The 113,174-nt window shown below is 47.8% G+C and overlaps 2 protein-coding genes and 1 long non-coding RNA gene across 4 annotated transcripts in view; 2 read left to right on the top strand and 1 right to left on the bottom strand.

Moving 5' to 3' along the window:
* The first annotated feature begins 13,770 nt into the window (after positions 1-13,770).
* Positions 13,771-64,342, top strand: PYGL (glycogen phosphorylase L). Of its 2 annotated transcripts, XM_033161909.1 has the most exons (21): positions 13,771-13,870; positions 17,386-17,630; positions 26,431-26,532; positions 30,155-30,233; positions 30,844-30,947; positions 35,605-35,736; positions 36,245-36,356; positions 37,116-37,198; positions 41,142-41,285; positions 43,685-43,777; positions 45,775-45,921; positions 49,131-49,294; positions 50,561-50,675; positions 52,154-52,255; positions 54,143-54,290; positions 54,648-54,706; positions 55,753-55,894; positions 57,605-57,812; positions 59,309-59,443; positions 60,455-60,521; positions 62,947-63,147. In XM_033161909.1, the coding sequence occupies exons 2-21, from the start codon at positions 17,388-17,390 to the stop codon at positions 63,145-63,147; spliced, it is 2,580 nt and encodes an 859-aa protein (XP_033017800.1). In that variant the 5' UTR covers positions 13,771-13,870; positions 17,386-17,387. The 2 variants fall into 2 exon arrangements, with proteins under 2 accessions (XP_033017800.1, XP_033017892.1); XM_033162001.1 differs by lacking the exon at positions 13,771-13,870 and having other exon boundaries at positions 17,388-17,630; positions 62,947-64,342.
* Positions 64,343-64,353: 11 nt separating this feature from the next.
* ABHD12B (abhydrolase domain containing 12B) lies at positions 64,354-92,174 on the bottom strand. The gene is made up of 13 exons (XM_033162142.1): positions 92,033-92,174; positions 83,439-83,572; positions 81,529-81,631; positions 81,255-81,374; positions 80,713-80,743; positions 80,255-80,300; positions 80,034-80,163; positions 78,451-78,488; positions 76,348-76,430; positions 72,474-72,556; positions 70,006-70,084; positions 66,944-67,068; positions 64,354-64,474 (listed from the first exon to the last, which is right to left on the bottom strand). Exons 1-13 carry the CDS (start codon positions 92,143-92,145, stop codon positions 64,450-64,452), a joined length of 1,110 nt encoding a protein of 369 aa, XP_033018033.1. The 5' UTR covers positions 92,146-92,174; the 3' UTR covers positions 64,354-64,449.
* Positions 92,175-112,653: 20,479 nt separating this feature from the next.
* The window catches only part of LOC117053725, a 2,184-nt gene continuing 1,663 nt past the window's right edge, over positions 112,654-113,174 (top strand). The window contains exon 1 of the long non-coding RNA XR_004427441.1: positions 112,654-112,706. This is a non-coding gene — a long non-coding RNA (uncharacterized LOC117053725). The remainder of the gene's footprint in view (positions 112,707-113,174) is intronic.

The raw sequence follows: 113,174 nt of genomic DNA, 5'->3' as shown, positions 1-113,174 counted from the left end.
TGTAAACCGGCCAATTTGTTGTGTTTAATTTTCACGCCGTAATAACGCCACATTATCAGCACCAGCCAAACAGTCATCTTCCTTCCTCTATCTCGCTATATTTCTAAGGCAAAGAGGCTTGTGCCTTTGACACCCTGACCTGGTGCGCAGGCCCATTTAATTGTTCGTGGCATCAGTCACTGTGGCTGCAACCCCATGGATGCTAGCGTGGGGGTAAGCACATCTTAATGCAATTTTCTTCTGAGTAAGCATGCATTAAGTTGCTCGGGGGCAAGTCTGCAGTCCAATACACACTTAACTTGAAGTAAATCCTGTTGAACACAGTGGGACGTGCATGGCTTCCTTTTGAGCAAGCAAACAGGATTGCATATAAGTATGCAGACCATTGGGAGGCCGGAAGTGCAGGTATTAATTAAGAATAAACTCATGCATGGTCTGAAACATGCCGGAGGCAGATTTCTGCCACTGAACCTCCCTTGAATAGCACCCCTCTTGCCTTGTGCTTGATGCTAGGCTTTCTGGTCTTGGACTTACTGATTGCTTCCTACAGATATCAGAAGCAAGCACCCATGGGTGGCTTCCATACCACGTAGGTAACTGATGAAACCAGATCTTTGGCTAGTCTGATGCTGTGTTAACAATGTGAGATTCCCTGACCACGTCAACACAGAGCTGTCAATTTTGGATAACCCGATCTAAATGGGCAGCTGCTTTTTGGCTCGGTGGGGGGGGGCTGCTTGCGGGGTCCTGTTTGATTCTGCAAACAAGCTTGATGCGGCACGATTCCGTTTTCTCTGACTGCATAGCATCCATCTCGCCTCGTGTCCACGTGTGTGTGTGTCAGGATGCCTAACCATTTTGCATAGCGGCATTTCAAAATTGGCTACAGTGATGACTTGGCCTTAAAACAACAACTACGAGGCAGATCTAGCATTCCTTTGTGGTCCATGACAGACATGGAGAGGGGAAGAAAGAAGAGAACAGGAATGCCTTCCTTTCACAATCTCAGGAAATTAAATATTCTCATTGCCATGGCTACCTCTCACGGTTGCCACCTTTCTGGTTTGAAACCAGGCCAGCCAGCATTACCCTCACCCATCCAAATGCACTTCTTCTGTATCACCATAATATTATTATCTGCTCTTTGCATTGTTTAACTGTGTCGCAGTGTCAACCCAGGCTGGCTCTCTGCCATTACGTTTCTGCCGAACTGGAAGTGAAATACTCAGCCACCTCTGCTCCCGAAAGACCCACCTTGCAGCTGCCTCTAACTGCAATTTGAGATGGGCACAGTGCATTTGACCCAGTAAAATGCGAGCGCAGATAAGGCCTCGGCCGTTGCATATTTACATGCATTTCTATGTATCAGTTTACACCGGGGGCAGAAGGATTTGTTGAGCATTTGCTGAGCAATGCCTTATAAGGAAACTAGTCTGTATTGTGTCTGAGAGCAGGCAATGTGGTCAGGAGGTTGGTAGGAGGCTGGTAGCTGTCAGCAGGTGACAAGTCAGGACCTGGGACAGCTCCAGAGCATCAGAGATGTTGTTCCAACAAGAGAAGAAGCACAACAGAGCCCTTGTATTTCAATGGTGCAACTCTGGATTTTGTGGAAGCCCAATCCTTCAATTCAGAGCAGAGAGGGGCAGCACTCTGTCTTGGAGCCTGGCAGTTTTGTGGCATTTTGGGTCTCCAGGTGAGTTGGGGGGCATATATGATAGGGATGCTGATGTCTGTGGTCATGCCAACCATCCACATTCCATTTTAGAGGAGGCAACTTTAGAAAACCTTAACAAACCCTTCCATCGGAATCTGTTCCCATCTTGGGACCGGCTGCTAAATTTGGTGAATGAAATGTACATACTCCATGATGCCTCAAGTTCATCCCATGTGGTTGGTGCCATAATATTCTCTCTGTAGCACGGACAGCATGCTGGTCTGACCTTTCCTTTTGCTTTCAGATTGGTGGCGCTCTCTAGAGGTAGTTGTCTGCGGAGGGTTGAGATATTGTTTTCTTTCTTCTTCCATTGTTTCTCATCGTATGTTATTTAATTATCTGCTTTGATTCATTTAACCAGGAGTGGAGATAAATCAGGAATGGTGGGAAGAAAACAATCCAATGTAATAATGTTAACAGCAAAAAAAAAAAAAAAAAACACAAACCCAAAGCAAAACAACAAAGGAGATGTCTGTAAATAAGTAATTGTTCCCTTCTAGGATTTCCTTCCCTTTAGAACTGATTTTTCTCTGTGATGGTGATGTTGTACCAGCATTACGTTAAACATAATTTATTGAATGGGTGCTAACCTCGCAGTCACGCTCTTCGTTTTTCTCGGCTGCAGAGGAGACAGGTTGCAGGGTGACGCAGATCTCCTCATGGTTTCTGTTCCCAAAGCAGGCTTGGGTGGCTGGGACACCTGCGGCCTTGTTTTCCCATCAGCATCGATTCCGCTTCTTGATAATGTTTCTGATGCTTAGAATAGATTCCTAGTGACTTCGTAACATGTCGTTGGCAACTTATTGCAATCCTTAGCTGCAGACAGCCACCCTCCCAGGCCCAAAAGGGGTCCTGTGTGTTGTTCTAATAAAAGATTTTAGTCAAAGAATTGCCAACGTTTCTGACTGTTTCTTTTTGGGGGGGAGTGGTGCCTGGATTTGGAAGAGGAAGTCGGGGGGGGGGAAGGGAGTGTAAGAGGACACTTACTGAAATACAACCCGAAGCCCAGGAGTGTCTACAATACATACACCTGCCTGAATATAATAATAATAAACTACAAAATATAATAGTAACAAGAAGAATAGTTTTTGTTGTTGCTGCAGAGTATCAGCTGAGAGCCGGACCATAAAGAAGGCTGATCGCCAAAGAATTGATGCTTTTGAATTCTGGTGCTGGAGGAGACTCTTGAGAGTCCCATGGACTGCAAGAAGATCAAACCTATCCATTCTCAAAGAAATCAGCCCTGAGTGCTCACTGGAAGGACAGATCCTGAAGCTGAGGCTCCAAGACTTTGGCCACCTCCTGAGAAGAAAGCACATCTTTTCTCCCTAGAAAAGACCCTGATGTTGGGGAAGATGGAGGGCACAAGGAGAAGGGGATGACAGAGGATGAGATGGTTGGACAGTGTTCTCGAAGCTACTAACATGAGTCTGACCAAACTGCGGGAGGCAGTGGAAGACAGGAGTGCCTGGCATGCTCTGGTCCAGGGGGTCACGAAGAGTTGGAAACGACTGAACGACTAAACAACAACATCAGCTGATAGGCTGTCTCTCTATAGGTTTTGCAATGTGTTCTCCTGCTCTTAAATCATAACAAGGATAATAACAGCATGGGTTACATTGGCCGGGTGCCATAGAGGACAAAGGCCTCTTGCACTTTTAATAGTTGTGTGGAAGAGGGAATTGCAGCACATCTACATTTCATGGCAGCTATTAAAAGCGCAGGGGGTCTGTCTGTTTCCCCCTTCTTGACATCTTGGCCTTCTAGGGCTGCCAGCTCTTTCGTAGGCCCCTGCAACTAGGCCTTTAGTAATGAGGACATGTGTTTCTGCGCTACAGAAACAAATCCATCAAATGAATCCAAGGCACAGCTGTTGAGTTGACCAACCTCTTCCTCAGTGCCTCTAGAAATACACCCGGACAATACCATTACTGGCCCCAACAACATCAAACATACCATCTCAGGACTATTTAATTGCTCATCTTCCAACATTGTGTATGCAATCAAATGCCAACAGTGCCCTTCAGCTCTCTATATTGGACAAACAGGCCAAACCCTACGCCAAAGGATAAATGGACATAAATCTGATATCAGGAATCACAAGACAGAGAAACCAGTAGGAGAACACTTCAATCTCCCAGGACATTCTATACAAGATCTCAAAGTAGCTGTCTTAATAAAAAGAAATTTCAGAAATAGACTGGAAAGAGAAGTGGCTGAATTGCAACTAATTACAGTACCAAACTTAAAACCATGGAGAGAACTGGTCTGAATAGAGACATTGGATTCTTATCTCATTATACATGACAAAGCTATCTTTAGCCATCTCACCCATTGCTTTTTCCTATAAGACCAATTGCAGTCGTTAACAGTCGTCCACAGGTTTTCCACACCCATCAGCCAATCCCCCATTCCCACCACCCTTCTGAGTAATACCCCTCCCCACCCTCTCACTATATTTAAGGATCTGGTGACTTCTGTTTCAGTGTATCTGAAGAAGTGTGAATGCACACGAAAGCTCATACCAAGAACAAACTTAGTTGGTCTCTAAGGTGCTACTGGAAGGAATTTTTTTATTTTTTATTTTGTTTTGACTATGGCAGACCAACACGGCTACCTACCTGTATCTACCTGTGCAGTCTGGCAAGCCCCAAAACGGCAGCTGATCAAAATCCGGATTTTTAAATGCTAGTGCTGCCATTTTGATTTTGCAGCATTCCCCCCCCCCCAACCGGGGAAAACGTGCTATGGTATCATTTAATTATTTTTAATCACCTCCTGCTTTCATTTTAAAAACTCGCCAGAGATCAGAAGAGACCGTTGTCCCCAGCAGGTGGCGCCATAGTCACATTCTGTTCCCAGCCTTCGCCAACCTAGTGCCATGTTGTTCCACACACCGTTTTCACACCAAAACTTCTCCTGAATCTTCCAACAATCGGCTTCATGGGATAGGCAGGAGTTTTGGCGTTATGACGGAGAAAAACTTCGTGCCCCACTTTCTCCATATCATGTTCCTCCCCCCACAGCTCCTTTGCTCACTTCTTCTCCAACAGGAAAGTCCCAGAAGTTGTAACCTTACCTCTTGCTTGCATGAACTGTTCTGGCTCCTCTCAGGTGGGTGCCATTGCCATGATAAGCAAACCTCTTTTTCGAGGAAAATAGCACTGCATTCGTTAAATACTGTTCTGCATCCTAAGAACATAAACAGAGCCTGCAGGATCAGACCAACGGTCTATATAACCCAACCGTTGTCCATGGAGGCGCAGGTCAATTCTGTGTCTACCAGCTCCATCTGGTACGCAGGCTGAGACCCTACCTGCCCGCAGACTGTCTCGCCAGAGGGGTGCATGCTCTGGTTATCTCCCGCTTGGCCTACTGCCATGCGCTCTACATGGGGCTACCTTTGAAGGTGATCCGGAAACTACAACTAATCCAGAATGCGGTAGCCAGACTGGTGACTGGGAGCAGCCACCGAGACCACATAACACCAGTCTTGAAAGACCTACATTGGCTCCCAGTATGTTTCCAAGCACAATTCAAAGTGTTGGTGCTGACCTTTAGAGCCCTAAATGGCCTCGGTCCAGTATACCTGAAGGAGCGTCTCCACCCCCATCATTCAGCCAGGACACTGAGGTCCAGCGCTGAGGGTCTTCTGGCGGTTCCCTCCCTGTGAGAAGCAAAGCTACAGGGAACGAGGCAGAAGGCCTTCTTGGTAGTGGTGCCCGTCCTGTGGAACGCCCTCCCATCAGAGGTCAAAGAGATAAACAACTACAGTATATGACATTTAGAAGACATCTGAAGGCAGCCCTGTTTAGGGAAGTTTTAAATGACTGGTGTTTTAATGTCTTTTTAATCTTCTGTTGGAAGCTGCCCAGAGTGGCTGGGGAAATCCAGCCAGATGGGCAGGGTATAAATTTTTTATTATTATTATTATTATTATTATTATTATTATTATTATTATTATTATTATTATTATCATTACTACTACTACTACTACTACTACTACTACATCATCCTTTTCTCGCAGTGGCCAACCAGATGCAAGCAGAATTCAAACACAAGAGCCCTCTCCTCTCCTTGCAGTGTCCAGGAACTGGCATTCAGAAGCATCACTGCCTCCAGCTGTGGAGGAGGAGGAGGAGGAAGAAGAAGAAGAAGAAGAAGAAGAAGAAGAAGAAGAAGAAGAAGAAGAAGAAGAAGAAGAGTTTGGATTTGATATCCCGCTTTATCACTACCTGAAGGAGTCTCAAAGTGGCCAACATTCTCCTTTCCCTTCCTCCCCCACAACAAACACTCTGTGAGGTGAGTGGGGCTGAGAGACTTCAGAGAAGTGTGACTAGCCCAAGGTCACCCAGCAGCTGCATGTGGAGGAGCGGAGACACGAACCCGGTTCACCAGATTACGAGTCTACCACTCTTAACCACTACACCACACTGGCTATTGTGGTACACTGGCTACACACTACCAGCCATTGTGGCTGGTAGCCAATGATAGCCCTCTCCTCCATGAATCTGAATGATAATAATAATATGCAACAGCATCCATAACTGAGAATGTGTGTTATGGGGAAAAAAGCACCAACCCACAGAACAGAGATGCAAATTCTTTGCAAGTATGATTTTGGAAAATGTACTCAATAACATTCCTCTTTGCGTCTGCATGCGCACAAACACAGCATCCATTTAACCTTCTTGCCATTAAAATAACTAAACACACAACAGGACACTTCAAAGCCCATAAATGGGAAATTATTGTTCTATATCAAAACACCAGGTACCTGTGAATAAGTAAATATTATTAATAAAATATGATTTATTTAAGGCACCATTGAAAAACACACTTGAAAAACACACTTATCGTCCCATAGATTTCATTGGGAAATGATTTAAACATGTGCTTAACTTGTTGTTTTCCAAATTTCAGACAGCAAAGACTGACATGGGATGTGGAGTCCAAACTATCTGGAGGGTTTCAGGTTGAGGTCTCCTGGCCTAAAGGACTTTGCAAAATATACCCCAATGGTTTCCTTTGAGAGCAAGGATCATAGGGATGTAAGAAGGCACAGTGTATATACCCAGTCAGGCCATTGGCCATCTGGCTCAGTATTTTCTACACTGACTGGCAGCAGCTTCCCAGGAGATCTTCCCTGGAGATTCCACTCGGCTATAACCCTTCCCAAGTCGCCCATGCATCTTTCAGTATTTGCAGATAGATTGTAAATACAAATACATGGCTCTGCCACTGAGTTATAGCCTTTCCCATAGTAGAAACACAGGAAGCTGCCTTATACTGAGTCAGACCACTGGTCCATCAAGCTCCATATTGCCTACTCTGACTGGCAGCTGCTCCCCAGGGTATCGGACAAGAGTACTCTCTAGCCCCACCGAGGATCGAGCCTCATCCCGGTTTGGGGACTCAAGATGTTGGAGGGTGTCAGGCTAAGTTGTTCAGCCGGGGCGGCAAGATTGGCCACTGCCAAGAGGGCAGGCCCAGGGGGGCACAAATCTCATGCCTCCCCACTCTGGCTTGGAGTGGCTAGGGGCCCACCCAGCTGCCTACTCCCTGAGCTGCTCTTCCCTTGCTCTGGGTGGTTCCTCTGGGTGCCCCAGCGGAGGAATCTGCTTCCTGGCATGAGCCACCGCAGCAGGGCCCCCTCCCCAGATGCCCAGTGGTGCACTTAGAAGTGCGGCTCCCATTCAGCTCCTTGCCAAGGGGGCAATGGAGGGAGCCTAGGTACATCTCTGTTGTTGATATATATAAAAATAATAGGAAACAAATTGTCCAGTAGCACCTTAGAGACCAACTAAGTTCGTTCTTGGCATGAGCTTTCGTGTGCTGATGTTGAGGCTTTGCATATTAAGCCAGTGTGTTTTGTGGCTAAGAGTGTTGGTCTAGGACAGGGGTCCCCAAAGTAAGGGCCGGGGGCCGGATGCAGCCCAATTGCCTTCTAAATGCGGCCCGCGGACGGTCCGGGAATCAGCGTGTTTTTACATGAGTAGAATGTGTCCTTTTATTTAAAATGCATCTCTGGGTTATTTGTGGGGCATAGGAATTCGTTCATTCCCCCCAAAAAAAAATATAGTCCGCCCCCCCCACAAGGTCTGAGGGACAGTGTACCAGCCCCCTGCTGAAAAAGTTTCCTGACCCCTGGTCTAGGACCTGGGAGGTAAAGGTAAAGGTACCCCTGACCGTTAGGTCCAGTCGCGGACGACTCTGGGGTTTCGCACTCATCTCGCTCTATAGGCCGAGGGATCCAGCGTTTGTCCACAGACAGCTTCCGCGTCATGTGGCCAGCATGACTAAGCCACTTCTGGCGAACCAGAGCAGCACACGGAAATGCCATTTACCTTCCCGCCGGAGTGGTACCTATTTATCTACTTGCACTTTGACGTGCTTTTGAGCTGCTAGGTGGGCAGGAGCTGGGACCGAACAACGGGAGTTCACCACGTCGCAGGGATTCGAACCGCCGACCTTCTGATCGGCAAGCCCAAGAGGCTCAGCGCCACCCACGCCCCAGGGTTCAAATCCCCACTCAGCCATGAAGCTGCTCACCTCAGCCCAACCTACATCACAGGTTTGTTGTGAGGATAAAATGGGGAGCAAAAGAACTAAGTAGTTCGCTTTGAGCTCCTTGGAGGAAAGATATAATTTTGAATTCCCAGTTCAATCTCCAGGCAGGGATGGCAATGCCTCTCTCTGTGAAATCCTGGGGAGCTGCTGCCAGTCAGTGCAGGCATTATGGAGCTAGGAGGACCACTGGGTCTGGCTCAGTAGAAGGCAGCACCCTGTGTTCCTCTCTGACTTCCTTCCTGCAGGAAACTCCGGCTTTGACGTCTGATTCCCCCCCCAGCAACCGTAATGCAGGAACCTGCAGAGAATGATGGCGTCAGGATGGATTGATGTCAGGTCTATATTCAGTCGCAGCCAGGGCGGGTGGCCCTCCTCCTGCAGCTCCTTTGCCCTCCTCTGAGGTGCAGCGGGAACCCCCTGCTGTGAGCAGTCTGCCCCACTCAGCATCTTTGCATCCTTCCCAGGCCCAACATCAGAGAAAGCTCATTTCTCCTGTCGCCTCTAATATCGCGGGCCTCGGCCAACCCTCTAAAGCAGAATTACTGCAGGCGCTGTCGCCAGGCAAAGGACACCCTCTCCTTGACATCTAAATTCCATTTACAAGGGCCCTCTGAGCTCCTCTTCTGTCTGGAGTTAGCATCTCCTTGATGGGCAAATGGGATCTAAGCTCCCTTTCAGACTATAATCCTATCATTGGCTCTTGGTTCAGTTGGAGAGGTTAGGGGAAGCTAGGCTCTGTGTGCCAGATCAGGTGTGCGATGCGGACCGGTTTCCAGTTTCTGCACTGCATGTCATGTATAAACTAAACCCAGAAGCCCTAAATGCTGCAACCATTCTTCATAGGGGACTCACTCCGTCCCCTTGATCGTTCTGCACTTCCAGACCATCTTCAAGGGCAGCTCCATGCAGAGTGCATTGCAGTAATCTATTAGTGCATGGGTCACTGAGGCCAAACCCTCTCAGTCCAGGAATGTCTCTAGCTGGTGAACCATCCACAGCTGGCCATAAGCCCTCCTTGCCACTGAAGTCACCTGTGCCTCTGGACACAGCTTAGAATTGTGAAGCACCCCCAAACTACTTACCTGCTTTTTTCGGGGGAGGGGACCTCACCTAGAATAGGTCGGCACCCTAATTCCTGAACCTCAGCATCACTGACTCATCTGACCTCTGCCATGCCAGGATTCCGGTTTGGTTTATTGGCCCCCATCCCTGCCTCCGGACACCAGTTCAGTACCTGAACTGCCTCTCCTGATTCAGATGAAATGGAGAGATATAGCACCAAATGTCCCTAAAGCTATTATGCCTAGAAAGGTGGGGTCTCTGTGTTTCCTGTACCTGTGAAGGCTCACGCGCTCCTAAGAATATAAGAGCAGCCTGCATGCTGGATCACCTAATAGAAGAGTTTGGATTTGATATCCCACTTTATCACTACCCGAAGGAGTCTCAAAGCTGCTAACGCTCTCCTTTCCCTTCCTCCCCCACAACAAACACTCTGTGAGGTGAGTGGGGCTGAGAGACTTTGGAGAAGTGTGACTAGCCCAGGGTCACTCAGCAGCTGCATGTGGAGGAACGGAGACGCAAACCCGGTTCACCAGATTACAAGTCCACCGCTCTTAACCACTACAGCACACTGGCTCTCATAGACAGATAGATAGATGGATGATAGATAGATAGATGAAGAGTTTGGATTTGATATCCCACTTTATCACTACCCGAAGGAGTCTCAAAGCTGCTAACGCTCTCCTTTCCCTTCCTCCCCCACAACAAACACTCTGTGAGGTGAGTGGGGCTGAGAGACTTTGGAGAAGTGTGACTAGCCCAGGGTCACTCAGCAGCTGCATGTGGAGGAACGGAGACGCAAACCCGGTTCACCAGATTACAAGTCCACCGCTCTTAACCACTACAGCACACTGGCTCTCATAGACAGATAGATAGATGGATGATAGATAGATAGATGAAGAGTTTGGATTTGATATCCCACTTTATCACTACCCGAAGGAGTCTCAAAGCTGCTAACGCTCTCCTTTCCCTTCCTCCCCCACAACAAACACTCTGTGAGGTGAGTGGGGCTGAGAGACTTCAGAGAAGTGTGACTGGCCCAAGGTCACCCAGCAGCTGCATGTGGAGGAGCGGAGACGCAAACCCGGTTCACCAGATTACAAGTCTACCGCTCTTAACCACTACACCACACTGGCTCTTATGCCACCCAGCTTTTGTTCTCAGAGTGGCCAACCAGAGGCCTCTAGGAATCCCACAAGCAGGACCCAACTGCAACTCCGTTTGCCTCACCTGTGATTCCCAGGAACTTGGAGGCATACTGTCCTCTGACAGCGAGAGAAAACATGGTAGCCATTGATGGCTTTTTCTCTTTATGAATTTGTCTAATACTCTATGAAAGTCATCCAAGTCAGTGGCCATCACTGCCTCCCGAGGGAGTTATTGTTATTATTTTATTAGTTAATTATTATTATTTAAATTTGTATACAATTTAAAAAAATCACAAAATACATAAAAAGCAAGAACAAAAACAAACCAATAACCCCCCTCCCACAACAGATTTAAAAGTGTACAGGACAGAGCTTTCCAAACCTTTCATCTCACTGACACGCTTTGTAGACATGCATCAATTTGTGACACAGTAAATCAGTTTCGCTAGCAAACCAGAGGCTAAACCAGGGGTCAGCAACCTTTTTCAGCGTGGGCCGATCCACCGTCCCTCAGACCATGTGGTGGGCTGGACTATATATATATATATTTTGGGGGGGGGATGAACGAATTCCTATGCCCCACAAATAACCCAGAGATGCATTTTAAATAAAAAGACACATTCTATTCATGTAAAAACACACAGAGTGTTTGTTGTGGGGGAGGAAGGGAAAGGAGAATGTGAGCCGCTTTCAGACTCCTTCGGGTAGTGAAAAGCGGGATATCAAATCCAAACTCCTCCTCTTCTTCTTCTTCTTCTTCTTCTTCTTCTTCCCGGACCGTCTACAGGCCACATTTAGAAGACGATTGGGCCGCATCCAGCCCACAGGCCTTAGGTTGCCTACCCCTGGGCTAAACTAACCGTTTTCCAGCCCCAGAAGGAGCACACAGAGCGTTTGTGTGACACACCTACACACTGCAGCCAACACACTGCCAGTTTGGAGAGCTCTGTTATAGGATGTTAATCAGACAAAGGCCTGGATGAAGAGGAATGGTGTTTTTTTCACCTGATGCCTAAGGGTATGTGATACAGACACCAGCCAAACCTCCCTGGGGAGAGCATTGCACAAACAGGGAGCCACTGTAGAAAATGCCTGTTTTCAAGCTGCCATGCTCCGGAGCTTTTGTGGAGGGGGGAAGGTCCCGCAAACTAAGGGCCTCAGATGATGATTGCAGGGTCCAGGTCGGCTCATATGGGGAGAGGCGGTCCTTGAAGTATCGCAGGCCTGAGCAGTTTAAGGCATTATAGGTCAAAACCAGCACTTTGCGCTGGGCCTGGAAACTAACCGGCAGCCTGTGCAGTTGTGCTAGGATAGGCGTAAGGTGATCAAAATGTCCTGCCCCGGTGAGCCACCAAATTCTGCACCAGCTGAAGTTTCCGAACCGTCTTCAGAGGCAGCCCTATGAATAATGTGTTGCAGTAATCTAACCTAGAGGTTATCAGAACAGTAGTTAGGGTATCCCTGTCCAGACAGGGGCACAGCTGGGCCACCAGCCAAAGCTGATGGAAGGCACTCTGGGCCACTGAGGTCACCTGAGCCGCAAACGACCCTCCCTCCTTCAGATGGTGTAGAATCCCATCAAGAGCCGGCAGCCTCCCATCCATCTGGTCTAGGGAACTACCCACTAACAGTGCCTCTACTGAGCTTCAGCTTGTTGGCTTTCATCCAGTCCATTAGTGAGGCAAGACACTTGTCCAGCACTTCCACTGCCTCACCTGCAGATACAGGTAGGTAGCCGTGTTGGTTTGCTATAGTCAAAACAAAATAAAATAAAAAATTCCTTCCAGTAGCACCTTAGAGACCAACTAAGTTTGTTCTTGGTATGAGCTTTCGTGTGCATGCACACTTCTGCAGATGTACAGGAGAAATAAGAGTTGTCATCAGCATATTGCTGACAAGGTACTCCAAAACTCTGGACAACTCCACTCAGTGGTTTCATGTAGATGTTAAACTGCATAGGGGATAAAACTGAAGCCCGAGGAAACCCACATTGAAGGCTCCATGGGGCCAAAGAACCCTCTCCAAGCAACACTCACCCCTAACTTGGACAGCTGCTCCAGAAGGACACCATGGTGGATAGTATCAAAAGCTGCTGAGAAGTTGAGGAGAATTAACAGGAACACATTCCCCCTCTTTTTCTCCTGACAGAGGTCATCAAACAAGGTGACCCAAGTAGTTTCTGTGCCAAAACCAGGCAGATCTAGAACTAGTTCAACTGTTCCAGTTACAGGTAGGTAGCCGTGTTGGTCTGCCATAGTCAAAACAAACAAACAAACAAACAATCCTTCCAGTAGCACCTTAGAGACCAACTAAGTTTGTTCTTGGTATGAGCTTTTGTGTGCATGCACACTTCTTCAGATACCGTGTGCATTTCATGTGCACGCACACGAAAGCTCATACCAAGAACAAACTTAGTTGGTCTCTAAGGTGCTACTGGAAGAAATTATTTTTTTTGTTTAGTTCAACTGTGAATGCCCTCACTCTGCTGGCATTCTGCTTCATAGGATGTCCGCCGGTTCTTGTATTATGAGAGAGGGAGAAAAACGTTTCTCATCCATCCAAGATGGATGGAAACTTGTCCTGTTGAATCCGGACAATTTATTAAAGGTGGCGGGTGGGAAAGGAAGAGAGGCGGCAGGAGCCCTTGCAATTGCCTACCGATAATCTCTTATCCTTTTGCAAGAAGCTTCTGCCCCGCACCCTTCCTCACCGTATTTAAATACATATTTTACCTACGGACGCTACCCCCCCCCCCAACGCTTTCCCAATGTGCCGTTTCACTGAGTCTTTTAATCCAGACGCCCTCATCACCACTGCGCAAACGCCATGCGTGCAAGTCGCTTAGAAACCTAAATCTGCCACGGAGCTGGTCCACCAACGATCCAATAGCTTTGCCTACTCGGAGGTAAGGCCCTTTGAGCTCAATGGGGCATACTCTCGGGTAAAGATGGGGTGAGGGCCGCCGATTTCCGCTTCACGTCCCTGCCTGCCCCGCCCTGCCCTCGGGGCCTGGCAAACTCCTGGCTGCGCCTGCCATCCCTCCTGCAACCGGAGCAACGCCAAAGCGGCTGGGGAAGGAAGAAGGAGCACCGGGGGAAGGGCAGCAGCCAGTCCGGAGCCCGATCCCTCCCCGCTTCCCCATTCCGAGGCTGCGCTGCTCCGCCCGCCCCTTCGGGCAAGAAAACTTCCCTGTCCAGCGATTAGGAGGCGGGGTCCGGGGGCTAACAGGCGTCCGCCTCGGCCAATGGCAGCCTATAAAAAGAGGGGCGGGGGCGGGCCTTGGCTCTTTCCGGGAAAGATCCTCGAAGCGTTTTTGCGCAGCACCGAACCCCGAAAAGATAAGGGACACGATCCTCTGCCGCCCCGGGATCCAGCGCAGGTAAATGCTTCGCGATAGGCGACGCCCGTCTGCGCGCTTGTCCTACATGGGGTAGCTCCCTGGCTGGGGGCAGCAAGCGAGGGAGAGTCCTGCAGGACACGCCCCAGGGGGGAAAGTTTTTCGGGCATTTTGGGGAGGGGAGGGTGCCCCCCTTCCCTCCCTCTGACCCCTCCCAAGTAAGCGCGCAAGGGGAGGAGGGGCAGCGGTCCGGGTGGGCGCTGCTGCGAAGGGTGCGTAAAAGCGCACAGGACCCGGGGTAGAAGCGAGGCAAGCGGTTGGCTCTGAACTTTCTCGGGTGCAAGGAGGCACTTCCTTGGGGTGGAGGGGCACCCCCCCCCCCACAAATCATGCGCACAACTCGAATCTTCCAGCCCCTTCTGAAGGGGGTCAACTTTTTTCAAGGATGTTTCACTCCCCCTCCCCCAACTCCCCACGGAAGAGTGGAAGGGAAGAGTGGAGGTGGTTCTGTTTAAGTGATTTTCCTTGCCTGTCCCCCTTTCAGGCAAAAAAAGACACAGTTCACACGTGACTCTGAAAGAGGCGTGTTGCACTTCTGAGGTCCGCAAGAGGAACGTGAACGCTTCCGTCGGCTGCCGGGGTGACGCGCGTTCTCTGCGGGGAAAGAGCCCCTCATCCACTTTGAGACGGAAAGGTCTCGATCTTTTCCCCATAGAGGCCGCTCAGAAGTGACGCTGCGCTTCCGTGCACGCACTTACTTGCGGGAGAGTAAGCCTCATAGAACGCAGTGGCAGTTAATTCGGAGTAAGCGTGCTTAGATTTGGGGCTACACAGTGCAATCCCAAGTATGCTTACTGGGGAGCAAGTGAGGTCTCCTTCTGAGTAAGAATGCCTCTGCATAGGGCGTTATTTCTGCCACTGACCCTCTCTGACCCACAAGTGGGGCTTCTGCCCCAGGACCTGTTAAATTCATCTCATTGATTTTGGACCTTCTCAAACCGGAGGCTTGAATTGCTTTTGGGATCTCTACGTTGGTGTTTTGTCCCACTGATCACAGTCTTTAGTTTGGAAAGGGACTGAATTTGACTTTTCTACACCAAGAGGCTGTGTGGTGTAGTGGTTAGACTAGGACCTGGGAGAAACCAGAGTTCAGATGAAGCTCACTGGGTGACCTTGGGCCAGACCTCTCAGCCTAGCCTACCTCACAGGGCTGTTGCAAGGATTAAATGAGGAGGGGGGGTGCACCACCTTGAGCTCCTTGGGGGTATAAATGCAAGCAGTAAATAAATTTATTTATCCTCCAGTCTGATGGGAGTTGTACTCCGAAAATCTAGTGGGCGCTAGGCTGGGGAAGGCTAGTCTGCAGTCAAGTAGGAGACCCATCTCGCCTGCATGGTGGACTTTTGATTTGAAAACTGCCCCATTGCTGCTTTCTCTCTGTCTCTGACCACCAGTTGCTGGGAATCCCAAGCAGGAAGAATTACTGCTGCACTCGGGTCCAAAATGCTGGACTAGACGGGCCTTGGGCCTGTTCCAGCAGGCTACTTGTAATTACGTTCTCGTGTAACTGTATTTGCAAAGGGTGTTGCTTGCCACCCTGGACTCCTTTGGGACAAAGGGCAAGATATAGATTCCAATAACCAAAGCGAAAATAAAATATTCACACTGGGATAGCATGAGATTCTTCATCTCAGGGCCATGGGTTCAAGTCCCGCAGTGGGCAAAAGACTCCTGCATTGCAGGGGGTTGGACTAGATGACCCTCGGGAGTCCCTTCCAACTCCAGGATTGTATGAACTGACTCGTATCAAAGTCCAAAGCGGTTTGGAGAGAGACGTAGCACATTGTGCTGCAACCAATTTATCTGGGCTTTCATGAAAGCACAAACAGGGGATCCAGGACTCGTGTGCAAAAAGGAAGGAGGAAATTGAGGTTCTTTTCTTGCTGCCTCACCGTGTCTAAAGTTGCTGCCTGGCAACTTCCCGTCTTTCTTGGGCAGAAAAGGTTTTCTCTGTCATTGTGACTGGCCTGGTTAGCACTGAAGCATGTAATCTGGGTTTGGGCAGAACACTTCAGGCTGCAGTTGAGAGTTCCTATAAAACAATGCTCTCTTCTAGACCCGCTTCTGCCTGACATGCTAGCTGTCTAGGTACAGGGTGGGTGTTCATTTGTAAGAGTATTCCATCATGTAAGCCCACATTTGCAATCTGAGGTGGTGCACGCCAAGCTCTGATCCCCCACCTTTGCAACCCCAATATGCACCTTGAGAGAGGATAAGTTACAGGGAACCAGGCAGAGGGCCTTCTCAGTAGTGGCACCCGCCCTGTGGAACGCCCTCCCACCAGATGTCAAACTACTAGACTTTTAGAAGACATCTGAAGGCAGCCCTGTTTAGGGAAGCTTTTAATGTTTGATGGACTACTGTATTTTAATATTTTGTTGGAAGCCGCCTAGAGTGTCTGGGGAAACCCAGCCAGATGGGCGGAGCATGTATGTATGCAGGGCCGTCTCATCATAGGGGCTGGGTGGCGCGGTGCACCAGGGCAGCAGGCCCCCCAGGGGCGCCCCCGCGAGCCCGCTGGCATACCGGGCGCCCCCTCCCCAACCCGCGCCCGCCCCGAGCTGCAAGCCGGCTGCCCTCCGGAGCCCCAGCTGGAGCGCTGGGAAGGGCGCGCAAAGCCCAGTGCCGCTCCAGCGCCACGCCCCTCATGCCCCGCTCGCCCACCTCCCTCCCGCGCTGGCCACCCCTCAGGGGATGAGGGGCATGGCACTGGAGCGGCGCGGGGCTTTGCGCACCCTTCCCAGCGCTCCAGCTGGGGCTCCGGAGGGCGGGCGGCTTGCAGCACCACGCCCCTCATCCCCCGCTCGCCCACCCCCCCCTCCCGAGGGGCGGCCAGCGCGGGAGGGAGGTGGGCGGAGAGGCGGCCCACCGGGGGCGCCGAGGGATCGTTGCGCCAGGGCGGCCAATCCCTTTAAGACGGCCCTGTATGTATGTATGTATGAATAAATAAATAAATAAATAATATTATTACTGGGTGCAATATGCACCTTTGCAAACCCAGTTGCCAAGGCAGTGGGGGCAATAACGGATGTAGTCTCCCTCCCCCAGTTTCCAGCCCCTCCATCTCCTGCACCTCTCATAGAAGCGTGCCACTCAACCTGAACCCGCAAGATGCAAAAAATAAAAAGGTGAAACTTAATTTTCTAATTTAAGTTTAGGAACTTAAACGCCAGCCCAACCCCCCCAATTCCACCTGTGTCCAGGAAAGGGGCAATCTCCCGGCTTCTTCTTTTAGAGGCGAGCTCACTTTTAAACCAGACTCCTCCTCCTCCTCCTCCTCCTCCTCCTCCTCCTCCTCCTCCTCCCCCCCCCCTTCATTCAGTCAGTCGCTTCTCAGCCCCACAGAGGGAGGTTGGCCTGAGCAACAGAGGGCTGCACCCGGCTGCTGGCTGGGAGCTCCAGAGTTCAGTGCCTTCCCGGCCGCTCTCTCTCTCTCTTGGCGGCTGGGCCATATTGTGTGAAGGGCACCCAGCGCTGTCGTCTCCTTCCTCCGACAGCCATGTCTCGGCCTCTGACGGACCAGGAGAAGCGGAAGCAGATCAGCATCCGTGGCATCGTTGGCGTGGAGAACGTGGCGGAGCTGAAGAAAGGCTTCAACCGGCACCTCCACTTCACCCTGGTCAAAGACCGCAATGTGGCCACTCACCGCGACTACTACTTTGCCCTAGCCCACACTGTCCGCGATCACCTGGTGGGCAGGTGGATCCGAACCCAGCAGTACTACTACGAGAAGGACCCCAAGGTGAGACATGCGGGGCAAGCCAGAAAGCGGCTCTTATTGCTGTTTTGACACAGTTGAGCTATGGAACTCCCTGCCACAAGAGGCAGTGACGACCACCAACCTAAACTAACATTGGCCTGATGTCCAGCAGGCTCTTGCTTAGCTGGCCTGTCTGTCTGGACTCAGATTTCAATTTATGATTTGGTTAAATTGCGGATTGTTCCACAGTTTATATAACCGGCTTTGGATTGCTAACAGGCCTCTGTTTCTTGAACAGGTGGGATATATATTTTCAAAATCAGCAGGGGCAAAGTTCCCATGCTGAAAGATTAGGAGTTCCAGGACCTAACTTCTTTAAATTACAGTATCCTACATGGAAATTGCCTTGGTGCGATGATTTAGAAGGTGATTAATAAATCGGTGATGGGTCTGTGCAGGTGTGTAAATCACCCCTTGACTGCTTCTTGGAAACTGTCGCCTGGCGGGGTTAGGTGTGGCCCTTGGAAAATCAGACAGGCTTGAGGTGGGGATGGATGTGCCGTCCTTGGTTGAATTGCAAGGGCCACATGCCTTTGCATGCCGCCACTCCTCAAGGGGGAAGTGCGATGCTCCCATTGTTCCAGCAAGGGTGAGGTCTGAGATCAGGGTGTTCTGCTTGGCATTGTGTGTGGCAGGACAAAAAGCAGCAGCTCTGGTGCCCTTCTGGGCTGTCCTCCTGTTGTTTTTGGGGACCTGGCTAATGGCTATATAGGCACACATGACACACACACGTCGTTGTGCAACATGTGCCTTGTGTAATGTCTTTAAGCGGAGGCTTGACAGCCATCTGTCGGGAATGCTTTGATGGTGTTTCCTGCTTGGCAGGGGGTTGGACTGGATGGCCCTTGGGGTCTCTTCCTGCTCTAGGATTCTAGGATTCTATGATCCTGTTACAGGTAGGTAGCCGTGTTGGTCTGTCATAGTCAAAACAAAATAAAAAATAACAAATAACAAAATCCTTCCAGTAGCACCTTAGAGACCAACTAAGTTTGTTCTTTGTTCCAGTTACAGGTGGGTAGCCGTGTTGGTCTGCCATAGTCGAAACAAAATAAAATAAAAATTCCAGTAGCACCTTAGAGACCAACTGAGTTTCTTCTTGGTATGAGCTTTCATGTGCATGCACACTTCTTCAGAACAAACTCAGTTGGTCCTCAAGGTGCTACTGGAAAGAATTTTTTATTTTGTTCTTGGTATGAGCTTTTGTGTGCATGCACACTTCTTCAGACCTCCTCCATACCAATAACAAACTTAGTTGGTCTCTAAGGTGCTACTGGAAGTATTTTTCTATTTTTTATTTTGTTTTGACTTCAGCATCCTGGTCTCTCTCCCTACTCGGACACTGACAGTCTCTTAGGCAGGTAACTTGAGTCCTTGACCCAGGCCTCTTATCACTCGCCTTGACAGTTTTCACTGATAAATGCATTTTTACGCACACTTTTTGCGAATGCCTCCATATTTGAGGGTGCTGGTCAGAAGGCTGCCTGACAAAATGCGGATTTCAAAGGATGGCTGTGTTTAAGTTGGAGGCAGCAATGCTTCTGAATCCCAGTTGCTGGAAATCCCAGCAGCAGCGGAGAACTGGGGCATCTGGTTGGCTGCCATCAGAATAGGATGCTGGACTAGATGGGCCACTGGCCTGATCCAGCAGGCTTTTGCTTATTGCTTCAAGAATTGTAAATTAAGTGGTTTCTCTTTAAATTGCAAACAGAATGGCAAAAGTCTTCTTTCTCTTTTCATTCCATTATTATTATTATTATTATTATTATTATTATTATTATTATTATTCCTTCCTTCCTTCCTTCCTTCCTTCCTTCCTTCCTTCCTTCCTTTGCTTTTGCTTTGTTTTCCCTTTTCACCTAGATAGCTCAGTTGGTTAGAGCGTGGTGCTGATAATGCCAAGGTTGCAGGTTCGATCCCGGTAAGGGACAGCTGCATGTTCCTGCATTGCAGGGGGTTGGACTAGATCAGGTAGATCCCCGGCTGATCCTGGCAGATCGCGGGATCCTTATCGTGTACAAAAAGTTATGGGGGGGGGCTAAAAATCTCTTTGCAATCCTCCCTCCAGAAAGCTCAACAACTGTGGGCAATCCCCCCCACCCCACGCATGTTCCTCCTCCCTCCAAGGAGTAGATCACTGCCAGTTTTTTTTTAATACTGGGAGTAGATCACAGTCTCTTGGGAGCTGGTCTTGCATGGACTGGATGATCCTCAGGATCCCTTCCAACTCTACAGTTCTTCTTTCATTTGATGCCCTCTACTCTGGGTCAATGAAGGTGATAGATGGTTGATGAAAGATTCTGCATGAGAGGCAGGGGACGGAAGATCTTCCAGGGTGGGAGTCTCGGAGAAGAAAGTGAAGCTCCCAGGTGAGCTACCTTTGAGTGAGACCTTGCTCTTTCTTTCTCTTTCTGCTTCTGTTTTTGTTTAGATTACCTTGTTTTCGCGGTACCTCATTATGACAAAGCCTTAATGAAAATACCATGTCAAAAAAAGCACAAAAAAATGAAAACGGAATTGACTTTCTTCTCCCTGTGAATTTCCTGGTGGTGAGGACCGAGCCTAGCTTATTAGCAGAATCCATGCCTTGCACACAGAAGGTCTCGGGTTCAATCCCTGCCTTCTCCAGCTTTGAAAGATACGTTTCTTAATAGGGCTGGAAGAGACCTTGTCACTGCCAATCCTGAAAAGCGATAGGCTGAAAGGCAGATCTAAATCCAGCGTGGAATAGCTGGTTGCCCTCCTCCAATTGGATTGACTTAACCATCTCCTCAGTCAGGTTTTTGACTGTTAACGGCCTTTCATGTGGAGCTTTAGCCTGGTAGATTAAGGAGTAATCCCATTTGTGACATCAGTCGGAAGCCCTTTCTCAAGTGAGGTGGACAGGCTCTCTGCTGAGAGAGTTTTGCTCCTAATCTGCCCTTTCTCCGGCTTCCATCTTTGATTCGGCGCTTCGTCCTAGAGACTTTCAGAGCCACCTTCCACCCTGCCTCTAATTTTTAAGTTTAGAAAAGTCCTGTCTTGCCTCATCAGATGGGACCCAGGCTTGGCCCCTGAGCCAGCATGTATAGCTCACACCAGGAGCGGATGCCAGGGTGTGTAAGATAGAGCAAGCTTGCTTTCTGCTGCTCCAGAGGGTAGGAACCGAACCAACAGATTCAGATCGCAAGAAAGGAAATCCTAACTGAACCTTTGTGATGGCAAGAGCAATTTGCCAGTGGAATGGACTCCCTCATAAAGGAGTGGGTGCTATTTCCATGTAGGTTTTTCAACAGAAATTGGCTTCCCATCGGCCAGGGATTCTTATCTTACTATACTAGGGCAGTGTTTTTCAACCTTTTTTGGGCAAAGGCACACTTGTTTCATGAAAAAAATCACGAGGCACACCACCATTAGAAAATGTTAAAAAATTTAACTCTGTGCCTATATTGACTATATATAAAGTAATTTTTCAATTTTTTCCCACGGCACACCAGGCAACATCTCGCGGCACACTAGTGTGCCGCGGAACAGTGGTTGAAAAACACTGTACTAGGGATTATATAGCTCTATATGAAATTTCATGCATATCGGTTAGTATCTTGACCCTCCTCCACCAAAATAGCTGTTCACTTGGCTGTTTTCCTATGTCGTGAAGGCTGAAATTTCAGTTCAGTGAAGCACTTACTCTTCCCAACCCTAACCCTGTGGAAAGCCATCTAATTAGACTTTAATTTGATTTTGAGATGTTTTTAGGAGATAATTTAATTATTGTTTGATTTTATACCAATGTTATGTATCTGATGTTAGCCACCCTGAGGCCGACTTCGGCCGGGGAGGGCGGGATATAAATAAAAGTTTGTTATTATTATTACTTGTTATTATTCCTTTGTAAGAAAATATGAAATAACGTAAAACCATTTTTTTGCGGGGGGGGGGAATCAATAGGGGGATTGACAAGAAATTTTCCGCACCGGATACCACCTGACCTTCCCATGCCTCGGGGGGGGGGGGTTGACAATTTTTTTTTGCCCCCGGGTACCAATTTACCTTGCTACGCCCCTGTGTGTGGGCTCCCTCCCTAATTTTCTGAGCAGCAGGTGTTGCACAGGGGTTAGACAGGGGGTGCCTTCTAAGATTTGTTCTATTTACGGCTATCCAAGCAGAGGAAATAAAGCACCCCTACTGTGATGTCTTGCCTTACACATCCTGGCAAAATGATTTTTCTTACCACACTTATGACAAACTTTTCCTAACGCCGGACACTTCTGAAACATTTGTGTACTCCCACACTGAAAACATCCTCTGTATCCACCATAGTGGACCATAAACTTGACATGAGTCAACAGTGTGATGCAGCAGCTAAAAAAGCCAATGCAATTCTGGGCTGCATCAATAGGAGTATAGTGTCTAGATCAAGGGAGGTAATAGTACCACTATATTCTGCTCTGGTCAGACCTCACCTGGAATACTGTGTCCAGTTCTGGGCACCACAGTTCAAGAAGGATACTGACAAGCTGGAACGTGTCCAGAGGAGGGCAACCAAAATGGTCAAAGGCCTGGAAATGATGCCTTATGAGGAACGGCTTAGGGAGCTGGGTATGTTTAGCCTGGAGAAGAGAAGGTTAAGGGGGGATATGATAGCCATGTTCAAATATATCAAAGGATGTCATATAGAGGAGGGAGAAAGGTTGTTTTCTGCTGCTCCAGAAAAGCGGACATGGGGCAATGGATTCAAACTACAGTGGTACCCCGCTAGACGAATGCTTCGCTAGACGAAAAACTCGCTGGACGAAAGCATTCGTCTAGCGGGAGGCTGCCCCGCTAGACGAAAAAGTCTATGGGGCTGCCTCGCAAGACGAAAAAATTTCGTCTTTTTTTTTTTTCGTTTTGCGGAGCGCGGCTCCCATTGCCGCTCCGCAAGACGAAAACCCCGCTAGACGAAAATTTTCGCGGGACGAATTATTTTCGTCTAGCGGGGCACCACTGTACAAGAAAGAAGATTCCACCTAAACATTAGGAAGAACTTCCTGACAGTAAGAGCTGTTCAGCAGTGGAATTTGCTACCAAGGAGTGTGGTGGAGTCTCCTTCTTTGGAGGTCTTTAAGCGGAGGCTTGACAGCCATCTGTCAGGAATGCTTTGATGGTGTTTCCTGCTTGGCAGGGGGTTGGACTGGATGGCCCTTGTGGTCTCTTCCAACTCTAGGATTCAATGATTCTATGATTCTATAGTCTTTTCTCTGCCCCAAACGTGAGTTCACATTCCCAAGAGTCTGTACTGGGACTTCGAAGTTCTCTCTTATCTCTGCCGTTTCATCGAGCTGTTTCGCCATAGTAGACATCTCACTGAGCTGGTTTGCTGTTATTTGTTCTATTCGACAAATCTCGACATTCTTTTCGAGAGTAAGGTCAGACTCCTTTAACAACTTCTGCTGCAACCTCTCCGGTGCACTAGAAACAAGCTTATCTCTGACCAACTCATTAAATGCTGAACCAAACTCACATCTGCCAGCTCTTAATTTAAGTTCAGTTACAAAGCATTCAACAGTGTCCCCCTACCTTCCAAGGATGATTCCAAAAAGAATACCTTTCAAATATCACATTTTTTTCGTGGAGTGCAGTACTTTTGAAATTCTTCCAGAACCTCATCCGCAGTCTGTGTTTCGTCATCAGGAAAACTAAATGTCTCATAAATCTGTACCGCCGCTTCTCCCACACCATTCAACAAATAATAATAATAATAATAATAATAATAATAATAATAATAATAATAATAATAATAAATTTTTATTTATACCCCGCCCTTCCCAGCCAAAAACCAGGCTCAGGGCAGCCAACACTAGTTAAAATCACAACAAAAACATAAACACAATCAATTTAAAATAACAGATTAAAATACAAATTTAAAAATTCAATATTAAAACTGCAGTCTCATTTTCAAATAACCCACCAATAAAAGAATGAAGCATAAATATCAAACAGAAACCAACCCAAAGGCCAGGTGGAACAGCTCCGTCTTGCAGGCCCTGCGGAAAGAGGCCAAATCCCGCAGGGCCCTGGTCTCTTGTGTTAGACTGTTCCACCAAGTCGGGGCCAATACTGAGAAGGCCCTGGCTCTAGTTGAGGCCAACGTAGCATCTTTGTTGCTCGAAAAGCGGTCAGCTCCAGACGCCGTCAAATACACACGCAAAGCTTTCTCCCATCGTCTCCAATTCTCTGCCAGGTTTCCTTGGAGCACAAGAGGACACGGGGGTCGAAAAGAATCCATCTTCTGACACCATGTAATGTCTCCGAGAAAACCCTGGACCTCGGCAATGAGGAAACAGCGCTGCCAAAGCAGTCCTTACTAAACTGCAGCCATTGTTTATTAAAGAATCATACACAGCGACGACATCCCCCACAAGGAGGGAGGAAAACAGCTAAATGAATGAATGGGAGGGGAACAGATTACAACAAAAATACCTTTATCCCAGGTAATAGGATTCAGGTGTACACAATGAGATTCCACACTTAAAGACACATACATCACACCTACAGCAGGCAGAAAAACCCCCTGCATCAAGGCAAGTTTATTTCTGTATGCCTTCTTTTGTGCAACTGCCTTCCAACCCCAAATGGCACACCTGGCCCTGGTTTGATCCCCGGCCCCTGTCTCCGAGAGCTGTCGTTTTCTTTCTTTTTTCTCCCCCCCCCCTTTAAAATTATTATGTTTATTGCAAAACATACAACACAAACAGACAAAAAAAAATCCGCAATGACAACTAAACATTAATTGACTGCACATCACCTAACATCACACATATTTTTGACTTCTGAATCACCTCATTGTGCTTTCTAAAGAACCTTAACCTATACGCACTTCCTTTTTTAAAAAATGCAACTTTGTTTTATTATCATATGTGCAATATTTTACAGAGTCATACATTAACTATTACGTATACAAATAAAAATAAAACCAAACATAAACACTTTCTACTGTATACGCGTCTTTTGTTATTTTCCCTAACCAGTATTCATTTCTATATAATTCTATATACATATATACTACTGCAGATTAATCCAAATTTATGCATTATCAGTCATGAATAGCTTATCATTCTGCATAATACATAACCAAACATAACAAAAGAAAAATGAAATTTAAAAATGAAAATTAAATTAACCCCTCCCAAAACATCCCAAAATTAAAAATCAGTATCTACAAATTTTCCTATCTTTCTTGACTTCCAATCAAACCCAACCGTATATTTCGCTCTTACTTGTGAGTGAATTTCAACCTGTCCACATATCCTCAATTAAATTTTTATTCCACTGCTTTTTCAACCATTACCCTATTTTCTCCTATCTCCTTGCTTCTGTTTCCTGTTACTTCCTGTTATATCTATTACATATCAAGAATTTTTTTTATGTTTATGATTTTTTATAAAATATTCAAGATTCAATCTATACCTGTCAGGAGATTTGCATTTTCACTATATTGTTTTAAATATTCTTTCTGTATTGTCCCTCTTCTTTGCTCGCTTTCTGATTTGAGTTTCCTCTTATTCTCCCTGTCATTTTTGCAAGTTCCAGGTATTCTGTCATCTTCACCTGCCAGTGAAGCTGTGTAGGAATTAAGTTGCCTTTCCAGTTTTTTGCTACCAGAATTCTGGCCGCCGTGGCTGCAAACGTAAAGATGGTTCTGAAGTTTTTTTGGATTTCAGTGGACATAATGACTAACAGAAAAGCTTCTGGTTGTTGTTGTTGTTTTGAAAGGAGAGCTGTCATTTTCTTAAGGCTTCAGTGACCTTAATTTTGTTAAAGGTGGCTGACCGTCGTTTGCACCAATCGTGCTGGGGCCAAACTCAAAACGGTGCAATCCTAACCCGGCCATTTGGCTCTGGAGACGGTTGCTGCGTGTTGGGCAACGAGACTGTTTGCTCACCGGTGTACAAACTGTGACGGAATGGAGTAAGTTTGGTGGGGGAAATGTTCCTGGATTGCTAAGCACGTGTCTGGCAGAGAATGAATTGCGTCGAATTGACCCTTGCTGGTGGTTTGTGGTTCGTCTAGGTCAGTGTTTTTCAACCTTTTTTGGGCAAGGGCACACTTGTTTTATGAAAAAAAATCACGAGGCACACCACCATTAGAAAATGTTAAAATTTTTTAACTCTGTGCCTATATTGACTATATATAAAGTAATTCTCTTGAATAGGAATCAAATAAACACAATTTTTCCCACGGCACACCAGGCAACATTTCGCGGCACACTAGTGTGCCGCGGAACAGTGGTTGAAAAACACTGGTCTAGGTTTGCCACCTCCTTTCTTCTCTTTCCCTTTATAATACAATCCCTGTGGTTTGTTGAAAACTCGATAAATCAAAATAAAAAATAAAAAAATAGCCTTCCAGTAGCACCTTAGAGACCAACTAAGTGTCTTCTTGGCATGAGCTTTCGTGTGCATGCACACTTCTTCAGATATGAGCTTTTTGTGTGCATGCACACTTCTTCTGATCTCCTAGGTTCAACACTCGAATCTCAACATTACTGAAGAAGTGTGCATGCACACGAAAGCTCATAGCAAGAACAAACTTGGTTGGTCTGTAAGGTGCTACTGGGAGGAATTTTTTTATTTTTTATTTTGTTTTGACTATGGCAGACCAACACGCCTACTTACCTGTAACTTGGTAAATCAAGAGAGCATGTTCAGGATCACTTCCTAAGGGAAGGACTCTGCTCCTGCCTTGCATGCAGAGGACCCCAGGTTCAAACCCCAGCATCTCCAATCCTGGCAAGTTGCAATGACAATTTCTTCTTCCTTTCCAGAGAGTTTACTACCTTTCCTTGGAGTTCTACATGGGCCGGACTCTGCAGAACACCATGATAAACCTGGGATTGCAGAATGCCTGCGATGAAGCAATTTATCAGGTAATTGGGGGGGGGGGGGACCAGGATGTTGGATTGAATGGGCCATTGGCCTGATCCAGCACGCTCTTGCCTTGTTTTCTGGTACCACTTCAAACGGTCACGGCTTCTGCCAAAGAATTCTGGGAACTCTGAAGTTTGTTAAAGGAGTGTGGGAGTTGTTTGGGTGCCTCTCTTCCCCTTAAAGGTAAAGGGACCCCTGACCATTAGGTCCAGTCGTGTCCGATTCTGGGGTTGCGGCACTCATCTCGCTCTATAGGCCAAAGGAGCTGGCGTTTGTCCGCAGACAGCTTCTGGGTCATGTGGCCAGCATGACAAAGCCGCTTCTGGCAAACCAGAGCAGCGCACAGAAACGCTGCATACCTTCCCGCCGGAGCGGTACCTATTTATCTACTTGCACTTTGACGTGCTTTCAAACTGCTAGGTGGGCAGGAGCTGGGACTGAACAACGGGAGCTCACCCCGTCGCAGGGATTCGAACCACCAACCTTCTGATCGGCAAGCCCTAGGCTCTGTGGTTTAACCCACAGCGCCACCTGGGTCCCCTTACAGAGCTGCAATTCCCAGAGTTCCCCGGGAAGGTTTGTTAAACCACTCTGAGAATTGGAGCTCTGTCGGGGGAATAAAGGGGGTCTCCTAATGACTTTCAGCACCCATAACAAACTACAGCTCCCAGGATTCTTTGGGAGAAGCTATGACTGTTTAAAATTGTGTCATGTATCGCGTGAATGTGGCCGAACTTAGTCTTCTGCCACAGAATCCTGGGAGTTGTAGTTTAAGGGTGCTCAGTTGTTAGGAGGCCTGTTCCTTACCTGGAGCTACAGTTTCCAGAGTTCCCTGGTAAGAGGGTTTGTTAAACCAACTTGAGAAGTGTAGCTCTGTGAGGGGAATTTAATAATAATAATAATAATAATAATAATAATAATAATAATCATAGCTCTGTGAGGGAAAGAAAGTTGTTGTTATGACAACAACAACAACAACAACAAACAACTTTATTCCCCTCACAGAGCTATTCTTATTCTTAATTATTATTGTCAATTATTTATTATTATTTATTATTATTATTATTATTATTATTATTATTATTATTATTATTATTATATTTATGAGAGGCCAATCTGACTGGGTTGCCCCAGCCACTCTGGGCAGCTTCTAACAAATTAAAACACAGTATAACACCAGACATTAAAAACTTCCCTATACAGAGCTGCCTTCAAATGTCTTCTAAAAGTCAGAGAGTTGTTTATTTCCTTGAAATCTGACAGGAGGGCATTCCACAGGGCGGGCGCCACAACCAAGAAAGCCCACCTAATAACTCTCAGTACCCTTAACAAACTGCAGTTCCCGGGATTCTTTGGGAGAAGCCATTATTATTAAAAATGGTATCGTAGCGCTTTAAATGTGTGAAATGAATGTGACCGGCATTTGTCTTCCCCCGCAGATTCCTGGGAGTTGTAGTTTGTTGAGGGTGCTCAGATTTGTTAAGAGGCCTCTGCTCCCTTCCCAGAGCTACAGTTCCATGGGAGGAGGGATTGTTAAACCACTCTGAGCTCTGTGAGAAGAGGAATAAAGGGGTCTCTTGACAACGCTTGGCACCCTTAGCAAACTATAGTTCCCAGGTGGGAGAAGCCACAGCTCTTTGAAGTGGTATTAATCTGCTTTAAATGTGCGGAGCAGGTAGGCTCTGCTGACCTCCCTTGAAGTCAGCAGTAGCACAAGAGTTGTGTGTGTGCACGAAGGACAATCGTGCCACCTCAGAGCCTGGCAAACACCTTCCTAAAACAGGGTGAACACCCTTGAACATTTCCAAGGATCCTTGGCCACAGGGCAGATGGGCAAGGCTTCATTTCTTTGGCAAATGATCCAGCATGGGAAGCGATTCCAGAAAGCAGGTAGCTTGGACGCCTCTGCCTTGGAGCGTAAAGGGTGTCGGACTTGGGAGACCAGGGTTCGAATCCCCACACAGTTTATTCTGGCGGACGATGCGTCTCAAATGTAAGGCTGTCCTGAGGAGTGGCATCGCCTCCCCCTTTAGCATGGGCTGGCGCAGATGTAAGCTTCTAAAATTGGTGCTCCTTCCCAGGTTGGAATCGATAGGAAAACCAGTATTTTGAAACCATTAAGAAATGAAATGAATTTATCACCTTATGGATCTGGTCATGGGATGGAGTCAAGCAAGTCTGAGCCTCTTCCTAGAAGCCCCTGGTTTTGCAAATCCGTTGGCAAGTCGGATCTGCCTCTGAACACCAGTTCACACAGTGTTTCCCCCCTTGTGTGCACACACACACGATTCCCCCTCACCTTTAAAAAATAAAACTAATCCTGAAGCAACAGGCGGGAGTTCAAGACTCTGAAAACCTACAAGCGTCTGGCGGGAAAACGTGGCTGAATTTCCCAGAGGCTTGGTTGCCTCCTCTTTGCTGTTAGATTTATTTCCATTAATGATCTAAACGGTGCCTAAATCACTTGCACCCTCCCAGAACAAATCGTGCAGTTTGTTGGGTAACAGGCCTCAGCCTGTATGCTGCAAAAACGGTAGATTTTGACAGTTTGGCCGTCTTCCGATCCCATTATTGTAGGGGTGTGTGTATTTGTGTGGGACTCTTCACATATGCTGCAAACACAACTCTTGAGAGCGTTTTGCACAGAGCCAGCGTGGTTTAGTGGTTAGCGTTTTGGACTGGGACCTGGGAGACGTGGGTTCAAATCCCCAACTGAGATCCAGCGCCGAGGGCCTTCTGGCGGTTCCCTCATTGCGAGAAGTGAGGTTGCAGGGAACCAGACAGAGGGCCTTCTCGGTAGTGGCACCCGCCCTGTAGAACACCCTTCCATCAGAGGTCAAGGAAATAAGCAGCTATCCTATTTTTAAAAGACATTTGAAGGCAGCCCTGTTTAGGGAAGTTTTTAATATTTAATGCTGTATTGTTTTTAACACTCGATTGGGAGCCGCCCAGAATGGCTGGGGAAACTCAGCCAGATGGGTGTGGTACAAATAAATTATTATTATTATTATTATTAAGCTCAGTGGGTGACCTTGGGGCAATCACTGCCTCTCAGTCTGACCTGCCTCGCAGGGTTGCTGTTGGGATTAAATGAGATGGGGGGGGGGAACCATGTACGCTGCCTTGAGCACCTTGGAGTAAAATGTGGGGTACAGTGTTACCTCCAGTTGTGAACGGGATCCGTTCCGGAGGTTCGGCCGCATCCCAAGAAATTCGCAACTGGAGGACTGTTTCTGCGCATGCGCGCGGCGCAGTTTAGTGGTTCTGCACATGCGCCCGGCGAAACCTGAAAAAATACTTCCAGGTTTGCCGCGTTCGCATCCCAAAGTTTACGTATCCATAGGGATACATAAGCTGAGGTATGACTGTATAACTGAAATAAACAAATACCTATATAATAATAATAATAATAATAATAATAATAATAATAATAATAATAATAATTAATAATAACATTTTTATTTATACCCCGCCCTTCCCAGCCAAAAAAAACTGGGCTCAGGGCGGCTAACACCAATTAAAATCACAGCAAAAAACATAAACACAATCAATTTAAAATAACAGATTAAAATAGAAATTTAAAAATTCAATATTAAAACTGCTCTTTATGTGGCTCTTTAGCTGGGGCTGGACATTGAAGAGCTGGAGGAGATTGAAGAAGATGCCGGCCTGGGCAATGGAGGTCTTGGCAGACTTGCAGGTAAGTGAGGACCCGTAGAAGTTGTAGAGTTGGAAGGGACCCCAACGGTCATCTAGTCCAACCCCCTGCTATGCAGGAATGTTAGCTAAAAGAATCCCTGGCGGGTTTGACAGCCAAGCTCCATTTAACGCAGCATGCTACCACTTTAAGCAGTCAGGACCTCCCCACAAGGAATTCTGGGAACTGTAGTTCATTAAGGGTGCTAAGAGTTGTCAAGAGTTGTCACTGCAATTCCCAGTGTTCCCTCTTCAGAGGGGTTGATTGCTAAACCACTCTGGGAGTTGCTCTGTCCTAGCTCCTGCCAACCTAGCAGTTCGAAAGCACACCGGCGCAAGTAGATAAATAGGTACCACTGCGGAGGGAAGGTAAACGGTGTTTCCGTGCGCTCTGGTTTCCGTCACGGTGTTCCGTTGCGCCAGAAGCGGTTTAGTCATGCTGGCCACATTACCCAGAAAGCTGCCTGTGGACAAACGCCGGCTCCCTTGGCCTGAAAGTGAGATGAGCATTACAACCCCAGAGTCGTCTTTGACTGGACTTAACTGTCCAGGGGTCCTTTACCTTTCCCTTTATGTGGGTGGAACTGAGCCCAACCCTGCCTCTCCTTCCACAGCCTGCTTCCTCGATTCGATGGCCACCCTCGGGCTCGCAGCCTACGGTTATGGGATACGCTATGAGTACGGCATATTCAACCAGAAGATCAGAGACGGATGGCAGGTAACCATGAAGCCTAAATGTGTATGATGTGAAGCACGGCACAGTTTACACCACTGTGTTGTGCAAGAGAAGACAGCCTACTTTGCTACGGGTGAAGGAAGTGCACAATATATTTTACTGTGTGTACGTATCTCGCAGTTTACTCACATGCTTCCTAGCTTGCGTTGTGACAAATGCATTCGTGAGCTTTGCGCAGGAGTGGGCCTGGGTGCTCATGAGCCTTCCCCAGCCCGGCACGTTCCAGAAGTTTTGGATTATGGCTCCTTATGGTCAGTCTTAGCCAACATGGCTGAGTTGTAGAATCATAAGAGTTGGAAGGGACCCCGAGGGTCATCCAATCCAACCCCCTGCAACGCAGGAATATGCAGCTGTACCTTCCGGGCATCAAACCTACAACCTTGGTGTTTCAGTCTAACCCAGGTTATGTGGTATTTGCAGAAGTAACTGACTAAACCTGGGTGGGCAAAGATTGGATGAGCACCAGGCACATTCGTGTAAGGTAGGCATAGGCAAACTCGGCCTCCAGCTGTTTTGGGACTACAATTCCCATCATCCCTGACCACTGGTTCTGCTAGCTTGGGGTGATGGGAGTTGTAGTCCCAACACAGCTGGAGAGCTGAGTTTGGGGGTGCCTGGTCTAACCAGCTGAGCTATCCAGGCTGTAGTCCAAAACAAATGGAGGGCGCCAGGTTTATTTATTTTGAAGGATTACAAAGCCATTCGATATTTTAAGCGCAGAAGAAGAGACTGCTGGATCAGACCAGTTGCCCATCTAGTCCAGCCCCCTGTTCTCACATAGGAAAACCAGATGCCTGAGGGAAACCTGAAAGCAGGATTCGAGCACAAGAGCCCTTTCCCCTCCTGCGGTTTCCAGCTGTTCAGAGACATTTACCGCCTCTGACCGTGGAGACAGAGCCTAGCCATTGCGGCTAGTAGCCAGCAACAGCCCTCTCCTCCTCTGTGAATTCGTCTAATCCTCTCTTAAAGCCATTCAAGTTGGTGGCCATCACTTTCTCTTGTGGCAGTGAGTTCCATATGTGCTGCATGAAGGACTTTGATCTGCCCTGAATCTTTCAGTGTTCACCTACATAATTTCATCAGCTTCTATCATGTCACCTTTTAAATGTCTCTTTTCTAAAATAAAATGTCCTGAATGCTGAAAACTTTCCTCACAGGGGAAGCTCTCTCTTCCCTTGATAATTTTGCTTTCCCTCTCCTGAAACCTTCCCAACTCTATATCATCCTTTTTAGGCTGTCAACTCTTTGTGTGGGTTTGTGTTTGGTAAATATTTGTGGGGAGGCCCTCCTATTTCTTTCAAAGGCCAATGATTAACAGAGTATAATCTGGCAAACCTGGAGGTCAGGGAAGAGATCACAGACTAGATGTGCATAGGCTAATTTACCTTGGATTGATAAGAGTGACTTCCCTGGGGTAGGTCTCAAATGGGGGGGAGGGCAGAGAGGAGAGGGGGGCCCATTGCATAATCTCCAAACACGCTCAAGGGAATCTTCAGTGCAAAGGGCAGTCAGCTCTCATTGGGCCAGGACAGAGGAAAGAGTTCTGGCATTCAGTTCAGTTCTGGGCACCCCAGTTCAAGAAGGATACTGACAAGCTGGAACGTGTCCAGAGGAGGGCAACCAAAATGGTCAAAGGCCTGGAAATGATGCCTTAGGAGGAACGGCTTAGGGAGCTGGGTATGTTTAGCCTGGAGAAGAGAAGGTTAAGGGGTGATATGACAGCCATGTTCAAATATATAAAAGGATGTCATATAGAGGAGGGAGAAAGGTTGTTTTCTGCTGCTCCAGAGAAGCGGACACGGGGCAATGGATTCAAACTACAAGAAAGAAGATTCCACCTAAACATTAGGAAGAACTTCCTGACAGTAAGAGCTGTTGAACAGTGGAATTTGCTGCCAAGGAGTGTGGTGGAGTCTCCTTCTTTGGGGGTCTTTAAGCAGAGGCTTGACAGCCATCTGTCAGGAATGCTTTGATGGCGTTTCCTGCTTGGCAGGGGGTTGGACTGGATGGCCCTTGGGGTCTCTTCCAACTCTAGGATTCTATGATTCTTCCTTTAGGTGTAAATTTCTGCCTTTTCATGTGCTGGGAAGTCCCAGCAAGTTCAGGGATTTGAGCCAATTTTTCTTGGCAGGGTTTTGGCACACGGTTACGCCCTTCCGGGAGGCTCCGTGGCACCCTGAGCATGGGCGTAACAGGGTTAAGGGAAAGCCTTAGATGACTTCAGCTCTGGCCAGGAGAGAGCTCCGGGTTCTTCTGCAATGACATTGTTATAAGAAAAAATGGCTCCTTTTCCCTTATGGGGGTACCCAAGAGCCCGTCTCCTTAAGTGGGTTCCCTATCGGTAGGAGCAAATAACGGAGGCCAACCAGAGAACATTGAGAAGCAAAGCAGCTAGTAAGCCTGATCTTTATTAAACTGTTGCAACAGGGAGGGAGGAGGAACCCAGAACAAGGATGTGCAAGCCCTTATATAGACTTTTGAAATTGCCACCCTGTAGCTCAAGACCGGGTGGCGCTGTGGGTTAAACCACAGAGCCTAGGGCTTGCCGATCAGAAGGTCGGCGGTTTGAATCCCCACGACGGGGTGAGCTCCTTTTGCTCGGTCCCTGCTCTTGCCCACCTAGCAGTTTGAAAGCACATCAAAAGTGCAAGTAGATAAATAGGTACCGCTCCGGCGGGAAGGTAAACGGCATTTCCGTGCACTGCTCTGGTTTCACCAGAAGCGGCTTAGCCATGCTGGCCACATGACCCGGAAAAACTGCAGATAAACGTCGGCTCCCTCGGGCAGTAAAGCAAGATGAGTGCCGTAACCCCAGAGTTGTTCGTGACTGGACTTAACTGTCAGGGGTCCTTTACCTTTACCTTAGCTCAAGACCACCCCCTAAAACAACATACATGCATCACAGGAGGAGGAGGGTCTACAGCAGAAATCCTATCTGCCAGGATACCTGATAATGGTCACTGATTGCTTTACCTGGGCAGCCTGGCCATTCTTTCGTGATGGTTAGTAGGTTAATAGTTCCTGAATCTGGGTCACAGGCTTACCCTATTCATGCACAGATTCGCCCTTAAGACAGGATTTGTGAGCACAGAGGCAATGGGGTGGGTTTTCCCATTTCCATCCAAACTGCCGAGGAATATTTGAGGTCACTGGGAGAGTCAGAATGAGTTCTGGCATGTTCTCCTGTACTGTTTCAGACACGTGGTTTACAAACTTATGTACAGTGGTAGCTCAGGTTACAGACGCTTCAGGTTACAGACTCCGCTAACCCAGAAATAACGCTTCAGGTTAAGAACTTTGCTTCAGGATAAGAACAGAAATCGTGCTCTGGCGGTGCGACGGCAGCGGGAGGCCCCATTTGCTAAAGTGGTGCTTCAGGTTAAGAACAGTTTCAGGTTAAGAGCGGACCTCCAGAACGAATTAAGTACGTAACCAGAGGTACCACTGTATGTGTTTGCCGTGTAAATTTATGAACATTTAATTTATATATTTGAGACCTTAAATTCTTATAACAAGACTCAGGTCGTTTTTTAAATGTGTAGTTGGGTCAAAGGGCAACCCTTTTCCTGCCTTGCAGTGATTTAAGCCTCAGCATGGGACTTGAATATTCTCAAAGACCACCACAGCCAACCACAAATGAACAATCAAACCCTACGCCAATCGCAACCTCTCACCGCCAAAGAAACACAAGCAAACAACAGAAAACCAACACAAGCGACGCTGATACCAAACCCTACATATTTTAAGGAAAATAAAAACATCATCTCCCCACCCCACCCCACCCATCCCACCCACTTCCTTCCCCCCCTCTCTCCCTAATGTCTCAACAACTAAAATTGATACGAGAGACATTACACACACTTTGTAAACCAAGAAAATCTTTAATAAAAAAAGTAAAAAGTAAAGTAAATGCTCCCATAGAACCAACTCCTAGAAAAGTAGCACATTGGGGAAAAAGCAGAACCTCTGATGTATAGGGGGGTTTTTGGTTCATGGAGGAACAATCCATGTGTCAGCAGCATCACCCACCCCCCCCCACCCCAAAAATTGTGGTGCAGTCCAAGCAGAGATGTACTTTATTCTTGCTTGCTGTATGAACTGGGTCTCTGTTGCTGAGAAAGAGGAAGGAAGAGCAGGCATTAGGCCACACAGCCCAGTGGGTTTTCCAGAGAGCCAGTGTGGTGTAGTGGTTAAGAGCGGTAGACTCGTAATCTGGGGAACCGGGTTCGCGTCTCCTCTCCTCCACATGCAGCTGCTGGGTGATCTTGGGCTAGTCACACTTCTCTGAAGTCTCTCAGCCCCACTCACCTCACAGAGTGTTTGTTGTGGGGGAGGAAGGGAAAGGAGAATGTTAGCCGCTTTGAGACTCCTTCGGGTAGTGAAAAGCAGGATATCAAATCCAAACTCTTCTTCTTCTTCTTCTTCTTCCAACACAGGGCAACTGTGTGGAGATGTGGGTGCGCAGGCAGCAAAAGCGATGTGGGTGGCGCTGTGGCGCTGTGTGATAAAGCGGGATATCAAATCCAAACTTATTCTTCTACTACTACTGTATTGTCATTTCTGTGAATGACACTGATCGTGACCTGGTATTGCCTGGTTCCTCCTTCTCTTGCCCACCCTGACAGTTTTCTCTTTCTAGGTGGAGGAAGCTGACGATTGGCTCAGACACGGGAACCCCTGGGAGAAAGCCCGCCCAGAATACATGCTTCCCATTCATTTTTATGGAAGAGTGGAGCACACCCAGGCCGGCGTGAGATGGGTCGACACTCAGGTATTGGGAGAGGGGGCGCCTCCATGGTCTTGCTTGTGGGGAGGGAGGGTGTAAACGGAAAAATCCCAGGTGTGGAACTGCCCAGGCACCTGGCCCTTAGGGATAGGCCCACTGGTTTCTGCGGAGTTAAATAAAAGAAGTCCAGCCACTGGAGCAAGGACAAGACAGGGTTTATTATTGCACAAAGGTTACAGTCAAAACTGCACGCCCAGAGCAGCGTTACAAGAACTTTTAAAAACTCCTATCATATCCCAGAATACAGTTTGGAAACATCATTACTACGTCACGAAAAGGGAAGGGTTATACATGATTAACATATAGGAAAAACAAGATTAGCATATGGGGGAAACAGAGCAATATCAGGGAGATAGCCCTGGGCCAATGTGGACCCCTCCTATGTCTGAAAGGATGGGGGCAGTTGTGGTGGTGGGGGGGTCCCTCGGCCAGCCCCTCCCTGGGAGAGCCCCATGCAACACAGCTGATGCCACTGGGCCTTTTATCTCCCCAGGTGGTCCTGGCTTTGCCCTACGACACCCCGATTCCCGGCTACATGAACAACACGGTGAACACCATGAGGTTGTGGTCGGCTCGGGCCCCCAACGATTTCAACCTCCGCGACTGTAAGTTCTGTTTGCAAGAATATTTATATACTGCTTTTCTTTAAAATATCAAAGCCGTATACAACAATTCTACCGGAAACCGTGCAGCACACAAAGCATATACAAGAAGTTGAAATCGGAAACCAACTAGCCGTTGCAGAAGGATATATCTTGCGCAGGGCTGGAAAAGGTTTTCAGCAGCCATTTAAAAGGTGGCCCGGAAGGTACCTGCTGAAGTTCTAGTGGCAGAGAGTTCCACAGGGCTGTTGGCACTAAAGGCTCAGTTTCCTGTTGTTGTCAGACGAGCCTCAGCAAAACAATACAATACAACTTCAGAGACACATGGTGTGTCAGGGAGTGTGCAATCTCAGCTTCCTTCTTGTTCCCCGCCCCCGCCCCCACCCCACCGTCGGCCACATCTCTGACTAACTGGTTCCTGGATTCAGCTGTTGGGCTACAGTGAAATTTCTCCAACGTTTTGGCCTTCTTTCAGCCGCCTGAGGTTTTAGTCGCCAAATGCTTCCGAGAAAATTGTCACTGTTAAAAAGGACTAGAAACTTGAGGTGGGTGGATGGGAGGGGAACAAGAAGGAAGCTGAGATTGCACACTCCCTGACACACCATGTATTGTTGTATGGTTTTAACACTCGAATGGGAGCCATCCAGAGTGGCTGGGGAAACTCAGCCAGATGGGCGGGGTACAAATAATAAATTATATTATTATTATTATTAGTTGACAACTTTGTTTTTTCCCCTCCCCAAACTTTTTCTCTTTTTCTAGTTAACGTTGGCGATTACATTCAGGCTGTGCTGGACAGAAATGTGGCTGAGAACATTACCCGCGTCCTTTACCCAAATGATAACGTAAGTCTCTGGGTGCAGAAATGCAGAATTCATCTTGCAGATGTGTGAGAGGGAGGGAGGGAGGGAGGGAGGGAGGGAGGGAGGGAGGGAGGGAGGGTAGACGAAGCAGGGAAAGTGGCAGCCATTCAGAACCAAACAAGGAAGTGTTTTGAGCCTTCTTGCAGGCTCATAACTCTGGATGCATGAAGCGTCCTCATAAAATATCTGAGAATGGGCTTTGTCACCGAGTTCTTGGCTGTGAGTCTGCCTCAAGCAGGCTTTGAAATATGCTCCTCTGGAGTGTTCTGCAAGAGCATACCCCCAAATCTCACCTCTCCCACAAAAGCTGCAATTTAATTCCTGTGTCTTTAGCTGCAGACAGGAGCAGATCTTCATTAAGGCATCATCTGTTTCTTGTTCCCGATTGTGCTTTGGGCTTGAACTGGTCTTCTCCAACCTGTTGCTCTCCAGATGTTTTGGGACTGATGGGCATTGTGATCTGCAACATCTGGGGGGCACCAGATTGGAGAAGGTTGCCTTACACCAGGCATAGGCAAACTCGGCCCTCCAGATGCTTTGGGAATACAACTCCCATGATCCCTAGCTAACAGGACCAGTGGCTATGGATGATGGGAATTGTAGTCCCAAAACATCTGGAGGGCCGAGTTTGCCTATGCCTGCCTTACACGAATGTGCCTGGTGCTCATCCAATCTTTGCCCACCCAGGTTTAGTCAGTTTCTTCTGCAAATACCACATAAACCACAAGTTGCTGCCATATCGAACTGTGGTTTGTGCAACCCCACCAAGCCAGAATTGCAAAGCATGTGTCGGCAGACCTGGTTTCGGAGGGACCTCCTGAGTGACAGTCTCTCGGGTCAGGTGTGACAGCTAACAGTGTGTGAATCGGTTACTTGCCATATTCGCAGAAACCGGGGCTCACAAGGGGTGCGTCTCAAGGCTCAGCTTATGCAATGGCAAAGGTTAATAAACAAGGTGAGAATCCTTTCCCCTCCTGACTTCTGTTCCTCTGAGACATCACCAGTGCCAGATTTATGTGTAAGCTAAACTAGCTCTAGCTTAGGGCCCCACTCTCTTGCCCCCCCCCCCAGAAAATAAAGGGGGGAAAACTGGATGTACATTTCCAAAATATAAGATAAAAAGCAAATAAAATTAAACCTACATACAGCAACAGTGTTTGGTGTTGTGTAGGCTCCCCGCCTGCTAGCCTGCTCTCTAAAATATCCCTGGTTTGCTCCTTTCTCTATATAGGGTGCCTACATTCTGCATGAACTGGTTGCATGGCAACATGTGCAAATGGCTTTAGATACCTATTAGGTCCATAAATCACCATATAGCATATATTCAACACAAAAACAGCGACAATTTGTTCTTGACAAAGGACAGCTGGACATATAGAGGGCCCCATTACCTTCAGTAGCTTAGGGCCTCGTCAAACCTAAATCTGGCCCTGGATGTCACCATGAGGACTAGAAACGAAACACTCAAATTCTCAAGCAGCAAATAGTTATTGGGAAATAGTGACCGACTTGCTGTAACAGGGGTATTCCGGGTTGTTTTTTAAAGACAAAGCAGGGGGGGGGGCCTTTGTGTGCGAATGTTTTCCTGTTGCTTTCTCAGCCCTTGAGCTGTTCCAGGCATTTGACACTGTCTTGTTCAACCCTCGCTGTCGCAGCCGGCACACCTGGTGAGGAGAGCTCTGTGTAGATCTGTAACTTTGGCGTGGCAGATTCGTTGGCACCTCTCAACCTTCACCTGTGACTATTTCCTGTGCTTCTTCCTGCTCTTGATTCTCACCGAGGTGGCAAACCTGTCTCCAGATCGTGCCCCGGAATGTGGAGGGAGTGTTGCGGGGAGGGAATCCTCCTGCACACCTTAAAAGTCCCTGCTTTTAGAAAGCTAGCCTGTCAATGAAAGGGATTCTTGCCCTCACTGACATGCTGTGTGTGTTTATATGGAGGAGTATCTGAAATGATAGGGCCACCAACACAAGTTTACTGCCTCCGTGAGAACGAGCCTAGAATTCCTTTTAGTGTCTTGATTTTTCACACCTGTGTTACTGCTTAGCCTAGTTTATTTGCTGTTAAGGGGGGAGGGGGGATCTGATGGAAATAATACAGTATTGAGTTTTTTTCTTTAGCCATCCAAATGACCTTAGGGCAGTCATGTGTGATCCCACTTAACTACACCGCTTTGGCTTGAGAATGATATGAGACGGTCAAACTGCTTCATTTCCCATTGGTAATATCCTGTAACTCCTTGCTAAAATCCAGCAACTTTTCACGCCACAAATGTTCAGGGTGGTGGTGGTTCTGCATAGTTTTGCTATAATAGCCCCCAATGTGGTAGCATTGAGGAAGTATCGCCGATTAACTAATAAATCTGAATAAATCTGATCCAATATTATTGTGTTAATATGTCCATTGTAAAGCACTAGAGCAGGCATGTCCAATTGGTCAATCGTGATCTACTGGTTCACAGTCGATCCTTGTCGATCCTGGTCGATCACCAGCCAGAAAGGGGGGGGGGAACGGGGGGGACGGGCTCAACAACTTTGACACCTCCCCCAAAAAGCTCAGCAGCTCTGTGCAATCCGGGATAGATCACTGCCAGTTTTTTCATACTGGGAGTAGATCGGTCTCTTGGGAGTTGGACGTTCCTGCACTACAGGGTCCATCTCTCTCTCTCTCCATGAATTTGGAATATTCTTTTTAGGTTGAGGTTGGGGGGGCGGGTGGAGCGTTGAATCAGGAAGAAGGTAGGTAATTTCCATTCATGTGGCATACGGTTTTTTCTAGGGACTGGAAATCCAAATTTCATTTCTTTGGACAGCTTTCACCGGGGGCACACAGCTGCTTACCTTGTGGTGATAGCAATTCTTTCCTTAAAAAAAGAATAAACAAACAAACAAAAAAACAAACAAACCAGGCAACCAGGTTTGAAAACTGAAACCGATTCATTGGCGGTTAGACTGTGCTAGATCCCTGCAATGCCTTAACTAGTGCCGAAACACTAAGCCTGCCTCAGTTCAACGAATCTCTCGCATTTCAAAATTGCAGTCCACACCTTGGTGCAGTATTTAAGAGCGGTAGACTCGTAATCTGGTGAACCGGGTTCGCGTCTCCACTCCTCCACATGCAGCTGCTGGGTGACCTTGGGCTAGTCACACTTCTTTCAAGTCTCTCAGCCCCACTCACCTCACAGAGTGTTTGTTGTGGGAGAGGAAGGGAAAGGAGATTGTTAGCCGCTTTGAGACTCCTATTATTATTATTTATTTATTTCATTTCTATGCCGCTTTATATTTTTAAGGAAAAATCTCAAATCGGTTTACAGCATATTAAAACATCAATAAAACAACCCAGAATTAAACATTTCTGAAGAAAGTAAAATGTGGAGTAAGCAGTCAAAGCAACAAAATTCACAGAAAACTAAAATATTACCTTAAAGATTTCAAAACAAAACATTGCAAAGGAGGTCAGCTACAGAATACATATTTAACACCAACAAAGTTAACCACAAAAACACACACACACAAAAACTTAAAACGTTTCAAAAAGAGCAAAAACGAAAATCATTGCTAAGTGAAGGCAGATATAAAATATCTCGTCCCCAAAATTCCTTTTGGATTATTCACAGAATAGTAAAGGTTACAGTGCTTTGGGAAATGAAAGGTATATATTTTTTAACCTTTCTACAGTTATTTTTATACACAAAGTGATTTGCAGTCCTCCCTCCCCAAACCGCCCTGTGCGATGAATTCACAGTTGCTCCCGTTTTACTCCCCAGCTGTGATGGGAGTTGTAGCCCAAACATCTGGAAGGGGGGACCAGCTTTGAGGCAAAGGCTGCACTAGATCATCAGACAGTGGACTCTTATCTCCCTGCCCTTCCTTGGGGTGTCTTATTATCAATCTTCCCAATGGGACGTTCATCTCCATCTTTGCAGTTTTTCGAAGGGAAGGAGCTGCGCTTGAAACAAGAATACTTTGTGGTGGCTGCCACCCTGCAGGACATCATCCGGCGATTCAAAGCCTCCAAATTTGGGAGCAACGAAAGCGTCCGGACGGCTTTTGATTCCTTTCCAGACCAGGTAGTTTTGCGTTTGCGTGTGTGTGTGTGTTGGCTTTCACACAAAATTCTTCTTCTTTGGCGATCACTCGTAGCCGAGTAAGATTGTCTTCCATAAACACAGTTTTAACAATGAGTCCGTAAGTGACTGTGGAGGCCAATTCTGGATCCACACGTCCTTCATCAGTGGGGACATTGGTTCCTGGGCAGGAGTTGATCCTGGTGAGGGTTTGCCAAGCGTGCCTTCCTCTTAGCACGTTTCTCCCTTGCGTCCTGAGTTCAAGTGTCTTCAAAGCGCATTTACAGGTAGGTAGCCGTGTTGGTCTGCCATAGTCAAAACAAAACAAAATAAAAAATTCCTTCCAGTAGCACCTTAGAGACCAACTAAGTTTGTTCTTGGTATGAGCTTTCGTGTGCATGCACATTTCTAAAAAATGTCCAGGTTCTTGCATTTAGTCAGAAAGAAGATGTAGGTCTGTACATGTGCAAGTTTCTTGGTGAGGTTGATGGAAGTGTGCATGCACACGAAAGCTCATACCAAGAACAAACTTAGTTGGTCTCTAAGGTGCTACTGGAAGGAATTTTTTATTTTATTTTGCTTTTTCAAAGCGCATGACACCTTTGGTAAAGGCTGTTCTCCAACTGGAGCGCTCGCCGGCAAGTGTTTTCCAATTGTTGGTGTTCATACTACATTTTTAAAGATTTGCCTTGAGAGTCTTTAAACCTCTTTTGTTGAACACCAGTATTACGCTTTCCATTTTTAAGTTCAGAATAGAGTAGTTGCTTTGGAAGACGATCATCAGGCATCCGCAGACAACATGACCAGTTTGCAATGGTGAAGATGTGAAATTCAATAGCGACGCCTCTCCTTCATCTGGTTGTGAAATATGCACGGCCGCGGGGCCACGTTGAGCCAGGATTCTGCCCCAGAACATATCTAGCAAGGGTCTGGAAGGTGTAGTCATGCAGGCTGCGTACACAACATAGAATTGTAGAGCCAGAAAGGACCCCATGCGTCATCTAGTTCAACCCCCTGCAAGGCAGGAATTTAAAGCACCTGGTTTTCCCCAAAGATCCCTGGGAACTGTAGTTTACCTCTCACAGAGCCACAGTTCCCAGCACCCTTAGCACACCTCAGTTCCCAGGATGCATTTGGGGGAAGCTAGGTTCCTTTAAGGTGCTTTAAATGCAGCGGTACCTCGCTAGACAAAAGGCATTCGCTAACGAAAGGGTGACTCGCAAAACCAATTTTCCTATGGCCGTGACTCGCAAAACGAAAACGTTTTGTGATCCCCCCACCCCGTAAAACCATGCTTCCTCTGACCATGCTTCGCAAGACGAAATTTCCGCTATACGACAGCACTCGCGGAACGAATTAATTTCGTCTTGCAAGGCACCAATGTATGTGGTATGTATGCAGCCGTATTTACATAATTCATTATATGCATCTGCCCTGAAAGCGACTCAACGTAAAAACCAAACTGTCTTAAGTACAGTAGTACAATCACAATACATTTAAAAGTATGGTGTCACTTCATCATAACACTAAATAGGAATCAGCAATTAACTCACCTCAAAAATGTTAGTGAAAGCTCCCCAACAGCTCATGTAACAATATCCAGACCTTGTTACAGCTCATGTAACAATATCGCATCAGTAGCTAGGGAGAGGGAGACAGCCATCCTGATAATAAATATACTGTATGTCATTGAATTCTACTCAATATTGATCCAGAGCAGAACTCCCAACGTATAGTTAGCAGAGTAAAAACTTAAACACGTTGCAGGATTCCCAAAAAATAGACCAGAGGCAATTGTATTTCACCCGGCAGAGCTTTACTGTTACTGAAGGCAAATGAGCATAATGGTCACAAATCCAATACATTCTGGATTGGCACCGTCCATAAGAAATCCAGTTGCAGCAGATTTAACTTAAACTTACAGTAACTTACGATAAATCTGAAACCTTAACACTATAGCATCCTACGTACAGAACACCACACCAGAAGGAAGAGAAATGGAAAGAGAAAGTTTTTATAGAGAGATAAGAGAACCAGTTTCAGCCAGCTGTTCTCGGCTTCTCTGAAGGTATAACCCAAACAATCATGGACCTTCTGCTTGTTTCTTTTACACAGAGAAGCTTGCAGAACCCTCTTGAATTTACTAGAATAGGAAAGATCTCTACCCATCAGATCAATACTTCCTGCACCAAGAAATGCAAACTGATGATTTCCTCTGAACATGTGCAGAGCAGCGAGAACCATTCTCTGCACGGCTGGGAGGGAGGGAGCAGAAAAACCCAGCAATGAGTTCTGTCCAAGGTAGACTTAACCTCCAGCGTCTCTCCTCTTAGCAGCTAACCGGCCAATTTGGGGGTCCAGATGAATTGTTCCGTTCTCATTATTTCCTTCTGCATTTGCAGGTTGCCATCCAGCTGAACGACACCCATCCCGCCCTGGCTATCCCCGAGCTGATGAGAGTGTTTTTGGACATTGAAAAGCTGCCATGGGACAAGGTTTGGAACAGTCTTCCAGGTCGCTTCTTTTTCTTTCCAGGGATAAAGGGCTGGAAGGGCTCGGCTTTCAGAAGAGCCTGGCTGCTGGATCAGGCCAATGGCCAATCTGGTCCAGCCCCCCCGTTTTAATAGTGGCCAACCAGGTGTCTCTTGGGGAGCCTCAGGAGCAGAACCTGAACTCAGCACCACCCTCCCGCTTGCAAGGCCAGCTAAATAGAGCAAGGGTCTGAGAGAGAGGGGGAGTGGTTTTTAGAGAGACATGGGGTGCAGAATGAAGCCCTCTCCCCCAGGAACCAGAATGCCATTAGCATTATTCATTGCTCAGATCCAGGCTGTAGGGGTCAAAGTGTCTCCAATATGGTCCTCTTTGCATGCATGGGGATACAGGTCCAGCAAAGTTCAGACCACCTTCAACTCCAAATCTCATATTTACCTGCCCCACCTGCTTCTTCGTTTGCAGCCTCTGCAAGCAAAAACCATGCAAACATACTGTACACACACTAACCCATTGTCTTCTTTCAGCTATGCGGTCGCTAAGCAGTTTCCCAAGACTCCTTATCTTCAAGGTTGCAACAAACTGCTAGTGAGCTGCAATCGTCATCTATTATGGTAGATTTTCAGTCTAGTTACTTTCAAAGGAAAGGATAGAGCAGAATTAAGAGGCTTGATTTTAAAAGTGTTGTATGTACAACACTTTTAAACCACAGAGCCTAGGGCTTGCCGATCAGAAGGTCGGCGGTTCGAATCCCTGCAACGGGGTGAGCTCCCGTTGCTCGGTCCCTGCTCCTGCCAACCTAGCAGTTTGAAAGCACGTCAAAGTTCAAGTAGATAAATAGGTACCACTCCGGCAGGAAGGTAAACAGCGTTTCTGTGCGCTGCTCTGGTTCGCCAGAAGCGGCTTAGTCATGCTGGCCACATGACCTGGAAGCTGTACGCCGGCTCTCTTAGCCATTAAAGTGAGATGAGCGCTGCAACCCCAGAGTCGGACACGACTGGACCAAATGGTGAGGGGACCCTTTACCTTTTATGTACCATATTGGCCCGAATATAAGCCACACTAACCCCCCCCCCCTTTACGATCAATCGTGAAAAGTTAAAGTGTGGCTTATAGTCACGACTCCCCCCCCCCATGCAGCTCAGGAGCAAAGTGCAACAGCACCCAGCCCACCCACTGCTCCCAAGCCTCCCCTGAGCTGTCGGGGGGGGGGAGGCCACTGGGAAAGTGGCGCGGCTCTCCCCCCCCCCCCCAGAGAGCAGCCTGGGAGCATGGGTCAACGGCGCCCATCCTGTCTGCAGCTCCCAAGCTTCCCCCAAGCTGCCAAATTTTAAAGGTGCGCCTTATTTGCAGGTGCGGCTTATATTCTGGCCAATAGGGTATGTCATAAATGTCTCAAGCAAGCATTGGCTTACTAGGTTGCCAAATGCATAAGTTAGCCATGGTGAAGAAGAAGAAGAAGAGTTTGGATTTGATATCCCGCTTTATCACTACCCGAAGGAGTCTCAAAGCGGCTCACATTCTCCTTTTCCCTTCCTCCCCCACAACAAACACTCTGTGAGGTGAGTGGGGCTGAGAGACTTCAGAGAGAAGTGTGACTAGCCCAAGGTCACCCAGCAGCTGCATGTGGAGGAGCGGGGATGCGAACCCGGTTCACCAGATTAAGAGTCCACCGCTCTTAACCACTACACCACACATGGTGCTTCTGCTTCATTCGAGTTGCCAACTTGCTTGAACCCTGTTTAAATAGTACAGGGTGCCTTTTAACCTTGACACTGGCACTCCGTACCAGTGAGCACTGTCACACACAAAAAAAGCCCTGAGTTCAGGTTTTCCACTTTTAATCTGGGCTACCTAAAATACGTATTCTATCCCCCATTGGGGATTGAACCTGGGACCTTCTCAATGCGAAGCAGATGCTCTGCCGCTGAGCCACTTCAGCCTCCTGTTTCCTTTCCTTGCCCTGCTCACTGTCCTTCTCTCTCACTCTCATAAATCCTAGGCCTGGGACATCACCACGCGGACTTTTGCCTACACGAACCACACGGTTCTCCCCGAAGCCCTTGAGCGCTGGCCGGTGGAGCTGGTGGAGAACCTGCTGCCCAGACACCTCCAGATCATCTATGAAATCAACCAGAGGCACCTGGACGTAAGTAGGGCTGGGTCGCCGTTGTCCCCAGTCCTGATTTTAAAGCCGAATGCCGTGATTCCGGGCGGAAAGGCAGCGGAAGTGATTTCCTGGAGAGCCATTTAATGGTGTAGATGCCTTTGCCCTGTTTTCCTAGGCTGGAGCTCATAGTCCCCAATGGCTCACTGGATTCCAGGATGGTTTTTCTCTTGCCCACAGGGTGCCAGAGGGGAGCGCAAGAAGGGGTTGCCCTCGCTCCGATTTGGCTTCAGGCACCACCAGGTATAACCCAATGAGAACAGAAGCCAAGTCGGAGTGAGGGCCCATGCTTCCTGCCCCCTCACTCTAATGCAACCTTTCCTCAACCTTGCTGTGGCACCTTGAGCCCTGAACAACGTGGGTCCAGGATACTTTAAGGACCACCCGAGCCCCTAAAATCCCAGCCCAATCTCTGAGATCATCCGGAAGAGCACTGTTAAGTCTTTCTGCATCTTGACAAAAGTCAGGAAATTTGTGTTGCCTATCTGTGGGATAGGCACATCATGCGAAAGGCTGGGCTGGATGAATCCCAAACCGGAATTAAGATTGCCGGAAAAAATATCAACAACCTCAGATACGCTGATGATACAACCTTGATGGCAGAAAGTGAGGAGGAATTAAAGAACCTTTTAATGAGGGTGAAAGAGGAGAGCGCAAAATATGGTCTGAAGCTCAACATCAAAAAAACTAAGATCATAGCCACTGGTCCCATCACCTCCTGGCAAATAGAAGGGGAAGAAATGGAGGCAGTGAGAGATTTTACTTTCTTGGGTTCCATGATCACTGCAGATGGTGACAGCAGTCAGGAAATTAGAAGACGCCTGCTTCTTGGGAGAAAAGCAATGACAAACCTAGACAGCATCTTAAAAAGCAAAGACATCACCCTGCCGACAAAGGTCCGTATAGTTAAAGCTATGGTTTTCCCAGTAGTAATGTACGGAAGTGAGAGCTGGACCATAAAGAAGGCTGATCGCCGAAGAATTGATGTTTTTGAATTATGTTGCTGGAGGAGACTCTTGAGAGTCCCATGGACTGCAAGAAGATCAAACTTATCCATCCTTAAAGAAATCAGCCCTGAGTGCTCACTGGAAGGACAGATCCTGAAGTTGAGGCTCCAGTACTTTGTCCACCTCATGAGAAGAGAAGACTCCCTGGAAAAGACCCTGATGTTGGGAAAGATGGAGGGCACAAGGAGAAGGGGACGACAGAGGACGAGATGGTTGGACAGTGTTCTCGAAGCTACTAACATGAGTCTGACCAAACTGCGAGAGGCAGTGAAGGATAGGCGTGCCTGGCGTACTCTGGTCCATGGGGTCACGAAGAGTCGGACACGACTGAACGACTGAACAACAAAATCTGTGGGATACTCGCCTAGCCAACCACCGGCAGCCATCCTCACTTATTGGACTTCCAGATGTCCCTTTTTACACCACCAGCCCATGCCGCTGTTTAAAACCTTTTTCTTATTATTAGACAGTTATTTTAATGAACATTTTGTACTGGTTTTTAGTGGCATATTATGTTTCCTTGTATACAAAGTGGTGTATGCAGTGCCCTGATGTTATTGTTGTTGTTTTTTTGAATATTTTTATTGAGAAATTTTTTTAAATCAATACAATTTATCAATACAACAACCAATTACATTTTACCCCGTTCCCACCCCCCTCCGTTCCCACCCACTTGGACTTCCCTCCGCTCCCTTCTCTGATTTATTTATTCATATTTTTTCTGCATGTTATACAATTGTACATATCATTTCCATGTCCATTCATATTCTACTATTGAAAACTGTGTATGTTTATGCAAAGCCTGCCAATGAATCCAAGTCTCTTTGTTGTCTTTTTAAATAGTTTGTAAAAAAAAAAAAAATCCATTCTTCCTTAAAGTCACAGTTGTCCTTCCAGTTCCGCATAGTTCATCGGCTTTTCTCTCCATTGTTCCTTTGTTAGAATTTCCTCCTTCTTCCAGCCTTGTGCTAGCAGAACTCTTGCCTAAGTTGTAGCATACATAAATAAATTCTTTATTTTCTTTGGCAAATCTTGACCTAAAATCCCTGGTATTTTGAGAGGGTGGCATAGGAATGAATTAATAAAGCGAAAGGGGAAGAAACGCGCAAACTAAAAAATACACAAATCGGGGAACAGAATTGTAGGGTCGGAAGGGACCCCCGTCTAGTCCAACCCCCTGCAATGCGGAAATACTACAGGTGAAACTCGAAAAATTAGAATATCGTGGAAAGGGTCATTTCTTTCAGTAATTCAACTTGAAAGGTGAAACTAATGTTTGAGATAGACTCATGACACGCAAAGTGAGATATGTCAAGCCTTTATTTGTTATAATTGTGACGATTATGGCGTACAGCTGATGGGAACCCCGAATTCACAATTTCAACTTTGGGGTTTTCATCAGCTGCGCGCCATAATCATCACAATTATAACAAATAAAGGCTTTGTTAGAGTTTTCAAATTGCCTACGTGCAGAAATTCAGCTGTCTATCTTCAAGCAATTACTAGTTGGCAGAAAGCCCAGATCTGCTCTCTCTCAGACCCTTAGCAACGACCTGTGATTGGTCAATGAGTTCCTAAAGACTGAGCTCTGTGTGAGAGCTTGTGTGGTTAGTGTGTGGTACAGGTGTTGCTGTGGAGAAAGTGGTCAGTGTAGAGAGAGAGAGAGACAGAGAGGAAAATATTTTATGTTTTGTTTCTTTTATTTTGTAAAGTCTGTACATAGTAACTTATGGATACTAGTTGCTTCAATAAATACTGTATATAGTTATCCAGTGAGTTGCTGAGTTCCTGCGTTGTGCTGTCCAGTTAATTACACAACAGCCAGAAGCTTCCAGAAAAGGCTGCGTCTAACTCTGCGGTGTCCAGGAATACGTTATACTCCTGTCACTAAATCTTAAGAAGCTTGACATATCTTGCTTGCATGTCATGAGTCTATCTCATATATTAAACTCCAGTAGCTAATGAAAACAATTGCTTACATAAAAGGACTTTTCCACGGTATTCAAATTTTTCGAGTTCCACCTGTAGTTCTGTGACACACACACACACCCCTTTCAAGCTCAAGGGTCTGCTGTCGTGTGGTGGGCTCTCCAGGGAGCTTCGGAACTGGGTTGGGCATATTTTGGCATCCTTTTGGAGTGCTGCGAGGGCCTGAGCCGCCTTTCCTTCCTTGTCCCTGCTCAGAGAATCAGAGCCATGTTTCCAAAGGACGTGGACCGCCTCCGGCGGATGTCCCTGATCGAAGAGGAAGGCATAAAACGCATCAACATGGCGCACCTCTGCATCGTGGGCTCGCATGCTGTCAACGGGGTCGCCAAGATCCACTCGGATATCATCAAGTCGCAAGTGTGAGTACCGGCGGGCGGGGATTTCCGCGGGGCCCAAGTGGGCGGGCGTGGAGGCACTGCCAAAATCTGGAGCAAGGGTTAAGATCCAAGGTGGGCTTCTTGGTGCTTGGCCACTGGGCCAGTTGGGTGGTGGTTGAAGACAGAACTCTAGAGCCCCTGAGCATGTGCAGATTGTAGGATTGGGCAAGAGGAAATGTCTGCAGCCGTCCCCCTGTGGAGAAAGGTCGGCTTCCCCCATAACATTTCCTCCTCTCCTTCTACCTTTCCTTGGTCACTGTTTCTTTGTAGTCAGTACCTTTGACAGTTGAGGTATTGTGGTTTCCTTTCCATTTTTGGGGGGGGGTCTGGTGGTTTTTGTTTCTGTTGTGTACTTCAGAGGAACTTCTGTAATCGCCTCCATTTCGTTTGGTGCTTTCCCACCCAACCCTTCCTCTGAACCAGAGCACAAGAAAACGGAAAGTAAACCCATCGTGCAATGCAAAGACCAATAAAACTGGCAATAAAAAAGAACAAACTTAGTTGGTTTCTAAGGTGCTACTGGAAGGATTTTTTTATTTTGTTTTGACTATGGCAGACCAACACGGCTAACTACCTGTAAATAAAAAAGAAGTAAATCGCAGTGAAAAATATCCGTGAGATCGCAGCCCCAAAATAGTACATACGCACACACACACACACGCTTTATCACTACCCGAAGGAGTCTCAAAGCGGCTAACAATCTGCTTTCCTTCCTCCCCCACAACAAACACTCTGTGAGGTGAGTGGGGCTGAGAGACTTCAGAGAAGTGTGACTAGCCCAAGGTCACCCAGCAGCTGCATGTGGAGGAGCGGGGAAGCGAACCCGGTTCACCAAATTACGAGTCCACTGCTCTTAACCACTACACCACTGCTGGCTCTCTAAAGAGACAGTGGCTGTGGACTCTCCTTCCCGGGAGGTTTTTAAGCAGAGGTTGGGTGGCCACCGGTTCACCAGATTACGAGTCTACTGCTCTTAACCACTACACCACACTGGCTCTCAAGTGAAGAGAGCTGCTGTTGCACTTAAGTCCTACTCATGAGTTTCCCTTTGGGTCATTTGATCGGCCACTGTGCAAACAGGATGCTGGATGAGATGGGCCCCCCTTTGGCCTGATCCAGCAAAAGACTCTATGATGCATTGTTAGCCAAGAAATCTTGATGATATAACAATAATAATTTACTATTTATACCCCACACATCTGGCTGCGTTTCCCCAGCCACTGAACCGAGAACTTCCTTCCTGCGCAGGTTCAAGGACTTTGCAGAGGTGGAGCCAGAGAAGTTTCAGAATAAAACCAACGGCATCACACCTCGGCGGTGGCTCCTGCTATGCAACCCGGGACTCGCAGAGTTAATTGCAGAGGTAAGTGGCCCACCTGCAGTGGACTTTGCTTTGGCAGAAATTGCACCGTATCCATCAAGGTGGATTGTGTCCTGGTGTAACTTGGACAGCAATAAGGCTGCTTTTGGGCAGCAGTTTATGCCATTTCCCTGTTAATTTCCATGTTGTATTTGAGCTTTCACATGATGCAAAAGGCACTTCTAAAAAACTTCTAGTATTCTGGAATGTAGCATGCATCCAGAGCTCATTTCTGTGTTATTTGGTTCCAGGAAAAATTAGTCTGCAGCCCCTCTAACCCAGAAAATCACAGTAGTAAAGTGATGATATTTGGGGCAGTATCTGAACATAGCTTTCCCTACCATTTTCATAGGGAAACAGAGGCATGCTATTTTAAAAAAATATTTATTTATTTATTTATTTATGCATTTAGTTCATAAAACATATACATCATTTGATTGTAAAAAAAAACAACCTCAAAACAGTTTACAACAGATTTGCTAAAGATTATAGCTAATATTTAAAACGGTTTGCTTGTCCACAGTAAAATCAAGAAAAATTCACAACTCTACTTCAAGACATACAAAAGTTAAAATTCTAAAAGAGGTCCAAACTACCTCAAATTTCTAAGCATGTGATGAGTAGGTTTGTCTAAACAGGAATGTTTTTAGCAGGCGCCGAAAAGAGTACAGTGAAGGCACCTGCCTGATCTCAATAGGCAGGGAGTTCCAAAGTTCTGCCGCACTAAACTATCAAGTTCTTACAAATGCAGACCGGGTGTTTTGCAACGCCTGTAGTGGTGCCAATTCCACCGATCGAAGTGGTCAGGTGGGCGCATGTAAGGCTGGCATGGTAAGAGGCAGGGAAAGGTCATTTTTGGGGGGGAGGTGAGCAGATACCCCGGAAATGCTGCTTGTCTTGAGACGGGTGGTCTGGATGACTCAAGCCCCCCGCTTCTACAACTAATCCAGAATGCGGCAGCTAGACTGGTGACTGGGAGCGGCCGCTGAGACCACATAACACCAGTTTTGAAAGACTTACATTGGCTCCCAGTACGTTTCCGAGCACAATTCAAAGTGTTGGTGCTGACCTTTAAAGCCCTAAATGGCCTCAGTCCAGTATACCTGAAGGAGCGTCTCCACCCCCCTCATTCTGCCTGGACACAAAGGTCCAGCTCCAAGGGCCTTCTGGGGGTTCCCTACCTGCGAGAAGGAAGGTTACAGGGAACCAGGCAGAGGGCCTTCTCGGTGGTGGCACCTGCCCTGTGGAACACCCTCCCACCAGGTGTCAAAAGAGAAAAACAACTACCAGACTTTTAGAAGACACCTGAAGGCAGCCCTGTTTAGGGAAGCTTTTAATGTTTAATAGACTATTGTATTTTAACATTCTGTTGGAAGCCACCCAGAGTGGCTGGGGAAACCCAGCCAGATGGGCGGGGTATAAATAAATTATTGTTATTATTATTGTTGTTGTTGTTGTTGTTGTTTATTATTATTTTACAGAAAATAGGAGAGGAGTACGTCAAGGACCTGAGCCAGCTGACGAAGCTGCACCGGTTTGCTAATGACGAGCTTTTCATCCGGGAAGTGTCCAAAGTCAAACAGGTAAGCAAGTAGAGGAGCTAGGCATCTTCTTGTCGATGCTGCGGCTTGAGAGGAGGCAGGTCTCTGCTCCCGAGATTCCTGGGAGATGCTGGACTTCACGTCAAGAAAACATGGTGGCCAAGGTTGGGAAATAGCCACACAGCCCTTGATCCTTGCCGGCGGCGTCATCATCAGTTTTCTTGCGTGCCACTTTCCCACAGCAGTGCTCAAAGTGGCTCACAAGATGCCAAACGAACACTATGAAGCGCCATATTAAGAACACTTCGAAGTGATCATAATGTCAGTAAAGGCGGGGGGAAGTGATTTTTGCATTTATCTCCCTCCTTTCCTACAAAGAGCCCAAGTTTGCTCAGGATGGCAAACAGACACACAGTTTAAAACTAAAACTAAAAAAATGAACAAATTCCTTCCAGTAGCACCTTAGAGACCAACTAAGTTTGTTCTTGGTATGAGCTTTTGTGTGCATGCACACTTCTTCAGATACACCGAAACAGAAGTCACCAGACCCTTATATATAGTGAGAGAGTGAGGAAGGGTATTACTCAGAAGGGTGGTGGGGATGGGTGATTGGCTGATAGGTGTGGAAACCCTCTTGACGACTGTTAACGACTGCAATTAGTCTTAAAGGAAAAAGCAAGGGGTGAGATGGCTAAAGATAGCTTTGTCATGTATAATGAGATAAGAATCCAATGTCTTTGTTCAGACCAGGTCTCTCCATGGTTTTAAGTTTGGTAATGAGTTGCAATTCAGCAATGGAGAGACCTGATCTGAACAAAGAGGAGGGAGACACACCATTTCCGGCACCCCAAGTGCGCAGAGGGGTGAAATGCAAGCAGCGGAGGCAGAGATTTGGGATACCGAAACTCTTATGTTGGGGTCACAGCCGGAAGGGGCCACTCCCGGATTCTGCGAGTGACTGATACAGACATGAACTTGTAGCTCTGCACTGTAAATAGCATGCACCATAAACCTGTTGAAAGACGGTTTGGAGTCTTGCCTGATTACTCGCGAGCAACCACCCCACGGACCTTACAGTACAGTAGTACATTAGTGGTGGATTTGTACTGGATTGTCTGCACATAGGGCCAGATTTAGGTTTGATGTGGCCCTAAGCTACTGAAAGTAATGGGCCCTTTATATATCCAGCAGTCAACAACAAATTGTCGCTGTTTTTGTGTTGATGAATATATGCTATATGGTCATTTATGGACCTAATAGGTATCTAAGCCATTTGCAAATGTTGCCGTGCAACCCGTCCATGCAGAATGTAGGCACCCTATATATAGAAAGGAGCAAACCAGTGATATTTTAGGGTGCAGGCTAGCAGGTGGGACCCATGACTTACATCGTAGGAGCCTACACAACACAAAACACTTGCTGTATGCAGGTTTTATTTTATTTGTTTTTCATCTTATATTTTGGAAATGTACATCCAGGTTTTTTTTCCCCCTTTACATTTTTTGTGGGCCCCCAAGAGAGTGGGGCCCTAAGCTATAGCTTGTTTAGGATTTACTGTTCATAAATCCGGCACTGTTCGCACACGAGTCCACTTCCCCCAAATGTTTCCTTCGGGAGGGGGGAAGCCTTACATTACATGGCAGCAAAACTTCTGTGCTATGAAAAGTTGCGGGATTTTGGCAGAAGATTAAGGGACGGGCCCCAGTTGGCTCTGAAACATTTGCAGGTGCAAATGGTGTTGAAAATTAGGGTTGTGTAACCACGCCAATATTGTCATGAGCGCAGAGCGTCATTCATGCACAATAAAAACGATGTCCCGGGAATGGCATCAGGCAGGTGGCTGCTGCATCCGGTGCCCTCAGCCCATGCCTTATATATGCTATCTTTGCTGCTGCTTTGAACAATTGCACCTTCTCTCTGCTCTCTCAGGAGAACAAGGTCAAGTTTGCCCAGTATTTGGAGAAGGAATACAAGGTGAAGATCAACCCGTCTTCCATGTTTGACGTCCAGGTCAAGAGGATCCACGAATACAAGCGCCAGCTCATGAACTGCCTGCACATCATCACCATGTACAACCGTGAGTAACGGCACGGGGGCAGCTGGGCGTTCATGGTTAGTAGGCAGTGACAGCCTCACCTAGGTTTCTTGGTGGAAAAGAAGAAGAGGAGTTTGGACTTGATATCCTGCCTTTCACTCTCCTTAAGGAGTCTCAAAGTGGCTCACAATCTCCTTTTCCCTTCCTCCCCCACAACAAACACTCTGTGGGGTGAGTGGGGCTGAGAGACTTCAGAGATGTGTGACTAGCCCAAGGTCACCCAGCAGCTGCATGTGGAGGAGCGGGGAAGCGAACCCGGTTCACCAGATTACAAGTCCACCGCTCTTAACCACTGCACCACACTGGGTCTCATTTTGTGTTCTCCTTTCTCTTCCACAGGCATCAAGAGAGACCCCATGAAACTGTTTGTGCCCCGGACGGTGATCATTGGCGGCAAAGTAAGTGATGGGTTTGCGCTGCACATTTCGAGAAGGGGCAGCCTAGGATCTGCTGGGGTGCCCCTTTTGGGCTGCCCTTGGAAGTGCCTGCCTGCTTGCCTGCCTTCCTTGGACTTGTCAGTGGCCAACATACCACATCTTGTGGGAGGGAGTTCCACAGATGAATAATTAAGCCCTGTGTGAAGGGATAGGAGTATAGCATCTAGATCAAGGGAGGTAATAGTACCACTATATTCCGCTCTGGTCAGACCTCACCTGGAATACTGTGTCCAGTTCTGGGCACCACAGTTCAAGAAGGATACTGACAAGCTGGAAGGTGTTCAGAAGAGGGCAACCAAAATGGTCCAAGGCCTGGAAACGATGCCTTATGAGGAACGGCTTAGGGAGCTGGGTATGTTTAGCCTGGAGAAGAGAAGGTTAAGGGGTGATATGATAGCCATGTTCAAATATATCAAAGGATGTCATCTAGAGGAGGGAGAAAGGTTGTTTTCTGCTGCTCCAGAGAAGCGGACACGGGGCAATGGATTCAAACTACAAGAAAGAAGATTCCACCTAAACATTAGGAAGAACTTCCTGACAGTAAGAGCTGTTGGACAGTGGAATTTGCTGCCAAGGAGGGTGGTGGAGTCTCCTTCTTTGGAGGTCTTTAAGCGGAGGCTTGACAGGCATCTGTCAGGAATGCTTTGATGGTGTTTCCTGCTTGGCAGGGGGTTGGACTGGATGGCCCTTGTGGTCTCTTCCAACTCTAGGCTTCTATGATTCACCTCTCCTGATGCTGCTACCCATCCAAAGTGCTAGTGTTATGGAAGATGAGAAAAAACACCTCCCTAATTCATATACGGTACTTAACCACCCACCACCACCGCAAAAGGCGAGTGTGAGGTGCTGATGGGGAATTTGTGCATCTGAAAAGTCTGCTTAAACAAAACAAAAATACATCTCGAAAGCATCTGGAGGGTCCTGGTTTCAGGGAGGTTAGGGGGAAGCGCAAGGGTGCCCAGTTGCCACTGTTCCTTCTAAGCGCTTGCCTTTCTGCCTCCCTGCAGGCTGCTCCCGGCTACTACGTGGCCAAGATGATCATCAAGCTCATCACCTCCGTGGGCCACGTGGTCAACAACGACCCTGTGGTGGGGAACAAGCTGAAGGTCATCTTCCTGGAAAACTACAGAGTCTCGTTGGCCGAGAAAGGTAAAGCCAGCATCGTCCGTCGCTGGCAAGAGCTGGTGTCTAAAAGCCTTGAATCATTTCTCCTGGCAAATGTGCCTAAGAGTCAAAATGTGTTTCAAACAGCACTTGATTGGCTTTCCCTACGACACTTTTACTGCCCTCTTCCTTTGACTAAAATGTTGAGGGCAGGGGAACATACCTGTGGTCCTCTAGATATTGTTCAACTCCATCTGTGAACACCAATTGCTGGAAACCGAAGGAGGTGAGAGTGCTCTGGGGCCCACTGGGTTGTATCCAGCTAAGTTCTGCTCAGAGAAGAACCATTCAAATTGATGACGACGACCGACGACTATCTCAGGTCCATGTCTGTTTGCGGAATCCAGTCTTCACACGACAGAGGGCTTGCATTCGAGCTTCATTAACAGATCTTAAACAATTGATGGATTGATTGATTACATTTACTGTATATTCTGGCGTATAAGACTACTTTTTAATCCAGGAAAATCTTCTCAAAAGTCGGGGGTCGTCTTATACGCTGGGTGGAGAATCTGCGGTCGAGTATCTCTCAAACTCTATATTTTAACTGGAAAAGTTGGGGATCGTCTTATACGCTGGAAAATACGGTATATCCCACCTTTGTCCCCCTCCTCATTTAATCCCCACAACAACCTTGCGGTGTAGGTTAGGCTAAGAGGCAATGACTGGACCAAGGTCAGTGAGCTTGATAGCTAAATGGGGATTTGAACCCTGGTCTCTCCCAGTTCCTACTCCAACACTTTAACCAATATACCACACTGGGACGTATGTGTAAATAGTAAACAGTGTCAATGGTTTGGCAAAGGAAACTGTTATACCAGTTACAGGTAGGTAGCCATGCTAGTCTGCCGTAGTCAAAACAAAATAAAAAAATTCCTTCCAGTGGCACCTTGGTAATGATAAAGGGACCCCTGACCATTAGGTCCAGTCACAGATGACTCTGGGGTTGTGGCGCTCATTTCGCTTTACTGGCCGAGGGAGCAGGCGTACAGCTTCCGGGTCATGTGGCCAGCACGACTAAGCAGCTTCTGGCGAACCAGAGCAGCGCACAGAAACACCGTTTACCTTCCCGCCGGAGTGGTACCTATTTATCTACTTGCACTTTGACGGGAGCAGGAGCAGGGACTGAGCAATGGGAGCTCACCCCATCGCGGGGATTCAAACCGCCGACCTTCTGATCGGCAAGCCCTAGGCTCTGTGGTTTAAGTCACAGCGCCCACCCGCGTTTGTTACTGGCATGAGTTTTTGTGTGTGTGAGTTTTCTGAAGAAGTGTGCATGCACATGAAAGCTCATACCAGTAACAAACTTAGTTGGTCTCTAAGGTGCTACTGGAAAGTGTTATAGCTGGTCAGCCCATTGGTCTTAACTCGGAGTGGTCTCTTGGGCAGAAAAGGTGCTTAACAGCTTCTCCCTCGGCCTTTAAATTGAAAAGTGCCAGAGATTGAAACTGGGATATTTTCCCCCAGTTGCTCCACTGAGCTACGCCCTTCCCTTTCCTCTGTGTGCAAGGCAGTTTCATATGTCAATATAACACAGTTGCTTGTTTGATTCTGCATGTTGTTGTTGTTTTTCTGATTACCTGCTGCGAGCCCTCATGGTTGGCTGTGACAGAAATGGAAACCAATAATAATAATAATAATAATAATAATAATAAAAGAACTGCAGGAATGGCTAAAATTGCACCCTCTTGGCAGTGATCCCCGCCACAGATCTGTCGGAGCAGATTTCCACAGCAGGCACTGAAGCGTCTGGCACCGGCAACATGAAATTCATGCTCAACGGGGCCCTGACCATTGGGACGATGGATGGTGCCAACGTTGAGATGGCAGAGGAGGCTGGAGAAGAGCACCTCTTCATCTTTGGCATGAGAGTGGAGGATGTGGCTGAGCTGGACCGGAGAGGGTGAGTATGGCAGAAGCTAAGGTCTCGTCCATGCTTTTCGCTTGACCTGTATTTGGATCAGATTGTGCACCGATGGATCCCCCCCGGTTCCAAGAGCTTTTCTCATTGCAAAAATTTGATCTTGCCCACTGAATTGGATCTTATCCGATGCATGGAAAATCCAGAGATTTTGCTTATGGTAAGATCAGATTGTTAACCCATGCATATGTTAATGGTGCAGATAAATAACTGCTCAATAATTTGAGTTAACCTACAGTTGGGGTGGCACTGTGGGTTAAACCACTGAGCCTAGGGCTTGCTGATCAGAAGGTCAGCGGTTCGAATCCCCGCGACGGGGTGAGCTCCCTTTGTTCTGTCTCAGCTCCTGCCAACCTAGCAGTTCGAAAGCACTTCAAATTGCAAGTAGATAAATAGGTATCGCTCCGGTGGGAAGGTAAACGGCATTTCCATGCGCTGCTCTGGTTCGCCAGAAGCGGCTTAGTCATGCTGGCCACATGACCCAGAAGCTGTCTGCGGACAAACGCCGGCTCCCTCAGCATATAGAGTGAGATGAGCGCCACAACCCCAGAGTCGTTTGCGACTAGACCAATTGGTCGTTTGCCTAATACAGGTGGAGTCTGGATAGATGCGAAAACCAGACAGCACTGAACAAAAACACTATATAAATTGAAGAGGAAAGCTCCCTCTGAATTGCACAGCCAGTCAGAGCATGTGCTACCTCCGTAAATGTCATTCCTCCATGTGAAACAATACCTCCACCTATCTCCATCTTGACTAGTTGGCTTTCACATGAACGTAATTAACCCTTAAGTTGCAAACCAAATGATCCCTGCTGCTGAACTTCCAACAGATTTTCCTCATCAAATCAAGGGAGTTTACATGTTTGCCTCTCCTGATATAACTAATTGAGGTAGCTGAGGATGTCTTGTGACCGCAAAGCCAGGAGCGCGTAACAGACCATAATATGTGGGCACTGGTAGTCTTCAATTGTGAGAGTGAGTGCTTTTAGGGTTAAAAGCTTTGCTGTGCGTCCTTGCATCACGGAAGCACGTTTGCACAACATCCGGGAACTGTGTCTCTGTGCAAACGTGATATTTGTAAACGTACTACTCAGTTATTCAGTCCTCTTCCTGCGTCCAGCCAGGATGGGAGTGTTTCTCTCCTGGCTGATAGCCCACAATTTTAAAGTCAATAAATCTTGTTAATTAGCACGGACTCGCTTTGATTTATTGGGAAGAGATAAACACAGACACTAATGCCAATCTTCGCTTCAACGCTGAAAAGGCTACTCTGCTGATGAGAAGGAAAAGAATCCTCAGCGCAGCAAAAAGAGTGCTGGGCTGGGTTTGTTGGACTGTGACGCAGTATGAAGATCTCCGTGGCTATGCAGGAACTTTTAAACATTGCATAGCTCTGAGAATACTGCTTTGTTAACTTGAGAGTTAACAACGAACATCAATATGTGCGCTAAAGGTTTTCTTCCCCCTTTCCATCAGGTACAAAGCTCAGGAATATTACGAGAGGCTTCCTGAGCTGAAGCAAGCCATGGATCAGATCAAGAGTGGCTTCTTTTCACCAAAGGAGCCCGACCTTTTCAAAGATTTGGTCAACATGTTGTTCCACCATGACCGGTGAGTGGGGACCCCTTTGCAGAAACCTGTTGACAGCTTTGGCTCGGAAACGGTTGCTTGTTCCACACTCTGTAACTTGCCTGGGCTGCGTGTGTCAATCCCAGCAGGGTCTGACCCTCCACTCTGGAAAAAGTTTAAGGAACATAGAATTGGGACCCCCAAGGGTCATCTAGTCCAACCCCCTGCAATGCAGGAATCTTAGCTAAAGCATCCCCTGACAGGTGGCCATCCAGCCTCTGCTTAAAAACCAAGGAAAGAGAGTCCACAACTTCCTGAGGGAGTCCGCTCCGCTGTTGAACAGCTCTTACTGTCAGAAAGTTCTTCCTGGGGTGTAAATATGTACCGTTTTTTTTGGCAAAGGGCGTTTAAGGAGATAGCAGAAATTACAGGGTTAAAGCTGACCAAAAGTCCAGAGGTAGCACTATTATCAATTTACGATGGGGGTGGAAGGTTCATGGGCTCACAAATTTATTGACAGCCGCACAAATTATTATAGCTAAGAAGCAGAAGGGGCAAGCAGAATACAAAATGTTATAACGGTACAAAGAGGTTTGGGATAGAGCTATTAATGATAAATTAACGATGTGCCATTAAGGTAAGGCAGGGAATATGCAGGAGAAATGATTCTGAGGAGATAGGGAGGGTGCCTGTAGAATTTGTATTGTTAAAACGGAAAGGGGTCAAACCACGGCAAGAGGTGTTGAAATTTTGGGAGGTTGGAGAGTTACAATGGGGAGCACATTTTTATGATTATTTATGTATGATTAACTGTTAATTCAATAATAAAAAGAGAGAAAGGGTAAAAAGTTGCTCCTGATGTCAGGGCCTATTGAGGACCCTGTTTCTATTTTGACAGGACATTGGACATAGATGGTGGCCTGAGGCCTTTCTCTCTCTCTCTCTCTCTCTCTCTGTGTGTGTGTGTGTGTGTGTGTTGTGTACCCTGCATAGGGTCTTCATTGTTCAAACACAAGCCCCTCTAACGCCCGCTCTGACTCCTTCCTCGAATAGGTTCAAAGTCTTCGCAGACTACGAAGCTTACGTCAAATGTCAGGACAACGTCAGTCAACTCTACATGGTAAGCTGGGCTGGGCGCAGGGTGTCTGGCTGGTGCCAGCGGTCTCCTGAGATCGGCTTACCCTGTGTAAACGCACTCGCTTCGGCCGGCCAAACTGGCCCCGTTCCAGGCACTGCATAACGCCTGTTCCATATTTGTAAGGAGTGCTTTCAAGCGAGGTGCGAGGGGAGGTTGGAGGGAAACCAAAGGGTGCCTCTTGCCATTGCTAATCTTCCCAGATTCTCCGAAATGGCGCAAGGGGTAAAGCACCCCTCCTCCACCACCACAACCCTTTTTCTGGAGTTCTCCCAATATGCATGGTCCTCTGGGACAGCAGTGAGGAGAGGAAGCTGGTCCAAAATGCTGCTGCCAGATTCCTGGCTGGGCGTTCCCTTGTATAACCCGTTTTAAAACAGCTGCACTGGTTGTCAATTCATTTCCGGGCCCAGTTGGAGGTGCTCACATCGGTGTTTAATGCCCTGGGACACGGGTGGCGCTGTGGTCTAAACCACTGAGCCCCTTGGGCTTGCCGATCGGAAGGTCGGCGGTTCGAATCCCCGCGACAGGGTGAGCTCCCGTTGCTCCGTCCCAGCTCCTGCCCACCTAGCAGTTCAAAAGCACGCCAGAGCAAGTAGATAAATAGGTACCACTGCGGCAGGAAGGTAAATGGCATTTCCATGTGCTTTGGCTTCTGTCACAGTGTTCTGTTGCTCCAGAAGCGGTTTAGTCATGCTGGCCACATGACCCAGAAAGCTGCTTGCAGACGAACACCAGCTCCTTCGGCCTGAAAGCGAGATGAGCGTCGCAACCCCATAGTCGCCTTTGAATGGACTTAACTGTCCTGGGGTCCTTTACCTTTTACCTTTAATGCCCTAAATGACTCAGGTCCCAAATATATAAGGACCACCTCCTTCCCTACAGACCATCCCAGGTGCTGAGTCCAGCAGAGGAGGTCCTCTTGGTAGTTCTCCTGCCCTCAGATGCTCAGGGTGAGAGGGCCTTTTCTGTTGTGGCCCCTAAGCTGTGAAACTCCATCCTCATGGAGGTGTGTCTGGCACCTTCATTATACAGCTTCCGGAGAATGCTGTAGATTCACCTCTTTACTTTGGCTTTGGACAACTGAGGTGTATTTTTTTGTGGTTATAAGTTGTTTAAACCTGCTTTTAATACTATGTTTGAATGTTGTCACCTGCCCTGGGACTTTAAGAGAGAGAGAAAAAAACTAGTCTAGCCATAAATGCACAAGTTATTTGGCCTGCAAACTTTCCGTCTCCCATGCACACCTGTGTTTGTAAAATGTGGCCTTTTGTAGTTTCCTGGGTGTGCTTATTAACTCCATGTTTGCTCACCTGTGGTTATTTCATCAGCATCCTTGTAGCTCAGGTGTGACTCACCTGTGGCCCTCCAGGTGTTGCTGCACTAAAACTCCCTTAATTCCTGGCCATTGGCCATGCTGCCTGATCGGGGTCCAAAACAGGTTCTCCCTCCTCCCTCCTGTTGTTTAAACCCATCCCTTCTTGTTACAATTCTGCAGGTACAGTGAAGTTTCTCCTTCACTCCTGCATTTTGAGATTCCCTTTAAAGATTTGAAAACTGCAGGCATAGTCCACCCCTGGGATCTTCTCATGCTTCTTGGCATCAGGGGGTGCCTAGTTTTCCTCTGCCCTCCTGTGCTTTTTTCGTCTTCTACATGCTATACTTCCTGTGTTGTTCTCCTCTTGCTGATTCTTGCAAGGTAAAGACCGAGAACAGTGGCACATACCCGTTGACTGACTGTGGGCACCATGTGCTCGCACAGGTCATGTGACAGGAGCGAAGCCCGGAAGACGTATGTCTGCGCTGAGACATGTTGGAGGGCATAGTGACACCATTATATTAAAATATTATAATAATAATAATAATAATAATAATAATAATAATAATAATAATAATAATAATAATTTATTTGTGCCCCGCCCATCTGGCTGGGCTTCCCCAGCCACTCTGGGCGGCTTCCAACAGAATGTTAAAATACAATAATCTATTAAACATTAAAAGCTTTCCTAAACAGGGCTACCTTCAGATGTCTTCTAAAAGTCTGGTAGTTGTTGTTCTCTTTAACACCTGGTGGGAGGGTGTTCCACAGGGCGGGTGCCACTACCAAGAAGGCCCTCTGCCTGGTTTCCTGCAACCTCACTTCTCACAGTGAGGGAACCGCCAGAAGGCCCTCGGAGCTGGACCTCAGTGTCCGGGCTGAACTATGGGGCTGGAGACACTCCTTCAGTTAAAACTCTGTCTGATTTCCCTACCATCAAACTTGCGGCTGGGTTAGGTTGGAACTTGAAACAAACCGTCGCTTTGGCCCGAAGGGTTTTGTTGAGCAGTCAGAAAGAACTCTGCACATGGAAATGAGAACTTCGCGATTCCCAAGTCAGCTTCTTCTTTTTGGCCTGCCTCCTTTCCTCAGAACGCCAAGGAGTGGACCAAAATGGTGATCAGGAACATCGCCGCCTCGGGGAAGTTCTCCAGCGACCGGACCATTAAGGAGTACGCCCGGGACATCTGGGGGGTGGAGCCTTCCGATTTGAAGATCCCGCCCCCCAATATGCCCCGGGACGTGGCGGACGAGATGCTGGCCAACGACACGTCCGAAAAGATGCACGTCTGAGTTTGCACGAGCCCCGGAGAGTTAGCTCTACCTGCGTAGTGAGTGTGCGGTCCTGTGTGATTTGTGCAAGACAGACTCACGCTTGTTTAGTGGCGCTAACAGTAGTTAAAAGTTGTGGGCTTGGCTCTTTTTATTTCTGCTTTGATTGGCGTTGAAAGGGGGACCTGACTTATTCCGTGAATTCTGCAGACGTGCAAAGAAGGTTGAAGGGCGCTTGTGAGTGTCTTGAACCCTCGCCCTCCTTGCCTTCCCTTGGCAGCCTGGGAATTCCTAGTCCTAAGGCACTTTTTGGAAGCTCCCAAGAACGGCCTACTGTTGAACCTCCTGCAAAACCAGTTTCCGGGAGGGACCAATGGCAAGGATAAAATCAACAAGCTGCTCTTTTGCATCCTTATCTCTTTTTAAAAGATAACAAAGGGAGTTGCCCAAGATTGGTTACCCATCAGATAAACCCTTAGCAGAGGGTGTGGGACCTGTCTGGTGAGAGAGGTGAGTTGAAAATGGTGGCAGCAGAGTCCCTGGGGGTCTTAATGTTTCTGTCTCGGCCGTCTTGTTGCCAAGGGTCTTCCCCCCAAAAAAGGGGCCCCTGCTCCAACTTGCCTATGAGGACCTCCAGAAATCCTTTCTGCATTTTAAAGCTCTGTCTCTGAGCCTGTTGTTATGGGTTGTTTTTTCCTCCCAGCTTTTGGCAAATGGCAGTCTGGTTTTCTGCGGCTTCTTATTTGGCATTAAAATGTGGCTTTTCCCAGGGGAAGCACTGGAACGGAAACAAAAACCCACCCACTCAGATGCAGATCTTTAAAGTACAGACCTGTGAATGGAAATTGGGGTGCAAAAGGAAGTCCCTATAATCTGTCCCACAGTCGCTGGACCAAAGTGCTTTTAACTGATACCCTGGGGTATTGCAGCAGGTGCTATGCGTTCGATGCCATAGGTGTGCTCAAAAGGTACATGCCGGCTGCTTGCGTGCAGTGAGAAAGATGCGCTAAGAAGGGGAGAGAGTGCTCAGGTAGTGCTTAAAATATCCACTTGTAGGTGCATTGATACAAAAAAAGAAGCAGGAAACCCCACATCTTTGCAAGGGCTGCGTGCATCAGTTTGTGTTCCCGTCTCCCCGCTTTCTTGTCTCCCGGGTCCATGCCACAAATCTTGCATTCCTGAACATTCACCTGGTAAAATAAAACGAAATCCACTCTCTTCCTGTTCATGGCTCATTTTTATTATCTGTAGCAATTTGAAGTGAACAACGGCGCAGCTTTCCTCACGGGTGGCAGTGGCTGTTTTCTTCCTACGTTGCTGGTGTCACTTAACACTCTGGAGGAAGTTTCTGTTTGGGGACAGGAGGGAAACAAAGAGTTCATGATTTATATTCCTTCAACTAGGGGTCATGCCGAGTATCTACTTAGGCAGGGCTGTCTTATGCATATGCAGAGCCGGGGTGCAAAGATCCACTCGGCACCCCCCCCCCCCCGGCCAGGATGCCCAGTCCCAGGTGCACAGGGCAGAGACGGCTGGCCGCCTCAGCATCTCACTGGCTCGGTCGCCCCCAAACTCGCAGCTCAGAGCCGTCCATAGCAGAAGAGCCCATCGCAGCACTCCGACGGACGGGCGGGCTCTTCCCCGGACTCAACTCTCGGCCTGGCGCCCCTGAGAGCAGGGCTGGTGCGTCCATTTAGGCGAACTAGGCAATCACCTAGGGCGCCAAAATGGACGGGGCGCTGGCCAGGCTTGGGCGGGGGTGCGGGACGGGATAGCAGCAGCTTCTCTGCTGTAGCGGAGAGGTGCTGCTTGCCCCCTACACCACCACCACCACCTCCCGCTAAAGCAGGCTTGGGCGGGGGGCGGTGCGGGCGAGCAGCGGCTTCTCTGCTACAGCGGAGAAACCGCTGCTCGCCTCTCCACCCCCCCCCCACCTCCCGCGAAAGCAGGCTTTGGCAGGGAGGCGGGGAGGGGGCCCACAAGATTGGACTCGCCTAGGGCACCAGAAGCCCCAGCACCGGTCCTGCCTGAGAGCCCGGCACCCGGGTGCCCTGCACCCCTAGCGCCTATGGGTAAGACTGCCCTGTACTTAGGCTGTCCTTAGGCTGGGACAGAGTTTCCCAAACTTGGGTCTCCAGCTGTTTCTGGACTACGACTCCCATCATCCATGGCCACGGGACTTGTTAGTTAGGGATGGTGGGTGTTGTAGTCCCAAGTTTGGTAAACCCTGGTGCAACATTTGGGCAGAAGAGTACACTCTGAGGGTGTGGGTGCACATATATGCCATTTCAGTAAATATGGAAGGTGCGTTTGTTTTAAATTGGGGGAAGTGAACCATTTGCAGTGGACCAGTCGCTTCTCCCCATTATACCTAGGTCAAGTGTAGCCAATGTGGTTTCTTCTGTCTTATACTGGACTACAATATAACACAGGGGAAGCCACATTAGCTGTGCAGGAGCTGCCCGGCCACTGAAAGCCACCTCTGACCGCAGGCCCAATCAGAATAACGATTTATTATTTATACCCCACCCATCTGGCTGGGTTTCGCCAGCCACTCTGGGCAGCTTCCGACAAAAGATTAAAAATACATTAAAACAGAGGTTGCCTAACCACGGGCCGGATATGGCCCACCAAGCTCGTTAATCTGGCCCGCGAACCATGCCGACCCTGCTGCCCACTCGGTCAGTCCCCGCGCTAAACAGGCGCAGCGGGGAGGCCTCGCCGCACAGAGACTTGCTTCCGCGACGCGGCACGGCTTCTGATTGGCTGCAGGAAGCTCCAATCAAAAGCAGCGGATGCCTCTGGACACCGCCCCTTCCTTCCTGCTGTGGTGGCCGAGCGAGAAGGAAGCGGCAGTGGCACGGAGGCTGCCTCTGCCGCCCAGGCCATTGGCATGGACTCTGCACCCCGCCGAGACAGAGGACGTCAACACTGCCGAAGACGAGGCATCATCGGCGTGAGTGGGCGGTGTGTGTGCACTTTGGGGAGGGGGTGGGTCCGTCTGGCCCCCCACAAGGTCTGAGGGACAGTGGACCGGCCCCCTGCTGAAAAAGTTTGCTGACCCCTGCATTAAAACATCAGACATTAAAAGCTTCCCTAAACGGGGCTGCCTTCAGATGTCTTCTAAAGTCAGATAGTTGTTTATTTCCTTGACATCTGATGGGAGGGCGTTCCACAGGGCGGGCGCCACTACCGAGAAGGCCCCTGGTTCCCTGTAGCTTCACTTTTCGCAGAGAGGGAACTGCCAGAAGGCCCTTAGTGTCTGGGGTGGACAATGGGGGTGGAGATGCTCCTTCAGGTATACTGGGCCAAGGCCGTTTAGGGCTTTCAAGGTCAGCACCAACACATTGAATTGTGCTCGGAAACATACTGGGAGCCAATGTAGGTCTTTCAAGACCGGTGTTATGTCTTGACATAACAGGCCCAAGTGCTGCTGTGGCACTTATGCATGTTCTCCTTGGTCATGCAATGATCTGCCTGCCATACTGATTTCTGCAATGATCACGGAGTTATTTTAAAAAAATACTGAGGTTATACTGCAAATGGGCAGGAGAGTTGGACAGTCTCTCTCATCAAGGTGCAGGAGCAGTGAAGAACGGGGCCTCCCTGGTTGCAAAGAGCCAAGGCAAATAGCCTGGGCTAAATGCTGCTTCTTGGGCTTCCAGCACAGCAAATTTGCGCGTCCCCCTCTCTGCTGGAGCAGGCAGCTGCGTGAGCCCAGCTCCCTAATGCATCCCAGCCCTCAAAGTGTCAAAGGGAAATCAGAGGTCTGGGACCCCATTCTGCAAAAGTGTTGCTCTTCCTTCCGCCCACTTACTTCAGGATGCCGGCAATATCTGGGTGGTAAGAAATGCAATCGTGTCCTAAGCCCATAGCAGAAGGTAAAGTAATAAACATGACGTTCTCTTTCTTCTCCGAGGCATTGTATGCAATCTCAAAGAGCTGTAAGGGAACGAATGAGACAGGTTGCAGCATCTGGAGTTTCTGAGTTTCATAAAATCTTGGAGATGGAAGGGTTCCCCAGGGTCATCTAGTCCTGGGGTTGGCAACCTAAGGCCCATGGGCCGGTTGCGACCCACAAGGCTTGTCTAACCGGCCCATGGTGACCCCTGCCACCACCACCCCAGTCGCCCTCTCTCTTAGTGGCGTGGGGACCGACTTCCAGGTTGATGGTGCCTGTGTGCATGCACATGGGCGCTCCTCCGACCCAGAAGAGCTCACAGGTGCACACGCTCCGGCCCATCCTCCGACAGACAGAGCGTAAACCAGCCCATCCTCGGATAAGGTTGCCGACCTCTGATCTAGTCCAACCCCCTGCAATGCTGGAATCTCAGCTAAAGCAACCAGGACAGATGGCCATCCAGCCTCTGCTTAAAAACCTCCAAGGAAGGAGAGTCCACCACCTCTCGCGGGAGTCTGACAGTAAGAGCTGTTTGACAGCTGAACAAAGTTTTTCTGAATGCCTGGTCGGAATCTCCTTTCTTGCAACTTGAAGCCGTTGGTTCGAATCCTACCCTCCAGAGCGGAAGAAAGCAAGCATGCTCCCACCCTTAAAATATTTGAAGATGGCCATCGTATCTCTTCTCAGTCTCCTCTTTTCCAGCCTAAACATACCCAGCTCCTTCAACCCTTCCTCATAAGGTTTGGTTTCCAGACACTTGATCATTTTGGCTGCCCTCTTCTGCACAGGTTTCAACTTGTCAACATCCTTCTCAACTTGTGGTGCCCAGAATTGGATGCAGTATTCCAGGTGTGGTCTGACTAAGGCAGAATAGAGTAGTACTATTACTTTCCTTGATCTGGACACTAGACTTCTGTTGATGCAGCCTAGAATAGCATTAGCTTTGATTTTCCTGCTGCATCACACTGTTGACTCATGTTCACTAAGTCCCCTGGATCCATTTCACATGTACTGCTAGTAAGCCTGGTGTCCCCCATCCTATATCTGTGTATCTGGTTCTTCCTGCCTAAGTACAGAACCTGACATTTGTCCTTCTTGAAATTCATTTTGTTAGCTTATGCCCAGGTCTCCAATCTGTTGAGGTCATTTTGAATTCTGATTCTGTCTTCTGTGGCATTAGCAACCCCTCCCAGTTCGGTGTCATCTGCAAATTGGATGACCACCCCCTCAATTCCGTCATCCAAGTCATTTATAAAGATGTTGAAAAACAACGGGCCCAGGACAGAACCCTGCGACACCCCACTTGTCACTTTTTTTCAGGATGACAAGGGAACCATTAACTGCAATACATACCGTATTTTTCGCTCCATAAGACACACTTTTTCCCTCCTAAAAAGTATGGGGAAATATCTGTGCGTCTTATGGAGCGAATGGTGGTCCCTGGAGCTGAATTGCCCAGGGGCCAAAAGAGGATCATGCTTTTTATTTTACAAAGAGAAAAGGTGGTGTTGAAAGGACCCCGCTCAGCAGCTGATCAGCAAGAGATCGGGAGAGAGATAAGAGTCCCGGCTCCCTTTCAGCCCCGCCCTCCTTTGTTGAATGTGCTGCAGAGGGAGGTTGTTTGTTTCCCCAGCGACATGTGACTGGCTGATTAGATTATCTGTCTGGAAACTGTAGAAAAGGCTCCCTTTCCTTTAGAAGCTGCAGAAATGTGAGTTGAACCCCATAAAAATGGGGATTTTCCTCTTTGCTTTTCCCCCTTTGCAAAAGGAGCTTTGCTTTTCCCCCTTTGCAAAAAAAGCTGCAAAACTTTTAGCTGATCCTAAAAAAACAGGGTTTTTCCCTTGGCAAAAAAAGCTGCAAAACTTTTAGCTGATCCTCAAAAAACCCAGGGCTTTTCCCTTTGCAAAAAAAGCTACAAAACTTTTAGTTGATCTTCAAAAAAACAGAGCTTTTAGAGGAGGAAAACCAGAAAAATATTCCCCCCCCCTTCTTTCCTCCTCTAAGAACGAGGTGCGCCCTATGGAGCGAAAAATACCACGTAAAAAGATCAAATTGAGAAACAGAGACACACAACTTGGGAATTTTTTTTTATCATGGTTTTATCCCACAAAGTTTATGGTGGCTTCTAAAGGTTCTCCTCCCTTTCCCTCATTTTATCCTTTCAACAGCCCTGTGAGGTAGGTTAGGGCTGAGAGAACTCGCAGTGGCGCTCAGCACGTTTTGTGAGCTGGGATTGGAAACAGCCTCATCGCCATCCCTCCTGCAAAACGACACCTTGCGTTGCAAGGCGAGGCATCGGCCTGTGGTTTCATTTCCACTGTCGAAATCCCCCACCTCCGACTTGGCCCTGGCATAAAGCTTCTAGTGCCACCATTCTTCAAGAGGTTCAAAGCATTTTGCAGCATTAAAAATAATAATAATTATATGTCAACAACGCATTTACCACTCCCTCTCAAAATGAGCACCCTGGTCCCTCTGAAATAAATGCAGGATGCTTTGAATGTTAAAGAAATGACTAAGCAACAAGGAATGGTGTTGCAAAGGATGTTTTAAAGCAGCGCATGGGGACCAGTCGCCCTATGGCTGTTGGATTGCAACTTCCGTCAGCCCCAGCCATCGTAGCCCAGAGCCAGGGATGATGGGAATTATAGTCCAGCAACCCCAGGAGGGCCAAAGCTTCCCTAGCCCAGTTTGAATGTGTAACCTACCTTGCATTTGCAGCCCTAGAATGGCAGTGACGAATAGTCGCTCGCCTAGGACGAGGAGAGCTGTGTCCCCAGGTGACCAAACAAGGAGCCTTTTGTAATTGTGAAAATAATCCATAGTTCTGCCCCCACCCAGCCCCCACCCCACTCCACCATTTTACTGGCTAAGTGAGCAGGTAACCATGGAGGCTTCTTTCCAAGGCTACACGGCCTTCCCACTTTTAAAAGAAACGAAGAAAGAAGATTAGAAGAGTACAAAGGCTTGGTTACCTTTCTTCCTTGCTGTATTGGTATGATCGCATCATCTTCTGAATGTATGATCAGGATAGGACTGGACAACACTTGGACACTGCAGATGGAGACAGAGTTCAATGAACCCCACCAAGCATTTGGTTATTCTGGTTTTATCCTGCATCTTTGGCCACACCCTGGCCCCCAAAGTGATTGGGAAAATTAGAACACTTATATGATTAAATTTATATATCACCCTTCATCTGAAAATTGCAAAATAGTTTACAAAATAGGTGGAACTTTAGTCGAGAAGCTGGTTAAATCAATTAAATTTTTAAAAAAAGTTTATAAGCAAGTATCATAATTTGGCTTTAGATGTGATGTAGAACAATCTAGATGTAGAACAGCGGGTGGCGCTGTGGGTTAAACCACAGAGCCTAGGGCTTGGCGATCAGAAGGTCAGCGGTTCGAATCCCCGCCATGGGGTGAGCTCCCGTTGCTCGGTCCCAGCTCCTGCCCACCTAGCAGTTTGAAAGCACATCAGAGTGAAAGTAGATAAATAGTTACTGCTCCGGCGGGAAGGTAAACAGTGTTTCCGTGCGCTGCTCTGGTTCGCCAGAAGCGGCTTAGTCATGCTAGCCACATGACCCGGAAGCTGTCTGCGGACAAACGCCGGCTCCCTCGGCCTATAGAGCGAGATGAGCACCACAACCCCAGAGTCGGACACAACTGGACCTAATGGTCAGGGGTCCCTTTACCTAGACCAGGGGTAGCCAACTCCCAAGAGACTGTGATCTACTTACAGAGTTAAAAACTGGCAGTGATCTACCCTTTGGGGGGGGGGTTCAGGTCAAAGTTGTTGAGCTTTCTTGGGGGGGAGCCCTGTTTTGGGGGGATGCAGGGCAAAAAAATTGAGATACCTGTTGGACGTGCCTGACCTAGAACAATCTTAGAAGAGGCATTCTTCTATTATTATATTTTTAAGTGTGAGGCCAGCTACAAAGCATTTCCTGATGGCCCGAAGGCTAACATTCTCCTTTCCCTTCCTCCCGCACAACAAACACTCTGTGAGGTGAGTGGGGCTGAGAGACTTCAGAGAAGTGGGACTAGCCCAAATTCACCCAGCAGCTGCATGTGGAGGAGCGGAGACGCGAACCCGGTTCACCAGATTAGGAGTCTACCGCTCTTAACCACTACACCACACTGGCTCTCCAGTGGGGTGACGACCAAGGGTGAATGCTGACCCCAAAACAGTTCCCCTACCTGAGCCTTAAGGATGCTGCCTCCCAAATTAAATTGCAGTTTTTAGTTATTTAAGAAAATTTGAGTGCCACTTGATGGTAACAAAACCTCAAAATGGTTTACCAAAAATCTAATTAAAAATATATATATATCCATAAAGGACAGTTTAAAAAACATTCAAACACTAATTAAAACCAACAATAACCTTAAAAACACACATGTAACTTCCACATGTCTGGATAGACTTGCCTAAACGAAAAGGTTTATAAGCAGGGAGTTCCAAAGTGTAGCTGCCACCACACTAAATGTGTACAACAAGTATTATGCAGCGCGTATAAGGCTGCCAGATCAAAGCAGTTGAGAAGGCACATGTGCAGGACAAAATACTCCATAATGTAGAATGTTGATGGATGTTTTAATCTTTTTTTAATTTTATTGCCGATCTTCTCTTTCGAATGTTTTAAAGAGTTGTTTTCACTGAACAGCCAGTGGTTGCAGTGTTGGAGACCAGGGTTCGAATCTCACCACTCAGCCATGAAGCTCACTGACCTTGGGCCAGCCACCATCTCTTAGCCTAACCTGCCTTGCAGGGTTGTTGTGAGGATGAAATGGGAAGGAGAATAATAATAATAATAATAATAATAATAATAATAATAATAATAATAATAATAAATTTTTATTTCTACCCTGCCCTTCCCAGACCAAAGACAGGGCTCAGGACGGCTAACAACAAATGCAAGACAATAATTAAAACAACTTAAAAAACAGCATGAAAACAAACATCAGTGGGATCCCCAGGGCTAACTGGCCAGGTTAGTCATGCTAGGCCAGTAGGGAGACCAGGGAGGAATTTTAATGTAGGGAACCACGTGCACCGACTTGAGATCCTTGGAAGATAGAGGTGGCATATCAATGTCAATTATTATTATTATTATTATTATTATTATTATTATTATTATTATTATTATTATTATTATTTGTACCCCGTCCATCTGGCTGGATTTCCCCAGCCACTATGGGCGGCTTCCAACAAAAATCAAATACATTAAAATATCACACATTAAAAGCTTCCTTCTGCCTTCAGATGATAATATTTTCTCTTTAAACCGCTTTAAGGGTTTGGCTTTGTTTTTCCAATTAAGCAATGCATGCCTTTTATGAAACAAAAAATACACCAGTTTTGCTCAAGTGTACACAGACTTCTACAGGGACACATGCCCCAAACAGAACCACCTCACTGCCACCTTGGCACCCTTCGGACTCACTTTTTGTCGTTTGGGAAGTACATTTCTGCGAGGGCCATCGAATCTAAGATCAGATACTCAAAGCCAGGAAACTTGCGGTAGATCTGTTTCGAGAAAGTGTGGGTGACTCGTTAGAAGAAGTCGCAGCGGAACAGAGAGCCTGAAAAAAGGTGGGCCTTTTCCATGGATGGAAAATGCCTTTGTGCAATTGCCCCAGTAAATGTGTCAGCAAAGCACACATATGTGTGGGGCAGGGTGGGTCTATATTGCTGCAATATCAATGGCGAGAGGAGTCTAGGTTCCAAATATAATGTACAGGTGAAACTCGAAAAATTAGAATACCGTGGAAAAGTCCATTTATGTAAGCAATTCTTTTCATTAGCTACTGGAGTTTAACATATGAGATAGACTCATGACATGCAAAGCGAGATATGTCAAGCCTTTATTTGTTATAATTGTGATGATTATGGCGCACAGCTGATGAAAAGTTGAAATTGTGAATTTGGGGTTCTCATGAGCTGTTCGCTCTAATCATCACAATTATAACAAATAAAGGCTGGACATATCTCGCTTTGCATGTCACGAGTCTTTCTCATATATTAGTTTCACCTTTTAAGTTGAATTACTGAAAGAAATGAACCTATCCACGATATTCTAATTTTTCGAGTTTCACCTGTACTTACTGGCTGGCCAAGGATTTAGGTCAGGGGTTGGCAAGGTTTACCTTGCCTGGGCCAGTTCACTCCAGCGGAGATTCCTCTGTGGGCCAGATCATGACTGCCCAGACACGATTTCCGGCACTGTGGAAGCGAGTACCCGCGCCGCGCTGTGCCGGATTAGCGCAGCGCACAGGGACTCACTGAGCAGGTGGCTCGGTTCAGGGGCGGCTCACGGGCCGGTTAAATGACCCCTGTGGGCCGCTTGTGGCCCATGGGCCTTAGGTTGCCGACCCCTGATTTAGGATTTTCCCCAATGGTAATTACATTTGATGGTCCAGAAAAGGCATCATCATTGTTTTTAATTAACGCACACAGTTTGGGAAGCACATAAACCAATGGCACAAAGGCACAATAATTAAAACACACACACACACAGCATAATTAAAACACACAACAAAGCTGGCATATAAATGCCCATGAAAAGACAGACTCATTAAAACAGCACAGCAATGAAAACACGAAGTGCAGATTGAGAGATCAAGGCAATGCCTGTGTAAACAGACACCTCCCAAGAAGCTGGCAAGTCACCACATTCGATGGGGAGTCTTGCATTTCAGGACGTTCCAGCACCATTCGGAGCAACTGGTATTTGTTTTTTGTTTTTTATAAAGAATTTATTGGTTTTCTTCATAACAAAGAATAATCCAACACCAACACCAACATTAACCCAGACACCCACCCACCCACAATTATATCCAAACAAATACAAACATACCAAAGATTCTTTTTCTTATTCAAATACTAAAAAAAAAAATTCTTGTTCCGAATCTTTAACAGTGACTTCCCCTGCCTTCTCTCCTTCGGTTTCAATTCCAAATTCTACTTTAATAACTTCATCTCTCAAAAAATTAAATTCATTTAAAAATTTTAAACTAAACATTCTTCTTAAGTTCTTATTTTTTAGTTTACAATAATATCTCACTTCTTATCTTGGATAAAATCACATCATATTGTAACTTCATAGTAGTTAATAACAAAATTCCATATCTTAACATATTATTCTTAAAACAAATCATAACAAATATCTTCTTTCTCTTAAACTGCTGCTAATAACATAAAAATCAAAATATCCCTTTTCTAATTCAAAAAAGACTTAAAATCTTAACACACCGGCTTCAGGATACCATAATCAATCATTTATGTTTAACCCTTAATACAATTCACCCTATCCCCCTTCTAGCCATTGTCCTTCTCCACCTTACTCCGGAACCACTCCTCAAATTGTCCTCTTTTCTTTTAAGTCCACAGATCCAAACACAGTCCATAACTGTCCTTGCATCGGGCATCAGGGTACACAGTTCCTCTTCTTCCAGCTTCTCCGGTTCTATGTTGCATTCTTCTTTTGTTTGTAGACATCTTAATTCTTTGCCCATCACTCCCGAGCTCTCACCTCGAGGGTTGGATATAACAATCTTCTCCGTCCCGGGTCTGCCACCCCCAAAGGACGTTTCTTTTCCCCGGAGTCGCCAAGCCATTTCACTCTGTTCTTCAATCATCCCCTTCAGCTCTTTGCTAAGGCTCTCTTCCATTGTATCAATAACCTGAAAGGTCTCCTCTGTGGGAAGCACATTTTTCTTCATGTCCCAGTTCAAGACCGTCAGTTTCTGGTTAAGCAGTTCCAGTCTCAAAAAAATAATCCTTTGTTCATCAGTTAATCCAGAGTTCATAACAAGCTCAAAGACAGAGCCCAACATGGTAGAAGCGGGCATAGGTGTCAAATTTCAGTTTCTATTTCAGTGTTTTTCCATCTTAATGCCAGTAGTTTTCCACTCCAACTTAGACTTTCGCAGCCATTTTCCCTGAAACCAGGGCGCAAAGACCATAACTTTAAGAAGAGATATTCTCCATCATCTTACTCCCCATAGGGAGATCTAAATAGTCTCACTTGTCAAAAGATCAGAACATTGTAACCATCATTGTAACAGCAGTCTATCAAAACAGTTATTTTCTTGCCACCGAAGGGAGGGGGGCAGGCTTCCTTTCCATGATGCCTCCCGGATCGTTAAAAAGTCCAAAAAATAAGTTCAATCCAGTACTCACAACCACCGGGCTTCCCTTTTTCCTTCTTCTTCAGGGAGAACGATAACGCGGACCACGGAGCAACTGGTATTTGGAGGCATGCTGCCTCCAACGCAAGACGGATGAAAGAAGAAGGAGAAGAAGAGAAGAAGAGTTTGGATTTGATATCCCGCTTTATCCCTACCCGAAGGAGTCTCAAAGCAGCTAACATTCTCCTTTCCCTTCCTCCCCCACAACAAACACTCTGTGAGGTGAGTGGGGCTGAGAGACTTCAGAGAAGTGTGACTAGCCCAATGTTACCCAGCAGCTGCATGTGGAGAAGCGGGGATGCAAACCCGGTTCACCAGACTACGAGTCTACCGCTCTTAACCACTACACCACACTGGCTTTCATAGATAGATAGACAGATAGACAGATAGACAGATAGATGAAGAGTTTGGATTTGATATCCCGCTTTATCACTACCCGAAGGAGTCTCAAAGCGGCTAACATTCTCCTTTCCCTTCCTCCCCCACAACAAACACTCTGTGAGGTGAGTGGGGCTGAGAGACTTCAGAGAAGTGTGACTAGCCCAAGGTCACCCAGCAGCTGCATGTGGAAGAGCGGGGACGCGAACCCGGTTCCCCGGATTACGAGTCCACCGCTCTTAACCACTACACCACACTGGCTCTCTTCACGCAGCACTGTCCTTCTTCATGCAGCACTGTGGAACTCACTGCTGCAGGAGGCAGTGGTGGCGACCAACTTAGAGGTCTTTCAAAGAGGACGGGACAAATTCATGGGGCAGAAGGCTATCATCAGCTGCTAGCCACAATGGCTATCCTCTGGTCAAAGGCAGCAATGCTTCTAAATACCAGTTGCTGGAACCCGCAGGATCCTTGCGCTCGGATCCTGCTTATGTGTTTCCCATTGGGGCATCTGGTTGGCCCTGTGAGAACAGGATGCTAGACTAGTCGGGCCAATGACCTGATCTAGCCAGCCTATTGTCATGTTACATTTTACTTTTGCTCAAGGTGCACTTAGAGGCCGCTTTTGACTCTTGGGGCCGAAGTCCCCCACCCCGGTCAAACAGAATAGAAATTAAAATCACTTGCCAATTGGCAAGCTGTTTCAGTGGCACCGGGGGGGGGGTTCGAAAGAAGAGCACAAAATCTTACTTTTGTAATGGGGATGGTGGCAGCTGCATCCCGGATGTTGGTGTAAGGAGCCTCGAGAACCAGCGCGTCGACAATGGTTCCATCTGCAGGGGGAAGAGGTGGGAATTAGGAAATTAAACGCAATTCTGGGCTGCATCGACAGAAGTCGAGTGTCCAGATCAAGGAAAGTCACAGTCCTGCCCGATTCTGCCTTGGTCAGACCACACCTGTAGAACTGGGTCCAATTCTGGGCGCCACAATTTAAGACGGTTGTTGACAAGCTGGAACGTGTGCAGAGGAGGGCGACCAAGATGATCAAGGGTCTGAAAATTAAGCCTCAAGCTTAATGACAAGAAAGGAGATTCCTACTAAACTTTAAGAAGACCTCCAAAGAAGGAGACTCCACCAAAACTCCTTGGCAGCAAATTCCACTGTCCAACAGCTCTTACTGTCAGGAAGTTCTTCCTAATGCTTAGGTGGAATCTTATTTCTTGTAGTTTGAATCCATTGCTCCGTGTCCACTTCTCTGGAGCAGCAGAAAACAACCTTTCTCCCTCCTCTATATGACATTCTTTGATATATTTGAACATGGCTATCATATCACCCCTTAACCTTCTCTTCTCCATGCTAAACATACCCAGCTCCCAAAGCCGTTCCTCATAAGGCATTGTTTCCAGGCCTTGGACCATTTTGGTTGCCCTCCTCTGGACACGTTCCAGCTTGTCAGTATCCTTCTTGAACTGTGGTGCCCAGAACTGGACACAGGATTCCAGGTGAGGTCTGACCAGAGCGGAATACAGTGGTACTATTACTTCCCTTTATCTAGATGCTATACTCCTATTGATGCAGCCCAGAATTGCATTGGCTTTTTTAGCTGCTGCATCACACTGTCGACTCATGTCAAGTTTATGGTCTACCAAGACTCCTAGATCCTAGAGAAGGAGCCCTGTTAGCCCGCCAGAACAATGCAAAGCAGATTCCAACAAAATGGAGCCGTGTTTGATTTCTGCCGACACAAATCATTGCAGGGTTGCAATCTACACACCCACACCCACACCCGCAATGCAGGAATTGCAGCTCGGAATCACATGTTGAGTTCCACTCTCATCCCATCTTTCTGGGGCTTCTCAGCTTCCTCACCACCCCAGTCTCTTTCAACCCCTATAGACCTACGGGCAAACTATATGCAGTTGTGAGTGATGGGCATTGGGAAAGTACATAGTAATGGCGTCAGGAATGAGGATTCAGCGGACGTAGGGGAGAAAGTGAGGAGGGGACCCAGTTGACTTGTCATTTGTGTTGACAGCCTCTCACTTGAAGTCATACGCAAACAGATCGAGCAAGCGAGCCTTGGCACATATTTACATGAGTGGGCTCCCCGAAACCTGATGCTCAGTTAGACCACATCCAGAGGGCCATTTTCGAAATGGGGGGGGGCGCGGATTTTGGTGTGAGTTCTGCGATTTGCGCGGGAAAGGAACTGGCCCTCTGCACTGCAGTTCCTATGGTTTTCCCAGTAGTGATGTATGGAAGTGAGAGCTGGGCCATAAAGAAGGCTGATCGCCGAAGAATTGATGGTTTTGAATTATGGTGCTGGAGGAGACTCTTGAGAGTCCCATGGACTGCAAGAAGATCAAACCTATATCCATTCTGAAGGAAATCAGCCCTGAGTGCTCCAATACTTTGGCCACCTCATGAGAAGAGAGACACCCTTGAGGAATTTCTGAACTGTTCCGTGTCCACTGAAATGGATTTCAGGGCCAAATCTGTGGCTCCCCCCCCCCTGATTTGCTCACCCTAACTATGCAAAAGCCAATCCCCTCACTTCCAGGAGGAAAAGGTTTAATAACCCTGTAGCACAGGCCATTTCCTACACCCCAAAGCGCATCCGGGCTCTCTCTAATCTGTAGCTCAGTGGCAGAGGATCTGCCTTGGCTGCAGAAGGTTGTAGGTTCTATCCCCGGCATCTCCAAGTAGAATTTAGGAACAGTTCCCTTGTCTGAAATGCTGGAGAGCTGCTGCCAGTCAGTGGGGACAGCACTTTGCAGCTTCCTATGTAACCACAACCAGGCCCCCTTGGATTGTGAGGCCGTGACCCTTCCACACACAGATATTCATAATTACCTTTTTCTTTCAGCCTCCTAGCAGTGTTGGTAGCAATTCTGCAGGGAAACAGGAAAGAGGGATATTGTCACATCACAGGCCCAGAAGATCACTCCTGGATCAGGCCAATGACCCATTGAGCCTGACATCCTGTTCTCACAGGGACCGGCCATCACAATTATTATTACTATTATTATTATTATTATTATTATTATTATTATTATTATTATTACCCTGCCCATCTGGCTTGTTTTTCCCCAGCCACTCTGGGCAGCTTCCAACAAAAGTTTAAAAATACATTGAAACATCAGTCATTTAAAACTTCCCTAAACAGGGCTGCCTTCAGATGTCTTCTAAACGTCATATAGCTGTTTATTTCTTTGACATCTGATGGGAGGGCATTCTAGAGGGCGGGCGCCACTACCGAGAAGGCCCTCTGCCTGGTTCCCTGTAACCTCACTTCTCGCAGTGAGGAAACCGCCAGAGGGCCCTCGGAGGTGGACTTCAGTGTCCGGGCTGAACGATGGAGGAGGAGCCACCAGCCATTGAAGCCACGCTGCTGCCTTGTTTGGCTCCCCCCCCCCTAGTTCCTCCCATCGTTCTGGCGTCCCACGTACAACATGCGCAGGCTCCCCAATCTTCTGCTCAAGTTGGCGATTCTGGTCTTCAGCAATGTACAAAAGTGTCAGACACTTAGAGGCCACCACAGAGAAGGCCAGCTCCCCCTAGGCCACCACCCCCCAAGTCCCTGGGGGCAGAGAGATGACCAAGAAGGCCATCTCTGCTGATCTCAACAATCGAGAGGGTCTATTGAAAAAGAGAGTTTTAGCCCAAAATTTCAGGCCGGACCAGTCAGCTGAAAGGCATCTCAAGAGGCCACGGGGATTTTACCAAAAGGCAAATCGGCATGCAGCCTAAATACAGTGATTTGGGATTCTATGAAACTGAAATCTCCCAAGGCACGTCTGCCCATATGCGGGGGCCATTAAAGTCTTAAGATTTAGTGTCAGGAGTATAACGTATTCCTGGACACAGCAGAGTTAACCGCAGACTTTTCTGGAAGCTTCTGGCTGTTGTGTAATTAACTGGACAGCACAACGCAGGAACTCGGCAAACTCACTTGGATAACTATATACAGCATTTATTGAAACAACTAGTATCCATAAGTTACTATGTACAGACTTTACAAATAAAAGAAACAAAACATAAAATCTTTCCTCACTGTCTCTCTCTCTATACTGACCACTTTCACCTAACACAACCACACACTAACCACACAAGCTCTCACACAGAGCTCACTCTTTAGGAACTCATTGACCAATCACAGGTCGTTGCTAAGGGTCTAGAGAGAGAGCAGATCTGGGCTTTCTGCCAACTGGTAACTGCTTGAAGATAGACAGCTGAATTTCTGCACGTAGGCAATTTGAAATCTCTAACATAAAGCAGGTGTTATAACTGCAACCTTAAAGGAGGTTTGTACGCGAGGTGCATATTACACTGAAAGCGGGATTGATTAACTGCCCTGGCACCGTCGTGAGGACAAATCACCATGAATCCGCAACAAAGAGGGCGCCTGGAGACGGGGCTCAGAACATAAGACCTACCCAGTGCCCAGGGAATGTCCCCAGATGAGGACTGTGCTGTTACGGCTGCGGGCTTTGACCCAGTCGTAGACAAACAGGGTGTCCGCGGTGAAGCCGTTTTCGCTGGGGTGGCCGGTGGAGTCTGCGTAGCCTGGAGGGAGGCATCGGATGAAGGATCAGAGGAAAACACGTCAGCCGCAAGTCCCGCAAGACCCCGGCATTATTTGTGCGTCGGAACTTACCTCGGTAGTCAATAGACAGGACGTGGAAGCCGCCGTCAGTCATGGCCTGTTGAAGAAATGAGCCAAAACTTCAGAAACGGAAAGCTAAAAGGAAGACCTTCTTTGCGCAGTGCAGAGTTAAACTATGGAACTCACTGCCACAGGAGGCAGGGATGGCCAGCAACCTGGGGGGCTTCGAAAGAGGATTGGACAAATTTCGTGGGGGAGGGGGGGAAGAGGCCACGATGGATGGTCTGACTCCATAGTCAGAGGCAGCAATGGTTCTGAACACCAGTTGCTGGAAACCACAGGAAGGGAGAGGGCTCTTGTGTTCGAATCCTGCTTGCCTGCTTCCCACTGGGGCTTCTGCTTGGCCGCTATGAGAACAGGAGGGGGGACTCGGTGGGCCATTGGCCTGATCCAGCAGGCCCCTCTTATGTTCTTATTTTTAAAGGGAAAGAGGGAACATCACAACTTACCTTTACAAAACGAACTCTGTGACCTATCGCTCTGTAAGAGAGGTCAAAGACGAGAGCCAAGTGTTTAGTCATCGTCGCCGGTGATCAAAATTGCCCATTTGCTTATTTCCAGAATGACTCATAAACAGATCACAAGCCAGCCGTTAAAAGGCATGGTTTAAAGCAGGCATAGGCAAACTCCGGCCCTGCAGATGTTTGGGACTACAATTCCCATCATCCCTGACCACTGGTCCTGTTAGCTAGGGATGGTGGGAATTGTAGTCCCAAACATCTGGAGGGCCGGAGTTTGCCTATGCCAGTTTTAAAGTAGTTAAATGAGCAAGACTACTCAGGCTCACACCAGTCACAGGAGGGGGAATGGCGCCACCGGGATGCCCTTGGGCGTTGAACCTGGGACCATTCTGCATGCAGGGCAGATGTCCTGCACTAAGCTACAACCCTTCTGCCCCAACATCCGGACAAGGCATGCAGGAGAATAGCAACAGAGCAGGAGAATAATAGAGTACCGATGCTGCCTTTGTTCCTTTCAGTCTCAAACTCACCTGGTCCCCCCATTGCCATGGAGATAGATTATGATGGGATTATCGTCCGCCAGGGCCTCTTCGTACCAGCTGGGGCCCTTCCCCTCGGCCTCCTCCCGCATGTTGTCGGGCAAGGAGTGCCTAAGAGGAAAAGCAAAAGGAGCAAAGCCGATAAGCGCACGCAACCCAAGCATGCATGGTGCTTTGCAGATGCGGATCATCCTCAGCCCCAGATCAGAATGAGGGCGAGATCAGCACACAGCCCCTGCCAGACCAAGGGGGTGCCCTTACTCACCAAATTCCAAGAGTGATCCCCGGTTCGCAAGTGAGATAAAAGTTCCTCGTGTGATTCAGATATACTTCGGGCTTCTGGTAATCCACCCAAAGGGGGTAAACAACTGCAAAAGGAGTTCACTTTGGAAATTTGCTTCCTGCCAAAGGTCTCGCGTTCCCCATCATGCGCCCCCCAACACTTGTCAATGCCACACAATAGGCGGGCGAGGAGCATCTCTGCTTTATGACCTTGATTGAATGGGCAGCAAAACTAAACTACACGTGACATGGCAAAAGTGGACAGAGGGCAGTTTTCTTCCATCTCTCACAGCACTAGAACTTGTGGGCACCCAGAGGAGGATTCAGGACAGATGAAAGAAATGGCCTCCTCATTCACAGGGCACAGTTACACTGCGGAACCCCCTCCCACAAGAGGCAGGGGCGGCCACCAACTTGGTTGGCTTTAAAAGGAGACTGGAAACATTCACGGATGAGAGGGCTACTAGCAGACTCTTCTTAGGTTCTTAGTGCAGGTTATTCAAAGCGCTTTAATTCGCTCTGTCCAGGGCATCCTGGCAACTGAAATCATATAATCATAGAGTTGGAAGGGACCCATGAGGATCATCTAGTCCAACCCCCTGCAACACTGGAAAATGCAGCTGTCCCATGCGGGGGTCGAACCTGCAAACTTGGCATTATCAGAAGCAAGTGAGCTATCCAGTTATGGGTAGCTAAATGAGGGTAGGTATCCCCATCAACATCAACATAAAAAAACTAAGGTCATGGCCACTGGTCCCATCACCTCCTGGCAAATAGAAGGGGAAGAAATGGAGGCAGTGAGAGATTTTACTTTCTTGGGTTCCATGATCACTGCAGATGGTGACAGCAGTCACAAAATTAAAAGACACCTGCTTCTTGGGAGAAAAGCAATGACAAACCTAGACAGCATCTTAAAAGGCATAGACATCACCTTGCCGACAAAGGTCCGTATAGTTAAAGCTATGGTTTTCCCAGTAGTAATGTATGGAAGTGAGAGCTGGACCATAGAGAAGGCTGATCGCCGAAGAATTGATGCTTTTGAATTGTGGTGCTGGAGGAGACTCTTGAGAGTCCCATGGACTACAAAAAGATCAAACTTATCGATCCTTAAAGAAATCAGCCCTGAGTGCTCACTGGAAGGGCAGATCCTGAAGTTGAGGCTCCAGTGCTTTGGCCACCTCATGAGAAGAGAAGACTCCCTAGAAAAGACCCTGATGTTGGGAAAGATGGAGGGCACAAGGAGAAGGGGACGACAGAGGATGAGATGGTTGGACAGTGTTCTCGAAGCTACTGGCATGAGTTTGGCCAAACTGCGGGAGGCAGTGAAGGATAGGCGTGCCTGGCGTGCTCTGGTCCATGGGGTCACGAAGAGTCGGACACGACTGAACGACTGAAGAACAACAACAAAAATCCCCAACAGAATACTGTCAGCACACTCACCAAACTACCCTTCTCAGGATCTGGGGGATAAAATGATATCAAAGAGATATACGCTTGGAATTCAGGTATGACCCTCTCTCTCTCCTGGAGAGCTTCTGCCAGTCAGGGTAGCGCTAGATGGAACAATGTCCTGACTCAGCTTCCTATGTTCCTTTGCTCCCAAGACAAAAACCTGTTGAGATCTTCCTCTCCTGCAGGGATGACTCAGGCTGGCAAAGACCTTCCTATTCAGACAGGCCTTTGGAAACAGAAGTGAAGGAGATCTTGACCCCTGGGCAGCTGTCAGGGCAAACTGGCTTATCGGTAAGTTTGAGATAAAGACAATGCGGTTCGATACCAAGCAAACCCTGGATCAGCAATTGACTTCCAGAAGTTCAGCCAGCCTCTGGAGAAATCTTTGCCACGGCCCGTTTAGAGATCCCAACGCAGGCAATAAGCAAAGAGAATACTTACTGAAATTAAGAAAGACAAATTTTTGCAGCAGGAAAGGGAACGTGCGGATGATGAAGGGGATGGAGGCATACAAAATAAATACGTTCAGGAGCAGCGTCTTGATTTTACTGGCTTGGAACCAGTCCAGAAGCCCCCTAAAAGGTAAGGAGATAAAAAGACTTAAATGAACAAAGAAAGTACAGCGATCATTATTTCCATATTATTTTTATTTATTGGATTTCTATCCCCACCTTTCCTCCAAGAAACTCCAAGCAGCCAACCTAAGTTTTCCTCCTCCTCATTTAATCCCAGCAACAGCCCTGCGAGGTAGTTTTGGCTGAAATGTAGTGACTGATGAACCCACTGAGCTTCATGGCCGAGTGGGGGATTTGAACCCTGGTCTCCCAGGTCCTAGCCTGACGCTTTAACCACTTTGCCACACCAGCTCTTCTCGCAGTCCAGTGTTCAAACCTATCTGCATCTTACAACAGCCCTGTAAGGTAGGCCAATGAGAGAGTATTTCCGTATTGGAAATGGGAAGGCTCAGGACAAATGGATGCGGAATTCCTCACCCACTCTGACCAACAATAAGCGTGTATAACTGAATACGACCCTTTGGCCATTTCTATCTGGGCCTCCGGACTCTGCACATCCACACCCTCCTTGCAAGTTTTTGCCTGGCTGAACAGTCTGTCCCCTTGAACCCGATACCACCACCTTCTTTTTTAATTTAATCTTTGTTGATTTTAAATAATGCATCCATTCGCCACAAAAAAAGAAAGAGAAAACATGTCAAATACAAAAAAGAATGTTGCATATAAAATAAAGTTCTTCCATGCATTGAGACTTCCGTCTCCCTCAGTGTGGGTCCTTTGTTCGTGACTGGACCTAACGGTCAGGGGTACCTTGACTGCATATTGTATGACATTTAAAGGTAAAGGGACCCCTGACCGTTAGGTCAAGTCACAAACGACTCTGGGGTTGCAGTGCTCATCTTGCTCTATAGGCCGACGGAGCTGGCGTTTGTCCACAAACAGCTTCCAGGTCATGTGGCCAGCATGGCAAACCAGCAGTGCATGGAAATGCCGTTTACCTTCCCGCCGGAGCGGTACCTATTTATCTATTAGCACTTTGACGTGCTTTCGAACTGCTAGGTTGGCAGGAGCAGGGACTGAGCAACGGGAGCTCACCCTGTCGCGGGGATTCGAACCGCCGACCTTCCGATCGCCAAGCCCTAGGCTCAGAGGTTTCAACCACAGCGCCACCCACATCCCTTTGTATGACATTTAACTCATTATAAATTATCTATAATCTTTGTAGCAAATGGCAATGCAGAAGTTAATCAAAGCATGTCGAAGATTTCATATGGGAACAATGTTTCTTTAAATATAATCTGTATATATCCCATTCTTTGTTAAACTTTTGGTCTGCCTGGTTCCTAATTTTTCCTGTCATCTTTGCTAATTCTACATAGTCAAATAATTTCGCCTGCCATTCAATTTATTTGGTATTTTATCTCCCTTCCCACCATTTGGCTATCATCATTCTCGTGGCAATGGTTGCATACCCGAGACCTTCTAGGTCAGGGGTCTGCAACCTTTAAGACAAAAAGAGCCACTTGGACCCGTTTCCGAAGAGAGAAAAAAACTGGGAGCCGCAAAACCATTGCGGCCCACAAAAATATAAACACCCAGAAGCTCATAGCACAATTTAGACAGGTAATGAAGAGCAGGTAATGAAGGCAAAATGGCAAAATATCACGAAACACTCCCCCCCCAGCCAAACAACAAGCACTGTATTAAAGGAACCGTCCGAACGCCTGACGCTGCAGGGGGAAATCTAGAAGGGGAAATCCAACCCCCCCAGAATACTTCCGCCCCATGCCGCATGAACAGCACAGAAACCTCTTTCCCCCTTCTCTCATTGCACACACTTTGTAAACCAAGAAAATCTTTTTTTAAAAAAAACAATTTGGGAATCCAGTTGCGGTGAGGTAATAGCCCAGCTATTAAAGAACAATGTAGCTAATTCCAAGGCAACTGAATAACAAAGAGGCCAGCGATTAAGCTACAGTGCCTGGGGGGGAAAAGTCAAAGGGCAATTCTAAAATGCAGCAGGGTGACTTTTAAAACACAAAGTTTTTTACCCACCAAAAATGGTGACCTCCAATATGTCCCCAAACCACTGCCCAACATGGATGCAAGTACAGGCTCCAAGCACTATAAACACCCAGAAGCTTATAGCACAATTTAGACAGGTAATGAAGAGCAGGTAATGAAGGCAAAATGGCAAAATATCACGAAACGCTCCCCCCCCCCCGGCCAAACAACAAGCACTGTATTAAAGGAACCGTCCGAACGCCTGACGCTGCAGGGGCAAATCTAGAAGGGGAAATCCAACCCCCCAGAATACTTCCGCCCCATGAACAGCACAAATGCAACCCTAAAAGTTTAGCAAACCTATGCAAAAGCACACAGCATGCACACTTCCCCAATCACTATTGGCCAGCAGAGGGGCTGGGCAAGGCAGCTGAGAGGGGCTGAAGCAGGGGGCTGATCATGTCCCGCCTGCAGGCGCGGGAAAACATTCCTTCAGAATGGATAAAACCCTTCTTTCAGTCCATGGGACTCCCGCTTCTAGGGGGGGCAGGGAGCTTCTAGGGGGAGCCACTGCCCCCTCTTGCCGCCCCCCCCGTCGGTACGGCCATGCTCGGGCCCCTTTCGCCACGCTGCTTAAGGGAAGTCTCCTGCGCGCCCCTGAAACAGAGCCCAGGACTGGTCATCCCCTGAGCTTTTTCCCACGCCCATCTCATCCCGTTGGGCCGCCCTTAGCTGAACAGCCGGGCTTCCTTTTCCTTCCCAGACTGCCACGTGTCCTGGAGCCGGGCCCTTCCACTTTTTTAAAAGAGGGCTTCCCCCTCGCCCGCTGCCCCTGGCCCAGCCCGCAGCTGCCTCCTTACCTCGTCGAGTCGTCGCGCCTCGTTGAATCGCAGCAGCCAGCAGCTCCACCAGCAGCAGCCAAACACAAGCGCCGGGACAGGCACCAAGGAGGGAAGCTGCTGCGGTCTGCTGCTGCGCCTGCGCTGGCATGAAACGAGGCACGCATGAGCAGCACAGCCGCCGACAAGGTAGAGAAGTGGGTGGGCGCAGGCGGGCCAGCAGCGCGGCGCAGCGCCCCCTACATTTCGGCGCTAAACGCACCGGCCCTGCCCAGAGCCGCGGCAAAGGTGCAAAAGAGCCGCATGCGGCTCCGGAGCCGCAGGTTGCAGACCCCCGTTCTAGGTGGAAAGCAAGTGCAATGCCACTCAACTGCATCCCCTTCTCCTAAATCTGCCCCTCCAGTGCCACTCCTGCCGGAGGGCGATGTCACGAGACGGGGCCTTCTCAGTCGTGGCACCTCACCTGTGGAACTCCCGTCAGAGCAACATTCAGTCTGCCCTCAATGTCGAGATATTGAAGAGGAGGCCAGGGGCCGTTTTATTTGGCCAGGCATACGGACCACACAACAGATGTCAAATAGATAACCAACTACTGTATAGGACTTTTAGAAGACACCTGAAGGCAGGAAAGTTTTTTTACGTTGGTAGTTTTATAGTGGTTTTGTTGGGAGCTGCCCAGAGGGCCTGGAGCAATCCAGTCAAATTATTGTTGTTGTTCTTTTTATCGTCGTTGTTTGGTTTTAAATGACCTGTATAATTGTTTCCTTTATTTCTGCAGTTTGCTGCCTTGTGCTCTAAGTTGGACAGGCAAGATATTAAAGAGTTTTGTATAAACAAACAAAATAAATAAAATACGTATTTTCAGCATGGGGGGGGGGACGACCTGTTTTCTGGGACCTGAACCAATGGATCCAAATTACAAAAAGGGAGATTCCGACTAAACATCAGGAAGAACTTTCTGAGGGTAAGAGCTGTTTGACAGTAGAAAGGACTCCCATGAGAAGTGGTGTACTCTCTCCATCCTTGGGTGTTTTTAAATCAGAATCGGGGGGGGGGCAATCTGTCAGGGATGTTTTAGCTGAGATGAGATGAGCTTCAGGGTCCCTTCCAACTCTACAATTCTAATACTTTAGCTGCAATTATATTATTATTATTATTGTTATTGTTATTGTTATTGTTATTGTTATTGTTATTGTTATTATTTATGGTGCTGGAGGAGACTCTTGAGAGTCCCATGGACTGCAAGAAGATCAGACATCCATCCTTAAAGAAATCAGCCCTGAGTGCTCACTGGAAGGACAGATCCTGAAGCTGAGGCTCCAATCCTTTGGCCACCTCATGAGAAGAGAAGACTCCCTGGAAAAGACCCTGATGTTGGGAAAGATGGAGGGCACAAGGAGAAGGGAACGACAGAGGACAAGATGGTTGGACAGTGTTCTCGAAGCTACTGACATGAGTTTGGCCAAACTGCGAGAGGCAGTGAAGGATAGGCGTGCCTGGCGTACTCTGGTCCATGGGGTCACGAAGAGTTGGACACGACTGAACGACTGAACAACAATTATTTATATAACCCATCTGGGTGGGTTTCACCAGCCAAAATCCCTACATTGTAGAGGGTTGGGCTAGATTAGCCAACCACCTCCCTCCTCTGTCTTGCTTGATTTTTACACAAGAGATATGCAGATAATGCTCTTGGCTTCTGATGCAACAGTTGGCTCAGCAAAGGTCTGGGCCCACACATACCCCAGCTGATGAGCGATTTCGCTTTGGGGGTGCTTTGGCAAGGCATCAAAACACACCCAGCATCTCAACTTGCTGTGATGCAGCAACCCAGTAACAACTGCAATAGTCAGGTTCCAAACAAGCCGAACTCGGTTGAGTAACACCTGAGAACAACACCCCCAGAGCTCACATTGTCCTGGCTCCCTACCCTTAGGTAGTGGCGACACCACAAGCTCTGAAAAGCTGTCGAAGCACTTGCACACTCCCAGCATATTGCGACAGAGCCAGCTGTGGCAAGTGCCTATTGCCTAGTGCCAGTGCCGTCGCTCACACGTCTTCCTCTCTCATCCCTGGAGGCAGTTCTGCAGCTGTTCCCACCCTTTTGATTTACTAAAACAGCTACAGGCCGGCTGTCGTCTGAAACAGCAAGGGTTTTCGCGGGATAAAACCAAGACAAGAAAACAGCAGAATGTCACAGAGAATCCAAAACGTTGCTGAATTATTTACTTGGTTACAGTGCAAGATGCTTAGTGTGTGAATTGAGGGCCAGATCAGAGTGGCCTGGGAGTTTTATTATTTGTTTGTTTCTTATGTTTATATCAAGGCGGTGTACATGGTTCTCCTCACAACAATCCTGTGAGGTAGGTTAGGATGAGAGAAGGTGAATGGCCCAAGTTCATCCAATGCGCTTCATGGTTGAGGGGAGATTCGAAACCCAGAACCTCCAGGCCCCAGTCCAACACTATAGGGCCTGGAAAACCCACTCGGCCATGAAGCTCATTGGGTGACCTTGGGCCACCAGAAGACAACACCTCATTTTTTATTTTTTTTTAAATAAAAAGGTAGTGCAATGTCTCGTATTTTTCCATATAACATTTTTACAAATCAGTTTTGTTCTTGAGACATTAGGAAGAAAAGGGGGAGAGAGGTGGGTGGGATGGGGAGATAGGTGGGGTGACGGTGTTTTTTATTTTACTTAATATGAGTAGGGTTTGGTGCCAGCATTGTTTGTGTAGGTTCTCTGTTGTTCGCTTGTGCTCCTTTGGCAGTGAGAGAGGGTCGGGGTTGGCTGGCGTAAGGTGTGATTTGTTAATTTGTGGTTGGCTGTGGTGATCTTTGGTTTCCTGTGTGAATGGGGTGTGTGTGTGTTTTGGATCAGGTTAGCCATATTGATTTGTCTGCTGTCGGTAGATTTTTGTCGTTGTCTTGTTGGGCTGTGTGTGTGATGAAGGGGGACCATACCAGGGTGAAGGTGTCTTCTTCTGTTTGTCCCCCAGTCAGTTTCAGGTTACCTGGTTAGTTTTTCTAGTAGGGCCTGTTTCCCATACTACATGGTACCAATTGGTCCATGTTTGCTCCTGTCAGGTCTTTCCAGTGTGTGGTTATGATGTTTCTGGCCGCTGGGAGTAGGTGGGTTATGAGTTCTTTGTGGTGTAAGTGGGCATTATTGTCTTGGAAGATGTTTAGTAAGACCAATTCTGGGGTGGTTTCTAACACTTGCTTGGTTATTTTACATATTTCTCGTGTGGTTGTTGTCCAGAATGGTTGGATTTTGGGGCAATCCCACCACATGTGGAAGTATGTGCCTGTGGTAAACTGATCAGGTAAGCTGTGACTCCTGGCAGGCCCAGAAAGAAGTTGCTCATGAAGGCTAACTATTTTAATTACAGCTTATCACCTGGGCCTATCTGTAGGCAGATATTTCAGCATTAGGAATAGCCCTGGAGCCCAGCTCTGTGCGTTTATAGGGAGGCAGGAAAGCTGGGAGCAGGGAGATCATTTCGCACCCAGTCTGGCTTCTCTGAGGTGGAGGGCACAACAGTGAGAGGCTCCTGTAGGAACCTCAAACTTTTGTACGGCTGGAATGAAGGTCAAAGTGAACAAGACTTGGGCACCACAGTTCAAGAAAGATACTGACAAGCTGGAACGTGTCCAGAGGAGGGCAACCAAAATGGTCCAAGGCCTGGAAACGATGCCTTACGAGGAATGGCTTAGGGAGCTGGGTATGTTTAGGCTGGAGAAGAGAAGGTTAAGGGGTGATATGATAGCCATGTTCAAATATATCAAGGGATGTCATCTAGAGGAGGGAGAAAGGTTGTTGTTTTCTGCTGCTCCAGAGAAGTGGACGACAGGGCGATGGATTCAAATTACAAGAAAGAAGATTTCACCTAAACATTAGGAAGAACTTCCTGACAGTAAGAGCTGTTGGACCAGTGGGATTTGCTGCCAAGGAGTGTGGTTGAGTCTCCTGTTGGAGGTCTTTAAGCGGAGGCTTGACAGCCACCTGTCAGGAATGCTTTGATGGTGTTTCCTGCTTGGCAGGGGGTTGGACTGGATGGCCCTTGTGGTCTCTTCCAACTCTAGGATTCTAAGACTCTCTGTTGCTCCACCCACTTTTGCCTCTGGCCCCACCCACCTCAAGTATGTGGCCCCAGGAGGAATGTGGCCCTTGAAAAGGGTTTCCCCACTCCTGCTGTTAGAAACTTTGGGGTGCTGCTTCAGTGCCCAGACCAGCTTGGGGGGCTGATGCGCCTGCCACACACGCAGGTTGCAGGGTGGGGCCATGCAGTGGTATTGTTTTGCGCCAGAGTATGATCCACCAGGACCCCTGCCAGCCCCTCGAACCTTATCCCACTGCACAGACTGGAACAGGGGTTCACCTTCCCCTCTGCCACCACAGCAAACTCTGCGAGGCAGGATTAATTTTTTTTTACATATATAAGACACACACACTGCAGGGGAGGGTACCCAGAGCATGTGCAGAGTGCCCTGTCCATGCAACTGACTTGCCCCCCCCACAAAAAATGTCCCAATATTAACAGAAGGTCTCTATGCCAGATGCAGAAGACAGAAATGGGAGCCAGGCAGGAGGGCATGGAAGAACATAAATGCACTCTGCACAGTCTCAGAGGCATAGGGTTAGCTGAGTGCTAACCCTGAAAACCAGCCCTTGGCATGATTGTCCTCAATTTCCTAGCCCCAGAGTAGCAGGGGGCAAAGAGAAATAAGGAGGGGGCATTGCAAGGTACCATTGCAGAGCCCAGGCCACAAATAAAGGGTTAAAGGTAAAGGGACCCCTGACCATTAGGTCCAGTCGCCGACGACTCTGGGAATGTCCTGGTTTGGAAAGCTTGAATCACTGGCACCCATCCTGAAAGTTATTTAAAAGGCACAGGGTGCAACAGCCTAATCACATGCATGCTTACTCTGAAGCAATTCCCACAGCAATCAATGCACACTTACTCCCTAAAGCACTTTCCCCTAACCTGGCACTTCCGAGATGTTGCTAGACAACTGCTGCCAACATCCCTGACCAGCTAGAACCTGGGAGACCCAGGTTCAAATCCCCACTCTGCCCTGAAGCTCCTTCTCAGCCTACCCTACCCTGCAGGGTTGTTCGAAAGACTAAAGGAGGAAAAGGTGGGATAGAAATGTGACAAGCAATTCATTTTGGCCAGTTGCTGAATCCCGCCGGTCTTTCAGCTCTCCCTCTTGCAAACATCACCAAGCTCCCCGTTCCAAAACATCCCTTTTCAGGTCATCGCGCGCGCTCCATTCCCATTTTCAGCCTCTCTTGAAAACAAATGATGCTCAAAATGCATGTGACCTTATTTTGTTTGTTTGAGCGGGGTGGGTGGGTGGAGAGATAAAAACAAACCCCTTCTCCTCGCCAGCGCGTGATGACAAGCGGCAGCAAGAGAGCGAGGAAGCGAGGGGATGGGATGGCGGCCGGGCGCACGCGCGGCTGGAGGCGGGGAGCGCTCAGAGCCTCGCCGGGTGAAGATGCGCAGGTGCCCGGAGCGCGCAAAGTGGGACGACTTAGAATCCTCCTGGAATGGTAGCTTTGGAAGGGACCCCTGAAGGCCATCCAGTCCAACCCGCTGCAATGCAGACATCCCAACTCAAGCAACCTCTGCCTCCCGGGGATGGAGAGGCCACCAGCTCCCTGACTTACCCGGTAGGTTGCAGGGAGGCCCTCGCTGCAGACGCGGCCTGACCCATGTTGGAAGAGGCAGCGATCCCCTTGCCCTGCGCCCCCGAAGGCGCCTCCTGAGCGCGCCGCTTCATCGTTTGCCGCGCCGAGCCGCCTGCGGAAGCGCCTTGCCCCCGTCTCCCTTCGCAAGGGGCGGGGCGAGGGCGGGGCCACGCCCACCGGCCCTTCGGTTCACACGGCGCGCCTCTCACTCAGGGCCGGGTCCGAGCTCTCAGGCTCCGCCCACGTCGCACAAGCCTGGTAGACTGCGCGGGCCGCTGGCGGCTCTTCTTCTGTCACTGCGCGCTGATGGCGTGCGATTATTTGTGAGCTGTTGTGCATTTGCACGCCATCATCCGATAAGGGGTTTGGCAGGTTTTCTAAATTAATAATTATTTTAATTTTCTCTTGCATTATCAGTAACAAAGCAGCCACAAAACAATCCATGTCATTTCTTCTTCTTCTTCTTCTTCTTCTTGTTCAGTCGTTCAGTCGTGTCCAACTCTTCGTGACCCCATGGACCAGAGCACGCCAGGCACCCTTATCCTCCACTGCCTCTCGCAGTTTGGCCAAACTCATGTTAGTAGTAACAAAATAGAAAATTCTTTCCAGTAGCACCTTAGAGACCAACTGAGTTTGTTCTTGGTATGAGCTTTCGTGTGCATGCACACTTCTTCAGATACTAAGCTACATGTTAGTAGCTTCGAGAACATTGTCCAATCATCTCATCCTCTGCCGTCCCCTTCTCCTTGTGCCCTCCATCTTTCCCAGCATCAGGGTCTTTTCTAGGGGGTCTTCTCTTCTCATGAGGTGGCCAAAGTATTGGAGCCTCAGCTTCAGGATCTGCCCTTCCAGTGAGCACTCAGGGCTGATTTCTTTAAGAATGGATAGGTCTGATCTTCTTGCAGTCCATGGGACTCTTAAAAGTCTCTTCAAAAGCATCAATTCTTCGGCAATCAGTCTTCTTTATGGTCCAGCTCTCATTTCCGTACATTACTACTGGGAAAACCATAGCTTTAACTATACGGACCTTTGTCGGCAAGGTGATGTCTCTGCTTTTTAAGATGCTGTCTAGGTTTGTCATTGCTTTTCTCCCAAGATGCAGGCGTCTTCTAATTTCGTGACTGCTGTCGCCATCTACAGTGATCATGGAACCCAAGAAAGTAAAATCTCTCACTGCCTCCATTTCTTCCCCTTCTATTTGCCAGGAGATGATGGGACCAGTGTTTTTTGTTTTGTTTTGTTTTGTTAGAGATTTCAGAGTTGCCTACGTGCAGAAATGCAGCTGTCTATCTCCAAGCAATTAACTAGTTGGCAGAAAGCCCAGATCTGCTCTCTCTGAGAGCCTTAGTAACGGCCTGTGATTGGTCAATGAGTTCCTAAAGACCGAGCTCTGTGTGAGAGCTTTGTGGTTAGTGTGGTTAGTGTGTGGTTGGTGTTGAGAACGTGGTCAGTGTAGAGAGACAGATAGGAAAAGATTTTATGTTTTGTTTCTTTTATTTTGTAAAGTCTGTAAATAGTAACTTATGGAAACTAGTTGCTTCAATCAATAAATACTGTATATAGTTATCCAGTGAGTTGCTGAGTTCCTGCGTTGTGCTGTCCAGTCAATTACACAACAGCCAGAAGCTTCCAGAAAGGTCTGCGTCTAACTCTGCGGTGTCCAGGAATACGTTATACTCCTGACACTAAATCTTAAGATTTTTTGATGTTGAGCTTCAGACCATATTTTGCGCTCTCCTCTTTCACCCTCATTAAAAGGTTCTTTAATTCCTCCTCACTTTCTGCCATCAAGGTTGTGTCATCAGCATATCTGAGGTTGTTGATATTTCTTCCTGCAATCTTAATTCCGGTTTGGGATTCATCCAGTCCAGCCTTTCGCATGATGAATTCTGCATATAAATTAAACAAGCAGGGAGACAATATACAGCCTTGTTGTACTCCTTTCCCAATTTTGAACCAATCAGTTGTTCCATATCCAGTTCTAACTATAGCTTCTTGTCCCACGTAGAGATTTCAAAACAATTGGAGGGCATCAAATTGGCAAAGACTGTTTCAAAAAGATTGCAGAACAGAAACCACAGAGCAAGTCTCGTACTGTATAGGAATATTCCCCATAAGCACCTTAGGCCTGGGAATTCTGCCAACATGTGAGTTATTGCATTTTGCCTGGGAGGAGGATAATCCCTAAGCCAATAAGGGTGATTTGCCTGGAGCCTTGATAGGTGGAGAACATCAAACTGTTACACCTTCCCCCCCAAGTCCTTGCAGACAACACATGCTGTCTCTCACATTGCAGCAAGAAGTGATCTACTGCCTCTATTTTGTCAGTAACTCCTACTTACATGATGCAACATCAGTTGATAGAAGGTGCACATGGAGGAAGCTCAGCAGAAAAAATTGCGTGTTGGGGTGAGAAATGAGAAGGTGCCCCATGATATTCTTGTAAAGAAGCTGGTAAAATGCGGGTTAGACAATGCTGCCATTCAGTGGATTTGTAACTGGCTGACTGACCGAACCCAAAGGGTGCTCATCAATGGCTCTCTTCATCCTGGAGAGAAGTGACTAGTGGGTGCCACAGGGTTCTGTCTTGGGCCCAGTCTTATTCAACATCTTATCAATGACTTGGATGATGGGCTTGAGGACATCCTGATCAAGTTTGCAGATGATACCAAATTGGGAGGGGTGGCTAATACCCCAGAGGACAGGATCACACTTCAAAATGACCTTAACAGATTAGAGAACTGGGCCAAAGCAAACAAGATGAATTTTAACAGGGAGAAATGTAAGTACTACACTTCGGCAAAAAAATGAAAGGCACAAATATAGGATGGGTGACACCTGGCTTGAGAGCAGTACATGTGAAAATGATCGAGGAGTCTTGGTAGACCACAAACTTGACATGAGTCAACAGTGTGATGCAGCAGCTAAAAAGCCAATGCAATTCTGGGCTGCATCAATAGGAGTATAGCATCTAGATCAAGGGAAGTAATAGTACCACTATATTCTGCTCTGGTCAGACCTCACCTGGAATACTGTCCAGTTCTGGGCACCACAGTTCAAGAAGGATACTGACAAGCTGGAACGTGTCCAGAGGAGGGCAACCAAAATGGTCAAAGGCCTGGAAACGATGCCTTATGAGGAACGGCTTAGGGAGCTGGGTATGTTTAGCCTGGAGAAGAGAAGGTTAAGGGGGATATGATAGCCATGTTCAAATATATAAAAGGATGTCCTATAGAGGGAGAAAGGTTGTTCTCTGCTGCTCCAGAAAGCGGACACGGGGCAATAGATTCAAACTACAAGAAAGAAGATTCCACCTAAACATTAGGAAGAACTTCGTGACAGTAAGAGCTGTTGACTTTGGAATTTTGCAAGGAGTGTGGTGGAGTCTCCTTCTTTGGAGGTCTTTAAGCAGAGGCTTGACAGCCATCTGTCAGGAATGCTTTGATGGTGTTTCCTGCTTGGCAGGGGGTTGGACTAGATAGCCCTTGGGTCTCTTCCAACTCTATGATTCTATGAAATGCCACGCAAACCCTCAGCTAGAGAGGAGGTGAAGACATCTTTGGCTGCCTCTAGAGACTATCATTATTTTGCAGGAGGGATTCAGCCACATACCTGAAATTCAGGTTTGTGCAGTTGGAAGTGGATCACGGCACCTTTAAACTGAGCTTGGAAAGTTCCTTTCAAAAGAGGAGCTAACTTTACCTTTTACCAGCTTCGTCTGGCTCAGCAACTATGGCCATTCTTGGGCAGGGATAGCCTGACCACTGAAGTCCATGCATTTGTCACCCCAAGGCTAGATTACTGTAATGGCCTCTATGTGGGGCTGCCCTTGGGTCTTGTTTGGAAGAACCAGCTGGTGCAGAATGCTGCGGCCAGATTGCTGACGGGCGCTTCTGGTCGGGGACATGTGACACCATTGTTAAAACAGCTGCACTGTCTGGTTGCTTGTCTGCTACCAAGCCGGGTTCTAGGTTATAGTATTGGTTTTACAAAGCCCTGAGCAGAATACAGCTGGGATCCTTATATCCCAGTTTGATCACTGAGATAATCTGCAGGAGGGTGTTTTTGGTTGTTGCCCAAGTTGGTGAGGCTTGTTTGACAATAATGAGAAAATGAGCCTTTAGTGTCATCGGAACACCCTGCCACTAGAGATTCAGTGGGTGCTTTCTGTGTCAACTTTTAAACACTTGCTGAAAACTTTTCTATTCTGCCAGGCCTATGCCCCCACAATGGTCTATCAATGTTTGTTTTTAATTTCTTTCTGGTTTTAGCTAGCTTTTAACTTTCTGTGATTGTATTGTCTGGTTTTATGTTTTTATATTGTTTTGTAAGCTGCTGTGGTGCTGTATATTTTTTATGATAAATTAGAGAAATAATTCCAGGTTGTGCCTTGTCCCTTTTATAAAAAAAAAACAAACTAGTTTGTTTCCTGTTCAGTTCACAGCTCGGTTCAAGCTCCTCCAAATGATCCCCCAAGAAAAAGGGAACCTGTGTTCAGAATGTTATAAGCTATTGTGCCGAAGTATAAAATATACTTAAGAATAAGAAAACACCCAAACACTTTGCTGGGCTCTTTCCTGTTCAAGCAGAAGACAACAGCAGCAACTAGCTTCATTGTTGGCCTCCGTCCGTCTTGAGAATCAATGGAGTGCACCTCCAGGGGTGAAATCAGACAGCTGCGTTAGCAGCACCAAAGTCAGGGCAGTGTGTCTGGAGGTCCTGGGCTGCCCAGATGTCAATACTGATGTTGTCAGGAGTCCAGGTTCCTAGCTTGATAACACAGTAAGCAAAGGTAATGAAAAAGGAGGGTTTATTGCAAAAACAAACAAACAAACAAACCAGATAGCTTTGGACAGCTCTAACACAGCCATCGGCATTATCACTCAAGATGACCCTTCTGAAGCCTCCTTCTGGTGTTGACAGAAGATATTGAACTTACGACCCTTACGTCTCTTGTTTTGCTTCCTGTCTAGCAGCCCTCCCATTTACCGACTCCTCGGACTTCATGGATCAGCTCCACCCTCTTCTTGTTCTGAGAGGCTTTCTCTCTGAGACAGTTCTCACCTTTTTGTGCTTCCTGAGAGCTTTGGCTGTGTTCCAGCCTGCTCTCAGCTACAGCATTATCATCCTGCCGTTCAAGGTCGGGAGGAGGCAAAGCCTGCAGCTGTCGGCTCTCCTCTGCCTGAGTGAAATCACAGCCTCTCTGTTCCTGGCTGCTTTTTGCAGCCGGCTGCAAACATTCGCTTGGAGCTGGCTCATTCCTGACAGATGTGGTCCAAAGGAAAGCAAGCAATACATTAGGCACCAGCTTGGCTTCAGCAGTTGCCAGAAAGAGGCATACAAGGTGCTGCCACCCAACCACCTTAGGGACTCCTCTCCGGATTTGTGTAGGGTTTCTTCCTTAGCCTTTTCTTCTCCTGCAAGGCAGTGGAGGTAGAGGCAGAGTTAAAGAGGCAAAATGTTCCATCACATTTGGTCTCCGTTTGCCATGCTCTGTTTCAGAAGCTTCTCCCTACTTCCCTGAGGCTGTGCCGCTCTGTTTGTTTCCCATCGTCAAACACCTTGGTGGTCTCCAGGGGGCCTCCCGACCTGTGCATTTTCCACTCTCTGCCTGCCCACTTGCAGCAGGGATAATGAGCATCCTCCAGGGCTGAAGCATGCCAGGCATCTGCTTCCTCCTGGGGTATTGTGGTTTGTTAAGGAAAAATACACCTCTGGTGCTGGATTTCAGCATCAATGTTGGCCCTTGTGGAAAGATAACTGCCCAGGTAGGAGATGTGATCGACACTTTCCAACGTTACACCATTGACTTGGATTTGTGGTGCTGCAGAGGGGTTATTTTGTACTTTTTGGCGCAGCACTTTGGTTTTTTGAATGTTGAGCGATAGGTCAGCGGCAGTGGGTGCAATGTGGTGGTTAGAGATAAGTGCTGGAGATGCAAAGAGGTGGAAGGAACGTTCTTTCACATGTGGTGGACTTGTAAAAGGTTAAAAGAGTGTGCGGCTTTTGGTTTTAACTGGAAAAGCCTTAAAACCAGTTTAGCACTTGGAGTGGTGTCCAACAACGCTTCCTCTGCGTTCCCCTGCTTCTCCAGTGCTTTAGCAGAGTGTTTCTTCAAACTTCTAACTTCTTCTTCTTGCGCAACGGTATGTGTGCCTTTCGTGCCAGCAATTAAACTCCCACAAAGTCTGGCTTGATTAAAGCAAGTAAGCTTTATTTACAAGCATATAAATCATAGCCACTTTCCCGGAGATTGAGAAGCCATCCCCGGCCTCTCCGGTCCTCTCAAAAGTGAAAGTAGGACTGACTCGGAAATAAACGGTGCGTCACATAAATCACAAAGACATCGCATACAGCAGATAACCCGGATGTTGTGACACATCCTCATCCCTGTGGGAGGAGCGAACTGTTGAGCTTCTTTAACCCTCAAAGCTCCAAACATCACAAAGAGTATTGGGAAATAATCCATAATGAATTGGGGGGGGATTAAAAGTACATTTCAAAAAAAAAACAAAAAAAAAAACAACCCCACAGAGTTCTTTGTGTTGGGGATAATTCAGTTGGAAATTCCCAGGTGTCAAAAAGGGTTATTTATGTATGCCAATACTGCTGCCCATGTTTTGTTAGCCCAAAAATGGAAAACGAGTAAGGTCCCAGCTAAAGAAGAATGGCAACTTAAACTGATGGAATATGCACAGTCAACAAGGCGGACGTTCGCAGAGGTATTACTGTACATTTGAAGAAGATTGGAAAATGTTTATTGAATATACTGGATAAATTGTGTACACTTAAAAATGTTGGCAACATTAAGGTAAGTTCAACAGTGTAAATAAGTTTTGATGGATGGAATAATGGAATACTGAATGGTTTAGTTTATATAAAATATGCAGGGATTTATGTTATGCAAAACGAACCATGGAAAGAGAAGAAGGGAAGTCATTGATATTTTAAGGTTGTTTAAATGAATATTCTAAAATGTAAAACAGAAAATTTAATAGAAATTATGCGGGGGGTGGAGATGGTCTTCAGATTGTAAGAGCAACGCTGGCTGGAAGCAAGATGACTGGTGTAGCGCAGAAGGCAAGCAGGTGAGCCAGAGAACATAAGAACATAATTACCGGTAGAGCCTGCTGGATCAGGCCAAGGGGGTGGGGGTCCATTTGGTCCAGCATCCTGTTCTCACAGGGGTCGACCAGAGCAACCTGCAAGCAGGACCTGGCATTCAGGAGCATCGCTGGCTCCAGCTGTATGGGTAGGGCAGAGCCATCCTGGATTGTAACCATCAAAAAGTCTCTCCTCCATGAAGTCACTAAGAGGACCGCCGTGTACATACCTCACATTGAAAAAGAAAGAAGAAGAGAAGAGAAGAAGAAGAAGAAGAAAGAAGAGAAGAAGAAGAAGAGTTTGGATTTGATGCTTTTGAATTATGGTGCTGGAGGAGACTCTTGAGAGTCCCATGGACTGCAAAAAGATCAAACCTATCCATTCTTAAAGAAATCAGCCCTGAGTGCTCACTGGAAGGACAGATCCTGAAGTTGAGGCTCCAGTACTTTGGCCACCTCATGAGAAGAGAAGACTCCCTGGAAAAAGACCCTGATGTTGGGAAAGATGGAGGGCACAAGGAGAAGGGGACGACAGAGGACGAAATGGTTGAACAGAGTTCTCGAAGCTACTAACATGAGTTTGGCCAAACTGTGAGAGGCAGTGAAGGATAGGCGTGTCTGGCGTGCTCTGGTCCATGGGGTCACGAAGAGTCGGACACGACTGAACGACTGAACAACAACAACAACAACAACAACCCCGCTTTATCCCTACCCGAAGGAGTCTCAAAGCGGCTAACAATCTGCTTTTCCCTTCCTCCCCCACAACAAACACTCTGTGGGGCGAGTGGGGCTGAGAGACTTCAGAGAAGTGTGACTAGCCCAAGGTCACCCAGCAGCTGCATGTGGAGGAGCGGGGAAGCGAACCCGGTTCACCAGATTACGAGTCCACCACTCTTAACCACTACACCACACTGGCTCTCAAGAATCCAATATCTCCCTTGCTTTTTCCTATAGGACTAATTGCAGCCGTTAACAGTCATCAACAGGTTTACCATACCCATGGAGCCAATCACCCATCTCCTACGACCCGTCTGAGAAATACTCCACCCCACCCTCCCACCAGGGCCTGGTGACTTCTTTTTCAGTATATCTGAAGAAGAAGAAGAGGAGGAAGAAGAAGAGTTTGGATTTGATATCCCGCTTTATCACTACCCGAAGGAGTCTCAAAGAGGCTAACATTCTCCTTTCCCTTCCTCCCCCACAACAACACTCTGTGAGGTGAGTGGGGCTGGAGAGGCTTCAGAGAAGTGTGACTAGCCCAAGGTCACCCAGCAGCTGCATGTGGAGGAGCGGGGACGCGAACCCTGTTCACCAGATTACGAGGCCACCACTCTTAACCACTACACCACATTCAAAGCACGTTTGGCCACCCCCTCCCTTTTTGCAGTTTAACTTCACCCCCAGAGGCACACTCCATTGTTTCCCGAGACAGACGGATTGCAACAACAGCACTGAGCTGTGAGATTTCCAGCAAGCACTTCCAATTGCCACCCACAGGGGGCGGCATTGTATAACACCCTCATCATTCACAGTGGTGATTTTATTTTAGGAAGGATGCCAGAAGTTATAGTAATTTGAAGGAGAAAACAGTGTTATTGTTTTTAAGGATAAAACAGATGACAAAGAAGCACACAGAATGCAAAGCTAGACAACCGCCCAAAATATAGCACTCTCTTATGCAGTTTAGGCAGCTGAAAACCCATGGTTGATTTCTCATCGATTTCAATGGTTTGGAGCTGAAGATTGCAGTTGATGAAGGATAGATCCCAACACTGTGTGAGCAGACTTCAACTTGTATTGGGGGTTTTTTGTAGAGAAAAGTGTAAATCCCAGGAGGTGCCTTCCAGATGCTTTTAGACTACAATTTCCATCCACCTGCAAAAAGCTGTTTTATATCACCTGTGCTGACAGCAGTCTTACCCAGAATTGATGGTTTGGGGGAGTCTGGGGGTATGTTTCAGTGGGAAAGCTTCAAATGTGTCATAGATATGTAAGGGACCCCCCAAGGGTCATCTAGCCCACCCCCTGCAATGCAGGACCCACAACTAAAGAATTCCCGACAAATGACCACCCAACCTCTGCTTAAGACTTACACCACGCTTGAGAGCAGTGCATGTGAAAAGGATCTAGAGTCTTGGTAGACCATAAACTTGACATGAGTCAACAGTGTGATGCGGCGGCTAAAAAAAGCCAATGCAATTCTGGGCTGCATCAAAAGGAGTATAGCGTCTAGATCAAAGGAAGTAATAGTACCACTGTATTCCGCTCTGGTCAGACCTCACCTGGAATACTGTGTCCAGTTCTGGGCACCACAGTTCAGAAGGAACTGACAAGCTGGAACGTGTCCAGAGGAGGGCAAACCAAAATGGCCCAAGGCCTGGAAACGATGCCTTATGAGGAAACGGCTTAGGGAGCTGGGTATGTTGAGCCTGGAGAAGAGAAGGTTAGGGGTGATATGATAGCCATGTTCAAATATATAAAAGGATGTCATCTAGAGGAGGGAGAAAGGTTGTTTTCTGCTGCTCCAGAGAAGTGGACACGGGGCAATGGATTCAAACTACAAGAAAGAAGATTTCACCTAAACATTAGGAAGAACTTCCTGACAGTAAGAGCTGTTTGACAGTGGAATTTGCTGCCAGGAGTGTGGTGGAGTCTCCTTCTTTGGAGGTCTTTAAGCGGAGGGCTTGACAGCCATCTGCCAGGAATGCTTTGATGGTGTTTCTTGCTTGGCAGGGGGTTGGACTGGATGGCCCTTGTGCAGGAAACACCATCAAACCATTTTGGTTGCTCTCCTCTGGACACGTTCCAGCTTGTCAGTATCTTTCTTGAACTGTGGTGCCCAGAACTGGACACAGTATTCCTGTTGAGGTCTGACCAGAGCGGAATACATTGGTACTATTACTTCCCTTGATCTAGATTGAGGGCACAAGGAGAAGGGGACGAAAGAGGACGAGATGGCTGGACAGTGTTCTCGAAGGTACTAACATGAGTCTGACCAAACTGCGGGAGGCAGTGGAAGACAGGAGTGCCTGGCGTGCTCTGGTCCCTGGGGTCACAAAGAGTCGGACACGACTAAACGACTAAACAACAGCAAACTGTAAGAGGTGTCTGGATCAATGACCAGACAAACAACGTTCTGATTTATATATGTAGTTCATACACAGATGTACCTGATGGTGAGGTGGTGTGGGGAGATAATAAAATTCAAATACAAATGTAATAAATGTCAAAATCCTTTCAGAGCTCAAAGCTGCCTACAAAACACACTGGCTATCTTTGAAGACAAAGTGAAAATAGCAAAGGTTATTTTTTGTTTAGGGTTTAGGGAGAGGAAATGTATGAAAACACCCCCCCCCCCATATATGGTGGCACTGTTGCTTAATTAAAGAATTGTGGGAGGGAATCCAAATCTATCTGTACAGTATCTCTCTCTCTCTCTCTCTCTCTCTCTGTGTGTGTGTGTGTGTGTGTGTGTGTGTGTGTGTGTGTGTTGGTTGTCAACTGCAACTGAAGGCATTAATGATGCTTCTGGGATTTGTAAAACATCAGCCACAGAGTAGAGTATGGATTTCGGCTATTCATATGGCGTAGCAGCTTGTATATTGATTGCAAAGACATGGAAAATGCCTAAGTCATCTTCAGCCAACCAATGGAAGAGGAAAATTTGGGAATTTATGGTGCTGAACAAAGTATCATGATACAAACAATGACAGGGTGGAAGAATGAATTCAGCAGAGAAATTTCAGGTTTATTTTGTTCTTCACTGGACTTGACATCATACAAGGGAATCAGGTTTGTTGATGAAGTGTTTTTGATTGTTGGAAACACTTCAAACCAACCTTAGTACACCTTGGAGCCCGGCACGCTTCCTTCAGCGCACGTACCTCTCCTGTACGTTCTCCTTGCTGCCGTCTCCTGTGCTATTCAGCAGAGTTATCTTCTCTTATCTTCTCTCACGCAGCGGGGTTGTGTATGCCAGCATATTACAGACAACAGAGTCCGGCTTCTTTCTAATCTAGAAGCTTTATTTTACAAGGCATAAATCATTACATTCCGGGAGAGTCGCAAGCCATGTTGGTGGCTTCTCCCTTCTCTCCGTTCTCCGGACAACAGAAACAGAAAGTATCACATTACACAGTACAACAGTACACAGAGCATCCGGTGACGCTCTTCCTCCTGTGGGTGGGACAACCGGTTGAGCTTGTTAACTCTAAAAGCTCCAAACCTCTACACCCCCTCTTGTCCCGCACACAGGGGCGTTGTAAGCTTGCAGCTTACCTCACACAAACCCTCACAGAACTCCCATTGACGTTGGAAGTTCAGGGGCTTCGTGAACCCAACCTTCTGGTTCACCTGACCAGGACAGTACTTCAGCTTCTCCAAGCCGGTCTGAACGCACACGTCTCGAAAGAGAACGTCTAGGTGTTTGGGTCTGGCCTTGACTTGTCCAGACTCTGCCACCAACAAACAGAGTTGGTTGTCCTCTCAAACCATCACGGGCAGGCAACTCTGAACGCAGATCTCTTGGACCAAACACCTATAGAACTCCAGTTCCCTGCAAAGCACTGACAACGCACTGTACCTGGCTTCTGCACGAGAACGAGCAATGAGGCTCTGGCACCGGGACTTCAGCCCGCCTAGAGCTCTTCCACACTGTACAACCATTTCAGACACAGATTTCCTGTCCTTGGAATTTGCCCAACCGCTGTTGCACCAGCACGTGAGCTGGGGCTCACCGGTAGCTGACAACTCCGGGCAAAACTCCTAAGTCTCCTGCAAACTCTGGAGCACTCTCACCATGCCATTCCAGGCATGCATGCTGGGATTTGCAGCCACCTTGCTGAACAGATCCACAGCAACTGCTATGTCAGTTTTTGCTCAACTGTGAAGGAAACAACAGCCTCCCAGGAGCTGACCTAAACACCTCGGGGCTCTCGAACTCAGAGCGTTCCCCGGTCTGACTGTCCTCACCTAGACACGTCTCCATGGGTGTTCTGACACTAGCACATTCAGACACTCTGAACTTCTTCAACAACTGCACTACCTTGCCAGTCTGATTGAGCAAGACACTACCATCTTCGGCTCTGTCTACCTGCACACCTAGGTAAACACCAACAGGGCTTAGGTTCCTGAGCTGGAAAGACTGACCAAGCTTCTCTGCGAACCATTGCACCTGTCCCCTGGTCTCCACCAGGTAAAGCATGTCCGCACTGGACTGCAGAACTAGCTCCTGCTCTGGACTTACTCCTGCCAGAAACAGGCAGCTATCAGCACAACTCTGGCTGACACCTAGCTTTCTCAAAGCTTCTTGCACGCCTGAGGACCAATCTCTGGCTGACTCCTTCAAGCCAGTGATTGCCTCTTGCAAACTCCACACTTGATTCGGCCTGTTGCCTTCGAACCCTGGCGGAGGTACCTCGTACCTCTCCTCATCCAGGTTGGAATCCAAACAGGCATCCAAACCAAAGTGGCTTGCCTCAAAGCTGCTTTGAGTCGCGACCGCTAACAGCATGCACGTGGTTTCGCTTCTGAGAGAGGGCGCATCCAGTACCTCGGAACAATGGACCCCCTCCTCCTGAGTGAAACCTCTGGCTACTGACCTAGCCTCGCACTGCAACTCGCCAGTTGCTGCCGTCTTGAGTCTGTACACCCAACGACCTTCTGACAGCGTCGTGGTTGTGCACACACCCAAAGACCTCATTGAGCTTACCTGCTCTACCATGGCATCATGCCATTTCTGGGCCTCACCTTGAGATACCCATTGAACCTTCACGAGGCTCTCCGGTTCACACTGAACCAAACAAGCACTCACGCTAGTGGCCGTGAACCTTTCGGGCAGAATCCCTTCAGTGGATCGTGCAGACTGCTGTGATACCACTTCAGATTCTCCCTCTGCTCCAGTTGCACTGGATTCCACCTGCACGTCCTTGACGTCAGGCATCTGACCTACAGACTTGCTGCGCCCGTGCATCCTAACTGAACCACCCAAGGATGACGTTGGCGCGCCTTTGGGCTCCTGCTTCACTCCCAAAGAACCCTGCTCTTGCTCCGGGACGAGACCTGCGCCAGGCTCTCCTGGAGAAGAGTTGCCACACAAAGAGTCGCCAAGCGTGGCCTGCCTCCTAGTCCGTGACATAGGAGTTGCGGGTGCACTCCCAGGCTGCTGCCTTGGAGTCACCCCTAGCTGCGCTGCACCCTGGTGATGGCCGGGAACTTGGCCCGAGCCACCAGCAGTTGCCAAAACCACAGCAATACCCCCTCTTGGGGCTGATCCACCTGGACCATCACCACCAGCAGGTGGCGCATCCTGTCCAGCACTGACAGGACCATCCAAAACATCAGGGCTTCTAGGGATGTGTTCCAATCCATTCTGCTCACAAAATTCAGCACTCCTGCTGACTAGAACCTGGGTCTGGTCACTATCTGGGTTAACTAACCTCCAGCTATGCAAGCTGGGTTCGCACCCACAGAAAAACACTTTCGGAACCTTGGTACCACCCAGTTCCACCCAGAACCCTTGAGGAAGCTCTGCATCCAAGAGCATGTCTTCAGTGGCAGCATGCAGCATCCTTTGCTGCCTCTCTGCAAGACCACATACCTGTGAAGAAAGCAGGTTAGTCACACTGTGCTTACTCCCCCTCTCACTGAGGACCTGGGAACAGCCTACTCCAGTAGAAACCTGCTGTTCCACTGCAACCAGTGGTGCTGCCTCAGTTGCCTCCTTGAGCAACGCAGACCACATGTGGTGAGAGAAAGCATCAGCCAAACACTCAGAACAACACGCTCCCCCCAGGTTAGCTTCTGGCATCCCTTCAGAAACAGCCACATGAACCAGGGAAAAGGGACGCGTGGTTTCCCTTTCAGACGTGGGGTAGCAGGATGTCGACTCCTCGACCTTGCAAACCCTGCAATCAAGAAAGCTGTTACATGCCCTTAACTTGCACCCTTCAGAGAACTCAGGCTGCTTCAGCACACTGTCCCAGTGGCGACTTGCCAGCCTTTGGTACCACTGACACAAACGTAAGTGGTGCACGGGCACACTGGTGCGCTGAGCAAGCATTCCATCAGCGCCACCTCCCCCTGTTCTTGCTTGAGGCCCCTCGACAGCAAACAGCCCGTCCTGGCTGCATTCCATGCGTAGAAGCATCTTCTGGCCCCTGCAATCAGAACAGGTGATAAGCACAAAACAAACAGCAAAAACATTGGACAGAAGGTTTGACATAAACAAACAATACAGAGTTATGTCAACAGCCACAGAAAACGCCAGTTCTGTCCCTTGGATCTGTCCCTTGACTGTTAGCAAAAAGTCAAGCCTTTTCTTGCCTCCAACAGTCAGAAACTGCCTCTCGACTGCAGCAGCCAATACGTTGAACTGCTCTGTAGAAGGAGACTCGCAGTTCCTCACAAGTCCACCAGGAGGAACAACGACGACGACGACAACCATCACACGCAGCCCACCAGGGTTGGCCTCTCTCAGCGTTGCCTCGGTGACTGCATCACAACAGTAGGGCTTATCTTGGCTCCGTCCTTCTCACTCAGCTGGGCACGTGACCTGATGGCTGTGAGAAACGGCCTTGCCCTTATCTTCAGCCATGCACGTCAACAAAAGACCAGGTGCAGGCGACGTGACAAAACACAGCTCCACAGTAAAAACTTTTTACACTGGCTTCAGACTTGGAAACAGCCCCCCCTCTTCTGGGAGCAAAGCCCACGGCGATCTGGCCCCCCTCCTGCTTTCCATGGCACTGTTGCTTCTCAACAGCCATAAGCCGAGCTGGGGGCGAGCTTTCCAAAGCCACTACAGCCAGTCCCTCAGCCCATGAAACTGGGCTAGGGTCTTCTTCCAGGCTTCACAAGCACTGGCCAGACCTTCCTCCTCACAGGCGTTGGCCAAAACATCAACGCTCTCAGGGAACAGCCCTCTGCATTGAAGCTGTGAGGCTGGAGGTGCTTGCAAACAAAAGCTTCCCTCCTCCTTGCTGGGAATGCTATGACTCCCTCCATCTTGCCCAGGGGTAGCGTACTTACGAATCTGTAGCTTCTTACCCGGCTCCACAGATGGGGGTTTCACCAGAGAGGGTACACTGCTTGGGCACACCTCAATCTGGGCTTCCCTGCTGCCTTCCAACCTCTGGCAGCAGGTTTTAGGCTTCTGAGCCATTCAGCAGACTGCTGAATGCTCCTGCTGGCAAAGCAAACTTCCCTGGATGCTCCATCACAGTCCAAACCAGGGAGGCACTTCTCAGCTTGGCACACACGTTCTGGATCCTTGGAACTGCTCCAGAATCAGTCCAGAATCGGGAAAAGCTTGGATCCATAACCTGAAGTGTTTTTGATTGTTGGAAACACTTCAAACCAACCTTAGTACACCTTGGAGCCCGGCACGCTTCCTTCAGCGCACGTACCTCTCCTGTACGTTCTCCTTGCTGCCGTCTCCTGTGCTATTCAGCAGAGTTATCTTCTCTTATCTTCTCTCACGCAGCGGGGTTGTGTATGCCAGCATATTACAGACAACAGAGTCCGGCTTCTTTCTAATCTAGAAGCTTTATTTTACAAGGCATAAATCATTACATTCCGGGAGAGTCGCAAGCCATGTTGGTGGCTTCTCCCTTCTCTCCGTTCTCCGGACAACAGAAACAGAAAGTATCACATTACACAGTACAACAGTACACAGAGCATCCGGTGACGCTCTTCCTCCTGTGGGTGGGACAACCGGTTGAGCTTGTTAACTCTAAAAGCTCCAAACCTCTACAGTTGAATATCTCTAAGCAGAGTATGAATGGATTTTGATATAAGTACAATCCTAGTCATTCAAAGAAAACAATTCTAAAAGGACTCTATGCTATTTTTGCTGCAACAGACTAATGCCACTACCTCTTCAGAGAGGGGCATCTTACCTTGCCATGTGGCAAACTTTTTGTTCTGCCTTTTGAATGTAGAAAATTGGAGAGGATGGTGTTGGGTCTCAGCCAGGAGTGATTGATTTATTTGTTACATTTGCATCTATTTAAACTACTAATATACTGCATGACTGCAACACTGTCTAAACAGTTTACAAAGGTACAATTTTAAAAACCAGTTAAAACACCTACACATTTGTGCTTGATGATACATTAGTTACTTCGCAACTCCTACTGCAAATCTTTACTTCTCCTAGTGCAAGAGGATGGCTGTGGTTTTGGATTGGGCCCCACATTCGCCCTTGATGCTCTGGTTTCTTTCTCTTTTTTTAAAAAAAATAGTTTTTATTGGGTTTTTTGATATATACATCCTTTATGAAATATCTCTGAAACAATTTCCCATTTTTCCCTGTCCCCCCCCCTCCCCTGGACTTTCCTCATACTTCCACTTTGTTTTACTGTCAGTTTATTCATCCTGCGTATTATTTCCCCAATTAATTCCCAATACATTTACATCTATCATCATCATCATCATCATCATCATCATCATCATCATTTGTGAATGTTTACTCAGACCCTGCCAATAAGTCCAACTCTTCATGTTGTCTCTTCATATATATTGTAAGTGGTTCCCATTCTCTTTTAAATTCTTTGTTGTCCCTTTCATGCAATTTATCTGTTAATTTTGCTAATTCTGCATATTCCATGAGTTTCTCTTGCCACTGTTCTTCCGTTGGGGTTTCTTCTGTCTTCCAAGCTTGTCCTAGTAGAATTCTTCCTGCTGTTGTTGCATACATAACTAATTTCCAGTTGTCCTTTCTTATTTCTTGATCTAAAATCCCACGGAGGAATGCTTCTGGTTTCTTAACCTAAGTCTTTTTAAACACCCCCCCCCCATTCATTATATATCATCTATATATATAAAATGCAAGTGTCTCTGCGTCCAGTCCGTGTGTCTCTGGGTTTGCGCTACTGCGCATGTGCCCCAGGGACACAGGGATTGGATGGAGAGAGATGGGGCCGCCAGCAGCAGCGGCAGTTGAAGCAGGGCGTTGAAATGGAACGCCAGGGCTCCAGAGGCCGAGGGGAGGCCAAGAAGGGAGGCCACGCTGCCGCTGGTGCCGAGACTCGCCTGGCCACGCACCGGAGGATGTTGCGTCGCCCCAGCCTCCGGCTCCCGCTAAAGCAGGCTTTGGCGGGGGGCGGGGGTGGGGCGGGCAAGCAGCGGCTTAGCAGGGAAACCGCTTCTTGCCTCTCCACCCCCCCACCTCCCGCTAAAGCAGGTTTTGGCGGGGGGCGGGGTGGGCAAGCAGCGGCTTCTTTGCTAAAGCAGGGAAACCGCTTATTGCCTCTCCACCCCCCCTTGTTGTTCAGTCGTTCAGTCGTGTCCGACTCTTCGTGACCCCATGGACCAGAGCACGCCAGGCACGCCTATCCTTCACTGCCTCTCGCAGTTTGGCCAAACTCATGTCAGTAGCTTCGAGAACACTGTCCAACCATCTTATCCTCTGTCGTTCCCTTCTCCTTGTGCCCTCCATCTTTCCCAACATCAGGGTCTTTTCTAGGGAGTCTTCTCTTCTCATGAGGTGGCCAAAGTACTGGAGCCTCAACTTCAGGATCTGTCCTTCTAGTGAGCACTCAGGGCTGATTTCTTTGAGAATGGATAGGTTTGATCTTCTTGCAGTCCACGGGACTCTCAAGAGTCTCCTCCAGCACCATAATTCAAAAGCATCAATTCTTCGGCGATCAGCCTTCTTTATGGTCCAGCTCTCACTTGCGTACATTACTACTGAGAAAACCATAGCTTTAGCTATACGGACCTTTGTCGGCAAGGTGATGTCTTTGCCCCCCCACCTCCCGCTAAAGCAGGTTTTGGCGGGGGGCGGGGCGGGCAAGCAGCGGCTTCTTTGCTAAAGCAGGGAAACCGCTTCTTGCCTCTCCACCACCCCCCCGACCTCCCGCTAAAGCAGGCGATTCCTCTGCCTGCCTGTCTGCTCTCTCTTGCCTTGGCTGGCTCCACCGTTGTTGTCTGTTGAAGTCCACATATATGTACTAGCGCCCGTTAACTTAACGGGCTTAAACCACTAGTTTCTCAATAATTTCTGACCTTTTTGCATTCCCACCACATATGATAAAATGTACCATCTTTTTCTTTACATCTCCAACAAGTTTTTGATCCCGTCTTATACATTTTAGCCACTTTCTCTGGTGTAATGTACCATCTATACATCATTTTCATATAATTCTCTGTCAATAAAATGTTGTTGTTGTTCAGTTGTTCAGTCGTGTCCGACTCTTCGTGACTCCATGGACCAGAGCACGCCAGGCACCCCTATCCTCCACTGCCTCTCGCAGTTTGGCCAAACTCATGCTAGTCGCTTCCAGAACTGTCCAACCATCTCGTCCTCTGTCGCCCCCTTCTCCTTGTGCCCTCCATCTTTCCCAACATCAGGGTCTTTTCTAGGGAGTCTTCTCTTCTCATGAGGTGGCCAAAATATTGGAGCCTCAGCTTCAGGATCTGTCCTTACAGTGAGCATTCATGGCTGATTTCTTTAAGGATGGATAGGTTTGATCTTTTTGCAGTCCATAGGACTCTCAAGAGTCTCCTCCATCACCATAATTCAAAAGCATCAATTCTTTATGGTCCAGCTCTCACTTCCATACATTACTACTGGGAAAACTATAGCTTTAACTATACGGACCTTTGTCGGCAAGGTGATGTCTTTGCTTTTTAAGGTGCTGTCTAGGTTTGTCATTGCTTTTCTCCCAAGAGAAATAAAATACAGTCTGTAAATTTTAAAGTCGCCTTCCACATCCTTTCCCAATCTTCAAATTGTATATTATGACCTAAATCTTGAGCCCACCGTCCTTGCGTCTGCTTTCTACCAACCCTATACTGAAAGGTAGGTTTGCTGTAGGGCAGAGGGCGGCAAATTCTCTTGCCCCCTTTTGGGAAGCAGCAGCAGCAGCAGCAGCAGCAGAGCTGTCCCAAATACTCGATGTTAGAGCAGCATGTTAGAGCAGATGAAACAAGGTAGGAGCCTCTAATCTTTCTTTGCACACACTCCATATTGCTGGAGTTAAGAAGCAGAGCAAAATGATGGCGAGAAGCTTATTCCAGGGCAAAGGGTAAAGGGACCCCTGACCGTTAGGTCCAGTCGTGTCCGACTCTGGGGTTGCGGCGCTCATCTCACTTTATTGGCCGAGGGAGCCAGCGTACAGCTTCCAGGTCATGTGGCCGGCATGACCAAGCAGCTTCTGGCAAACCAGAGCAGCACATGGAAACGATGTTTACCTTCCCGCCGGAGCAGTACCTATTTATCTACTTGCACTTTGACATGTTTTCTAACTGCTAGGTTGGCAGGAGCAGGGACCGATGTGAACTACCATCCTTCTGATTGAAGAAGAAGAAGAAGAGTTTGGATTTGATATCCTGCTTTTCACTACCCGAAGGAGTCTCAAAGCGGCTAACACTAGCAGGGTTTGAGTAAACACAATTCACAAAACAAGAGTAAAGGTTAAGAAATAACAATATGGAAATTAATTAAATGTAAGATGTAATTAGAATAAAATTTGGTACAGAATATGCCATTCAGCTAAGAGATGAAAAATAAGATAACATTTCAGCAGAAGTAGCAAATTGTTCTAGGGCTGATCTGCCAGAGAAATGTAATCAGTGCTGCCGCCGCCAAGCTAAAAAAACTCTGTGCAACCTTCTCTAAAGAAAAAGTTCAACAACTTTGGGGTACCCTGTGTAAAAAATATATATAAAAAATCTGTTGGGGTGACAAAAAAATGCACCTGACCTTCCTACACCTCTGGGTGGGGGGCCAATGTGAATAAAATATTGGGTGGGGGCAGGTAGGCCCACCCTGCCAAATCCATCACGTTAACATGACAAGCGCAGGAACAAATCCCCTTTAACTTTGGGGGAGAGCCCTTCTAATATTATATGGGGCTCTGTTGTTGTTCCTGCTTTCTGGGGGAGGGTTCCTTATGGGGGGCGCAGCTGAGGGGTCTCACAGGGAGGAGACCCCTCCCTGATGGCACGGCCTCGCCCCCTCCCCTCTTTTTCTACCCTTCCCCCCCTGTCACAGGCAGCCCACCTGTCTCTTCCCACCCCCAGAGGGAGGACCTTGCAAGGCAAACATGGGGGGGCGGGGCGGGGGAGGACACCCCACTTGGCTTCCCTGGATCAGCCCCTCCCCCACTCTCCCGATCCTAAGAAGGAAGTTGGGGGGGGGGAGAGCCTTCCTTGCTCCCCATCCTCTCCCCTCCCAACCGCCCTGTTCCTAGATTGGGGGGGAGGGAAAGCACGTCCTTCTCTCCCCACAAACTCAGATCACCCCCAGACATGATGCACCTCCCGCAGCCATCTGGACCCCCTGCTGGGGGGGGGAGGAAGGAGGGGGGGAAAGTCCCCATGGAGCCCCAAGAGCACGAAGCCAAAGGCAGCGCCGTCCCGTCCGATTCCCATCCCAACACAGGAAGTGGCAGCTCTGCGGACGTAGCTCTAGGGGCAAGCGCGTCCCAAAAGGAACCGGAAGTGACGCTGCCAAATGTGCCCCCCCTCCCAGCCCTTTCTATTGCACGTGAAGAAAGCGGGATAATCTGGAGCCAGGGAGGCGGAGGACCAGAGAGGACCAAGAGGTAAAGAGGGGGAGGGGAGGGCAAAGAGACCCCCGCCCCCCAAGAAAGCGCCCTCCCTCCCTCCCTCCCTGGTGCCCATCGAAAGGGGCCCGGATCCAGGTGGGAAGCGGGGCCCCAACACCGGCAGGGTTTGCCTTGCAAGGTCTCCTTGGCAGCAGCAGCAGCAGCAGCACCAAACTCCCCTTTCTCTTTCCTGGGGGGCCGAGAGATGGAAAAGCCCATCGAAAATCCTAGTGAGGACCCCCACCCCCAAGCAGGTGGCCCCCAATTCCCCCGGGTTCCCTTTCAAAAACTTTCATTTAGTTATGGGAAGAATGAACACTCACTCGCCCCAACAAGGCTGACAGATGGAGGTCTAGATCCAAGAACATTCTCTTGCCTGAGCCCAATGAACTGTGCAAGTGATTAATAAAAACATAGAGGTTGAATGAGGAGGAGGATGAGTATGCAGTGGAGGATGAGTATGCA

This window comes from Lacerta agilis, chromosome 1 (assembly GCF_009819535.1).
Source record: "Lacerta agilis isolate rLacAgi1 chromosome 1, rLacAgi1.pri, whole genome shotgun sequence".
Taxonomy (NCBI): Eukaryota; Metazoa; Chordata; class Lepidosauria; order Squamata; family Lacertidae; genus Lacerta; species Lacerta agilis.
The sequence above is the reverse complement of the archived record's forward strand: the minus strand, read 5'-3'. Positions and strand labels throughout refer to the sequence as shown.

What these genes read in the sequence shown, in the direction of transcription:
- PYGL (XM_033162001.1), top strand. Translation starts at nt 17,388, where the DNA reads ATGTCTCGGCCTCTGACGGACCAGGAGAAGCGGAAGCAGATCAGCATC. An exon ending in TCGCAGAGTTAATTGCAGAG is followed by an intron (nt 50,676 to 52,153) that starts GTAAGTGGCCCA and finishes ATTATTTTACAG; the next exon opens with AAAATAGGAGAGGAGTACGT. An exon ending in ACGTCAGTCAACTCTACATG is followed by an intron (nt 60,522 to 62,946) that starts GTAAGCTGGGCT and finishes TCCTTTCCTCAG; the next exon opens with AACGCCAAGGAGTGGACCAA.
- ABHD12B (XM_033162142.1), bottom strand. Translation starts at nt 92,145, where the DNA reads ATGAAGCGGCGCGCTCAGGAGGCGCCTTCGGGGGCGCAGGGCAAGGGG. An exon ending in GGGATCACTCTTGGAATTTG is followed by an intron (nt 81,375 to 81,528) that starts GTGAGTAAGGGC and finishes TTTTCCTCTTAG; the next exon opens with GCACTCCTTGCCCGACAACA. An exon ending in GATATTGCCGGCATCCTGAA is followed by an intron (nt 64,475 to 66,943) that starts GTAAGTGGGCGG and finishes GTCCCCAAACAG; the next exon opens with AAACTTCCTCCAGAGTGTTA.